This window comes from Bufo gargarizans, chromosome 2 (assembly GCF_014858855.1).
Source record: "Bufo gargarizans isolate SCDJY-AF-19 chromosome 2, ASM1485885v1, whole genome shotgun sequence".
Lineage (NCBI taxonomy): Eukaryota > Metazoa > Chordata > Amphibia > Anura > Bufonidae > Bufo > Bufo gargarizans.
The window spans coordinates 700,016,042-700,160,220 of record NC_058081.1 but is presented as its reverse complement, the minus strand read 5'-3'; the positions used below and the strand labels follow the sequence as shown (position 1 = coordinate 700,160,220).

The 144,179-nt window shown below is 47.1% G+C and overlaps 1 protein-coding gene across 2 annotated transcripts; it reads right to left on the bottom strand.

The window, feature by feature from the left end:
- Nucleotides 1–30,138: 30,138 nt before the first annotated feature.
- EPHB2 (EPH receptor B2) lies at nucleotides 30,139–130,511 on the bottom strand. 2 transcript variants are annotated; one of them, XM_044282421.1, is made up of 16 exons: nucleotides 130,287–130,511; nucleotides 87,713–87,777; nucleotides 78,980–79,664; nucleotides 48,645–48,800; nucleotides 46,519–46,854; nucleotides 42,539–42,663; nucleotides 40,315–40,477; nucleotides 40,125–40,233; nucleotides 39,789–39,856; nucleotides 36,824–36,946; nucleotides 36,497–36,744; nucleotides 35,966–36,181; nucleotides 35,506–35,655; nucleotides 34,774–34,967; nucleotides 34,131–34,286; nucleotides 30,139–33,065 (listed from the first exon to the last, which is right to left on the bottom strand). In XM_044282421.1, exons 1-16 carry the CDS (start codon nucleotides 130,342–130,344, stop codon nucleotides 32,957–32,959), a joined length of 2,961 nt encoding a protein of 986 aa, XP_044138356.1. In that variant the 5' UTR covers nucleotides 130,345–130,511; the 3' UTR covers nucleotides 30,139–32,956. The 2 variants fall into 2 exon arrangements, with proteins under 2 accessions (XP_044138356.1, XP_044138357.1); XM_044282422.1 differs by having other exon boundaries at nucleotides 39,789–39,853.
- Between the last annotated feature and the right edge of the window lie 13,668 nt (nucleotides 130,512–144,179).

The following is a 144,179-nucleotide window of genomic DNA, read 5'->3' as shown; positions in this document are numbered from 1 at the left end:
TTTGGTCTAGTCGTCAAGGATTCTCCAGCTTTTGGTCCAACCCTTGGGGATTTTCTGGGTACCTTTTTCAGGACACATTTCTACCAATCTCTCATTCTCAGCAGCAGACATATACTTGGGGTGTCAATAATAGTGCTGATGGGTCGGGGAGAGATCATCCTGAGCAGTAATAAGAGTCTGTAATCAGCAAGTGGTAATATGTGCGCTGTACGGTACATGATCGCTGACAGGATTCTGCATGGCTGACTGAGCCCAGACTCATTAAAGTCTAATATACATCCAGATTCACAGGTCACGCCAGTCCCCGTATGGCTGGGAGGTAATTAACTCATAAATACCGCCTGCACTTAACCCTTTGTGCTTGCAGCGAGCGGTACTGAGCCAGTGATGTCTGATGCTCTTATTGTGTCTTCATCTAATAATACTGAATATTAATGTGGAACTAGGAGGAGGATAGTCAGACCAGAAAAGATCATCTGGACCACCGTTATCCTCCATGTTAGCCATCAGTCTTGAGGATTATAGGCCTTTACATGTCCCTATAGTGCAGCAGATGTCACACACATTTGTATAGTCATTTACACTGGCCTCTGCACCACTGGAATGTACTCTCCTAATCTACTGCATGAAGCTAGGGACGTTTGACCCTCCGAGCAGATTGTAGAAAACCAAGAACATCCTGAGCTTTAGGCCTTTCACACACGGCCATAATGCGGCTACAGAAAAGGCATGTGGGATATTGGCGTGCCCGTGAATGCCTCTGTTTTCTGAGGATTTTCATGTCAGATTCCATACAAATAACCCTATGGAGGAGACTAGCTGCATACAAACACAATCCGTCAGAGCATTGTATGGCGGCACAGGGCAGTAGTACAGAGCTGTAAGGGACTTTATGTACTCACAAACATCCTTGGTGCCATATGCACAAGTCCTCCAACAGGATCTGCATACAGATTCACCACAGGTTGCTTCACAGGTGACTAATCTGAAGAAAGTCTGTGCTTCTCCATCCCCCAGAACCCAACGTATCCAGCCTGATCTGTGTGGAAGATGTACTAATCCTGTCTAACACTGTATACAGTGTTAAGTTGGCAATACATGAGTCCAATGTAGGTCAAACGTTCTTTCAGCTGACAGCTATTTCAAGATGCTCTCATAGACACATACATTTGTTGGTAAAGGTAGAGGGAAGAAAGCTGCTGTCAGACACATTCGGTGGTCCCGAGAAAAAAAAAAAATGAATTGGCCATGTGGAAATCCAACAAGCTTGACATCGGCTGTTGGGGGAGAGTTGAGAGGCCATCATACATATTAGATGGTCTGCCAATCCTTCTAAATTTGGCAAGTTCGGTCAATGTACGTCTAACTTTAGAGAGTCTAAAGATGTGCCAAATTTATCAAAGTGGCTCAGGCTGGATGATAAATGTGCGGCCTCCTTTTGTATATCTTTACACCATTTACTAGTTCCCTTACTATACCCCCAGAATTTTTTGTGGAAAAAAATGCAATAAAAAATTTTTTTGGGCCAAGAAAGAGAACCATTAATCTGTGTAAAGTTATACAAAGCTACCTAAAAGTGTGCCAAATTTATCAAAGTGTCATTAGATACTTTTCTATAATTTTATACCACCTACCAGTACGTTATCGTGTCTACAAATGAGTGCCCAAATTTTTTTTCTACACATTGGTGCATCTTCCCCTGAAACCACACTTTCCTACTAAACCACATACGCTTGTCGAATAAGACACAAAACTATCTAAAACACATTGTACACATATTACAAAGCACGGTATATGTATATTTGATGCCGATTAATCCACAATTCGAGCACATTTTGTTTAGTAAATCTCCTGTTTGCAGTGCTGCCATGGAGGTTTAATGGTCCCTTTATTGCTGCTGCAACATTAAAGCTCAGAGCCAAAAACTGTAGGCCTAATTCTATCGCAGATAGAATGTACTATGGGTAAACTCAGATCCATAAGAACAAAATGGCATCTGGATTGTAATCGACTCCTGGAGTCTGCCTTGTATTTATTTGGTGCCTGTTCATTCATGGATGGGATGATGATGATGATCCCAGCTGTCCAGTTCTCATAGATCCTGGGCCTGAGGTGTCATGCCATATACAATGTCAGCATAAATATTTAAATTATGGATTTTCAAATTTGTATTTTCCAAAAAGTAAAACTTGAGCAATGTGAATACAGACTCCAGGTAGGAGTGATTGTGGATCTGTACCTTAGCTGGAGGACCCCTCAGTAAAGTTGCTCCAGGGCAGAAATACACATTTACAGCCCAGGACCTTATGAAAAAGAACAAACAAAAAATATTACGCAGGACTAGAAATCTGCGAAAATTGAGAAGCACCACACTGTCCGTCCAAGTCAGACAAAGTCCAGCTGTAAACTTAAGGAAATTGAGGAATCACTGGAGCCTATGTAGAACCTTCTACAATCTTCTGTCCAGGCATCATCTTTTCCCTCCACATTGAAAACCAACCCAAAGCTCCATTGCACACAAACACAAGATGTGAACACTGGAAGTAAGAGCTCTAAGCTGGACTAAAATATCATCTAAGCAAATGAAAACATATGAGGGTTGGCAGTCAACACTGAGGTGGATCATGACCTTGACCACTGCTGTCAGGATCTCTTCTCAAGGGAGAATCTGGAAGGTCAGCATACTCTGAGATCCTCCTTGTCACCAGCCATCACCAGATGCTTACTGAGGACTCCTTCCTTGTCTCCCTTTGGGTTTGAACAGAAAGTCTTGAGGCCTTGTCTGCTGCTTAATGGATGAAGTTGCTGATCCTTGGTGATGGTGGACATCTCACCCCAGAAAGTGATTGAGAGTTCAATCCCTTGCTGCCTATGGATTGAACTCTTGGTCAAAAGGATCACCGGCCGGAGAATCTGGTGCTGTTCTCCCCTTCACTGCACTGCTGGCCCAGGAAGGCATCTGCTAACCGTGAGTACCCGATAAACTATTGTACCCTTTGGCCCACCGTGAACCTCACGTGTTCTCCCCTGCGGACCGGCATGTTGCAAACACATTAAAGGGTATCTCCATGTGGTGGCCAAGCATACACAGAATCTCAATGACCAAGAGTTCATGTATGGTGAGGTCAGGCAGCACTGCGCGTTAGTCGGCGGGTGCTCGGTCTTGCGGATGTAATCCCGAAGTCTGCACAACGAAGAAAAACCGGCACCCCAATTTTCATTGCTCAAAAGGATTTATTGGTCACTCGCGCGTTTCGACACTCACAGGTGTCTTTTTCAAACAGAAAGTGAGCAGCAGTATATGTGAAAGCACAAACAAACAAACTTAAATAGCCCGCCCATGGTCATGTGATGATGACATCATATTGCCTATGGTCATGTGATGATGACATCACGTTGCCGGGGAGACATGTCAACAACAGTATAAGTAGACATCTCTTGTTTAATCTTCACAGAGATGACGTCCTGAAGGATAAGTTTCAATTGCACTGCAAAGAGAACAATGTTGCAAAAAATGTTTTGTTTGTTTGTGCTTTCACATATACTGCTGCTCACTTTCTGTTTGAAAAAGACACCTGTGAGTGTCAAAACGCGCGTCACATGAGTGACCAATAAATCCTTTTGAGCAAAGAAAATTGGGGTGCCGGTTTTTCTTCGTTGTGCAGACTTCGGGATTACATCAGCAAGACTGAGCACCCGCCGACTAACGCGCAGTGCTGCCTGACCTCACCATACATGAACTCTTGGTCATTGAGATTCTGTGTATGCTTGGCCACCACATGGAGATACCCTTTAATGTTGTGTTTGCAACGTGCCAGTCCGCAGGGGAAAACATGTGAGGTTCACGGTGGGCCGAAGGGTACAATAGTTTATCGGGTACTCACGGTTAGCAGATGCCTTCCTGGGCCAGCAGTGCAGTGAAGGGGAGAACAGCACCAGATTCTCCGGGGCACACTCTATTACTGGGGACACGGCCAGGTGGTGATCGAGGTGCCCTGGATGGTGATAGGCTTTTCTGGGTGCTTGTGCGGCTGGGTCCCTGACTTAGGTATTGTCGTGATGCCAGCACCTTGATGGTGCTAAATGATGAGAGTGGTTGTAGTATGGAGATAGAAAAATGAGGCAGAGTTTAAATCCAACTAAGAACTTTACTGTAACCAGGATCTTGACAGTAATTTACATCCAGTAAATATCCAGTCTCTTATGAACATGTAGGTTGGATGTGGCAAATCCCAGTAACAGGCTGTACATGTGGTTATATCTCAGGCTACAGTAGGAAGTTATGTACTCCCTGGTATTCAGCTCTTTGCCTTGCTCCAATCTCAGTAAGGGTGATTCAAGTCCTTATCTTCTACACACAAGTGATGTAACAGATGGCCGATCTGTCCTTGAAGTAACTGTGAGGCTGCCGAACCATCTATTGAAAATCTTATGCCCAGCCCAATTTGTTCTATGTAATTACTGTATACTGTATATGCCATACAGAAAAACGGAACGGAAAAACGGAAACACAATGGAAAAAAAAAAAAAGGAACAACGGATCCGTGAAAATAGCCATACGGTAGTGTGAAAGAGGCCTAACTCCAACTGCCTCACTAGGCCTGAACTGTAGTATACATACTGTGGTGCTATCCCCATCTAGTGGTGGAATGTATGTAGTGCACCTAACAGCCTGGTAACAGGGATTCTACATAAGAATGAAATACAGCATGATATAACATATAACATAACAAGCTTTTGCAGTGCCCACATACACTAGTGGGATGCTGCATGATTAGTGGTCAAATCCATATAATGGGTTCCTCCTGGCATGACAGTGCATATCGGATTATTACCATTAGATACTTTGTCTCTAGGACTTGACTGTGATAACCAAATCTGTCCTTCATGCCAGTAAGTTGATACTAGTATGGTTTAGTTAGAATGGCGTCATGTGTTGTGAGACCTTCGTCATCCCACTGGACAATTGATGAAGGTGCAGGTTGAACCGTTGACTGAGTAGAGGGACCATTGCCTGTCATCTGTTTCCAACACCTGACATGTACGACAGACTTGATGTCCTTACTGTCTAGACAATGTCATATGTAGGTTGAGAATATGCAGCAAAAACTGCCCTACAATGGATGCCGCGTCTGTCACTGTGCGTATCCGATTCTTGTAAGTGGGGTTATGTAGAGGACACAAGATAGCGCTTGAGGCCTCCCACTTCCATCGATGTAACCTAAAAGCATAGAGCCCCCCCTCCCGCGTTCTCCTCCGCCAGCGTTCCTCTGTCGTACAAAATCCTGGCGCTTTCACTGAATTACTGAATCTCTGGGCTCCAGATTGAAAAGCTACTCGCTAGATCTGGCAGATCCCCGCCCCCATCTCCTGCGGCGCTCTGCCGTTTGACGCATCTTGAACTTTTGAACCTAGACAAAATTACGAAAAAAATAAATCGGTCCAGATTTGTTTTTCCTTTTTTTCCCCCCCTGTCCACCGCCCTTTTGTATTGTTACACAAGTGAGTCAACCAGAGTTCAGCGCCCTTTCTCACATTCTCGCTACAAAAGGGACATACGGAAAAACATCACATATAATATTCGTCAGCCCATCGGCAGCAGCCATGCATAAATAATCTGAGATTTGATTCCGAAAAAGGGCGTAAGGGCCAAGGAGCGAACAAGTTCCTACAGTGAGACACAAACCGGCCCCTCATTGACCCCCTGTGTCATATGTGGCATCATGTGGAATCATCCATGTACAGGACTTTATTTCTCATCTCCAGTGGTTGGCTCTTTCTGTCTGAAAGGACTAATAGATTGTGATCGGCCCTGGTGTTATTAGCGCAGTTGGTGTGAAGGGGCCGTCAGTGGAGATTGAGGTTAATTAGAGGCTCAGCATTAAACAATGAGGCCCTTTATAGAGTGGAAGGAACTGCGACCCTGAACTATTCACGCTGCCTGCGACCCTCAAACATCCAGCCACCTGCACAGAACCTCTCACAATCCCTAAACTGGGTCATCATGGAGAGGACAGATGTACACGGGAGGAGTCACGTGGTGAGTAGAGATGATGAGTGATTGTCACTGTTCTTTCTCATTTCCAGAGGTTGGAGGCGATTAGATGATGGTGGTTGCACATCCAAAATCTTATAGATCCAGTGGTGTACAAAGAAGAGAAAGGACTCCAGAGAAAATATCGAAATGGCATCAAGGGAAGGAAGGTGTTGTGATTGTTTCCCCCCCATACTACATGATGTCAATGATGTCATTAAAGAGGTTGTCACGGCCTAGGAAACAAGGCCTGAAGTTTTCCCAGAAACACTCAATCCATGGGCTCTGTCTGGTATTGCTCTTCAGCTGCGTTCATGGGGATAAACTGTAATACCAGGCACAGTCCATGGGCAGATGACAATGTTTCTGGAAAAAAAAACATCAGACCCTGTTTTCTAGTCTAGGAAAACCCTTTTAACAGGTGGTGGGGCTGTGACAATCTCTCAGACATGATATAGAGCAGGGATCATTAACCTTCAGCAATCCAGCTGCTGTGAAACTACAACTCCCAGCATGCACACTTACTCGGCTGCTCTTACAACTCCCATAGAAGTGAAAGGAGGATTCTGGGAGTTGTAGTGTATGAACAGCTGGAGTGCCGAAGGTTGCTGATCCCCGATATAGAAGCTGGTTGTCATAAGTAATAGATGAAAACCTGTTCCTGTAGTATAAGGCGCGAGGATCTCATGTCTAATCACAATGTAATTATATTATATCAGTGATGTCACTAACAGGGGGCGGGGCCGTGACAACCTCTCACACATGATATAGAGACAGATTGTCAGTAGTAATGGATAAATAGCTGGTCCTGTAGTATAAGGTGTGTGGATCTCATGTCTGATTACAGCACTTTTTTCTGTACACAGCTGAGATGCTCTAGTAGCAGCCTGTGGATTTTCTCTCTTTTCCATCAGTTTGGGAGCAGACTGACTCCTTATCTCTGCTCTCTGACATTATAAACACTGATTACAGCTCAGTTCTTCTCTTACTGATAAGAATGTGGCTTAAGTGTTTACGACCTCTTAGTAGTTTAGATCTAAGAGTTATTAGATGACCGGGACAAAGTGAAAGTACGAATCACACAGCTAGAAAAACAGATAACCCTTTGTGACAGAACGACTCAATATTTTTAATAAAGGTCATTTGAAAATATGATTTTTAGTCAAAATTGAGCAAAATGCAATTGTAAAAAGATTGCCTTTGAAGGTTGCTCATGTTGGTTATGGTGCATTTCCTTCTAAAATAGTGGGGAAAAGAGTCTTAACCCCTTAAGGACACAGCCATATTTCACCTTAAAGGGAACCTGTCACCAGGATTTTGTGTATAGAGCTGAGAACATGGGTTGCTAGATGGCCGCTAGCACATCTGCAATATCCGATCCCCATAGCTCTGTGTGCTTTTATTGTGTATAAAAAACGATATTATACATATGCAAATTAACCTGAGATGAGTCAGAGCTTGAAAATATGACTCTTCTCTGGTCACACACATAAGATATGACTCTTTTATGTTAATTTGCATATGTATCAAATCGTTTTTTATACACAATAAAAGCACACAGAGCTACGGGGACTGTGTATTGCCGATGTGCTAGCGGCCATCTAGCAACCCATGTCCTCAGCTCTATACCCCAAATCCCAGTGACAGGTTCCCTTTAAGGACCAGACCATTTTTTGCAAATCTGACCAGTGTCACTTTATGTGGTGATAACTTTAAAACGCTTTGACTTATCCAGGCCATTCTGAGAGTGTTTTTCGTCACATATTGTACTTCATGACACTGGTAAAATGGAGTCAAAAAAAATCTTTTTTATTTCTAAAAAAATACAAAATGTACCCAAAATTTTGAAAAATTTGCAAATTTTTAAGTTTCAATTTCTCTACTTCTATAATACATAGTTATACCTCCAAAAATAGTTAGTACTTTACATTCCCCATATGTCTACTTCATGTTTGGATCATTTTGGGAATGATATTTTATTTTTTGGGGATGTTACAAGGCTTAGAATTTTAGAAGCAAATCTTGAAATTTTTCAGAAAATTTCAAAAACCCACTTTTTAAGGACCAGTTCAGGTCTGAAGTCACTTTGTGATGCTTACATAATAGAAACCACCCAAAAATGACCCTATTCTAGAAACTACACCCTCAAGGTATTCAAAACTGATTTTACAAACGTCGTTAACCCTTTAGGTGTTCCACAAGAATTAATGGAAAATAGAGATACAATTTCAAAATTTCACTTTTTTGGCAGATTTTCCATTTTAATATTTTTTTTCCAGTTACAAAGCAAGGGTTAACAGCCAAACAAAACTTCATATTTATGGCCCCTAATTCTGTAGTTTACAGAAACACCACATATGTGGTCGTACTGCTGTACGGGCACACAGCTGGGCGCAGAAGGAAAGGAATGCCATACGGTTTTTGGAAGGCAGGTTTTGCTGGACTGTTTTTTTGACACCATGTCCCATTTGAAGCCCCTCTAATGCACCCCTAGAGTAGAAACTCCAAAAAGAGACCCCATTTTAGAAACTACGGGATAGGGTGGCAGTTTTGTTGGTACTAGTTTATGGTACATATGATTTTTGGTTGCTCTATATTACACTTTTTGTTTGGCAAGGTAACAAGAAATAGCTGTTTTGGCAGTTTTTTTGTTTTTGTCATTTACAACATTCATCTGACAGGTTAGATCATGTGGTATTTTTATAGAGCAGGTTGTCACGGACGCGGCGATACCTAATATGTATACTATTTTTTTTATTTATGTAAGTTTTACACAATGATTTCATTTTTTTAACAAAAAAAAATCATGTTTAAGTGTTTCCATAGTCTGAGAGCCATAGTTTTATCCGTTTTTGGGCAATTATATTGGGTAGGGTATGATTCTTGCAGGATGAGATGATGGTTTGATTGGCACTATTTTGGGGTGCATATGACTTTTTGATCGCTTGCTATTACACTTTTTGTGATGTAAGGTGAAAAAAAATGCCTTTTTTTACACTATTTTTTTTTTACGGTATTCACCTGAGGTTTAGGTCATGTGATATTTTTTTAGAGCATGTTATTATGGACGTGGCGATACCTAATATGTATACTTTTTAAAATGTATGTAAGTTTTACACAATGATTTCATTTTTGAAACAAAAAAATCATGTTTAAGTGTTTCCATAGTCTGAGAGCCATAGTTTTGGGGCGATTATCTTGGGTAGGGTATGATTTTTGCAGGATGAGATGACGGTTTGATTGGCACTATTTTGGGGTGCGTATGACTTTTTGATCGCTTGCGATTACACTTTTTGTGATGTAAGGTGACAAAAAATTGCTTTTTTTACACCATTTATATTTTTTTTTTTACGTTGTTCACCTAAGGGGTTAGGTCATGTGATATTTTTATAGAGCAGGTTATTACGGACGCAGCGATACCTAATATGTATACTTTTTTTATTTATGTAAGTTTTACACAATAATAACATTTTTGAAAAAAATAAATAATCATGTTTTAGTGTCTCCATAGTCTGAGAGCCATAGTTTTTTCAGTTTTTGGGCGATTATCTTAGGTAGGGTCTCATTTTTTGCAGGATGAGATGACGGTTTGATTAGCACTATTAGCACTATTTTGGAGTGCATATGAAATTTTTATCGCTTGCTATTACACTTTTTGTGATGTAAGGTGACAAAAAATAGCTTATTTTACATCGTTTTTATTTTTTATGGTGTTCACCTGAGGGGTTAGGTCATGTGATATTTTTATAGACCAGGTTATTATGGATGCGGCGATACCCAATATGTATACTTTTTTAACATTTCCTTAAGTTTCACACAATAACACCTTTTTTAAAACAAAAAAATGATGTTTTAGTGTCTCCATATTCTGAGCCATAGTTTTTATATTTTTGAGGCGATTGTCTTAGGTAGGGGCTCATTTTTTGCTGGATGAGGTGACGGTTAGATTGGTACTATTTTGGTGGGCATATGCCTTTTTGATCACTTACTGTTGTACTTTTTGTGATGTAAGGTGACAAAAAAATAGTTTATTTAGCACAGTTTTTATTTTTTACGGTGTTCATCTGAGGGGTTAGGTCATGTGATATTTTTTTAGAGCATGTTATTATGGACGCGGCGATACCTAATATGTATACTTTTTAAAATTTATGTAAGTTTTACACAATGATTTCATTTTTGAAACAAAAAAATCATGTTTAAGTGTTTCCATAGTCTGAGAGCCATAGTTTTGGGGCGATTATCTTGGGTAGGGTATGATTTTTGCAGGATAAGATGACAGTTTGATTGGCACTATTTTGGGGTGCGTATGACTTTTTGACCGCTTGCGATTACACTTTTTGTGATGTAAGGTGAAAAAAAATTGCTTTTTTTACACCGTGTTTATATATATTTTTTTTACGTTGTTCACCTGAGGGGTTAGGTCATGTGATATTTTTATAGAGCAGGTTATTACGGACGCAGCGATACCAGCGTGACGGTTAGATTGGTACTATTTTGGTGGGCATATGCCTTTTTGATCGCTTACTGTTGTACTTTTTGTGATGTAAGGTGACAAAAAAAAGTTTATTTAGCACAGTTTTTATTTTTTACGGTGTTCATTTGAGGGGTTAGGTCATGTGATATGTTTATAGAGCCGGTCAATACGGACGCGGCAATACCTAATATGTGTACTTTTTTTTCCCTATTATTTACCAATTTTTATTTATTTTTTTGAGGGAAATTCCGTTTTTTTGGGGGTTTTTTTACTTGAAATTTTTTTGTGGGAAAACTTTAATTTTTCAACTTTTTTTTCACTTTATTTTTTGTCCCACTTTGGGACTTTAACTTTTGCAGGTCTGATCCCCTTTACAATGCATTCCAATACTTCTGTAATGGAATGCATTGGCTGTATGAGTAATGCAATATGTATTACTCATACAGCTTCCAGGGGGCTGGATCTCACAGGCTTGTCACCGGAAGGCAGCGCCGATGCCTAAGAAAGGCATCGCGCTGCCTTCCATGCCATCGGGTCCCCCTTACAGCCGAACGGGGACCAGATGGCACCTCCCACCGCCGCCGCAACCTTTAGTTAAAGCAGCAAACCGTTTGCAGCAATCGCCGACACGGAGGGGTTGACCCAAGGTGCCTGCTCAATGATTTGAGCAGGTGCCTTGTTCAGATCACTGCCCGCCGGTGATTGGAACTACACAGGACGTACAGTGCAACATTTTTTTACCCTGCTCTGAGCCCAGTGACACAGAAAAATAACTTTTATCCGTCTGTTAGTTAGGTGGGCATCGGTGGCCATTTTATGCAAGTTCAGTGCACCAGCACAGCATATGTGCCAGGGACAATAATTTAACCCTGTTCTTTTAGTTCAGTGGGCAACATATACCCATTTTTTAAGTGCACCTGCACTGCACATGTACCAGGGGAAGGCGAAATAATATAGGGAATCGTTCTGTGAGTTCAGGGACCCAGGGGGTGACATATTCACATTTTTTTCTGTAAAGTACAATCCAAGTAAATCCATCTGTTAGATTCTGTGGGGACAAGTTATTATTATTTTTTTGCTAAAAAGTACATTTGCGCCCTGCACTGCATTTGTGACCGTCCAATACAAGCGTTAAATACCGCTGTTATATTCTGGGGGATTTTAAAACACCCATTTTGTGCAAGACCCTACATGTGGGGCCTTTGCTGCATTTGTGACAGTCAAATACAAGCTTTAACCCCTTAGGGACACAGCCTTATTTCACCTTAAGGACCAGGCTATTTTTTGCAAATCTGACTAGAGTCACTTTAAGTGCTGATAACATTAAAACACTTTGACTTATCCAGGCCGTTCTGAGATTGTTTTTCATCACATATTGTACTTCATGACACTGGTAAAATTTGGTCAAAAAAGTTAATTTTTTTCCATAAAAAAATACCTAATTTACCAAACATTAAAAAAAAATTGCAAATTTCAAAGTTTCAGTTTCTCTACTTCTGTAATACATAGTAATACCCCCAAAAATTGTGATGAATTTACATTCCCCATATGTCTACTTCATGTTTGGATCATTTTGGGAATTATATTTTATTTTTTGGGGATGTTACAAAGCTTAGAAGTTTAGAAGCAAATCTTGAAATTTTTAAGAAATTTTCAAAAACCCAATTTTTAGGGACCAGTACAGGTCTGAAGTCACTTTGTGAGGCTTACATAATAGAAACCAAATGACCCCATGCTAGAAACGACACCCCTCAAGGTATTCTAAACTGATTTTAGAAAATTTGTTAACCCTTTAGGTGTTGCACAAGAGTTATTGGTAAATAGGGATGAAATTTGAGAATTTAATTTTTTTGCCAAATTTTCCATTTTAACCCATTTTTTCCACTAAAAAAAAAGGGTTGACAACCAAACAAGACTGTATCTTTATTGCCCTGACTCTTCCGTTTACAGAAACAAGCCATATGTGGCCGTAAACTACTGTACGGCCACACAGCGGGGCGTAGAGGGAAAGGTGCACCATATGGTTTTTGGAAGACAGATTTTGCTGGACTGGTTTATTTACACCATGTCCCATTTGAAGCCCCCTGATGCACCCCTAGAGTAGAAACTCCCTAAAAGGGACCCCATCTAAGAAACTACATCACTCAAGGTATTCAAAACAGATTTTACATACGTTGTTAACCCTTTAGGTGTTGCACAAGAGTTATTGGCAAATGGGGATGAAATTTGAGAATTTCATTTTTTTGCCAAATTTTCCCTTTTAACCCATTTTTTTCAACAACAAAGCAAGGGCTAACAGTCAAACAAGACTGTATCTTTATTGCCCTGACTCTGCCGTTTACAGAAACACCCCATATGTGGTCATACACTACTGTACAGCCACATGGCGGGGCGTAGAGGGAGCGGAGCGACGTGTGGTTTTTGGAGGGCTGATTTTTATGGAAGGGTTTATTTACACCGTGACCTGTTTCAACCCCCCTGATGCACCCCTGTAGTAGAAACTCCCTAAAAGTGACCCCATTTTGGAAACTACGGGATAAGGTGGCATTTTTTTGAGGACTATTTTTAAGGTACATATAATTTTTGGTTGCTCTATAATACATTTTTGTGAGGCAAGGTTACCAAAATTTAAATTCTGAAATTTCATCTCCATTTGCCATTAACTGTTGAGGAACACCTACAGGGTTAATAAAGTTTGTATAATCAGTTTTGAATACCTTGAGGGGTGTAGTTTCTTAGATGGGGTCACTTTTAGGGAGTTTTTACTCTAGGGGGGCATCAGGGGGGCTTCAAAAGGGACATGGCGTCAATAAAAAAGGCAATCAAAATCTGCCTTCCAGAAACCATGTCGGTCCTTTCCTTTTGCAGCCTCCCTTTTACTGATACAGCAGTTTACAACCACAAATGTGGCGTTTCTGTAAACTGCAGTATCAGGGTAATAAATATTAACTTTTGTTTGGTTGTTAACCCTTGCTTTGTTACCGGAAAAAACGGATTGAAAAAGAAAAGTGCCAAAAATAGCGGTTTTGGCACAGTTTTTTTTTTTTTTACCGTGTTAATCTGGGGGGTTAGGTCATGGGGTATTTGGTATTTTTATAGAGGAGATTCTTACGGACGCGGCGATACCTAAAAAGTAATTTTTTATTTTTTTTTAGCCGATTATCTTATGTGGGGGCTCATTTTTTGCGGGATGAGAGGACGGTTTTATTGGCACTATTTTGGGGGCTATATGACTTTTTGATCGCTTGCTATTAAACTTTTTGTTATTAAGGTGACAAAAAAAAATCATTTTTTGCACCGTTTTCTTTTTTTTTTTGGACCGTGTTAATCTGGGGGGTTGGGTCATGGGGTATTTTTTATAGAGGAGATTCTTACCAACGCTGAGATACCTAATTTGTATACTTTTAATAAATTATTTTAGTTTTTACCGAGAACCAGTTTTTTTTATCCAATGTCAGTGCTAAATTGGGATATAAATTTAGTACTCCCTGAAGTGTGATACTCCCTGTCACATTGAGTAGTCGTGTCCTTCCGTATCCCCCTCCTGTGACACACTCTGCACCTTTTTTGGGTTCGTCCCTTCTTTCCAGTATAGGGGACCACACCTGGAAAGTTTTGGCCAGGGACGATCCGGGTGCCTACAGTTCCCGAGGTACTCTGGCCTGCTCTTTCCCGGTCTGAAAAGATCAGGGCCTTGAGGGCTGCCTCATAGAACTGAAGGAATGACTCTGTGTTGCCAGCTCTCCGGGACAGCACAAAAAAGTTGTACATGGCAACCTGTACCAAGTAGATCGCAACTTTTTTGTACCATGCCCGGGTTTTGCGCATGGCATTATATGGCTTGAGGACTTGATCAGAGATCAACTCCTCCCATATACCGATTGTAGTCGACAATACAATTGGGCTTGAGGACCGTTGCCACGGTACCTCGCACAAGGACAGGGGTGATGCCGTTACCATGAATTGTGGACAGTACAAAGACATCCCTCTTGTCCTTATACCTGACCAGCAACAGGTTTCCAGTGGTAAGGGCACGGGTCTCACCCCTGGGGATAGGTACCTGGAGGGGGAGGGCAGGGAGGCTGCGTTGATTTTTCTGCACGGTCCCACAAGCGGACGTGGATCTGGCGGCAAGGGACTGAAACAAGGGGATACTAGTATAAAAGTTATCCACGTAAAGGTGGTAACCCTTATCTAGCAGTGGGTACATAAGGTCCCACACAAGTTTCCCGGTACAACCCAGAGTGGGGGGACATTCTGGGGGTTGAATATGGGAATCTCGCCCCCCGTACACACAAAATTTGTAAGTGTACCCTGAGGTACTCTCACAAATTTTGTATAGCTTCACGCCATACCTCGCCCGCTTGGAGGGCACATACTGATGGAAAATGAGTCTCCCCTTGAACGCAATGAGAGACTCATCAACCGCGACCTCCCTTCCAGGTACATAGGCCTCCATGAATTTGGCCCCGAAGTGATCGATGACCGGCCGTATCTTATACAGACGGTCATGGGCAGGATCACCTCGGGGGGGGGGGGACATGCTGCATTATCGGAATAATGCCGACATTTCCAGATGGCCTTAAAACCGGGAGCGTGTCATGGCCGTACTGTAAAGTGGGGTCTGGTAGAGGACGTCCCCACTCCAGTACAGCTTGACACTGGGTTTCTTGACCAGGCCCATATGCAGCACGAGGCCCCAAAATGTCCTCATCCCGGCTGCACTGACCGGCGTCCAGCCACCGGGTCTAGCCAAAAAGGAGCCTGGGTGTTGAGCAACGAACTGTTGGGCGTACAGGTTTGTCTGCTCCACCATCAGATTTACCAGTGGGTCACTGAAAAAATAAGTCATATTCAGTGAAGCCCACTGTGGAAATCTGGATTCCTGATTGGCCTACAAAATTAGGAATCACGGGCTCGTATCGCTCTGGGTTTGGGGTACACTGGTGGATCCGGTGCTCCGGTGGATTTAACTGGTAGGCCGGAAAACTAGTACGAGACCCATAGCTGCTCGTACTAGGGTGGGCCACAGGGTCCCTAACATGGCGGTCCCCTTGCTTCGCCGCCTTGGAGGCTCATCAAAATCGCTAGAAGATGATGAGGACGCGGATGACAACAGGAAAGTGGGGTCATCCTCGTCCTCACTGGGACTCTCGGAGTCGGAGGCAAGCTGGGCGTATGCCTCCTCGGCCGAGAACGTCCGGCGGGCCATAGGGGTGTGTGTGTCTGTGTAAGTATGTGCATGTGTGTAAATCTTTATTTGGTGTGCGTGTGTGTGGGGGCACGGGTGTTCGCGGACTTATCCCTAAAACTAACAGAAAAAATAATAATAAACTAAAAAAAAGGGCAAAAAATGTGAAAAAAAAATCTAAACCGCTGATCAACCGTCCGAAGTTGATCAGCGGTGGGGTGTGCGATGCTGCTAACAGTGGTTGGACGCTAAGAGTGCTGGCCACAGTCAGCGTACACAAAAAAATAATAATCCTGCACCCCAAAAAAGTTGGGGGGGGGGGCAAGCGGCAGCACCCCTGGAGGGTCTAGGGTCACACAGCTGTGCTGTGGACCCCAGACATGAAACTTAGGGTGATGCAATCAAAGTTTTTCAAACTAACTTTCCCTTTATTTTCACTGCCTAGCCCAAACTTTCCCTATACTCTCCCTAAGTACCTGCTGTTCAGATGGGGGGGGTGCTGGGGCACAGACCGGGTCCTGGGAGGCACAGATGGAGTGATGCTGGCACAAATCCACGAGTTGCAGGCAGCTGCTTCTCTCTCCTCCGGCATTTAGCCTCTCCTCCGGCAAAAGCAGAGCGGCTGTCCCCTACACATTACGCCTGCTACTGCCCACCGCACCAAGGGACTGAGCACACCAAAGCCAGCTCCAAGGAGTTCCCTGGCGTGGCAGTTCTTCAGACAAAGTGCTGACGACAAGACACAAGTGATTTGCATGCTTTGCAATCAGAGCCCGAAGTGAGGCATAAACGTTCTCAACCTTAGCACAACCTGCATGACCAGGCATCTAAGTGCAAAGCACGAGCGGCAGTGGAGTAGACACCTCAAAAACCAAGAAAGGTCTCTGGCTCCTCCTGCTTCCTCTTCTGCTGCAGTCTCGGCCTCTTCACCCCCCTCTGGAGTGACAGTGGCACCTGCCACCCTGCAAACAGAGGATCTGCCAGCAACGCCACCACCTGGGGCACCAAGCATCTCCACAATGTCCCAAGGAAGCGTTCAGCTGTCTATCTCCCAAACACTGGAGCGAAAGAGGAAGTACCCCCCTACCCAGCCATGATCCCTGACCCTGAATGCCAGCATTTCAAAATGACTGGCCTTTGAAATGCTGTCATTCAGTCTAGTGGAGATGGATAGTTTTAAAAGCCTTATGGCGGTGGCTGTCCCACAGTACGTCGTGAGCAGCCACCACTACTTTTCCAGGCGTGCCATCCCTTCCCTGCACAACCAAGTGGGGGACAAAATCAGGTGTGCACTGCGCAACGCCATCTGTGGCAAGGTCCACCTAACTATGGATACGTGGACCAGTAAGCACGGTCAGGGACGTTATATCTCCCTCACAGCACACTAGGTAAATGCAGTGGCTGGCTGGGCCTGAGGCGGATAGCAAGTTTGGCGCATGTCCTTCCACCACCGAAGATTTCAGGGTGCTTCTCTTTGCCTCCTGTTGCTTCCGCGCAGGAGCTGTGAAAGGGCATGGAACAACAGACCGATGAGTGGTTGGTGCCAGTCAGCCTCAAGCCCGGCCTGGTGGTGTGCGATAATGGGCAAATCTCGTAGCAGCTCTAGGACTAGCCGGTTTGAACAGTGTTCACAGCAGGGTGGCACCCAAACCAGCTCATGGCCATCACTGGTGCGTGGCTGGGGGATACAGAGGACACAGACGCTACACCTTCCACAGAGGACAGCTTTTCGTTGCCTCTGGGCAGCCTGGCACACATAAGCAATTACATGCTGCAGTGTCTCCGCAACGACCGCCGAGTTGCCCACATTGTAACTTATGATGATTACTGGGTAGCAACGCTGCTGGACCCCCATTATAGGGACAATGTACCGTCCTTAATTCCGTCACTGGAGCGTGATCGGAAGATGCGCGAGTACATGTGCACACTGGTAGACGCGCTGCTGGTGGCATTCCCACATGACAGCGGGGACACAGTGGAAGCACAAGACGAAGGCAGAGGAGGAGGAAGAGGTCGCCAACGCAGCTGGGGCACCGCCAGCACCTCAGAAGGCAGGGTTAGCATGGTCAAAATGTGGAAATGCTTTGTCAGCACGCCACAACAACCAGCACCACCAGCTGATATGGAACGTCTTAGCAGGAGGCAGCATTTCAGCAACATGGTGGAACAGTATGTGTGCACACGCCTACACGTACTGAATGATGGGTCTGCCCCCTTCAACTTCTGGGTATCCAAATTGGGCACATGGCCTGAGCTTGCCCTTTATGCCTTGGAGGTGCTGGGCTGCCCTGCAGCCAGTGTATTATCTGAACATGTATTCAGCACGGCAGGGGGCGTCATCACAGACAAGCGCAGCTGCCTGTCCTCAGCCAATGTGGACAAGCTCACGTTCATTAAAATGAACCAGGCCTGGATCCCACAGGACTTCTCCGTACCTTGTGCAGAATAGACATGTATACCGGCCTTACCCAGCCATTGTTATAATCCAGTGCACTTTCTCATTGTTGTATTTTTTATATTTCCCACTGTTTTGGGGTGTACCGTAATTTAAACAAAAAATAAATAATAAAAATGAAAACCAAAAACCAGTGTTGGCTACCTCCTCCACCGCCGCTTCCACCTACACCGCTACGTCCACTGCCTCCTCAACCTCCCACCCCATATGGACCTCCACCTCCTAGATCAAGATTATTATTTTTTATTTTTAAGTATTTTATGTTATTTTTAGTCATTTCACTAATTTGTCTGATGCATTGTTGAGTGACATATCCCAAGTTTTGGCTGTGATATACCCCTGCTCTACCTAGTGGACAGGGAAATACATTTCACTAATTTGTCTGTTACATTGTGGGGTGACAAATGCTCATCTTTTGCGCTAGAAAGTACATTTGCGGCCTACAATGCATTTAGGAAAGTACGAATAGTGAGGCCAGAACAAGTACAGACGATAGTAGATTGGGGGGCTGATAGTGCCTACAGTTCCTTCACATTGTCTCCCACCCAGTCCTCTGCTGAAAGATCAGAGTCGGCACCTACAGCCCATGGGCATCTGTCTTTCAACTCACCCCCTTGCAAATCAGGCAAGCAGTCTGAGCCCCAAGTCATGCAGCAGTCTCTTATGCTTTTTGATGACTCTGCAGTCAGGGTTTCCATGGGCCAACCATATAGCCCTGCACCAGAAGTGGAAGGGATTGAGTGCACTATTTATTTTTCAGGATGCAGTACGTCTCTGATGATGACGGCTTTCTGCAGTCTGCAGACCGACAAGGAGAGCAGGGGTAAAGAGTGGGTGGAAGATGATGTGGAGGATGATGAGGTACTAGACCCCACATGGAATCAAGGTCATGCGAGTGACCTGTCTAGTTCGGAGGAAGAGGCGGTGGTCGCACAGAGGCACCATCACAGCAAAAGAGGGAGCAGGGTGCAAAAGCGTCCATTACATTCTTGGGTGACATTTTACCATTTTTGCTGTGAATAAACCCCTGCTCTGCATAGGTGACAGGGACCGAATTTTTTTTAAAAAGTCTGCTCCATTGGTGGGTGACATTAACCAATTTTTGCCAATGAAAAACCCCTGCTCTGCATAGGTGACAGGGACTTAAATTTATAAAATTCATCTTTAATTGCCGCGCACACCCTCCTTTCATTCGATCCTTCCGCTTTAATAACTTGTCCCACACTACTGCTTGATCACATTTCAGCCATTGACCTCCCTTGGATGTGGTATCCCTTTCTCATGCTACCTCTCCGGCGTGGAACCCCGATTCCCCGTGATCACCACGCATAAAAGAACATTGAAAGTTGATAGAGAAGATATCCAATTGGATCGTGGACGTCATGGGGGCGTACAATCAGGCAGAAGTTATCTAGAGTCAACAATGCGGCAGCAGGGCCTCTCCTGTCTAACGTTTCCTAATCCAAAATACCCCGGTGACATTCCCTGTAATTTTTAATTAATTATTCCAATAACAGGGCATCTTAAGAGCCCTGTATTGTTATTTATCGTCACTACCTCCCCGAGTCGGAAGTGGGTAATTGCAGCGCGCCCCCTCCTGTCATTTGATCCTTCCGCTTTGATAACTTGTCCCACATTTCCACTCGATCACATTTCCTCCATTGACCTCCCTTGGATGTGGTATCCTTTTCTCAGGCTCCCTCTCCGACCTGGAACCCTGATTCCCCGTTACCTGTGATCACCATGGTAGGCGAATAAAAGAACATCGAAAGTTGATAGAGAAGATATCCAATTGCATCGTGGACCTCACGAGGACATGCAACATGATGGAGCAGTAGGTGTGCACTCCTACATGTACTGACTGATGGGTCTGTCCCCTCCAACTTCTGGGTCTCCAAATTGGGCACATGGCCTGAGCTTGCCTTTTACGCCTTGGAGGTGCTGGCCTGCCCTGCAGCCAGTGTATTGTCTGAACGTTTGTTTAGCACGGCAAGAGGGGGTTATCTTTTTTTTTTTTTTATAATTGTATATTTATTAAATAATATAGAAATGAAAATGCACATCTACAATAGATTCATGCACATTAGTACAAGGTAAAGGATGAAATATGTAAAGCATCACATTCATATTAATTGAGCACTTATAACACTCGATAATATTCAATGATAGAAAATGAAAAACCGAGCAGTAAAATAACAATAAAGTGTACTAAGAGAGGAGGGGGTTATCTAAGAAGCGCAGCCGCCTGTCCACAGCCAATGTGGACAAGCTCACGTTAATTAAAATGAACCAGGCATGGATCCCACAGCACTTGTCCGTACCTTGTGCAGAATAGACATGTATACCGGCCTCACCCAGCCATTGTTGTACTCCAGCGCACATTCTCTTTCTTTTATATTTTCCAATGTTTTGGGGTCTACCCAAATTTGAACAAAAAAATAAATTAAATAATAAATAAAATATAAAACAAAACCAGACTTCCGGTTCCGGCGCTAAGATGCGAGCAGCGGAGTGAGAGAGCTCCGACACTCGCCCACCTGCATTCAGCTATTATTTCCCCTACAGTGACCGGAGGGGATAACGATTGAGTGACCGGAACCCCAGACCTACCGCGATATTCCATTCATGGATCGCTATCTCCTGCGCAGCGGTAGCCAGAGCCTCACATCTAACAACAGCACAGGAGAAGCGCAGGGCAAGATGGCGGATGCGCGCCTTCCCTCACCGGAGTCAGCGATGGAAACGCAGGAAAGGGGTGAGTCATTGGCGCTGCCTTCGGTGCCTCCTAGCCCCCCTAGAATCGATTATAAATCTCTAGCCATTGAAGTGGCCACCCATCTGGCTCCGGATATTAGAGAGACCCTGGCTAAAACGCTGTCAGCCTCACTACAACAAATACATGAGGCCATTGCGCAGCACAATGCGAAAATAGAGGAACTGGAGCAAAGAACTCTTTCTTTGGAGGCAGACAATGCCAAGTATGCTTATAAAGTGAATGAACTGGCCAAACAAAATGATATATTGTGGGATCGAGTGGAGGATTTGGAAAACTGGTAGTAATCTACGTCTCCTGGGCCTCCCTGAGTCTGTTAAACCGCAGGCATTGAAGGGACTATGTGAACTGGACCTCCAGCGGGCATTGGGACTTGAAGGATGCCATAAGGTGGAACGTGCTCACAGGATTGGACCCATGCCCGAGCCTCGTGATACACAGAGGCCACGTCAGGTGATAATGAAATTTCTGGACTATGGGGACAAAGAAGCCATCCTTAGAGCATTCAGAACCAAGAAGGGCCCACTAAAGCTCCTGGGTTATGCTGTCCTACTATTTGCTGACTATTCATCGGCAGTGGCTAAGAAAAGGAGGGAGTTCAGTCATGTTTGTTCTATTCTACACAAGAGGCAAATTAAATTTCAGCTTCTGTACCCAGCCAAGCTTCGGGTCACCCACGCAGATGGCTCTACGATTATTTTCCATGATCCGTCGGCAGCGGAGGAGATGATGGAATCACTGCAAAATCAGAGAAATGCAGATCGCTCGGAGCAGACAAGGAGAGCTGATTCACCTGGCCATGATGGACATAAAGGGGAGCGTCGCAGACATGAGTCCAGCCAGGAAAAAACCTGTGGACCTGGGACTGGGCGTAAAAGAATAGCCTTTCTTCATCATAGAGAGAATTAAAATGCTATTCTCAGGATAGATAGATCCAATCTGCCGCCTTGAGAGACGGATGTTATTTTTAGATGATTTTGTTAGGAGCTTCTGTTCCTATTCATATGCGGTTCAATTGTTATGATGGTTTTACCTTTTCTTGAGGGGGTTCTGGGTATCTCAGTTCTACTGTTACAGCCCAGAAAGGTGGACGAGGGTCGCAACCCAGAAAAAAGGAAGTTCCGTATCAGAAATTGAAGTTAGTTGCTGTTCTAACTTCAGGGGAAAGTATTTGAGAGGGTAGGGTGGGAAGGGTTATCCTATTGGTAAGAAATACTATTACCAGTATTTAAATAAACTTTCTGATTGTACTACGATAATCGAGTTACTAGTGGGTGTGGGATAAGAAATGCAATATGAAAATAGTCTCATGGAATGTCAAGGGCTTGAGATCACCTCATAAAAGGGGGATGGTCCTCAGCCATCTCAAAAAGCTCAAACCTGATATTGCTCTCCTGCAGGAAACCCACCTGAGGGATAATGATTTTGCTAGAATAAAGAAGATGTGGGTGTGTACAGTAATAGGGTTACTGGCAAATAATAGGAAGGCGGGAGTAATGATTTTGATAGATAAACAACTGAATTGTAGTATTGTCCAGCAATCTATAGATACACAGGGTAGGTGGGCACAGGTACTCCAGATCCAAGATATGCAGTATAGCATTTATAACATATATGGTCCGAACTCGAATAATGGTCTTTTTTCGGGGAACTGGAGAAGTCTTTGCTAGGTGACACGTGTGTAAACAAAATTATTGGAGGTGACTTCAACTCTGTGGTAAAAGGGGTGGAGGATCGGAGACGAGTAGGTGACAGAGTAGGGGGTGACGGACCTCAAGACAAAGTTCTGTTGCCGTTGATGAAAGGCGCGGGACTGATAGATCCCTGGCGCCAACTCCACCCTGATGATCGGAGCTTCACTTTTTATTCTACTCCGCAATCCTCTTGGTCTAGAATAGATTATATATTTCTGCCTCACTCCCTGATGCACAAAGTGGAATGGGCGGAGATAGGAGACATTGTCATCTCTGACCATGCACCGGTTTCTCCGATTTTAATGGATAGATATCCTAGGGCGCCAGATTATATTTGGCGATTCCCCTCCAACTTGTGCTCAAGGGAGGAGTTTGTAGAAAAGCTTGCTATATGGTGGGAGGAATATAAGGCTGATAATGAAGCCCATGTAAATACACCAGCTTTATTCTGGAACGCATCTAAAGGCTGTAATGCGTGGGAAAATGGGTTATGTGAATGGTATCAAGAGGAAGGCCCAGCTCTCTTTCACTCAAGCAAGCCTAAAAGTTAGAGGCTTATCTGGCATATACTGAGAACCCATCTGTGATTAACAAAAAGAGATGGGCTGAAGAACGCCAATTATTTGAGAGTTGTTTGAAGGACAGAGAGGCTTTGCGGCTCACTGAAATGGAAACCAAATTGTTTAAATACAGAAACAAGTCGGGGAAGCTACTGGCTAATTTAGCGAAAGGTATGAGATCTTCCCAACCTATAGCGAGCTTGAGGGATCCTAGGGGTGTCGTAACCCATGATCCGGCAAAAAATTAACTCTACAGTGGGAATGTACTATGAAGCTTTATATAAAGACGAGACGCAATGTGATATGTCAGGATCTCTCCTTACTAAGGTCAAATTACCTAGAATCACTGACGAACAAATTCAGAGCTTAAACTCAGATATCTCCTTACAGGAACTGCAGGGGGCTATTAAACATTTAGGTAACTCTAAAGCACTAGGGCCAGATAGATTTACCGGGGAATACTATAAGGCACTAATAACTCCGATTTCGCCAGTTGTTGTTGAATTGTTCAATGGAGTATTCCAAGGACGAATGGAATTAGATAGCGGAAAAACATGTCCTATATCAAACTACTGTCGAAGCCGGGGAAGGACCCCTTGCTTCCAGGGTTTTATAGCCCATTTCCCTGATAAATGTCGATGCCAAGCTTCTAGCGAAGATCGTAGCCGATCGCCTAGCCAATATAATGCCTCAACTGATTGGGAAGGAACAAGTGGGATTTGTCCAAGGTAGCTCTGCAGTTACTAATATTAGGACAGTGTTAACAGTCTTGGATAGGATACATAATTTGCCTATGAGGGGGGAACTTCCGGCCATGCTCAACCTGGACGCCGAGAAAGCTTTTGATAATGTCAGTTGGGCATGGCTGGGAGCGGTATTGGACAAGATGGGGTTCTCTGGGGCCTTCAGGACATACTTATCCCAGATGTACCAAAACCGAAGGCAAGAGTGTACACCCAAGGTTTTCTATCTAAACCCTTTAATCTCCAGAAGGGGACAAGACAGGGCTGCCCCCTATCGCCCCTTTTGTTCAATTTAGCACTAGAACCGCTAAAACCGAAAGAGCATTTGGGAAAAGTGATGGACCTGCTGAAGGAATTCGGAAAATATTCTGGATATACGATCAATATATCTAAATGTGAATTGTTACCATTAAAACAGGGTGACGACGGATCGTATGTTAGATCCCTGGGACTAGGCATTACCAAGGCTTCGTCGCAAATCACATACCTAGGGATCAAAATTGGTAGATCTCCTCACTCTATTTACCAACTAAATTACCCTCCATTGATAACAAAGATAAAAGGTGAGTTAGAGAGGTGGCAAAATTTGCCCCTTTCTTTGATGGGGCATTGCCATTTGATCAAAATGATGGGGGCGGCGAAGTTGATGTACCCTCTCCAAACTTTTACGTCATGCTGATGTGACTGAATTAGAATTTTTTTTGGTCTGTTTTCTATGGGGGGGAGGAGAGCCAGAATCTCCTTAAAGAAATTAAAATTACATAAGGGGCGGGGCGGACTTAACTTCCCAGATTTACGGGGTTACAACCTAGCATGCTTCAGTAGGCACATAATAGACTGGGCTAATGCGAAGTCTTACTACTCCAATTTAGATATAGAAAGGCAGCTTGCGGCTCCATGGGATCTGATGGCCCTCTTACACACTGGGATTTCGAAACTCCCTTTTATTGCAAGGAGAACGTTAATCTTGCGTGACACAATTATCGCCTGGAAAAACATCAGGAAATTGTACGGTCTCTCCTACCAATTCTCTAAACACCTCCCATTACAGGGCAATCCCAATTTCTCCCCTGGGAATGGCGATAAACACTTTAAATCCTGGGCGATTAAGGGAGTGAAGAAGATAGGAGATCTGTTTCATGAGCGGGAAGCTCGATGGATGACATTGAACGAACTAGAGGAGAGATGGAACCTCCAGGGTTCGAACTTGTTCTCTTATATGCAGGTGAAGAGTTATGGTAAGAGCTTAGTAAAGGATTTGTCTAGAGAATGGCGACGAAATAAATTTGATGCTCTTATTAAGAGGAATAATAAAATGTCCATCTCTGGGTTATACAACTCACTCAGGAGCGCTTGGGAGGACCACATATTTGCGAGTTTATTTAAAAAATGGGGGGACCAATTGGGAGTGTCAGAGATCGGACCAGTAGCCTGTTCCGGCCTTCAGGGTGTATATAGGGCAGTCTTAAATGAAAAAATGAGGGAAACTCAATTTAAGATTCTCCATCATGCAATCTATGGTTTTGATCTACCAACTTCAACAGCTAGGCCTGACAGAATTATAGCATGCCCCAAATGTAACACCCCAAAGACTGACTTGTTTCATGGTTTATGGCAATGCCCCAAACTTGGAGACTTTTGGCATCAGGTGTCTGAGCTCCTAAAACGAATTAGTGGTAGAAAGTCGGCACTAACACAGACGTTACTGGTGCTCCAGGCAGACAGGGTTGAGGAGTCCGGAGTTAGGGGGGGTAGGGATGAAAAGAAACTGACCATTATAGAGCATAAAGTGGTGCTGGAAGCTAAGAGATGTCTATTGGCTAGTTGGTCATCTGCAGCGGTGCCTAGTACAGATACTCTACTAGGACATCTACAACATATTTTCCAGTTAGAATGGCTTGATGCCATTACTAGGAAAGAAACACAGATTATTTAAGACCTGGGAAAAAGTTTATTCTAGCTTATAAATCAGAATCAGAATATGGTGATTTGATGGGACCGTTTAAACTAACAGCTTGGTACCTACAGGAAGACTTGAGGGGGCGACTAGGCAAGTTGAAGGTCTGAGACGGTTGACATACAACCCGCTATGATAAGTACACCTGCTAGGTGTTGTCGGTAAAGCATGGAGAGGAACTTGGACATTCAGAGAGGTGAGGGAGGGGGGAAGGTGGATAGGGGAGAGGGGGGGGGGGGGTTGAAAAAGGAAAATAAATGTTTGCCATATTTCAATTGTTGCTAATAACAAGTGGAAAAATATGCTATTGTATACGATGTAACTTATCTTTTTACTATTGTTCCTGTATGATTAATGATTGTGGCAAAACAACAATAAACAATACTTTAAAAAAACAAACAAAAAAAAAACTGTGTTGGCTACCTCCTCCACTTCCACCTACACCACCACATACACCGCCTCCTCAACCTCCTACTCCATATTGACCTCCTTCTCCTAGATCAAGATTATTATTTTATTTTTACGTATTTTATGTTATTTTAAGTAATTTCCCTATCCACATTTGTTTGCAGAGCACTTGCCGAGCTCTTATCCACATTTTGCTGCCATTTGCAGCCCTCTAGCCCTTTCCCTGACTTTTTTAGAGCCATTTTAGTGCTCCAAAGTTCGGGTCCCCATTGACTTCAATGGAGTTCGGATTCAAGTTCGGGTCCCAAACTCGAACTTTTTTGTGAAGTCCGGTCGAACCCAAACTTCCAGGTGTCCGCTCAACTCTAGAAGTCACCAGTGAGTCCTGCTACAATCAGAAGATGGCGATGTGAAGCCAAGTTACCCGAAAGAACAAGGAGCAAAGGTCTGTTGAAAAAAAAAAGACATGTCCTAAATAAACTCACCAAGGAACACAGAGAAATGGTGCAACAGTTTCTAGACTGATTAAAGTAGCATTTTTCTTTTTGGATCTAGTGGCCACAGACAGTACGTCAGAGGACCCCAAAGCACTGAATTCAAGCCACGGTCCACTGTTAAGACAGTACAGCATGGTGGTGCAAAAATCCTGCACATATGAGGGATCATGGATCAGTTTGACTATATCAAAATACTTGAAGAGATCATGATGCCCTATGCTGAAGAAGAAATGCCCTTGACATGGGTTTTTCAACATGACAACTACCCAAAACACAGTAGTAAGTGAGCAACATCTTGGTTACAGACAAACAGGATTGAAGTAAAGGAATGGCCGGCCCAATTCCCCGACCTCAATCCCATACAAAACGTGTGGGGTGCCATCAAAAATGCGGTTTATCAGGCAAAACCCCCAAAATGCAGAACAGCTGTGGAATGTAGACCCATTGTCCTGGACTGGAAGACCTCTCAGTGGAGTCAGAAGGTGGTTGACTCCATGCAACACACGTCAAGCCGTTCTCAGAAACAATGGTTCCTCCACTAAATATTAGTTCAGGAATTCAAAGTTAAAGAGGACCTTTCACTACAATAAAAAAAATCTAAACCAAGTATGCTGACATGGAGAGCGGCGCCCAGGGATCTCCCTGCACTTACTATTATCCCTGGGCGCCGCCCCGTTCTCCAGGTATAGGCTCCGGTATCTTCAGATTTTCGGCTCAACTGGGAGGAGCCTGCTCTAGTTCTCCTGGGCGTCTCGCAGTGCTCAGCTCATAGCCTGGGAGAAAAAAACCTCTCAGGCTATGAGCTGAGCGCTGCGATTGGCCAGCGCTACAGCCTGGGAGAAGGAGACGCCCAGGAGAACTAGAGCAGGCTCCTCGCAGTTGAGCCGAAAATCTGAAGATACTGAAGCCTATACCGGGAGAACAGAGCGGCGCCCAGGGATAATAAGTGCAGGGAGATCCCTGGGCGCCGCTCTCCATGTCAGCATACTTAGTTTAGATTTTTTATTGTAGTGAAAGGTCCTCTTTAAGCGACATCTGAAACATTTTTTCAATTTACCGTATATACCGGCGTATAAGACGACTTTTGAGCCCTAGAAAATATTTTCTAGAGTGGGGGGTCGTCTTATACGCCGGGTATGGCGGGCGCTGCAGTGCCGGGACGCCCGAATTATCAACAGAGAGAGCCCGGGCTATTGCCTTGTATCCCCAGCAGCTGAGAGCTGCGATGTAACCCACGGCATATGCCCCCCCCCTGCGCTGTACCTTGTATACCGCCCCCTGCTCTGTACCTTGTATGCCTCCCCCCTGCTCTGTACCTTGTATGCTCCTTGTACCGCCATCCTCCCGGCAGCTCGCATCTCGCTCCTACACATGTGCGAGATTTCATGCGGCGAGCGTGGATACACGGGATCCTCACGGCCGCTCGCATCTCGCTCCTGCGCATGTGCGAGATCTCCGTGCGGCGTATCTGCCGGTAAGTGCAGCGCAGATGTGCATATGTGAATATGAAGAATAACATAACAAAAACATGTTCAGGGTATAGGTGGCACATGTTTAGGGTCTGGGAGGCAGGGAGGGAGGACAAGGAAGGTGGTGATACCATGGGATGGTGGTGGGATGCAGGGATGGCAGTGGTATCTAGGGATGAATTAAAATTACCATATTGAAATCAGATCTAATGCTTTTTAAATTTTTCTTTGGTGTGTGTTGAAAAAGGGGTAGTCTTATACGGCGAGTATATCCCAAACTCTATATTTTCAGTGTAAAAGTTGGGGGTCGTCTTATACGCCCAGTCATCTTATACGCCGGCATATACGGTATACATTAAATTTTTTAGTTTTTAAAGAAAAATGCTGGCACTGCTGTTTTTTGGAGCAGCCTAAAATTCCCTTTTCTTGACTTTCTGTAAAGAATTATCCTGAAGAAATGTTACGGTGTTGATTTGGAATTGATTGTGTAGTATCTCCAGTGCATTTACATTTATGGAAATTAAATTAATAATGATTTTGTAATTTATTAGCTTTTTTAAACTCACTGCTATTTTATGAACACTTCTGTAGGTCCACCAACTTGATGTTGTCTCCACTATCATTACTGTGGGGAGTGAATGTCCCAGTGACTCAAAGTGTATTATATCTGTCTCCTGACGGGGACTTTTCAATCAAGCGTTGCTGCCACTATATCACTTGGCAAACATCCCGGCCCCAATGCAAAAATCTGTACCAGGGATGCCACTTGTGCCATTGGTGTCTTATGAGGAAGTTCTGGGAGAGCAGAATTTAAGGGAGGTGCTATTTTTGGTGTAGAGTCTACCTCCTCTAATGTGAGAGCTTGTTACACATCAGGTTGAGTGGCGATTCTAAACCCTAAATCCTCCATCCAGGCGGCAGGTTTTGTTGAGTTAAATGGGTCACTTGCTGTGAGATGGTGGATCATCTTGGATCGTGCATGATAAAGCTCAGGTGTGCCCCATAGATAGGACACCACTCAACATTCGTAACTGTATAATCCGTTCTGATGGACTATTTGGATGAGCTAATAAAATGCACCATACTGCCTTCAGATTCTTGCCATTGGCTGTTCTTGGCTCTTGTGTATTTTGGGCTGACCTTGCAAGCGTTAGACTCCAGGTCCATCACGTTCTACCCTACCCAGATCAAGTATACAAAATTCATGGCTAGATTAATGATAACCATCAATGCTATCTACCAGTAGATATTCAAATCACCCTTTTTTAAATGTTGGCATAGTATCTCTCATGACTACCTGCATAGTCTGACTGCTCTAACTGGAAAGAACCCTTTCCTATACTGATATCTAAATCACCTTTCCTCCACATGTAATGAATGTCTTTGGGTCCATTGTAAAGTCCCTCGAAAGAGTAAATCACATGCCAGTTCTTTGCATGGGCCACACATGTATACATGTAAATGAGATCACCTCTAAGGCATTTTTTCCCCTCATTATTAGAGACTTTACACCCCATTTCTACCTCTCCAATATCCTTTACAGTAGATGTGAACCAGAACGGAACCCCATATTCCCAATGTGGCCTTACAAGGGATTTATAAATTATTACGTTGGGATTGCAGCTTCTCTCTCTTTTTATCCAGTCGTAGTTGCTTTTGCAGCTGTTGCCTGACATTGAGTACTGCTGCTTAGCTTACATGTAACCAGAATAACCAAGTCCTTCTCTTATTTGGTTTTCCCCAGTCTTATATTATGTTGTGTGTATGTAGCCATACCATTTCGGTGGCCCAGGTGCATGTGGACAGCAGATGAGTGGGGGATACATATGAAGGTCCATGATGGTGAATCGGTGCACAAATCACACGACAAGACCCTCTTTTATAAACAAAGTATTTATTTCAGCTATTGACAAGAAGTTGCTCGCATGATTGCGCTGATTTCCTGGGAAGGAGCGGCTGGACGGGACTCACAGTGTTGGCGTTTCTCATCGCTTGTAGGGTGGAGACAATGTTACACCTGACTGAGACCGGAAGGAATTTCTACACCCAGATCCCTACTACACCTCTGCTCCTTTACATGCTGGTGAGGTTCTAGGAGATGTCTAGACCCTTGACCGTTACCTTCTCCCCCCTCCCGGCCTCAGGTGCTCAGACCGGACAGGAATGGATGACTCCAGCCGCTCACACGAGTCTCTGTAAACAGTCACTACAAACACTGAGCTCTGACTGGAAGAAATCATGGCACTTCAGACAGCTAGACGAGAGGGTGCCCTCGCTGTGGACCAGGCCCCGGGATCTGATGGTTCTCAGATTATTTCCAGACACGCGTGTACTCCTGCACAGCAAACAAGATAAATAAGCAGAAACACGCGTGACATTCCTCCCTGCTCTGCGCTGTCTCGTCTGTCACATCCCGGTTACAGAATACATCACACAATGGAAGCACAGTCACGGGCCCAGCCCCCCCCCCCAACTCATCCCCTAAGGCGATGCAGGAACAGATGTGAAGAATTACGCCGGCCTCACACACGTCATGAATGAGATTTGTGTGGCAATGTTTTACTGTAGGCAGGCAGTGATAGGGGACTCACACCTATCTGTACCCCCTGAACAAAGTGTTGCTTCTTATACCCCACCCTCCCCAAGATGAGAAGCACCGCCAAACTCGAGAAAGAGGGCCGAGACTATAAATATGGAAGCCTCTGCTCCACACACCTGCACTTGGTCTACAGAGCTGGCAATCACATGCCATCAAACCTAGTTTCCCTTACCGTCAGATTGAGACGTAGCCACCACAAACCGGGAGGAAACTGGTTTGTAGCCCTATAGATGTCCACATGGGAGGGAATGTGGATGGAAAGACTCCATACCAATTAATAGACCGATTGGTTTGCTCTAGAACCTTGTAATGACAATCACTTTGAGGTGGATCCCTCTGACCTCCTGACTGGTGCTCCTTACTTATCACTGGTGCCATGTAAAGGGGGATGCGGCTGTGCAGAAGGATGGGATTTGGAAACATGAGGTCCATCAGACCCAGGACGGCAACCAGCAGAGCATGGTACATAAAGGCCAGTCTGATCACTCTGAATGGAAGAGCTCATATCCCACGCAAGGACAACACAAATGTATCACACAAACTCCAGAGCCACAATCAGGGGAACGGAGCTTCTTCTATACTAGGTGTCTACAGAGGGAGAACGTGATTGTCACTGGCTACTGGTAGTTCTATAGTAATGAACGTTGGCCTGGACCAGTGCCGCCATGATCCACTGTACGTCAGGTTAAGAATGGTGGCACAGGTCAGCCCTCTTGTCTCTAAAGACAAGCAGGACACTCCTCCTAGTAGTAAGGAGAGGTCTCCTCTGGGAAATAAGCATTCACTTCTCACTGCATGCTACGCCATAATCCTGCCCATAACCCCAGGCAGGAGCAGAAAGAATGGACACAAAGGTTCTAGACTGTGGTGAGGAACATCCTGCAGGCATAGGTGACCTGAGATCAGAGTCTCCTGAAGAACCAATCCTAGACTAGGCTGAAGTCATTGGCTGTGCTACACTCATACCCATGGGGTTAATTTAGTCTTCAGTTCCTCGCCGGTCAGAGCCACTGCACATCAGAAAAGCTTATATAATAAGCTACACACAAAGGTGAATGATGCGGAAATGAAGTACTCTGTGAGGGCGGCCATGTTCAGTCCATCAGCCAATCACAAGTGAGACGATTGATGTGCAGAGGGTTATTGTCCAGTTTTTTTTTGTGATTTTTTTTTCAAGTTCTTTTTTAAGCAATTTCAATCTTTCTGAGTACCGATATCCAAAAAACAATGTAAAAAAAGTCATTTCTGTAAACAAAGAAACAGATTTCCAAACGACGACAACACTGACGACAAAGCGTGATATTTTTTTTTTACACTTCAGAGTTTTGTCATTAAGTCTAATACGGACCGTACTGGGAAAGTCTTCTGAGAAAAAGAGGGGGTTGGCAATTAGTGATGACATCATCACTGAGGTTTGTGCACATGATATGGATCAAATGTCACTTGAGGTGCGCTCGGGACTTGGAATGTGGGGGAAAGGGGGGATTGCAAAAAACGTAGAACTCACAAAACTGTTTCAGGCTCGGCAGAAAGGAGTTGTCTTTTATTACAAACACTACAAGTCTTAGCGGCATCTTCCTTTCCATGGAAAAAGCCGTTGTTTTTAGGTAATTCTTGTAACATCTCCAAGATGTAGAATTATATATTCTTAGATGGAGCGGGTCCATTTAATGGAAATAAATTCTTCTCGTCTCTCAGGTCGGTCCCTGGAGGAATGGCGTGAGGTTATCCACGTGCTGCACTCTTGGTCAGGACCGTTGCTTCTTGTTGTGCAGGAAACATTCCTCACCGTCCATTGGTCTATAATTCTTTAAGCCCTTTTTTATGACTTACTGTAAAATTATTATTTGTACAAATCCAGATCTAATATTCCAAAAATATTCTTCCCATCACCCCCAAAGCGTGATCCCCCACTTTTCCCAGGGAAGCTCTGCTCTCAGGGTGAAACCATCAGGGTGGCTTCTGGTGACAACAGACGGTCCTGTCCGTATCAGGTGCATTCGCGAAACTTCATTGTACCAAGGTGGGGTTGGGAGAGAGGGGAAGGCTCGAAACCCAAGTACATTAGGAAGTGTGAGGATGAGGAAGCACTCGCCATTCGATCAGACTTCTACTGACTGGATCTGGTTCATCTGCGCTCGCATCACCTGAATGCTGTTGAGGATTTTCTTCTGGTGACCGGCCAAAGTTACCCCGACCCGTAGGATGTCTCTAGAGAAAAAAAAAAAAACAGAAGACAGTTAGAGGCAACACAGACCCACTGCAATGACCCAGCATCTGCTCCACCTTGCGCTACATTCACATGGCACACGCACGTTTTTAGAACCAACTGAACTCAATGGGGCTGGTCATGTTTTTTTTTGTTTTTTTTCTTAACGGCCAGTGAAAAGCGGCCATTTAGACAGGAGTGTACCCATGTAATGGCCATCCAAAAGGGATACGCTGACGGAAAAGGGCCTATTAGGGGTTAAATAATAATAATACTCCACTAGCAAGGGCAGAGACAGGAGCTCTTGATGCTGGAAGTGCCAGGTGACGTTATCACGCTGGGAGCGCAGGTCCCTCAGCTTTCTAAGAAGAACAACTACCTCTACGCGTGTAAGTGGAGGAGGTAATTTTTTTTTCGGGCATAACAAAAGCACGTTATTACTGCTGGGGGCCACTATGGGGGGACATTATGTATACTACAAGGGTTGGGATTAAAATAAAAATCATCCACTTTTAAGGGCTGTTGAAAATGGATGCAAAAATGGTTGAAAAATGTCCATGAAAAACCGACCGTGTGTCTGTTTTTTATGCCCATTTTTTTCACTGTTGTGTGAAAGTAGACTTATTAGCCGTGAACCTCACATTCTACATGAGGATTGAGCTGCTGCCAGACGCTCAGCCCTGACCCGTGGCCGTCAACTCTCTCTTTACACCGGGAGGCGTCTCCTTAATCCTGCAGGAATTCTCCATCAGACAGGTCTGGAGATGCTCATGACACAATAGACAGAAGATACAGCGGTGCTCCGCTCGGCTACGTGTTTATTCGCCTGCAGGGCTCGTCTCTCACAAGAGGGAGAGCAAATATTGGTAGAGTGCACACAATAGAGTTGGGCTGGCTGGATACCATGAATCTATAGCGGCTGCAATTCATCAGAGAGCAGAACGTACAGTATACTACTGTTATACAGGACACGTGGGGCCTGAGGATCAGACACCAGGGACTACATGTCTAGGTGCCAGCTATGTGTCCCAAAGGTGAACCCCATGCTCAGCCCTGTCACTACTTACTCCATGATCATTTGTGAGACGACATCAAAGGTTGTGAATCCGGCATTGGCAAAACTCTCCTTGTATTGACCCATCTTGATGGCGTCCAACCACTCGTCCACTGTGTTGAAGCTAGTGTAATCAGGGACTGTACGGTCCAGGAGCGGGAGAGTCACTCTGTAAGACACACAGAATCAGGATGAGCCAGGAAGATCGTTAAATATCTACCACTAACCTAATCCAAAGTCCTATTCTTCCAGGTCAATTCAGGTGTGAGGTCTATAGCGCCACTGTCACCTTACTACTCTTACAAGCTATTTACCGCTGATTGTGGGGACCTGTGTCTTATCATAAGGAGGACAGCCTGCATTATCTGTTCAGCTTCTTATTGAACTCCACACAGCACCGCTGCCTGTATATTGGACAGGGTCACAGGGGCCACCACTCATGTTATGTCATGTTCCATCACCATCTTGTCCGGGAATGAACCAAACAGGATATCAGAAGGAAGAGAAGGAACCAAACACATCATGGGGGAAAATAACAGGTAATGAGGTCTGTCACCAATAACCAGGCAATACCCTTTACCTACCACAGAACAGGGGTTAAGCTACATTTCTCTGACCTACATAACATCCAAAATATGAAGGACAGAACATCGTACCCAGACGATAGAGGTGCTACGGCCTTCAGACTGTTGGGGTTACGAATCATCTTGTCCAAGGTGTTGACTATCTGGCCGAATTTAGGCCGGTGGTTTCTGTCCTTCTGCCAACAGTCCAGCATTAGTTGGTGGAGTGCATTTGGGCAATCCATGGGTGGTGGAAGGCGGTAATCCTGTTCAATGGCGTTAATGACCTGTAACGTAAGAAGAGACATTGTATGAAAGAGTCCTGCATATTCCGTGTGGCCCCTTCACGTGGTCGCTATGAGAATAGATATACGGGCTGCTGTGAATAAAGATCTTCAACCATGTGTCTTCAAGCATCACCCACTGCAGCACCATGACCGGGGCAAGCCAAATGAGGCATGAGGTAATGGAGGTCTCGTTTTCGGCTGTGATTTGTCCTCATCTCTTAATTTGTGAACAATAGGATAACTGGGGGAGATTCAGCGGGAGGTAAAGAGAACACTCCTGTTATTCAGCTCTGTCATCTACCTGACACCTAAAGGTCACCATGTTAATTGTCCATCAATGCTCGGATACAGAGTTTGAGGCAGAGCATTTAATGAAGGCAGTAAAGAGCAATTAACCCAAGTCCAGTCCAGATTAAAGCAATCTGAATCTTTTCTGGTTCGTCTGCCATTAATTAATGGCTTCATCTCAGATCTCCCCTCCCGCAGTCTGGGCGCCACTGTGCCGTCTCATCTCGGATGTCCCTCTACAGCCACTTACATCTTGGTTTGTCATGTCCCAATAAGGTCTCTCCCCATAAGACATCACTTCCCACATGACGATGCCGTAACTCCAGACGTCACTGGCGGATGTAAACTTTCTATACTGGATGGCTTCAGGGGCTGTCCACCGGATGGGAATCTTTCCTCCCTGCAACACAGAGAAAATTATGTCACAATTCTGCCTGCAGCAAATGGGAGTCAAACATGAAGTAATGTGAAGAATAGGTCATGTGGCAGTCTGCATTCTATCCAATATTACAGCATGGACGGGGGAGGCAGGGCATGAGTACCTCCAGCTTGACTCCCTGAGATCTCAGCAGATCTGCATTTCTCCTATAGATAGATCCACACATACAGGGTCTGTACCCTAGATGAGCAGCATAAGCTCGATGGCATAGCAGCAGCGTGTTCTCTAGAGCTGAGCCTCACGGTTACCGGGGGACAAAGACATTACTCACCAGGGCGCTAGTGTATGTCGGGTCTGATGTGTCATCCTCCAGGAAGCGAGACAAGCCGAAGTCAGAGACTTTACACACCAGGTTACTGTTCACCAGGATGTTACGAGCAGCTAAGTCCCGATGGACGTAATTCATATCGGCCAAGTACTTCATACCAGCAGCAATGCCCCTCAGCATGCCCACCAGCTGAATGACTGTGAACTGCCCATCATTTTGCTGTAGGGAGAAGAAAATGAAATGTTTTCAGGGTCCTTTCATGAAAATACTGACCACAGCAGTGGAAAAAGACACTAAAGACCTAGCACTCAAGCAGTGGAACCAGACATTACAGACCTATCATCACAGCATCAAAACCAATTGCTGCAGGCTCATTACCACCACTCTGGGACCAGGCAATAACGGCCTATCACCACAGTAATGGAACAAGATGCTAGAGACCCATCGCTACAGCAGTGGAAACGGATACCTTAAAGTATCACCAGATGCTACGGACCCGTGCCTAAACCATATATTTTCTTGCATGTCCCGTACCCGGAGGAAGGAGTCCAGGGATCCATTTTCCATGAACTCTGTAATGATCATGACTGGTGAGCTCTTGGTAACCACTCCTTCCAGATGGATGACATTGGGGTGATCAAACTGGCCCATGATGCTGGCCTCACTAAGAAAGTCTCTCCTCTGCTTCTCCGTGTACCCTGATTTTAAAGTTTTGATGGCCACAAAAACCTCTCTTTTTCCTGGAAGCTTCAGGTGTCCACTGCAAACTTCACCAAACTCCCCTACAATAAGAACAAAAAAATGGTCAGATGATCCGTCGATTGGCCACGCATAAACACATGGGCTAGACCAACCACTTACCTGCTCCAATAACCTGCTCAATTTTCACACAGGAAATTTCAATTTCTTTGGCAAATTCACGAACGGCCTCATTGGGATCCTCATATGTAAAAGGATCTATGTAAATTTTCATTCCTGGTGTCACTGGAGTGGGAAAACAAGATCAAAGAGACTTGTAGAATGCATAAATGAATGAAAAGGAAGTCCAGTGAGGAAGGTGGAAGAGATGGTGAATAAGGTGAAGGAGACGAGAAAAAGGCAAGGAAGAGGGTGGAGAAGATGAGGAATAGAAATAAAAGTAGGTTGAGGAGACAAGGTAAAGAAGAGTAAGAAGGTGAAGGAAACAAGGAAGAGAATGGAAAAGATCAGGAAAAAGAGTAGAACACAAGAAAGAGGTGAGAGGATAAGGAAAGTTTGTAGAAAAAGGTGGAGGAGAGAAGGGAAAAGATGAGTAAGAAAGTGAAGATAATCAAAAGACAAAGAAGAATAGAAAGGAAACGAGGATAAAGAAGAACCCAAAGGGTGAAGATGATGAGGAACAGATTAGGAACATGGAGGAGTTGAGAAAAAGGCAAGGGAGAAGGTGAAGATGATGAAGGTGGAGGAGACGAGGAAGAAGATAGAGGAGATAAGGAAAAGGCAAAGAAGTTGGGGAAAACAATAAAAAGGGCAGGAAGGTGAGGAAGTGGGTGGAGAAGAGAAAAAGCTAAGAAATGGGAGACAAGAGACAAGGAAGCTTTAAGGAAGAAGAAGCTGAAGACAGTGGGAAAAGTAGCAGAAGACGGTGGGAATAGCAGAAAATGGTGGGAAAAGGTGAGTAAGAAGATGAAAAAGACGGGTGGGAAAGAGAGTGAAGGAGACAAGGTAAAGATTAAGAAGGTGATGGAGACAAGTCAAAGGCAAGGAAAAAGCCACAGGGGATGAGGAAAAGATGTACAGTGAAAGAAGTCAGAGGGTGGAGGTGATGAGGAAAAGACATGGAAAAAATTGAAATTATGAGAAAGGAAAAGGCAAGGAAAAAAGTGAAAAACTGGAGGAGATGAGGAAATGAGTGGAGAAAGTAAGGAAAAGATGAGTAAGAAGGTGGAAAAGGCAAGGAAAAGGCAAGGAAGGTGGTGGACTATAAAAAGAAAAGACCAGGAAAAAGGTGGAAAAGTCTGGGAAGAGAGTGGAAAAAATGAAGAAAAAGGTTGAAGAAAAAGCAGCAGAAGATGAACAGAAGTTGTAGAAGAAGTGAAATGAAAGGGACAAGGAAAAGGTAAGGAATAAGTTGAAGGAGATGATGAAAAGACTAGAAAGAAGAAAGCAGTCTGAAAAAAGGTGGAGGAGATGAGAAGAGAAGAAAGGAGGTGGAAGACAAGATGAAATACAAGGAAGAAGGTGGAGGAGTCAATGAAAAAAGATGAAGGAAGTGAGGAAGGTGTTGGCCAACCTGCGGCTCTCCAGCTGTTGTAAAACTACAACTCCCACCATGTAAGCTGATAGCTATAGGCAGTCTGGGCATGCTTGGAGTTGTAGTTTTGCAACAGCTGGAGAGCCTCAGGTTGGCCATCCTTGGTGTAGATGATGAGGCAAAGGTGAGGAATAAGGTGGAGGAGACAAGAAAAAGACAAGGAAAGGGTTGGAAGGGATGGGAAAAGGAAAATGTGAAAAAGAATTTAGAGGGCAAGGAAAGAATGGTGGAAGACAAGGAAAAGGTGAGAAAGAAGGTAAAGAAGATAGGGAAAAGAGTAGCTAGACATGGAGATGATGATAAATCTGCAGAAAAGTTAAGAAAAAAGTTTGAAAAGATGAGAAAATGGCAAGAAAGAAGATGGAAAAGATGTAGAAGAGGGCAAAGGAGATGAAATGGGAGGAAGAGATGAGTGAAAAGGTGGAGCAGATGAGGAAAAGTGAGGAGGAAGGTAAAGGAAACAAGGGAAAGGTGAGGAAGAAGTAGGTGGAGGCCAGAAGATCCTGAGCAAGAAAAATGAGAAGAGGAAGAAGGTGGAGGTGACTGGAGAAATGGAAGAGTTAGAAGGTAGAGGAGACTGACAACATGCACGGAAGTTTAAGAGCATTAAAGGTAGAGGAGGGCTTGTACAACCTGAAGATTTAGTGGAGCCTTAAGACAATAAAGTTAAGTGATAGAGAGAAAACTTGCAGAACAAGAAGACGATACAATGGAGCTCTATCATGGAGTGTGATATACCATGATCACCAACACGAGCATTACAAGAGTCAGTGCACCAATCTCCCCCACCTCTCCCTCTGAAAACCATTGGCCTCTTTCACACGACCGTATGTTTTTTTCAGTGTTTTGCGGTCCGTTTTTCACAGACCCATTGTTCAGTTTTTTGTTTCCGTTTCTATTCAGTTTTTTCCGTACGGCATGTACAGTAATTACATAGAAAAAATTGGACTGGGCATAAAATTTTCAATAGATGGTTCCGCAAAAACGAAACGGATACGGAAGACATACGGATGCATTTCCGTATGTGTTCCGTTTTTTTTTGCGAACCCATTGACTTGAATGGAGCCACGGAACGTGATTTGAGGGCAATAATAGGACATGTTCTATCTTTCAACGGAACAGAAAAAAGGAAATGGAATGCATACGTAGTACATTCTGGGTTTTTTTGCGGACCCATTGAGATAAATGGTTCCATACACGGAACGCAAAAAAAAAAACGGCCCGTAAATGGAAAAAAATTAAATGGTCGTGTAATAGAGGCCTTAGACCGTCAACAGCACAGGATGGACTGAAGATCTGGCGGTCACTGCATGTCCACACATAGACATCTGATGAAAAGACCTTCCTCATTGTATACATGCTACAAGTGTGGGGAGAGGAAGAGCTGGGTGGGATAGAGTATGCTGAAGGATCGGTGGTTAATGGATGGTTCTTATGATTTGGTGAATATGTTACAACTTTAAGGGAACAAATTAACCAACGAACCAACGAGAGAACGAGCCCCTAGAACTGGTGAAGGCAGACGGTACGTACTGTGGCCACTGGTATAATGCTGCAGTTTGTCTGTGTATTCAGAGTCTGCTCTTTCAAATCCTCGTCTTCTGGAGAAAATACAAACCGTAGTTAATCCAGCTATCAAGCAACTACTACTCCTATCAGATCATCTGAGTGGACAGCCCTATTGTAATAGGTCTGCCCACAATACCATCAGAGGTCAATATACAAGAAACACATGATTAGTCGGGAACAGATGCAGAACATTCGTGTCCACCTCTGAGGAATGCCATATCTACATGTCTCATGTAACTGAGGGGGTGCTGTTGTATCATAATGGGGGGCTGGAAGGACAGACAGCATACGATACTCTACCTATTGCAGACAATGATGATGACAACCAGAGCGATAAGGAAGACCAGACCAGCCGCCGAGGAGCCTATAATCAACGGGAGCTTTTCCTGGAAGCTGCTCCGATATTCAGCTGTAATGAGAGGTTTGGCATTAGGCATGGGCACAGGTGATGCCAGTGACAACCACAATCAATCTTTGGCTCGGCACTCACCTTCTGTCATAGTCTGGAAATACATTTTGCCGCTGTATCTGCCATATCCAGCCACCGTTCTCGCTCTCACCTGAAAGACGTATATGGTGCCTGCCTTCAGGCCAGACACAACCACAGTGTTGGTCGAACTCTTCACCACCGATGAATTGTGTTCCGTCAGATCCTGCAAATGCACAACATGGAGGCTGTTATCAGCGAGGAAGCTCCACCACATTCCTGTCTCTGGTGCAGCATGACAGCAGAAAGATGACAATGAGGCCATCACCTTCTCACCGTGAAACCTTTTATAATAATATTTTAACAGGTGCTGGGGAAGTCATGCAGAAAACCCGGGATTGTGGAGCCACAGGTGCACGCCCAGCCCCTCGGGGCACCAGGTGGGCGCTTAACATTCCTACCTCTAAGTGAAGTGAACTTGTCTGAGGGGCACTGCTGCCAAACAGAGAGATGTGACAGAAAGTACACCTCAGGGAAAAGGAACCCTAGGGGCAAGCAGTGAATCAGCTGTAGCTGGCATGACTGAATAGATTGAGTAAATGGGCAATGAGGGTGGTGGTACTAAGTAATGGGCACTCTTGGTTGTGGGCTCTTAGAGTAGCAGGCTATAAGTAATGGCCACTGTAGTAGCAGACAGTGCAGTTAGGGGTCTCTGAAAGAAGTGGGCATTGTGGGTAGCAGAAACAAAGTATTGGGAACTGTAGATGATGGGCACTACGAGGCAGGCACTGTGGGTACAGGGCACTATGGTTAACAGACTCTCTGAATAGCACTTTGTGTAGCAAAACTGAGTAGTGGGCACAATGGGTAGTTGGCATTGTGGGTAGCAGACACTCTTAATAGGCACTATGTGCAGCAAACCCTGAGTAGCAGGCACTGTGGGTATCAGATAATGAGTAGTAGGCATTTTGAATAGCAAACCCTAAATAGCGGACTCTGCAAGTATCAGGCACTGTGGGTATCAGATACTAAATAGTAGGCATTTTCAGTAGCAAACACTTTGGGTAGTGGGCACTGGGGATAGCAGACTCTCTGAATAGCACTTTGCGTAGCAAACCCCGAGTAGTGGGCATTGCAGGTAGAGGGCACTGTGGGTAGCAGACACTGAATAGGCACTTTCAGTAGCACACCCTGAATAGTGGGCAATGTGAATGGTGGGCACTGTGGGTAGCAGACACTATGGATAATAGGCAATTTGTGTAGTAAAACCTGAGTAGCGGGCACTGCAGGTAGTGGGCACTATGGGTATCAGACACAAAGTAGTAGGCATTGTGAGTAGCAAACCCTGAGTAGTAGGCAGTGCTGGTTGTGGGAGTGTGGGTATCAGATACTGTGTAGTAGACACTTTGAGTAGAAAACCCTGAGTAGTGGGCACTGTGGGTAGCAGGCCACCCCACAGCTGTAATTGCCCTGTAGCCCAGAAGAACGCAAGGTGCCAGTGTCTCTGCGGAGATATCAGACCACACTGACGTTGCGTGGCTGCGCCCATTATTCGCTGATCTCTAATGCCTTCTCCTCCTGTATCTGCAGCTTCTATTTCTGGTTATTCAGGCTGCGCTATTCTGAGAGAGGCGCCGGGTCGTCCACTGAGTGAGCTCAGCTACATCGCACGTCAAACACCTTCACGTCACATTGGTCATGACAGATAGGAGCTGCCCGGGACGTGTCCACCTGCTGCCAGTGCAATCACTGCCGCAAGTCAAAGTGCTGAGCTGTGTGAGAGTGCGGGTGCCCGGTGACCTCCCATGTGCCCCAGGGAGGGAGGGGCGCATGACCCTGGCGTGTTTATATTCCTCCGGTTACATAATAACCCTGGAGGCGGGTGGATGCCTCGAGTAGCAGTTGGAGGTGTTGATAATCAGGAGGCTGTTATGCATTGCCATTAATGCCTGCTTAACTATGTTTATCATTACTGTGTGTGGGTGACAAGGGGTTAATTATTAACTGCCCACTGGGACGTGAGGAGTTAATCATATAAGAGCTTATTCAGTCCCATGTAAGTAACGCTTAATCCACGTAACGGACTGTGAGCGGAACCCGTCCTGCTCAAGATTTGGTACAATGTATCAGGAGAGACAGTAGCGAAAATCTCTCTCCTGTCCGGATCATTGGCAATTACAATGTATCAGTGTTCAGAACTCTGCTTGTTGTCAGTGAATGGGGGTGTGAGGGCAGAGAGAGCTCTGCTGGCAGCAGAACTAGCACTCGACACATTCGGAGGCCCCACCTTTTCGTAGTACAGCAGCTCATAGTCCAGAATGACCCCATTGGGCTGGTCCGGCTGGGACCACGAGAGTGTGATGCTGTCCACCGCGCGGCTCACTTGGTGCATGATGGAGACGCTGGACGGAGCTGGAAAAGAGCAGAACATAGAAAGGGTTAGCAGTGGAGCTGCCTCGCTCCTGACAGCACGGTATGGGATTACTGGAGCAGAAAGTTCACCTCTCGTGGTGACGGCGCCCCTGACAGCGGACGCCGCTCTGCACTAAGGAGCTGTCAGCTTCGATAGTAACACTTGGCCTATTTGCCAGGTCGAGCAGCGCAGAACCCAGACTCACCATCTCTATGCTGACCAATAACAGGAGTGCTGTAGAGACTACAGCCCCCAGCGGACAACTCAGTGCTTCACCTTCTGGGGGAGAGGGGTGGGGGGCTGGGTAATGCAATAAAAGAACTACAGGTTCTGAAAAAATTGGCAGGCGTGATACCCTCTGACGCTACGGCATGGAATACAGACCCCTCTCATGGCCTACACTAGAAATTCATCCATTTATACTGTCCCAGTCCAGGCTCGTTCTGCTGCCACAAGGGGCGCTGTCAGTGCTACAGCACAGGGGGAGAAAGGGGATTCTCAGGAATTTGCAGTCGGCACTGGATTTAATGGTTAGAGTGCCGATTTATATGACACATGGGTGTCTTTAGGGTAGCGCACTCTCCTTATGTGGTGCCTCGCTAATAGCTAAACATGAAGTATTTCTTGGAAGGGGAAAACCCCCCCATTATTTCTACCTGGTACAGTGCTGCTGGAGCCAGGAGAACATAGTTGGCAAGAGCTTGTGGATCTGAAAGACATGGTCAGTGGTGTCATTATATCCAAAACTTTATGCAGACATTGTGGCAGAGGCACTTATGGGACAGGAGGACATGGTGGCAGGTAGTACTGGAAGCAGGAGTCCTGGGGACAGGAGGAGGACATGGTGTGTGGTGGCACTGGAAACAGGAGCTGAAGGGACTAGAGGAGGATGTTGAGGTGGTCTTGAAGAAAAAAGTTGGGGTGACAGGAGTACTTGGAGGTGGCACTCAAGGCAGGAGTCCTGGAGGTGCTGGGGACAGGAAGAGGTGGTGGCAATGGAGGTATGAGTGCTGGAGACAGGAGGAGGTGGTAGCACTGGAGGCAGGAATTATAAAGACAAGAATGTGGTGGCACTGGAGGTATGAGAGATGGGGACAGGAAGAGGTGGTGGCACTGGAGGTATGAGAGCTGGGGATAGGAGGTGGTGGCACTGGAGGTATGAGAGCTGGGGACAGGAAAAGGTGGTGGCAACTGGAGGTATGAGAGCTGGGGACAGGAAGAGGTGGTGGCAACTGGAGGTATGAGAGCTGGGGATAGGAGGAGGTGGTGGCACTGGAGGTATGAGAGATGGGGACAGGAAGAGGTGGTGGCCCTGGAGGTATGAGAGATGGGGACAGGAAGAGGTGGTGGCACTGGAGGTATGAGAGCTGGGGATAGGAGGTGGTGGCACTGGAGGTATGAGAGCTGGGGACAGGAAAAGGTGGTGGCACTGGAGGTATGAGAGCTGGGGATAGGAGGAGGTGGTGGCACTGGAGGTATGAGAGCTGGGGATAGGAGGAGGTGGCGGCACCGGAGGTATGGGTGTAGGGGACGGAAGGATGTGGTGGCACCGGTGGTTTGAGTCTTGGGGAAGGGAGGATGTGCTGGCACTGCAGGTATGAGAGCTGGGGACAGGAGGAGGTGGTAGTACTGGAGGTATGAGTCTTGGGGACAGGAGGATGTGCTGGCACTTGGAGGAAGGAGTTATGGAGACAGAAGAAAGTGGTGGAATTGGAGGCAGGAGTCCTAGTGACAGGAGGCGGTGGTGGCACTGGAGGCAGTAACTGTGGGATGGCAGGACACAGATGAAGGAGACGTGAAGGAACAGTAGGGATGATACAAGAGCAGATAATGTGTCGATATGGCGGCGGGAAGAAGATCCTTCACTGCCCTGAGTGGATTTACTGTGATCTCATCAGCCTCTTCCCGGGGGTCTCGTCTTTGTTCTTTCTATGTGACGGTAACATGAGGAACTTGCACTGAATCCAGTCTGGAAAATTGGCCTAAATCCCTGGCGCCACGTTCCCGTCCCTGCAGCCCAGAGACTGCTGTCTGCCTCCTGCAGTCAGAGATGGGCATGCTGACTCCTGTGTGAATTCTCTCAAACCAAATCCTGCATGGTGCTCGGTGCCTATCATCCCCCCCCCCCCCCCACCCGGACAACATGCTCTCCCGGGGAACATGACATTTTATTCACAGAAGATCACAGAGCAAGCAGCAGGGAAGCCATTTTCACGTATCCAGCGCTCCATGTGATGCCTGCCTCTGATGATGGAGGATGCTCGGCCATAGCACAGGTGTCACTTTTTCCCTGGAAGATGCAGGGTGGTCAGAGGAGGGATCGTAACCCCAGAGGGGGATGGGAGCAGCCGTTGCTTTCTCAGGTTTCTCCCAAGATCCTCTGTGTCTGGGAATGTAAGCTGGTCACCCTGCTGTCATTGTATCTGGACCCTACAGAAGATGCTGAGAAGATCCCGAGATGTCACCAGCTCTGCACAAACTTTACATCAGAACGTAGGGAGGCGGTTACAGCCCTGGTATGTGAAATGCCAATATCTAAGTCCCCCCCTTCTCTCATTATCAGCAGCAGCTAGGGATGAAGGAGAAGGGACAGCTGCAAGCGACAACATCTCTGCCCCCTCACCCCAAGTATCCGGTTACCGGGGCATTAGGCCAGAGACTCAGGAGGGAATTCTGCTATTTATCAATTACTCTAATACTGGGAAGAGTGGAGAGACTGGCTCACAAGCAGAAGGCAAAGAGCAAGGCGGCGACAGGCGGCTGCTGACAGGTGGGTTCAGGTAAGTCGCTCCCTGCACCCCCAGCCGCCCCATCTCTACCCATTTAATCTATTTTATTGACCAGATAAACGGTCCTCAATGACGTCACACGGTCACATTACTGATCCCGGAGCCGCCACTATATAGAGCTGGGGGGGAGGGCGCTGCAATTAGTGAGTGTGGCTCGCACATTGACCATTATCACTCCCACCATCCCTGTCTCTAGGAGCTCATAGCCTAATCTCTAAATTATTACTCCCATCCACCCCGTTCCGAAAAATCCATAGTCTTATCTCCTAATCTCACACATCTCTGTCCCCTAGGAGCTGACAATCTAATCTCCGCAGCCAGAGTCAGGTTCCCAACGTGGACGACTTAGACCCCGATTCGGCCTCCTACATCTGGGGCACCCATGTTGAGTTCTTCCGCCCCAGTAGCAGAGTACCCCCATGTTCAGTACTCCCTGCGCAGTCTGTGCCACTGCCAAAGATGATGCCGCCCCGTTGTGCACTGCCAGCCGTCCACACGTGGAGATCTCGGCCAAGTCCGAATTCCAGTCACATGATTAGCGCAGGAGATAATGTGCGGGATACGTGATCCCTGGGTGGATTTCTGTATGACAGCTGACCTCATTTCGGAGTAGCAGAGCCGTGTGTGTGTACACAGACCCCTACCAAAGCATCAATTATGAATGTAGCGCATAGCACTGCAGCCAGGCTTCCTGACAACCCCAAGGAGAAGCACCTCCGGGGCATGCAGCGCCCCATGCCTCACTTATGAAAAATTACTGCTGGTAAAATATAAGTGAACAACAAAGGAGGGGGGCGGCTGGGACCCCCCGATATACAGCAAGAAGCCTGTCCGCACCCTGGGCAACAGCAACCTTCCTCTTGCACTTACTCTTTATAGCATACCCCATGGAGGAACTACACCCCTGCACAGCTGTTGCTCTCTGTTATCAGCCATCACAGGCTGGAAAGGGGCTGACTGTAGTGTCAATGGAAGGGGAGAGACCTACCTGACCCCCATGATCACTACTTTGCGTCAGGCATTCCCACCATATCTGCCTCGGAACCTCGGACGATGGACACTCACCTGCCTGGTTAGTGGTGATATTGACAGATGCGAACTGTGGAGAGTAAGGGCTCTGGTCGGTGACTCCGTTCACAGCCTGGATCTCGAACGTGTACTGTGTGTGCGCCAGCAGTTCGCTGATGTAAACGCGAGGTTCTGTAAGGCCCAGCTGGCGGGGGGCAAATTGGACATTGTCTCCGCAGCGTGTACAAGCTCCTCGACCCGACCCGCAGCTCTTACAGATAATGTTGTATACAAGATCCTCGCGGCCTCCTGAGTCCCTAGGTGAAAACCACTCCAACATGAGAGAGGTCTCGTTGACGCTGGAGATGACGTTTTGGGGAGCAGACGGTGTGGCTGAGGGGTAAAAATGTAAAAGAATCAGAAGCAGATACTGAGATACACAAACATATACTCTACAGGAGACAAGACCTTCCTCACCATAAGAGCTTACACTCTACATTAGACAAGACCCTGCCGACCATAGGAACTTACAATGTACAGGGGACAAGACCACGCGCTCACCAAAGGACAGCGATGACGAACCTTTGAGAGACCGACTGCCCAAACTGCAACCCAAAACCCACTTATTTATTGCAAAGCGCCAACACGGCAAAGTAACCTGAAAACTGAAAAATACTGGCCAAGTTAAGCTGTGGGGACGTGCTCAACACAGGCTCCAGTAAAACGAATGCCCCCGTTAACGGCCCCTAGTATTAAAAATGTCCCATTAGTGGCGCCCCATATTAATAATGCACCAGTACTAGCCCCCAGTTTTAATAAGGCCCCTATTAGTGGCACACAGTATTAATAAGGCTTCTATCAGTGGCCTCCAGTAATAATAATGCCCCAGTAGTGGCCCCCAGTATTAATAAAGACCCCCATTAGTGGCCCCAGTATTAATTAATGCCCCATTAGTGGACAGAGTATTAATAAGGACCCCATTAGTGGCCCCCAGTATTATTAATAAGGACCCCATTAGTGGCCCCCAGTATTAATAAGGCTCCATTAGTGGCCCCCAGTATTAATAAGGACCCATTAGTGGCCCCCAGTATTAATAAGGACCCCATTAGTGGCCCCCAGTATTAAAAAGGCTCCATTAGTGGCCCCCAGTAAAATTAATGCCCCCATTAGTGCCTCCCTAGTATTGTTTTTTCTCCATTAATGGCTCCCAGTATCAATAATGCCCCTATTGGAGGCCACAGTATTATTAATGCCCCCTCCCCCACTCTTCTTGTGCAAAAATAAAAAAATAAAAATTAACCTCATCCATGTGATCGCTCTGCAGTGAACACTCGCTGCTGATTGGATGCGCAGGACAGGACCTGTGCTCCAGCATGATGAGGTTTCGCAGGTCCTGCTGCTTCCTGTCAATTCTGCGAAACGTCATCACTCTGGGGCACAGGTCTTGTCCTGCGCATCCAGTGAGCAGCGAGTGTTCACCACGGCGCCATCAAATGGATGAGGCGAGTTTTATTTTTATTTTTTAAACACAAGCAGAAGAGGGGAGCAAAGGCTGTACTAATGAGCGTGTCACAATGGAAGTGCTCATTAGTAATAGTACACAGGTGGCACAGGCGGTGGCACAGGCCCACACAGAGCGCTCCGAGTGCCATAGGTTTGCCACCACTGTCATAAGAGCTTACACTCTACAAGAGAGAGAACCTTGCTGACCATAAGACCTTGCACTCTACAGGACATAGGCCCCCACCATAAGAGCTTGCATTCTAGTTGCAGTTGCAGATGATGGAGTTATGCTCTCGGGCTTCAGTATTGATAGGCTGGGCTCAGGGGGCTGATACTCGGGGCTCGGCTTCTCACTGCAGGAGACTACACATCAAGCACTACATCATTTATTATGTTGAAGACCCAGGTGAACCCTCACTTGCCAGTGGTTGGCGAGACCCAGGGCAACCACGAAAATTAAATCGGATCCCACTTGGTCATTGCCTATGAACCCCAGATGGTCATCTCCCGGAGAGTGTCAGCTCTGCAGGCAGCAGCCGGGTCATTATAGAGGTTTTAGTAAAATATTTTCATTAAGAACTGCACTAAATTAGATTCCGGTGTGTAACACAGCCCCCACCTACCCCCATGTGTCACATTCATAACTGCCCCTTTCTGAACATCATAAACAGGTGACCTACTAGTGCAAGGCATCTGTAGAGGGTCCGAGTCAGCCCTGTAGTAGCCTGTCCGACACACACAGTTAGTGGCGCCTTCGGAGGTGGTCCGGCTGTTAAAGGGACAGTGCATGCAGCTCTCATCTCCTTGGTTGGGTTTGAACATTCCTGAAGAACATCCTAAAATAAGGAAAAAGAACAAAGATCTATAAAGTGAAAAAAAAAAAAAAGAATATAAAGAACCTAGAATCGCACTGTACCAATATTTCCTCAAATCTGTGTTGCTCCTTGCATATGTTCCATTAAAATTACATCGTATTGGCACATGTGTAGTCCTAATCCTGTTCCTCCAGTGTTGGGGCATAATATAGAGCTCCCTGCTCCTCAGGTGTGGGTGTGTGTGTGTGTGTGTGGGGGGGGGGTATAATATTGAGCTCCCTGCTCCTCAGGTGTAGGGGGCATAATATAAAGAGCTCCCTGCTCCTCAGGTGTTGGGGGGGGGGCATAATATTGAGCTCCCTGCTCCTCAGGTGTAGGGGGCATAATATAGAGAGCTTCCTGTTCCTCAGGTGTAGGTGGCATAATATAGAGAGCTCCCTGCTCCTCAGGTGTAGTGGACACAATGAAGAGCTCCCTGCTCCTCAGGTCTGGGGGGACATAATATAGAGCTCCCTGCTCCTCAGGTGTGTGTGGGGGGACACGATGTAGAGCTCTCTGCTCCTCAGGTGTGGGGGATACAATTTAGACCTCCCTGCTCCTCAGGTGTGGGGGGGCATAATATAGAGCTCCCTGCTCTTCAGGTGCGGAGGACACAACATCGAGCTCCTTGCTCCTCAAGTGTGGGGGGCATAATATACAGCTCTTTCCTCCTCAGGTGTTGGGGAGGGGGGGGCACAACGTAGAGCTCCCTGCTCCTCAGCTTGTGAATAAGTTACACTGACAGACTAAATCTGTTGGTGGCAGTAGGGCATGTAGTGTTCGGACCCCAGGATCCATCAAATGTAATGTTAGTGTTTATACACCGAGCATCCAAATCATGGCTGAAACTAGTACAACGCCCCATGTCTTCTCAGCACCTCAGAGGATACGGCCGGGTATTTCCAGAACATTGTCCCTAACGCCCCAACCACAAACAAGATTGGGCGACACCGCCAAAGAACATGATAGAAAATACCAGAAACCTAATGGAGCATATAATCCGGGATCCGTCACAGAATTCACGGCAGAGCAGACACGTGACGCCGATGACAACAACCTTCATCCTGCAGCGATGCTCTGCAGCACAGTCACCCTCCCTTTTACCTCACACCCCACTGACATTTCAGGAACGCCCTGACCAGAGAATAATGGAGAACATTAGTGAGATCTACCATAAAGTCTGGGAAAAATGTTTCATGCCAGCCGCTGAGAGCATGAGGAATCCCAGTACTGTGTGGACACCCCATGTGGTACGGTGATGGTTTACATCCTTGTGAAGGATTCATAAGCCACAAGCTTCCTAAGGTGGTCATACACAAGAGATGATGGTCTCTCCAGAGCCCCTTCCTTTTACTGACACACATGGCTAGGCCGAGCATGCAAGTGTTTGGAATGGGAGGAATCTGCAGTCAGAGACGTCGTCTTATCCTACTGAGAACAAAAGGATTGGGCATGTGGAGGGCAGAAGGCAGGAGAAGAAGCCCCATCACCTCCACAGGGAAGAGATCTTCTGCAGATGGAAGGTACTTTATGGTGCAGCACACACAAGGGGTTTTACCACTATTCCTCTACTGCTATAACAAATTCTCCTCCTCCTGTACTGCACTAAAGTAAACACAACCTGCAGGAGGCAGGCAGCGGGGCACCATAAACCTCAGACCTCATTACAAAGCCTTGTCTTGATTTGCTGATAAGATATTTGTGAAGATTTGCAAGGTACACGTGACTGGGGTATATCCTGCAGCAGGTGGAAGCACGGCCTGTACATTATAATACCCCGGGGAGGAGGACACTTAAAGCCTGTACATTATAATACACCGGGGGAGAAGGACACGTATGGTCTGTACATTATAATACACCGGGGGAGAAGGACACATATGGACTGTAGATTATAATACACCAGGGGAGGACATGTACGGCCTGTAGATTATTATACACCAGGGGATGACATGCAGTGCTCCAGACTAAAAAAAATACCTAGTAGCCATTTTCACGCATGGTTGCTAGGATGAAAGTCTATTCACTGTGTTATTTTCCCTTATAACATGGTTATCAGGGAAAATAATAGCATTCTTTAATACAGAATGCTTAGTAGAAGGTCAATTGAGGGTAAAAAAATAAATAAATAATAACTCGCCTCCTCCAATTGATCGCGTAGCTGCCAGTCTCCTGTTCTTTCTTTAGGACCTGTGGTGACATCACTGTGCTCATCACATGGTATAACACATGATCCATCACCATGGTAATGGACCATGTGATGAGCTCAGTGACATCACCACAGGTCCTTTGACAGGTCCTGAAGAAATAACAGGAGACCGGCAGCTACGCGATCAATTGGAGGAGGTGAGTTAATTGATCGCCACCAATGTTTATTATACTGGGGTGTTGGGAGGGGGGGCGCACTGTGCCACCAATGAAGATAACGGACCTGTTTATACAAATACAGGAGGCGGGTACCGGAATCAAATAGCCGGCACCCGACCTCTATGACAGCGGCAGTTAACCCCTCAGGTACCGCACCTGAAGGGTTAACTGCAGCGGATCGCATCTCCCTGTCATAAGAGGTCAGGTGCCCACCTCCTGTATTTGTATTAACAGGTCAGTTATCTTCATTGGTGGCGCAGTGGCCACAGCCCCTCCCCTCCTCCTCCCGTTTCTCTTCTTATTGGCGGCAGCAGCACAGGGGGGAGGTAGAGACTCCTCCACTGCGCTGCTGAGAAGAACATCGGCGGCGGGGCAGAGAACTATCAGCTCCTGTGCCCGCTGCTGTATTCAACTGCAGAGCTGCGGCGGCGGGTCTAGTCGCAAATGGCGACGAGACTAAAAAGTCTTGTCGCCATTTGTAAATTCTAAGTCGCATTGGCGAATATTTTGGTCGCCATCTGGAGCCCTGACATGTACGGCATGTACATTATCATACACCAGTTGAGAAGGACACGTATGGACTGTAGATTATAATACATGGTGGAGAAGGACACATACACATACAGGTGAAACGCAAAAAATTTGAAAATCGTGCAAAAGTCCATTTATTTCAGTAATGCTAATTAAAAGGAATTGCATTAATGCAGCTTAAAATTAGAATTTTGGGAAAAGGTTCAATATTCTAGGCTCAAAGTGTCACACTCTAGTCAGCTAATTAATCCCTACCCCCTGAGCAAAGGGGACCTAAAAATTGTGACTTTGGGGTTTCATAAGCTATAAGCCATAATCATCCAAATTATAACAAATAAACGCTCGAAATATCTCGCTCTGCATGTAATGAGTCTCATATGTTAGTTTCACCTTTTAAATTGCATTACTGAAATAAAGGAACTTTGCATGATATAAAAAAAATTCGAGTTTCACCTGTAATAAGGAGGACACGTACGGTCTGTAGATTATATCACAGTGACCGGGTCACGTGGACGATCATCTGACTGGCCATCCAGTGTTCGGCGTGTGCTTCCGGTCCTACGTGGGTGGCGTTATATTATGCAGGTGCATATAGATTATATTTTGAATACACACATGAGGACCTACTTATGCTAATTAATTGACGGTCATTGATTGGTGGGTTGAGTGTTTAAATGGAGCACATTTCCAAGGAGAGCCGTACCCCCAAGTTTAGGTGTTGCCGAAACACGCGGCGCAGTGTGCGGTTCTCCTGAGGTGATCTCCACCATCTTAGGAGTATGTTACATCCAGTATGAGGGGTGTCTTTGTGTATAATTGTGTATGCATTGTGATGCGCTAGCATTTACCTGACACATTTGACCATATGTTTACCTTTGGTTAACGGATGTAAAATAGTTGCATCCCTTCCCCTCATATGAAGGTGTATACCGCACTTTAGTCTTGATGTATTTTGTCTCTATTTTAATTATGTCTTATATATATATATATATATAAAGTTTATTATTTATTTGGAGCATTGGTAGACTCAGCCTCTTTGTATAGTTGTATCTCTTCTATGTTGAGTGGGCTTCAAGCTCTCACTCAATTTAATTCTGTGTAACCTGAGTTTACTAATCATTATGATACTCTGAGGGAGGACACGAATGGACTGTATGTTATAATACACCGGGTGAGGAGGACACGAATGGACTGTATGTTATAATACACCGGGTGAGGAGGACACGAATGGACTGTATGTTATAATACACCGGGTGAGGAGGACACGAATGGACTGTATGTTATAATACACCGGGTGAGGAGGACGCGTATGGACTATACACTATAAAACACCGGGGGAGGAGGACACTACGTGCCCAATACCTGCACATTATAACATACCTCCTTCACCACTACAGGGTTTCGTTATGCCCAGACACATCACATGCGCCACTGCCAGGTAACCTGATACACAGGCACGACACATGCGCCACTGCCAGGTAACCTGATACACAGGCACGACACATGCGCCACTGCCAGGTAACCTGATACACAGGCACGACACATGCGCCACTGCCAGGTAACCTGATACACAGGCACGACACATGCGCCACTGCCAGGTAACCTGATACACAGGCACGACACATGCGCCAATGCCAGGTAACCTGATACACAGGCACGACACATGCGCCACTGCCAGGTAACCTGATACACAGGCACGACACATGCGCCACTGCCAGGTAACCCGATACACAGGCACGACACATGCGCCAATGCCAGGTAACCTGATACACAGGCACGACACATGCGCCAATGCCAGGTAACCTGATACACAGGCACGACACATGCGCCACTGCCAGGTAACCTGATACACGCGCCACTGCCAGGTAACCTGATACACAGGCACGACACATGCGCCACTGCCAGGTAACCTGATACACAGGCACGACACATGCGCCACTGCCAGGTAACCTGATACACAGGCACGACACCTGCGCCACTGCCAGGTAACCTGATACACAGGCACGACACATGCGCCACTGCCAGGTAACCTGATACACAGGCACGACACCTGCGCCACTGCCAGGTAACCTGATACACAGGCACGACACATGCGCCACTGCCAGGTAACTTGATACACAGGCACGACACATTCGCCACTGCCAGGTAACCTGATACACAGGCACGACACATTCGCCACTGCCAGGTAACCTGATACACAGGCACGACACATGCGCCACTGCCAGGTAACCTGATACACAGGCACGACACATGCGCCACTGCCAGCTAACCTGATACACAGGCACAACACATGCGCCACTGCCAGGTAACCTGATACACAGGCACGACACATGCGCCACTGCCAGGTAACCTGATACACAGGCACGACACATTCGCCACTGCCAGGTAACCTGATACACAGGCATGACACATGCGCCACTGCCAGGTAACCTGATACACAGGCACGACACATGCGCCACTGCCAGGTAACCTGATACACAGGCACGACACATGCGCCACTGCCAGGTAACCTGATACACAGGCACGACACATGCGCCACTGCCAGGTAACCTGATACACAGGCACGACACATGCGCCACTGCCAGGTAACCTGATACACAGGCACGACACATGAGGGACAATGGTGGGAAGCACATGTGGGGAGGGGGGGCTCGTTCAGTCTGTACCGCCAGATCCATATCGGTAGCAAATTCTAGAAGAATCATAACGCGTAACCAATGAGTGGTGGGAACACAGACTGCAAACACTGCGACATACCCCAGCACGTATTAATCCGGCCACCATGACACCTCCCTGCAGGAGCATCACCCGTCATGGCCGCCCAGCACTGGTTACATCATGTGTTCTCCGCATCGGGAGGGAACGTGCGGTGTTCAGTTTCAAGAACATTCCATACAGTTCTGGGCCAATCAAAGTATTAACCCTTCATTGTCATCTGAAGGTGTCGGCGCAATAGCAGGAATGATAGCGCCCCATTAATTCGGGCCAGGGAGAGGCGTTATCATGTAACGGTCGGCCGTGTGGCTGGCGGCGCCCTCCTTGTCGCACTGCTGTCCAGCTCCCGATGCAGAGAAGTCGATAACTGATGGGAACCAGAAGGAGGACTGCAAAACAAGAGCGCCAACGAGAAACCGAGCGCGGCAATGATACCTGAACGCCGATCACTCCCATCATTTATACACAAGACCAGAGATTACCTACAAGTACGGCGCAGAGCACACCGCAGTCACACACATACAGCGCAGAGCACACCGCAGTCACACACAAGTATACCACAGAGCACACCGCAGTCACACATATACAGTGCAGAGCACACCGCAGTCACACACATAAGGCGCAGAGCACACCGCAGTCACACACATGTATACCACAGTCACATATACAGTGCAGAGCACACCGCAGTCACACACATACAGCGCAGAGCACACCGCAGTCACACACATGTATACCACAGTCACACATATACAGCGCAGAGCACACCGCAGTCACACATATACAGCGCAGATCACACCGCAGTCACACGCATAAGGCGCAGAGCACACCGCAGTCACACGCATACGGCGCAGAGCACACCGCAGTCACACGCATACGGCGCAGAGCACACCGCAGTCACACACATGTATACCACAGAGCACACCGCAGTCACACATATACAGCGCAGAGCACACCGCAGTCACACACATACAGCGCAGAGCACACCGCAGTCACACACATGTATACCACAGTCACACATATAAAGCGCAGAGCACACCGCAGTCACACATATACAGCGCAGATCACACCGCAGTCACACGCATAAGGCGCAGAGCACACCGCAGTCACACGCATACGGCGCAGAGCACACCGCAGTCACATATATACAGCGCACAGCACACCGCAGTCACAAACATGTATACCACAGAGCACATCGCAGTCACATATATACAGAGCAGAGCACACCGCAGTCACATATATACAGAGCAGAGCACACCGCAGTCACATATATACAGAGCAGAGCACACTGCAGTCACACACATAAGGTGCAGAGCACACCGCAGTCACACACATGTATACCACAGTCACACATATACAGCGCAGAGCACACCGCAGTCACACATATACAGCGCAGAGCACACCGCAGTCACACATATACAGCGCAGAGCACACCGCAGTCACACATATACAGCGCAGAGCACACCACAGTCACATATACAGCGCAGAGCACACCACAGTCACATATACAGCGCAGAGCACACTGCAGTCACACACGCGCACACACACACGTGTGTACAAGCAAAAAGCACACCACAGTCAAACAGCACACCGCAGTTAGAGATGTACAGCGCAGAGCACACCACAGTCACACAAATACAGCGCAGAGCACACCACAGTCACACAAATACAGTGCAGAGCACACTGCAGTTAGAGATGTACAGCACAGAGCACACCACAGTCACACAAATACAGCGCAGAGCACACCTCAGTCACACAAATACAGTGCAGAGCACACCGCAGTTAGAGATGTACAGCACAGAGCACACCACAGTCACACACATGTACAGCCAGGGGCGGATTGGCCTTACAGGGAAATCTCCCGGTGGGCTCATGCCCAGGGGGCCGCCTGAGCCCTCCTCATGGCCGTGGAAGTTTTTGGGGCAGTATTTTGCGGTGGACTGTGGTATTTGGCTGTGTTTGGGTGGTATAATGTGCCACAATATGGTATTGCTGGTCCTGCCTTCCATCATTTTGGACCTAATTACAAAACGGGGCCACTTTTAGTATTTTCTTCCAGGGCCCCTGTGTACAGCGCAGAGCACACCACAGTCACACACGTACAGCGCAGAGCACACCGTAGTCACACACGTACAGCGCAGAGCACACCGCAGTCACACACGTACAGCGCAGAGCACACCGCAGTCACACACGTACAGCGCAGAGCACACCGCAGTCACACACGTACAGCGCAGAGCACACCGAAGTCACACACGTACAGCGCAGAGCACACCGCAGTCACACACGTACAGCGCAGAGCACACCGCAGTCACACACATACAGCGCAGAGCACACCGCAGTCACACACATACAGCGCAGAGCACACCGCAGTCACACACGTACAGCGCAGAGCAAACCGCAGTCACACACGTACAGCGCAGAGCACACCGCAGTCACACACGTACAGCGCAGAGCACACCGCAGTCACACACGTACAGCGCAGAGCACACCGCAGTCACACACGTACAGCGCAGAGCACACTCGGGTCCACAGATTTTCCAGCACAAATCAAACTCCAGGAGATTCCTTTCATTGTAGCTCAGCCGCCCCTCCCCCATCACACTGTTAACCCTTTCAGCACTGCAGAACCTTTTCAATTACACTATTAACTCTTTAAATGTTGACCCACCTCCCCCAACAGGCTGTTAACCCTACCAGCGCTGCAGCCCCTTTTCCAGTTATGCTATTAACCCTTCCTGTGCTGCAGCCCTCGTCCTAAATTCCTCCACACAGTAGAGGAGCCTGCGGAGCGCACCTGGAGCCGAGCCTCAGACGGAGGATCCAGAAGGCGAGGAACACTGCGAAAAAAGAGGGAAAGACGCCGAACCGAGTGATGGAGGGGGCCGAGGCGAATATCAGGGCAGTCAGAATGTCAGGGCCACTGTATATATTCTGCCCCAATACACAGCCATACTATACACCTCTGACCCCGTAAACCCGCAGCACACACATCTAACCCCCACCATACACCGCAGTATACACATCCGACCACAAGATACACCCGCAGCACACACATCCGACCACAACATACACCCGCAGCACACACATCTGACCCCACAATACACCCGCAGCACACACATCTAACCCCACAATACACCCGCAGCACACACATCTAACCCCCACCATACACCGCAGTATACACATCCGACCACAAGATACACCCGCAGCACACACATCTGACCCCACAATACACCCGCAGCACACACATCTGACCCCACAATACACCCGCAGCACACACATCTGACCCCACAATACACCCGCAGCACACACATCTGACCCCACAATACACCCGCAGCACACACATCTAACCCCACATACAGCAACGGCTGGTGCAAGGATTTTTTGCCACCCTAGGCAAAAGCTAATTTTGCCACCCCTTGACCACGCCCTTTGACACGCCCCCACAGACCCCCCATCAGACCTCAGATCAGCCCAAAGACCCCCACTCAGCCCCCTTCAGACCTCAGATAAGCCAAAGACCCCCACTCAGCCCCCAATGCCCCCCATCAAAATTTAAATCATTGCGGCAGGCAGAACTAACTACATACTACAATACTTACCTAGAACGCTGCGTCTTCCCGCCGGCGCTGCACTGTCACCTGACAGCGTGCAGCGTCAGGTCATAGTGTGCGCACTACGTCCTGACGCTGCACACGCTCAGGAGGATAGTGCAGCGCTGGGGCCACCGCCACCTGGGAGCTGAGACAGTGCAAGTTTAAAGGGGCAGGGCTGGCTGCGCAGGCGTGTTGGGTCCGGACCGGGATCACCCCATCAGACATGTCACCCGATGCGGCCCGCACCCGCCTCACAACACCACTGCTAATAGCAGTCTGCTACTGTGACTTCTATTGCAGCCAGACTCCAGGGCGCCGGCGCCCCCAGCAAGATTGCGCTCTACGCGGTGGCCTACTCTGCTTATGAGTGGCGCTGGCCCTGCATACAGCCGCAGCATACACATCTGACCCCACCGTACACCCGAAACATACACATACAGCCCCAGTGGCGTATGTTCAATGGAGGCAGACCACGCAGCTGCTATGGGGCCCAGCCTTGGACAAAATGCCCCGCCCCCTACTGCCCATAGCAACGAATCAGATTCCACCTCTCATTTTTCAGAGCTCCTTTCGAAAATGGAATCTAATTGGTTGCTATGGGCAACCAAGCCAATTCTACTTTACACCAGTTTTGATAACATTTTGGGTGAGAAGTGACTGTGCTGTCAGTTATAAGTGTTTTGGGTGTGAAGTGAACCCCTCATTTCCAGTGCTGAACCCCCAGTTCTGATGCTGAGTTCTACTCGCTCAGCTCTGCAAAGGAACCTGAACCTTCACCCTCTCAGTCACCGGCACGGTGTAACGCGCCATGCGCTGCTCTGTTGCATCAGGTACAGCAAGTGTCTGTGTATCAGCTTCCTGCACATTGTTTGTCCTTGCTTTACACTGCAGCTTAGTTCAATTAGGGCACTGCTATCACTGCAGCTTGGCTGCATTGTGTATATGAGGTCCTGTCTCCATATGAAATTGGGTCTGCTGTTCTTTATCTCCCTCATGCTTTACACTGCAGCACTGCCTGTTCAATGTTGCTGCTGTGTGCAAGTGGAAGGTCACTACATCAGCCATTGGTTAGTAAACTCTTGACTCCTCCTCCTGAACGGTGCAGGACTCGCTGCAGAAGGAGAAATTGTGGGGAAGTTGCTTGGGGTTTACAAATTTTGCGTTTAATTACGTCTCTGTAACCAAATCAAACTAAAAATGTGAAGCCGAAAATGTGCCGTAAAAAGGTAAAAATCTATGTATTCTCAAAAACTGAAAATCTGCATCCCTTAAATAAACAATATCCATATATCTTAGTTCATTAACATATTAAATGCTCTGGCCATTAAGTGGTTAAAATAATCTGGCCTTCATCCTGGCACAGTATTGTGATGTCACCACATTTGCATAGAATGTTCTAGAACTGGGCCTACAGCCGTGATGTCACTAGATGACATCATAATGATGAATTTTGTGAAGGTGTGACTCCATATTGGATGCACACAACTTCAGAAAGAAGATTGGACGCCATCATGAGGATTCATAGGCGCTATGTTGATCGGCGGCTGCTGGTCAACTCTCTCTCATCCTGCATGGCGATTGGCTCCTTCCTTCTGACCCGATTCAGGAAACCAAATAAAAAATGTAGAACTCTAAGGAGGAATTCCAGCTTCCTGGCCAAGAAATCAACCATCATGACACAGGCCAGAAGCTTCTTCAGGTCAGTTGCCTTAAGACTTAAAAACCACATCATCCGTCATGATAGCTGAGAAGACGCCAACCAATTTTATTGCGGATCCAAAAGTTGCACATGAGAGACCCCAAGGCTTGTCCCTGGGAGAAAAACAACGTGATGAGAGACCATCTGTGGAGCCATTCCTTGTCCAGAAGGCACAACATGCTGAAAAAACACCAAAGAGCTGTAAGCGACGATGTAATAGAAAGACTCGTCAAAAACAAGACACAGCAGTGAAGAATGAAGTCTCTTTAAATTTTGAGACCCTTAAAACTTTGGAGAATTAAATGGCTGAGTCTGCTGAAGACCTTTTGAAGGCATCTTGTGAAGCTTCCAAAGCCAGTCTTAAAAGGAAAGCACCAACCTCCAATGACAGTCAGTCCGGTACATTTCCACCAACCAAAAGAGCTGCGGCAGAAAACACGTCCGCTCCATCTACCAAAGATGTAGGAAGCCCAGAGCTGGGAACACCAAAAGTGGAGATGGCCTATACCAGGAGAGCACAGAACAACTTGTCGCCAGAGCACTTATCCATCCTGAAGAGCAGCGGCCAGGAAGGCATGTTGGACGATGACATCGTTAACAAGGCCCAGGATCTCCTGCAGAATCAGTTTGGGGATTTTGATGGCCTCCAGCCCACCGCTGCTATTCTCTTTCCAGGGTACAGTGTGCTAAAGAAGGCTGTACAAATCCACTATGACGAGGACAGGGTGCAATGGATGACCACCTGCTTCAAAAATTTAGAGATCCTAGTGGCTGACAGCATCAAGACCAGCAATTTGCCTCTATCTGTTTGCAAGCAGATTAATAACGTCTACAGTGTAGTGGTCCATGAGCCCCTGAAACATCTAAAATTTCTCAATGTGGATCAGCAGAGAAACACCTGTGACTGTGGGGTGTTTGCCATAACATTTGCCTTTGAGTTTCTGGCAGATGACGGTGAACCCACGGCGATCTTCCAGAACAACGTGATGAGAGACCATCTAATATCCTGCCTGCAGAATGGCAGGATCACCACAGGCTTTCCCAAAAAGGTCAATTAGTGACTCCATGTCTTTCATGACATGTCAAATCTATGATAGGCCAAGAGATCGCCCTGACCAGAAGCCTGATATTACCGAAACAGACCTGGATCTTCTACGTCACCAAAGCTGCAGTCTTTACCCAACCCCACCGCTGACCCATGGTACAGGTCTAGAACCCACAGACTTGTTGGCATTGGTAATTAACCAGTGACTTTTCTAAGTCTGATCATCTTCATGTACGGATCGTAATAAAGTCTTCTCATGTGATAATATGGAAACATAGAATGTGTCGGCAGATAAGAACCATTTGGCCCATCTAGTCTGCCCAATATACTGAATACTATGAATAGTCCCTGGCCCTATCTTATATGAAGGATGGCCTTATGCCTATCCCATGCATGCTTAAACTCCTTCACTGTATTTGCAGCTACCACTTCTGCAGGAAGGCTATTCCATGCATCCACTACTCTCTCAGTAAAGTAATACTTCCTGATATTACTTTTAAACCTTTGCCCCTCTAATTTAAAACGATGTCCTCTTGTAGCAGTTTTTCTTCTTTTAAATATTCTCTCCTCTTTTACCTTGTTGATTCCCTTTATGTATTTAAACGTTTCTATCAGATCCCCTCTGTCTCGTCTTTCTTCCAAGCTCCAATATATGTATGTGGAGTAAGTATCTAGACAACCACCAAAGGTTCGGGGTAATGACACCCCACAAACATTGGCGTTTTAGCCTATGGGCCCCATAACTTTGCTGTAATGAGGGGTGTATCCTAATTTATCATTTTAACTCGGTCCTAGAGACCTGATTATCAGGCAGTTGTGTCCTGGGAAAATGTGTTGGACTATCAGATGATAGAAGACCACGAGAAGACCTTGTATCTTCATTGGGTATATTGATGATTTGTGATTTTTCTGCTTCTTGATATTCATGATGTTTTCTGTATAATTTGGACACAGCGGTATCCACTGGTCACCACTGGAAATAAAAGCAGCCTGCGTGGTTGTCTGCATGTGTGTGCTTTGCTCCCCTTCTCCTGGTTCCTCCTCTGTCTGGTAGTGGAGGGGTAACCACCTTGCTGGATGTGGTCACCAGGTGCTTCTTTTACCTGTGGCTTAAAGGGAACCTGTCACCGGGATTTTCTGAATAGCGCTAAGGACATGGGTTGATAGATGGTCGCTAGCACATCCGCAGTACCCAGTCCCCATAGCTCTGTGTGCTTTTATTGTGTAAAAAAAAACGATTTGATACATATGCAAATTTACCTGAGATGAGTCCTGTATGTGAGAAGAGTCAGGGACAGGACTCATCTCAGGTTAATTTGCATATGTATCAAATCGTTTTTTTTACACAATAAAAGCACACAGAGCTATGGGGACTGGGTATTGCGGATGTGCTAGCGGCCATCTAGCAGCCCATGTCCTCAGCTCTATGCACAAAATCCCGGTGACAGGTTCCCTTTAAGGCCAGGAGTCAGTTGTACTCCAGCCTTGGTGTGTGCTGGAGTTGTGTTCCTTGTCTGGTTGTTCCATCTTCCAGTGTGAGGGCCACCTAGTGGGACATCGATGTCCCACTAGGTGGCCCTCACACTGGAAGATGGAACAACCAGACAAGGAGCATAACTCCAGCGCACACACCAAGGCTGGAGTACAACTGACTCCTGGCCTTAAAGGGGTATTCCCATCTTAGACAATGGGGGCATATCGCTAGGACATGCCCCCATTGTCTGATAGGTGAGGGTCCCACCACTGGGACCCGCACCTATATCGAGAACGGAGCGGGGAGCGCTGTGGCTGGTCCACCACCAAGCGCTAATCCCCGCCTCTCCCATAGTAGAAAATGGGAGCGTGCTGTGCATGCGCGGCCCATGCTCCCATTCATTTATATGGGGCAGACTGCAAAAGCAGAGTCAGCGCTAGGCTATTTTCGGCGGCCCCATAAAAATGAATGGAAGACAGCTGCGCATGCGCAGTGCGCTCTCCTTCACTTTCGGGGCTCCTTTCTTGATAAAGGTGCGGGACCCGCACCTATAAGACAATGGGGGCATATCCTAGCGATATGCCCCCATTGTCCGACATGAGAAAACCCCTTTAAGCCACAGGTATAAGAAGCACCTAGTGACCAGACCCAGCAAGGCAGTTAACCCCTCCACTACCAGACAGAGGAGGAACCAGGAGAAGGGGAGCAAAGCACACACATGCAGACAACCACGCGTTGCCCCTGGCAATTGGCATGTACGGCAAATGTGTCACACCACACAACACCGAGGCCGTGACACTGGGGTTAAGAAGGCAATTGCCGCAGATCAGATCACCAAAGGTCTGAGACAAAATGAGGCGCAGAATAAACCATCTCCCGATCCCTGCTAGAAGGTATAGGTCTTAAGAACCAAATAGGGCCCTAACTAAGGTAAGATCCTTGTTACAGGAGTCATCAAATGTAATGCGATTAAAATGACAAGAGCTCATACTAATACCAGACATGATGCCAAATTCTGGAGACACCGGAGTGATGACACTGAATAATTTAGGGTTTAGATTCTCCACAAAGATGAGCAGAGCAGTGGCTATTAGTGGAAAAATCATCCAAATCACCTGATACATGGCACATAAGTATGAGTATGATACAATTCCAACTGCCTGCCGTCACCACTAGGGGGAGCTCCCATTGACTTTGATATGTAGATCACCTTGAGCAATGGCTCCCTGAATTTTAAAGGGCTTCTGTCAGCCCACTAAACCGTTTTTTTTTTGTTGTTAATATTAATCCCTACACTGCAAGCTCCCTGTACATATGCTAAATATTCATTTTTGTTCAGTAGATTTTGTTAAAAATCAAGTTTTATCATATGTAAATTACCTTGCTACCAGCAAGTAGGGCGGCTACTTGCTGGTAGCAGCCGCATCCTCCTCTCATCATGACGCCCCCTCCGCCGTTTGATTGACAGGGCCAGGGAACGGGATCGTTCTCTGCTGGCCCTGTTTGAATTCAAAATATTGCGCCTGCGCCGTACCTGTCTTTAATCGGCGCAGGCGCACTGAGAGGCGGCCTCTCTCCCGGCCGCTCCATCCTCAATGCGCCTGCGCCGGGTGTAGATGTGACATCATCGGCGCAGGCGCATTGAGGATGGAGCGGCCGAGAGAGCGGCCACCTCTCAGTGCGCCTGCGCCGATTAAAGACAGGTGCGGCGCAGGCGCAATATTTTGAATTCAAACAGGGCCAGCAGAGGACGATCCCGTTCCCTGGCCCTGTTAATCAAATGGCGGAGGGGGCGTGCTGATGAGAGGAGGATGCGGCTGCTACCAGCAAGTAGCCGCCCTACTTGCTGGTAGCAAGGTAATTTACATATTATAAAACTTGATTTTTAACAAAATCTAATGAACAAAAATGAATATTTAGCATATGTACAGGGAGCTTGCAGTGTAGGGATTAATATTAACAACAAAAAAAAAACGGTTTAGTGGGCTGACAGAAGCCCTTTAACTATGGAAGTGTGTAAGAAAGCAGGGGTTTTGGTAATTTATATCAGGAAAACTGAGCTCCAAACCCTATGAAGATATAATCATGGGCTGATTCATTTTCATATAAGGTGTATTCTGTTTATGTTGGATACAGCAGTGGGTCCCAGAACAGCTATAACAGTCAATGACAATGATGCGTGTTGGTATCACTGTTAGAAACATGGGCCCAAGTTTAATGCAGTTAAAGGATCACAATGACCCACAGTGACCGGGAGTAAATTGTGTGTCACTTACATGTAATTTTCCGCTGCTCCATGTTCAGTCATAATTAGTTATATTTTTTGCAGAGCGGGGGTCCCACTATGTCCCCGGCAATAAATATGGGATACCACAAGTCAACGACATGGTGGCCACCGTGTCAGGATCAGATGACCTGTGCTTCAGCAAGAGGCAGATTCCGGGCTCGGTCTCTGCACTCACCCATCAGACTTTCTGCAGTCAGACGTATTCACTAAAGAAGAGAGTTTCCTGCTGCAAAAGGCAGATTCCGGGCTTGGTCTCTGCAATAACCACTGGACTTGACATTCACCGGACTTTCCGCAGTCAGAAGTATTCACTGAAGAAGTGAGTTTCAAAAGGCAGATTCCAGGCTTGGTCTCTGCAGAACTGAACACACTAGACATTCACCACTGATTCAAGGAAAAATCTACCGTCCTTGTCACGTGCCATCATTTTCCTCCACGGCCAAGAGGAAGGGCAGTCCTTCACCCATGGTTTCCTAGAGCAGTGTTTCCCAACCAGTGTTCCTCCAGCTGTTGCAAAACTACAACTCCCAGCATGCCCGGACAGCCAAAGTGTTGGGAAACACTGCCCTAGAGGTTTCCTCCATTGGGGGTTTTTCCTCTCCTGAGTGCTGAAGGCCTGACTCTTCATGAATCAAAGGGCCACATTTAAGACCAGTGCCCTGAATTCTAATGAGAACATCTACTGTACATTTGACAACCTTGCAGTTAATAAAGAAGTCAGTGTATATTAATTAGTGGTGTGTCTGAGCCTATTTACGAATCTTCATTGTCAATGGGATGGGGGGTGCAGGGTGTCGGACCCCTGCTGATCAGTGATGGCCTTTCTTGGTTTTACAGCTCAGCTTATAGCTTATCCCCATCTACAGGATGAGTATCTGTCTCTAGACCGTGTCCAGAGAGTTGTGGTCAATGATTCCTATTCAGAATGGTCCAGGGTTATAAGTGATGTACCCCAAGGTTCAGTGCTGAGCCCTCTATTATTTAATTTATTTATTAATGATATCGAGGACGGGATTAATAGCACAATTTCTATTTTTGCAGATGACACTAAGCTCTGTAGACCTGTACGGTCTATGGAAGATGTCCATAAACTACAAGCTGACTGGAACACTCTGAGTGATTGGGCATCAACTTGGCAAATGATGTTCAATGTGGACAAATGTAAAGTTATTCATCTTGGTTAGGGCTGAAGCTATCGACCACTTTTGTTAACGAGTACTCTAATAACAAAACTAATTAAAAGAACGTTTTTCTTTATAAAAACTCATCAGCCCCCCCCCCCCCAGTGCCTTCAGCTGTCCCCCATGCCATCAGCTTTCCCCCCAGTGCCATCAGCTGCCCCCCAGTGTCATCAGCTGCCCCCCAGTGTCATCAGCTGCCCCCCAGTGCCACCAGCCCCAGAACTTACCATTCCTGTAGGGGCGCCGCTCCAAAGCTCCTCCATCTTCATCTCCGCGCATCACACAGCGTCAGGTCATAGTGCGTGCTTACGTGCACTATGACCTGATGATGTGTCAGGATACAGTACAGCGTGGTGCGAGCCGGCGGGTGACCACAGAGCGGTGAGCAATAGCAAGCGCTTTACTCTCACGCCGTGGTCACATGACACAAACGACTCCTCGATGCAATAAATGTGCATGGAGGATTTTTTTGTGTTGAATTACTCGATTCAATCGAGTAATCGTTTCAGCCCTAATCTTGGTAGTAATAATCTCCGTGCATCATATGTCCTAGGTGATGTAGCACTGGGAGAGTCGCTTATAGAGAAGGATTTGGGTGTCCTTGTAGATGGTAGATTAAATTACAGCATACAATGTCAATCAGCGGCTTCCAAGGCCACCAGAATATTGTCATGCATTAAACGAGGCATGGACTCGCGGGGCAGGGATGTAATATTACCACTTTACAAAGCGTTGGTGCAGCCTCATCTGGAATTTGCAGTTCAGTTCTGGGCACCAGTCCATGGAAAGGATGCACTGCAGCTGGAAAAAGTACAGACGAGAGCGACTAAACTGATAAGGGGCATGGAGGGTCTTCGTTATGAAGAAAGATTAAAATAATTAAATGTATTTAGTCGTAAACAGGGGCCATGATTAACCTATACAAATAAATAAATGGGCCATACAAAAAATACGGTGAAAAACTGTTCCATGTAAAATGCCCTCAAAAGACAAGGGGGCGCTGTCTCCGACTGGGGAAGAAAAAGTTCAGTCTCCAGAAGCGTCAAAGCTTCTTTACTGTAAGAACGGTGATTCTGTGGAATAGACTCCTCAGGACGTGGTCACAGCAGGAACAGTGGACAGTTTCAAAAAAGGGTTTAGATAAATTCTTAAAAGTAAATGACATTAATGCTTATGAAAACGTGTAGAAATCCTTCTCGTGTAGTCTTACTTCCTTCTGGGATTCGCGTCTCCACCTATCCCTTTCCCTTGGTTGAACTTGATGACTTTTTCAACCGTATTAACTATGTAACTATCCGATCGGCGGAAACTGCTGGCACCCCCATGATCATGAGAATGGGTACCTTGTGTCCCCAAAATGGAATGGTAGGTGTCACCATGTTCGCTTCTGCTCTATTCAGTACCTTAGAGCGTGAATAGAGTAGCAAAGTGCACCCTCGACCTGCCTTACCCAGCACATCATCAGTGGCTAGCGCTGCCCCCGGTGGAGTCCCGACTAGCGCTCTATGTTGTCACCCTGCTAGGCGCTAGGCTGGCCAATCAGCATTAGCAATGCTTGCAGAGCCTGCTGATGATTGGCCTGTGCTGCGGGAGTTGGGGCATCATTCCTCTGCACGCAACTTGCAAGTGACCGTGTAGAGGATGAGGAGAGTGACTTCTCTGGAGATGATGATTTTAAGTGAGAAGTGACTGTGCTATAAGTGTTTTGGGTGTGAAGTGAACCCCTCATTTCCAGTGTTGAACCCCTGGTTCTGATGCAGAGTTCTACTCTCTGCAGATGAACCTGAATCTTCACCTCCTCAGTCACCGGCACAGTGTAACGCTGCCCTGCTCTGTGCACTCAGGTACAGTAAGTGTCTATGTGTCAGCTTTGTGCACTGATGTAGAGACACACTGTTTGTCCTGCTTTACACTGCAGCTTAGCTCCATAAGGGCATTACTATGATCAGTGACTGCAGCTCACTATGGAGGCATACAGGGCCCGGGCAGTTTCCAAATTTTGCTATGGGGCCCAGTCATTTCTATTTATGTCCCTGTCCAGCCCCAACATACAGATCTGACCTGAATGTACAGCCACAACATACCTCTCCAAGCCCAACATACATCTTCGATAAACATATATGACCTCACCATACAGTCCAATATACACATCTGACCGCGATGTACACCCGCAGCAGACACATCTGAACTAAATACGCTATACAGCTGCAACATACACATCTGGCCCCAATGTACACCCGCAGCACACACACCTGACCTCGACATGCTACTTTAGCATATACCTTCAAACCCAACATAAGATAACCAACTACAATACACAGGCCAAGCACATGCATCTGACCCGGAGCACACATGTATGTGTTAGGCCCCAGCACATACATCCCACCGCACGCATCCAGCCTTGCACCCTGCACTCCCTGTAGAAATCTGACCCCCAACATATAGTCACAGCAACAGCTTCCTTTGTGGTATATGAAAGATACGCATGAAGTCCTACCATGTAGCCCCAAGAAGAGCAGCGAGATCTACACAACCCCAACATGCCCACGTGGCCGTAGCATACGGCCTCACTGCCCACAGCCAAGAGATAGGCCCACTAATAAGATGTGGTCCGATTGTTGCCACAGTTGTAGACAAACAATTTAAAGTAAAATTACACCGTTGTACCGTTCATTTCTTTTATTAAACACACAAAATAAACATCCACAGTGGCGGGAGAAAAAGTAAGCGAGCCCTTGAATTTAAAATACTGTACCCAACTTTTCTTTTAGCTGCAAATAATATTTGCACAATATTGAGGAGGAATTTTGGACCAGTCATCCTGCAAATGTGTTTCAGTTTATAAATATTTCTAGGACGTCTTGTGTGCAAAGCCCTCTTCAGACCATGCCACAGTGTCTCAATAGTTAGGATCAGGACTCTGCCTTGGCCATTCTAAAACACCAATCTTTTTTTCAAACCTTCTTTAGCTGATTGACTTGTAGGTTTTGGATCATTGTCTTGTTGCATCACCCAAAGTCTCTTCAGCTTGAGATCATGCCCTTACGTTCTCTTGTAAAACGTTCTGATACACCTTAGAATTTATTGCTCCCTCAATGATCACAAATGGTCCGTGCCCTGAGGCAGCAAAGCAGCCCCAAACCAAGGTGCTCCATCCAGCAGCCCTTAAAACCATGAGGCACCCTCCAGCAGTCCCAAACCAAGGTGCTCCTTCCAGCAGCCTCAAACGAAGTTGCTCCGTTCTAGCAGCCCCAAAACCAAGGCGCTCCCTCCACCAGCCCCAAAACCAAGGCGCTCCCTCCACCAGCCCCAAAACCAAGGTGCTCCCTCAACCAGCCCCAAACCAAGGTGCTCCCTCCACCAGCCCCAAACCAAGGTGCTCTCTCCACCAGCCCCAAACCAAGGTGCTCCCTCCACCAGCCCCAAACCAAGGTGGTCCCTCCACCAGACCCAAACCAAGGTGCTCCCTCCACCAGCCCCAAACCAAGGTGCTCCCTCCACCAGCCCCAAACCAAGGTGCTCCCTCCACCAGCCCCAAACCAAGGTGCTCCCTCCACCAGCCCCAAACCAAGGTGCTCCCTCCACCAGCTTCAAACCAAGGTGCTAACTCCACCAGCCCCAAACCTAGGTGCTCCGTCCACCAGCCCCAAACCAAGGTGCTCCCTCCACCAGCCCCAAGACCAGGCTCCCTTCACCAGCCCCAAACCAAGATGCTCCCCTCCACCAGACCCAAACCAAAGTGCTCCCTCCACCAGCTCCAAAGCCATGAGGCTCGCTCCACTATGCACCGCAATTGTGATGAGGCTCTAGTGAAGGTGTGCCGCATTCTTTTTCCTTCAAGCGTAGCATTGTGCATTTGTGCTAAAAAGTTCTACTTCTGTCTTATCTGTCCATAGAACATTCTCAGAAGCATTGTGAAATATCCAGGTAGTCTTAGATGAACTTGAGACGGGCCCCAGTGGTTCACACTAACTGATTTTTCTTAAGAACACATTTGTCAGTAACCAGGCTTTGTGTGCCTTTAATTTAATGGGTAAAGCACCCAAACTTTCAACAACACCTCGTTAATTTCGAAACCTTTTGTCACTATCACAGGCCACATCTTATTCGTAATCAGTGCACAAATCCAGGTAATTTCTTGCGAGACACACGACTAGTCACAACCTCGCCGGGATAACCCACATGTGGTTACACGCTGTGACCAGGGCTTTGCTGCCACACAAAGAACGCCCAGAAGAGCCGCCATTAGAATTTAACCATTTAGAAGATTGCGGTTACGTGGCAGGAAGCGCGCTGTGTGTAGAAGACGAGACGTGACAGGAGGGAGGAGGGAGGAAAAGCTGCGACAAAAGCCTCGGCAGCTGCGTGTTTGCAAACAGCGGAGCGGAGCTGTGAGAAGGGCTGAAAGCAGTAATTGTCTTTAATTAGAGAAGGTTGGAGGCTTCCAAAGCTTTGACAAAGACGTATCCTGCCGCCAACAGCCGCCGCGACACCGGCTCACAACTACAGCGCGCACATTCTGAGACTCTAGGGATGGCAGACGAGGCTCAATAGCAAATGTACAGCTACAATATCGGGCGATCGTCAATGGGCACGACTGTGCCAATCACCCGACATTGGTGTGCACCACAATGCCAATAGTGAGGCCAATGCCCAGACACCAGACATGGGCATCATCAATCCGTGCCAACTCACATCATCATCAGTCAATCGCATCACCAAGTACAACTCCAATCACCTCACCTCACTGCACCGACAATAGTGATCACCTTACCTCATGGTACCTCCCTGCTAGTGATCACCTGAACTCTGTGCACCACGATACGGATCACCTTACTGTACCCCACAGTAGTGATAACCAGACCCTAGTGCACCACAATAAGGATCACCTTACCTGACCCCACAACAGTGATCACCTAAACCCCCAACAGTGATCACCTGACCTCACCATACCACAATAGTGATCACCTTATCTTCTTATTGTACCCCCCATTAGTGATCACCAGACCTTAGTGCACCACAATAGCGATCACCTTACCTTACTTCACCTTACTTTACCCCACAACAAGGATCACCTGACATGTGTGCACCACAAGATTGATCACCTTATGGTACCCTACCATTAGTGATCACCTGCCCTCCTTGTACCGTTAAAAATAATCACTGGACCTCACGGTTCCCCCTAATTGTGAGCACTTGACCTGATTGTACCCCTAATAGTGATCACTTTACCTCACGATGCCACCAATATAGTGATCACCTGGCCTACACGTGAACCAGAATAGTTATAATCTTACCTCACTGTACCCCCAATAGTTGTCAACTGATCTCACTGTGCAGCACAACAGGCATAACCTGACCTTACCCCCAAAAGTGATCACCTGAACCCACTACAGATTTCTAACAGTGAGCACCTGACTACCTCAGCAGTGACAACCAGATCATTGGGCTGTAAAAGATTAAAAGAGAAGGCTCTGTTTTATCTACCAGCTCAGGCTGAATCTTTGACACCAGACCCAATAGCATCGGTACCACCATTTCCTGGACCATCTTCATGTCCCCATCTGCTCTTATAATAGATAGGGAATCTTATTCGTCTGTGATAGGGGTCCGGCAGTCTGGTGTTAATATGCCACCGACCAGGTAAGGATCTTGCGGAGCTGGACCATGAGGCGTGGGAGCATGGCCATTACGGGGGTCTAGGGGGTGGATGGTCCTGATGCACAGAGAGACGGAAAGGAAGAGGCTTTACAGCGCAGGACACAGGGAAGATGTCTCCACCATTTAATAAGGACCTCCGGCTCTGTTCACCGCCTTGTCAACCTTCTGTTAACCAACCTGGTCACTGAGGTCCGTCATGACTGCTGGGATTCACTGGAAGATGGGTTTATCAGTGTCATGGCTCTCGTTAAAACCTTACACAGCTGGATATATAATCGAATTGTTACAATGTATCAGTGGAGACGGATCCACCACAGCACTCAATTCTGATGGTCTTAGAAGCAGATGTAAACCTAGCCTTACCTGCACTGATCCACAGTCACAAACCCTCAGCTGTGTGAGCAGGACTAGGTTACGGTAATTTCAGCCTCTGAACAATGAATCTTTCCATTCACTGACAGCAAGCAATGATCATAAAAAATTAAAACACAATGGTCCACATTTACTATTAGCTGCACCCGAACTCTGGCGTAAATTGCAGTAAAAAAGTAATGATCCACTGGCCTTCGTCTGCCAAGGGGGCATGACTTTGTGGAAGACTTGACTCCCAAAAGAGCAATGTTCTGCAGGTGGCTATGTAATACAAATGGAGGGTGTAATGTTCTGCAGAAGGCTATCTATATCAGATGGAGGGAGCAATGCTCTGCAGGATGCTATGTAAAACAGATGAAGTATCCGTCTGCAGGAGGCTATGCAATACAGACAGAGAGAGTAACATTCTGCGGGAGGCTATGTATTACAGATAGAGGGAGTAACATTCTGCGAGAGGCTACTAGAGGACAGTCAGCAGCTACTGCCCAGCCATGATCTGGAGGAGACATCCGCCGCTTCCTCTGCTAGGCGGGCAAGTAGTGATGAGGAGAGTTGCGTGAGAGCTGGTGTTGCAAGAGGTCAGGCTCCTGACCCAGAGACGGTTGAGGAGGACATCAGTGACGTGCAGACAGTACTCGATGATGATGATGATGTAGCTGATTGCACTTGGGAGCCGGGTGAATTAGGGGCTTCATCATCATCGGGAGGCAGCGGCGGAGCCAGCAAGTCGCTAGTGTGGCCGGGAGTCAGCAGGGTGGCAGCAGTGGGAGGTCGGTAGCCAAACGTGCCCGAGGTAGACCACCCGCTTCGCAGGAGCCTACCTGCCCGGAAAGTAGTGGTGCAGGGGTTCACAGAAGCAGCGGCGGTAACAGTCAGTCAGTGCGTAGTGTTGGGGGTAAAATCAACCACTCGGCGGTGTGGCAGTTTTTTGTTAAGCCGCCGGCGGTGGTGAATATGGCCATATGTAGAATGTGGGGGCAGAATGTGAAGCGTGGCCAGGGTGCCAATGTTGGCACCACGGCCCCGCGTCAACATATGCAGTGTCACCATAAAGTGGCCTGGGAGAACTATGGCTCTGATGTGGTGGTCCAGCATGCTGTAGCAACTGCTGCATCACCCAGTGGCACGCACCCGGTTTCAGCCAGTCAAGGCTCCACCACCTCAGCCGAAGGGAGCTGTCTGTCCTTCCCATCATCTGCTGGTCCTGATGCTCCTGCTCCTCATCACTCATTCCGTCACCATTCAATCACTGAAGCGATTGCCAAGAGACAGGAGTATGAGTGCACTCATCCAACGACGCAGAAGCTGAACGTGCTCCTGTCCAAGTTGCTAGTGCTGCAGTCCCTTCCTTTCCAAGTGGTGGACTCTGCACCTTTCAGAGAACTGATGGCTTATGCTGAGCCGAGGTGGAGAAGTCCCAAGCCGTCATTTCTTTGCCAAAAAGGCAGTACCAGCCCTGCTCACACATGTAGAGCAGAAGGTGGGCCAGTCCTTGAGCCTGTCGGTGTCTTCCAAAGTGCACAGCAGCGCCAATGTTTTGAGCTGTAACTACGGTCGGGGACAATACATGTCCTTTACGGCCCACTGGTTGAATGTGGTTCCTACACAGCCACACCAGCAACTTGGCCAGGTGACGCCGCTTCCGCCTTCACGTTCTTACGTCGTTGTTCCTGCGACAATGTCCGCCTCTGCCTCCTCATCCTCCACCGTGTCCTCAGTCTCCACTGCAGGGACAATTCAAAGTGCCCCTCCAGAATACTACATGGACTGGACACGTCGGTGTCACGCTGTTCTGCACCTCGTTTGCCAGGACTACGGGATGAACAACGTCATTCCACTGCTTCATGTCCTGGAACAGATGATGGTAAATCTGGCTGGTCAGGGGACTGGAGACGAGGCGCCTAGATCTCACGGCCACATGAGCCCTGTGGGGGCTGAACTGGAGGAGGAGGAGGACATTGGAGCACAAGCAATGTGCAGCGAAATGGGTGGTTTTTACACACAGGTGACAGGAGAGGAGGAGCAGGAGCAGCCAGAGGAGCTACAGGGCGATGAGGAAGACGAGGCAGAGGACCCAGACACACCGTGGCAGTATACAGTGGAGATGGAGGCAGGGAGTCCCTCCGAGTCACTTGCACAAATGGCCCGAGTCACTTGCTTGAGTAGTGACAGACGAATTGTCACCATTCGGCAGAGGAATGAATTCTGGCTCTCCACCTTGTTGGACCCTCGCTACCGGTCCAAAATGGGGGCCTTTTTTACACCCGCTGAGAGGGAGGACACACTGAACTACTATAGAGACATCCTATGTAGCGAGTTGGCCGTTGGTCTGACCAGGGGGCCCTCTGCACTCATGTTCCTCTGCCATGGCTGCTGTGGTAGGAGCAGTTCCAGCTCCATCAGCAGCAACTTGAGTCTAGAGTCACTGATGAGCAGCTTTCTTCACCCGCCTAGTGAAGAAACTACTCACCAGCAGCTAGACCTGGAGCAGGACCTGAACCAGCAGGTGGTGGCATACTTGGACAGTACCCTGCCACCCCACACTGAAGATCCGCTGGACTACTGGGCAGCCAAACTGGATTTGTGGCCGCAACTAGCAGAGTTTGCCCTGAAAAAGCTGTCCTGCCCGGCCAGTAGTGTGGCATCAGAGCGGGTGTTTAGTGCGGCGGGGGCCATAGTTACCCCAAGAAGAACTTGCCTGTCCACCCAAAATGTGGAGAGACTGACCTTTGTCAAGATGAATCAGGCGTGGATCAGCCAGGATTTCCACCCACCAATGCCTGATGCATCAGACTAGATCATCCATGGTGCCACACCAACACTTTGACAAAAGAAACCGGTTTCTTCTGGCTACCTGCCTCAGCTACTACTCTGATTATGCCACACATATCACAAGTGCTCCTTCTTTCACCCACCATCTTCAGCTGATACTCATATTGCCACCCACCTCCCCACTCTGTCAAAGGGTCGCTCTGTGGTCTCCTGATGCTGCTGCCACCTCCACACTATGTCACCTTGCCACTCTGTGGCCTCCTGATGCTGCTGCCACCTCCACACTGTCATTGTCCCACTCTGCGGCCTCCTGATGCTGCTGCCACCTCCACACAGTCATTGTGCCACTCTGTGGCCTCCTCCTGATGCTGCTGCCACCTCACCACTATGTCATAGGGCCACTCTGTGGACTTCTCATGCTGTTCCCACCCTCCCCACTTCATGACTGGACCACTATTTTGCCTTTTGGCCTGGCTGACATAATTTATTTGACCCTTCGTCTGATATGTCAGAAGGAAGGAAAAATGAGACGCACAATGGATCCTCTCTGTGTAGCAGGCCTGTAAGGCCTGCATGGTCCCTTCAGGATTGGCTTATGATTTGGTAGCCAAAAGCAGGAGTGGGTACAAAACACAGAAAACATGCAAATATTCCATTCACATGTCACCTCTGTTTTAGATCCACTCCAGTTTTTGACCGACTCAAAGCAGGAAGTTGTAGTAGGTATATTTCTACCAACTCCACCCAAAACAGAGTATGACTCCACAACCCTGTCTTGAACCCCACCAGTGTCCTGACCCTGCCCTTCCTTGTGTCCTACCCTAATACCAGCTTCTAAAGTGTCTGGACCCTGGCCTCCCCAGTGTCCTTGTCCTAACCCCTTCACTAACATGTCCTAACCCTCCAAATGTCCAATCAAAGCTCCATAAATCTCATATAACCATGGGAAGATGGAGCCGCTGAGGGCCCAGATATTTTATGAAGTTTCTAACCCATATTCAGTCTACTTGACTCTGAGGAGCAGGAACATCCCTCCAGAATGTGTCTGACAGTGTAGGGCTTAACCACACTCTTAGAATCTATCTGATAATACATTGGATACAGCATGGATTTGGGGATCTAGAAGATGACAGGAAGACATAGGAGTCCTTCAGACACTGAGACAATAAGGACAGGGCCCAGGGAATATGAAGCCTCCAAAACAGTGTTTCTGAAATGCTTCATGACTGATCTCCTCTCAGTGACACAATGGGTAAGAATGGAGCATAGCAATTCAAGGCAATGGGCCATCAGATACCGGTGGTCAACAGATACAATGGTCATTATATATCAGGGGCTACCACATATAACAGCCACCAGATACTGGCATCCACAAGATGCTAAGAGCCACCATATAAGACACAGAAAACTACCAGATGCCAAAAGTCACAAGATACCAAGAGTAACCAGATGCAAACAGCCACAAGATACAGGAGGCCACCACATACAGAAAAAGCCACCAGATATTGTCAGGCACAGGATGCCATGAGCCACCAGATATCAGAGCCACATTATACACTAGGGGCCAACAGATACAGCGATCCACCAGATATTGGGGTCTCTAGATGCCAAGAACTATCAAATACTAATAGTTCCCAAATTGAGGAGAGGCACCAAATACAAGAACCTCATGGGGTTTGTCTAGATTTTGGTCAAACACAATGATCACATCTGAAGTCATTTCTGGGATTCTGCACACCATAAACATTGCAAAATTCCACTATTACCATTTTATTTTTGGCAATTTGTTTTAGTAAAATACTACTAGGGGGCGTTGCCTTCCTCCGGAGGACAAAGGCTTCCACATTAATCCAAAACTCTTCAGAGAAATTGTTTAGTTGACGAAGCATTTTAAAATCGTACAAACCCGATCAGGTCTAGTAACAATACAAACATTTCTACCCAATACTTTACCGGGAATCAACTAGTGGTTTAAACGGTCAAACTATCAAATAAAATAACATAAAAAAAACTGCAATTTATTCTCCAACATTTCCATACAGACATAATTATTAATAGATAATTCAGATATGTCAATTAGGTTGTGTGTAGATGACTGACATTCATGAGTGGACATACTGCAGGTATAAAATATACTGTACATATCCCGCGTTTTCTCTCGTATCCCTGTGTTCAGAGAATCAAGTATGATTTATTAATAGATTTGATGAAGGATGGAGTAATGGGTATAAAGGTTTGTGCTGTTGGTACATAGTCATCAGACCTGATGGAGGAGTCTGCAGGAAGTAGTGAATAAAAGAATTTCTATCAAGACTCTCGGATGGACAAAACCTTTAAACTGTGGAGAATGACAGCACTCCCTAGTCATTGCTATCTGCATTGTCATCCTCATCTCTAGGGGTCATCTGCATCCTCATCCACACAATCATCTTTATCAGCGCTGTTCATCCGCCCCATCATAGTCATCCACATCAATATCCGCACGGCTAAGGACATCTACTGCATCTTTTCCATCCTCCTCCACACAGGTCATCTGCACCATCCGCCTCCTTAACTAAACAGGGTCATCTCTGTACCATCATCCTCCTTACATATACAGGGTCATCTGCACCATCCTCCTAATCCACACAGTTCACCTGTACCATCCTCCTCATCCACATAGGTAATCTGTACCATTGTCCTCATGGGTTATCTCCACACCATCATCCTCATCCATACCATCTTCTGGTTTCTACCAGGACACAGGTCAATGACGCGGGTCAAATGTAATGAGCACAGAGAACTCTGCCTGACATCTCACATTGTACAGAAACACTAACCCAAGGACACCAGGAGAAGGTGGGGTGATGGAACCGCAGTAATCTGTGCCCCATAAGTAACAGTCGCCATCATCTACAAGTCACAACATTTATTTTACACCAAGATGTTCTCTACTCGTAGCGTAGTGTGGTATTAAGTACACCGGGCTGGATGGCCGTTCATCAGGCGTGGTCCTGCTGCTTGTGAGGGCTACAAAACCAAACTGCAATAATAGTTTCAGAAAATATAAGCTGCCGATTCTGTCCATTATCGGATGTCAGGGGCAGGACCTGTGAAGTTGCCAGCAACATACGGGGAAATCCTGCAGCCAACAGGAGGCAGCATAACATCCCCGACAAAAGCTATGTGCCCCGACTATAGCCCCCCAAACACTGACTTGAATCTCGAACGTCACCAATTAATGGCGGTGCATTTATGTACTAACCAGGAGAGACCTAACACTCATGAATGTCACATACTACAACCCGACGCTGAAGCACATACAAAACATGTAACAAACACATGGACCTCTCCAAATATATAATCTACACCCCATTCATATCCTCCATATACTGCAATATACTGCCACAAATACTATTTACATCCCCATCATATCCTACATGAATATACTACCACATATATAATCCACTTATATAATATACATACACCCTTAATATCCTGCATGTAAATATACTATTGCATGCTTAATATGGACCCCTCATATGCTCCCCATAATATGCTACCACATATATAATATACACCCCATTCATATCCTCCATGTACTACACAATCACATAAATAGGAAACAGCCCCAATATAATATAGTGCCAAATATAGTAAATATCCCATTTATATCCTCCATGTGATATACAACCCCATACATTATATAAACCCCCATATAATATTCAACCGCATATATTATATACACTCCCATATCCTCCATAATATACAGTCGCATATATTATATACACTCCCATACTCTCCATAATATACAACCGCATACATTATATAAACCTCCATATAATATACAACCACATATATTATATACCCTCCCATATCCTCCATACAATCTACAATCACATATTATATTCACCTCCATATCCTTCATATAATACTGTCCCATATATAGTATACACCCCACTCAAATCCACCACATATTATACAACATATATAAAATACACCCCACTCATATCCTCCATATAATATACAACCCTGAATATTATATACACCCCCATATCATCTATGTAATATACTGCCACATACATAGTATACGCCCCACTTTTATGCATCATGTAATATGCCACCATGTACATTATATACATCCCCCCATAATATACGGCCACATACATAATATACGCCCCACTCCTATCCTCTATATTATATACACACTGACATATTATAAAAAACTCCATATAATATACTACCACATATATAATATACACCACGTAACATATAACCACATATATAATATATACTGCACCCATATACATCCTGCATGTAATATAGTACCACATATACAATAAACATCCCTTAGTACCCTCCATCTAATAAACTATATATTTGTTATACACCCAACTCATAACCTTCATGTAAAACACATATATAATAAACAGCTCCTGCATACAATACATGTATACACAAAGCATATAAGCGATCCACGTGTATATTTACCTCTGCACACGGTTCCATTCTCCACAGACTCGTACCCGGCTTTACACATACAGCGGCCGATGGGCACCAGCCATTCTCCATCTCCATTACAGTACAGTTTGATTGGCACATCTACCTCCTCTGCGTTGGCTATACAACTCCCTCGAGCTGCCACCAAAGAGGTGCTCTCCGCTCCGGACAAGGTTTCCTGAAATATCGCTCCATTCTGAATGATTCGCGGACACTTCCGGTAGAAAACTCGGACAGCAATAAGAGACATGCAGCCACCGTAATCCTGGAACGCCAGGTAAAAACCATTTTTGGAAACCGGACCAAAGCTTCGAACCTCTGTGTTAATCTTCATCACACGTCCCCCGAGATCCACCTGGGAGAAGCTCTCATCGGCGGCTATGGTGTCCACCTTGGCCCAAGGGGTCTCCATCCAGAGAGGGAAGGTTTTAGTGGCAGAGTCACTATCCGATTCGTAATAATAAAGGTTAAAGGTCTCTTTACAGGAGCCCGGGACATTGGGAATGCTGCTACAGTCCCGGACAGAGAACTTCATCTCCACATGGATCCTGTGCGCTCCCCGCCGCCGGATGTACTTTGTTCTCAGCCAGTTGTTCTGATTGGACTCAAAGACGTTGCATACCTGGTACGTCCGGATGGTGTTCATGTTCTCATCATAGCCACTCACCTCTTCCCACTGCACAAAAGAAACATACAACATAACTACACGGAAATGGAGAACACCACGGATCATGCACCTGTATAAATGACTCATTTTGAGTGTCTCTGCTTAGGAGTCAACACTAAAACCCTAATATAAATACGGTATATATAATAAAAACTGGGTAAGTACGGCTCACCGAGTATGGCTACTTTCACACTGGCGTTTCTGGGTCCGCTTGTGAGATCCGTTTCAGGGCTCTCACAAGCGGCCCAAAACGGATCAGTTCAGCCCCAATGCATTCTGAATGGATAAGGATCCGTTCAGAATTTGGCTGCTTTTGGTCTCCGTTGCGTTTTTTTAGACGGTCACTAAAACGCAGCTTGCAGCGTTTTGGTGACCGTCTGACTATGCGGAGCCAAACTGATCCGTCCTGACTTACAATGCAAGTCAATGGGGACGGATCCGTTTTGTACTGACACAATATGGTGCAATTGAAAACGGATCCGTCCCCCATTGACTTTCAATGCAAGTCAAGACGGATGCGTTTTGACTTAGACTTTTTTTTAATGAATAATGCAAACGGATCCGTTATGAACGGATACAAGCGTTTGCATTATTCGGTGCGGATCCGTCTGTGCAGATACAAGACGGATCCGCACCAAACGCGAGTGTGAAAGTAACCTAAGCCTCACTTCATAGATGTCTTCTAAACAGTGCTCTGGAGGAAGGAGAAAAAGTTGCTGCATCGGCTCCACCATATTGAATCTTCGTACATAAAATGATCCTTCGGCACTCGTGAATGAAAAACAAGCCTATACTTATAAAAAGCATGTAACCAAAAAGACTAGCATTTCAGATGAATTAAATCCAATCACCATTAGTCCTCATGCACACAACTGTATGTATTTTGTAGTCTGAAACATGGATCCGTGTTGCATCCGATTTTTTATTTTATTTTTTGCGAACCTATTGATTTTAATGGGTCCATGGTCTCCATTTTGCGTCCAAGTATAGGACATGATCTATCTTTTTGCTGAACGGACATATGGATGCGGAACGCACACGGATAATCTGCCAAAGATAAAATATGTTGGCAAAAAGCAGATCACAGACAGATTGTGGACTGCAAAATACATACGGTCATGTGCATGAGGCCTTACTCTGGATTGACTAGATTCACCTGAAACGCGCAAGTGTCTTTTTTTTTGCTACCACGTACATGCTTTTTATACAAGTCAATAAAGGATTGTTTTTTTCATTCACCAGTGCCGAAAAATCATATAAGATAGATAGATGGATAGAATGATAGAATTACACCTTGACAGGGGTCAAAAATAGACAATGAAAACTGTCATACACATAAAAAGAAAAAACACATGTAAAACGTGGGCACGAATGAACAAATTTCTATTGCTGTTGGCCACTAGCCTGCCTAGACGGAGAAAAGCTGGATACGTAGAATAAAGTGCAAGGTCATCCTACGAAATGTCATCGTGGATTGGGGGCTCGTCCGGGATCAAGGAAACGATGGTTCGTTCAAAGACACACTGAGCAGATCAGACACATTCCACAGCAAACACTGCACTGAAGACATACAAAGGACAAGGTCTCATTTGATTACTACTCCTTTATTTGGTACTAATATACTCTGCAGCGCTGTTTAAACGTGCATGACTGCATACACTCATAGCACATGGAAGTCCTGGAGGGTAATGCAGGAAGCAAAGGTACAAAATGACCAACCTCATGATGAAGAAACACCACAAATTACACGCTGCTGACCACTGCTCCACTCCATACATATCACACACTGCTGACCACTGCTCCACTCCATACATATCACACACTGCTGACCACTACTGCTTCTATACATATTACATACTGCTGACCACTGCTCTCCTTTATACATATCACACACTGCTGACCACTGCTCTCCTCTATACATATTACATACCGCTGATCACTGCTCCCATCCCAACATATTACACACTGCTGACCACTACTCCTTCTATACATATTACATACCACTGACAACTGCTCTCCTCTATACATATTACATACTGCTGACCACTGCTCTCCTTTATACATATCACACACTGCTGACCACTGCTCTCCTTTATACATATCACACACTGCTGACCACTGCTCTCCTCCATACAGATCACAAACTGCTGACCACTGCTCCCCTCTATACATATTACATACTGCTGACCACTGCTCTCCTCTATACATATTACATACTGCTGACCACTGCTCTCCTTTATACATATCACACACTGCTGACCACTGCTCTCCTTTATACATATCACACACTGCTGATCACTGCTCTCCTCTATACATATTACATACTGCTGACCCCTGCTCTCCTCCATACATACCACACACTGCTGACCACTGCTCTCCTCTATACATATTACATACTGCTGACCCCTGCTCTCCTCCATACATACCACACACTGCTGACCACTGCTCTCCTCTATACATATTACATACTGCTGACCACTGCTCTCCTTTATACATATCACACACTGCTGACCACTGCTCTCCTTTATACATATCACACACTGCTGACCACTGCTCTCCTCTATACATATTACATACTGTTGACCACTGCTCTCCTTTATACATATCACACACTGCTGACCACTGCTCTCCTTTATACATATCACACACTGCTGACCACTGCTCTCCTTTATACATATCACACACTGCTGACCACTACTGCTTCTATACATATTACATACTGCTGACCACTGCTCTCCTTTATACATATCACATACTGCTGACCACTGCTCTCCTCTATACATATTACATACTGCTGACCACTGCTCTCCTCCATACATATCACACACTGCTGACCACTGCTCTCCTTTATACATATTACATACTGTTGACCACTGCTCTCCTTTATACATATCACACACTGCTGACCACTGCTCTCCTTTATACATATCACACACTGCTGACCACTACTGCTTCTATACATATTACATACTGCTGACCACTGCTCTCCTTTATACATATTACATACTGCTGACCACTGCTCTCCTTTATACATATCACACACTGCTGACCACTGCTCTCCTTTATACATATTACATACTGCTGACCCCTGCTCTCCTCCATACATACCACACACTGCTGACCACTGCTCTCCTCTATACATATTACATACTGCTGACCACTGCTCCTTATATACTTGTGGTCATGGCTACGGCCAAGAGGTATCCGATGAACCCTAGGGAGAAAACAACGGGAACAACCTAACCCAGCTAGGCGTGTCTTAGCTGACCTGACTAAATGGCTTGTTGTGTGCCCTAAGCCATGATCGTGGGTAGGCCTATAAGTGGGCATACCCTGTGGAAATGAGAAGATAAGGGAGGGAGAGTGGGGCACCTGAAAACACACACCTGTGAGTGAGGGTGTGGCTCGTATATGAAGAGCCTCCGCCCCTCCCACAAATGCAGGCTGACTAATCAGCCTTACCAACATATCACACACTGCTGACCACTGCTCTCTCCATACATATCACACACTGCTGACCACTGCTCTCTCCATACATATCACACACTGCTGACCACTGCTCTCTCCATACATATCACACACTGCTGACCACTGCTCTCTCCATACATATCACACACTGCTGATCACTGCTCCCCTCCATACATATCACAAACTGCTGACCACTACTCATTCTATACATATTATATACCACTGACAACTGCTCTCCTCTATACATATCACACGCTGCTGACCACTGCTCTCCTTTATACATATGACACACTGCTGACCACTGCTCCTTCCATACATATCACACACTACTGACCACTGTTCCCCTCTATACATATCACACGATGCTGAGCACTGCTCCCCCTCTATACATAATCACACAATGCGGACCACTCCTCCCTCCATACATATCACACACTGCTGAGCGGTTTTCACTATCCATGCATATCACACACTGCTGACCACTGCTCCTTCCATACATATCACACACTGCTGACCACTGCTCCCCTCCATACATATCACATGCTGTGGACCGCTCCTTCCTCCATACATATCACACACTGCTGTACACTGCTCCTTCCATACACATCACACGCTGCTGCTCACTGCTCCCATCCCAACATATTACACGCTGCTGACCACTTCTCCCCCTCTATACATATCACACACTGCTGACCATTGCTTCCCTCAATACACATCACACACTGCTGACCACTGCTTCCCTCCATACACATCACACACTGCTGACCACTGCTCCTTCCATACATATCACACACTACTGACCGCTCCTTCCTCCATACATATCACACACTGCTGACCACTGCTCCTTCCATACATATCACACACTACTGACCGCTCCTTCCTCCATACACATCACACACTGCTGACCACTGCTCCTTCCATACATATCACACACTACTGACCGCTCCTTCCTCCATACACATCACACACTGCTGACCACTGCTCCTTCCATACATATCACACACTACTGACCGCTCCTTCCTCCATACATATCACACACTGCTGACCACTGCTCCTTCCATACATATCACACACTACTTGCAGGATATCAGGCCGAACTGGATGGACAAATGTCTTTTTTCGGCCTTATGTACTATGTTACTATGTTACTGACCGCTCCTTCCTCGACACATATCACACACTGCGGACCACTGCTCCCCTCCATACATATCACACACGGCTCCTTCTAAACATATTACATACCGCTGGCCACTGCTCTCCTCTATACAAATCACAAGCTGCTGACCTCTGCTCCTTCCATACATATCACACACTGCTGACCACTGCTCCTTCCATACATATTACACGCTGCTGCTCACTGCTCCCATCCCAACATATTACACGCTGCTGACCACTTCTCCCCCTCTATACATATCACACACTCCGGCCAGCTCCTCCCTCCATACATATCACTGCTGCGGACCGCTCCTTCCTCCATACATATCACATACTGCTGACCGCTGCTCCACCTCCATGTTCCCAGTAACCACCACAGTGCTGGAATGAGGAAGCTATCCTCGCATGCCCTTGTGAATGGGACCCCACAGCAATGGTTAATCCCATACCACACCCTTGGCCAAAAGACAACATGAAGGAAGCTTGGTCAGAGGCCCAGAACTCTAGTATTGTATAGATAAATGCTCCAGATAAATTGCTGCACCGTAACTCCCCACATCATGTCCTGACACCGTATCCAAGCCTATCGTGTGACACTGTCTGCTGAGCAGCTGTATCTAATCCAGTAATGTGTGTCACTGTCTGCTGAGTTGTGTATCTAATCCAGTAATGTGTGATCCTGTCTGCTGAGCTGCTGTATCTAATCCAGTAATGTGTGATACTGTATCTAACCCAGTAATGTGTGATACTGTCTACTGAGCTGCTGTACCTAAACCTATCCTGTGTAATACTGTCTGCTGAGCCGCTGTATCCAATCCTACCATGTGGGGTACCTTCTGCTGAGTTACTGTATCTAATCCAGTGATGTGTGATACGGTCTGCTAAGCCGAATATCTAATCCTACCATGTGTGATACTGTCTTAAATTGCTGTATATAAACCCATCATGTGTAATACTGTCTGCTAAGCCTTGTATGTAATCCTCACACGTGTGGTACTGTCTGCTGAGCTGCTGTATCTAACCCTATCATGTGTGATGCTGTGTAGAGTTGCTGTAGCTATTGTCTGCTGAGCTGTGTATCTAAGCTCCTTATGTGTGATACAGATTGCTGAGCTATGTATCTAAGCTATTAATGTACGATACTGTCTGCTGATCCATGTATCTAAGCTATTAATGTACGATACTGTCTGCTGATCCATGTATCTAAGCTATTCATGTGCGATACTGTCTGCTGATCCATGTATCTAAGCTATTAATGTACGATACTGTCTGCTGATCCATGTATCTAAGCTATTCATGTGCGATACTGTCTGCTGATCCATGTATCCAAGCTCCTCATGTGTTATATTGTCTGTCGCACTGTGTATCTAAGCTCCTCACGTGTGACTCAGTGGGGGTCAGTCGCGCCTCTGTAATGGGACCAGTAGATGTCTCTGGTGGGCCGGGGGACCCCCTCCCCCCGGTACTGTCATTCGGTTGTCATGACAACCTGTCTCCTTTGCAAACACTGCTACCAAATAACCAGAAGGGGGAGGGGGGCTGGGCCTCATTGTCAGGCTCTGACACCAGCATGGCCGCCTCACTAATCCCAGAAAATGTGTCAGTCAGAGGCCTCCGCACCAGGCAGGTGCCCCCCCCTCCATTAATTAGGACTCTCTGCCTTTCTCCTACTCCTCTAATTAACATGCTGAGCGGTGGAGACGAGCACAATAACCCTCAGCCTCCTCAGTGCTGGTCCTCATTAGCAGGTTAGGGAGGAGTAGAGATAAAGGACAAGAATATGGCGGCTGCGGGGGGAGGAGGAGGGGAGTGTGCCCCCCCATAACCAGAGCCTTCACTACCGGCTACTACTCCCCACTGATCAAAGCGCTGGAGGTGGCTCTGGGGGCTGCCAATATGGTGGACGGTTCAGTCTGGGCCTTCACCAAGGTCTCTTACCCCCCTGTACTCGGGGAGGGGCCGATGTTTTGTCTGGCGGCTTTTAATCCCCCTTTTCTTGACAGATCCTTTTCTTATTCCAACCAAGCTTCAGCAATTGTGTCAAAAAGAGCGCTTGGCCGGGATCCAGGGCCGCAGCGGGGGAGGGGGTGCCATGAATGGAGTGTCCAGAGCGTAAGGGAGAGAAACTGCAGGCGGGGGGTGACCCCAAGTATCTGAGGTGTCAGCCCATCCTTACTTCAGATGTAGCAGAGCTGAACTCGCCATATAGGGTTTTACTGCCGAGAGCAGATGATATGTAGTTTTACCTGCAGTCCTATGTAAGAGCGCAGATAACACCGCTGGTCTGATCCCTCCGACAACTGCCTGACCTCTCAAGCCCCTGACACCTGTCCTTTATACATCAATGTAGACCAGAGTCCCCCTCATCTCCTAAAACAAGCTCGATATTTGTATACCCCAACATCTGCCCCTCTATACATGGACGCCACCTCGATCCCCCCCCCATCCTTTAAAGGGCAACTGTCAGCAGTTTTGTACCTATGACACTGGCTGACCTGTTACATGTGCACTTGGCAGCTGAAGACATCTGTGTTGGTCCCATGTTCCTATGTGCCCGCATTGCCGAGAAAAAGGATGTTTTAATATATGCAAATGAGCCTCTAGGAGCAACAGTTACACTAGAGGCTCTGCTCTCTCTGCAACTGCCGCGCCCTCTCCACTTTGACAGGACCCGGTGTGATGGCATTTTTACTGCGTGGTCCTATCAAAGTGCAGAGGGCGCGGCAGTTGCAGAGAGAGCAGAGCCTCTAGGAGTAAGGGTCACGCCCCCATTGCTCCTAGGGGCTCATTTGCATATTTAAAAACACCATCTTTCTCAGCAATGTGGGCACATATGAACATGGGGCCAACGCAGATGCCTTCAGCTGCCAAGTGCACATGTAATAGGTCAGCCAGTTTCATAGGTACAAAACTGCTGACAGATGCCCTTTAAAAAAGGCCGAAACCTCTATACCCCGATGCGCACCTCTTACCCTAAAACAATCCCCATCCTTCTATTCCCTGACACCTGACCAAACGCTTGAGTACCTGACATCTGCCCCCTTCTTCCATCCAATGACACTGGTGGAATCCTTTTATCCCCAACACCTGCCTTCTGTACCCTGATGGCCTGAACCCTTTTTTACTCGATGCTGGCCTGATCCCTCTCCCCCCCCCCCAGCCTGATCCCTCCATTCCCCGATGCTGTCCCAATCCCTCCATCCCTCAACGCCGGTCTGATCCCTCCATTCCCCGATGCAACCTCGATCCCTCCATCCCCGACACCTGCCCACTATTCACTGACAGCGTCCTCATCCCTACAACCCCTGACATCATCCCAATTCCTGTAGCCCGAGCTGATCTTTTATTCGGATAACACCAGCCTGATCCCTCCACCACCAGATGATGGCTCCACGTCCTGTAATAATCTGTGTACTTTGGTCTGCACTACTCACCCCCGATGGCGGGTGCACGGTCCATCCGAGCTCTGCGGTCGCAGTCGTCGAATCCATTAACGTTTCTGAAAGAAAAAAATAAGGTTAACAAAAGTGGAGGAGGGGAGTCACATCATTAATAAATCAACTCTATAGTGTCAGGGCCCTCCCTTGGTACGGGGCGCGCAGTCAGGGCCCTTCCTTGGTACGGGGCGCGCAGTCAGGGCCCTCCCTTGGTACGGGGCGCGCAGTCAGGGCCCTCCCTTGGTAAGGGCCGCGCAGTCAGGGCCCTCCCTTGGTAAGGGGCGCGCAGTCAGGGCCCTCCCTTGGTAAGGGGCGCGCAGTCAGGGCCCTCCCTTGGTAAGGGGCGCGCAGTCAGGGCCCTCCCTTGGTACGGGGCGCGCAGTCAGGGACCTCCCTTGGTAAGGGGCGCGCAGTCAGGGACCTCCCTTGGTAAGGGGCGCGCAGTCAGGGCCCTCCCTTGGTGCAGGGCGCGCAGTCAGGGCCCTCCCTTGGTGCAGGGCGCGCAGTCAGGGCCCTCCCTTGGTGCAGGGCACGCAGTCAGGGCCCTCCCTTGGTACGGGGCGCGCAGTCAGGGCCCTCCCCCGCAGTATGCCGGATCAGAGCAAGTGGTACTGTGCATGTACGCCGGATCAGAGCAAGTGGTACTGTGCATGTACGCCGGATCAGAGCAAGTGGTACTGTGCATGTACGCAGGATCAGAGCAAGTGGTACTGTGCATGTACGCAGGATCAGAGCAAGTGGTACTGTGCATGTACGCAGGATCAGAGCAAGTGGTACTGTGCATGTACGCAGGATCAGAGCAAGTGGTACTGTGCATGTACGCAGGATCAGAGCAAGTGGTACTGTGCATGTACGCAGGATCAGAGCAAGTGGTACTGTGCATGTACGCAGCATCAGAGCAAGTGGTACTGTGCATGTATGCCGGATAACATGAAGTGGCACTGTGCACACATATGATCCAAGAGAGATTGTGGTACTGTTTCATGCAGGAGAAGGACTGTGCATAAATATAGTCCAAGAGAGGCAGTGGTACTGTGCATGATGTTGGACAAGAGAAGTGGTACTGTGCAGTGTTCATAAATACAGAAGAAAAAAGGGACCCTAGGAAGCAGAAGAGGTTGTACTGAGTGCTCCACAGACAGAAGACGGCGCTCTGTCATGGGACAGCCAGCTCTTCCTGATGGACTGGCGCCATCACTGGTGAGTACTGTCCCGCCATTGCCTCCCAAACCTCAGGATATTCCAGGGCAGGGCGCGCAGTCAGGGCCCTCCCTTGGTGCAGGGCACGCAGTCAGGGCCCTCCCTTGGTACAGGGCGCGCAGTCAGGGCCCTCCCTTGGTACGGGGCGCGCAGTCAGGGCCCTCCCTTGGTACGAGCCTATGAGGTGCATAGTTAGGGCCCTCAAGAAAAAGACCCTAGTGGCAAATGATTGGCTCCAGATGTTTTTTTTTCTCCTGGACCTTTGGGGCCCACTATGGTATTATATCCTGGCCCACTGGAAAAATCCTCTAGTACTGGGACAGTTCGACCATGACAGTATGTGAAATAAATCCAACAAACAGTCTCTCCTCCAAAGGAAGACGAAAAAGAATTACAGTATATATACCTATAGACAGATAGACCACACCATGTCCTGTATGAGAAAGAAGACACCAGGATCTGACACTCTACAGAGATGTATCACAGAGGGGCCACAGGACCCCCGACACTCTATAGAGCTGTATCACAGCGAGGACCCCAGGAGCTGACACTACAGAGATGTATCCAAGGTTAGCTACTATTAACCCTGCCTGTCCTGCCCACTGTTTTCCATTCCTCACGGAGGTCAGAAGAATTTTCTCTCTTTTGAGTGGTGTCTCCTTTAAGAAGTGAGCACCGATCAGAGTCTTCCTTACAGTAACCCTGCGGTGGCCTTCAATGAGACCCAGGAAGATGCAGAGAGTGAGCGATTAATGCAGCACATGGAGGATTATCGCAGCAGGAGATGGTCACATGACCACGATCGCCCTCCCTCTAATATTGATCAACGACGGAGGAGACCGAAGCACAAAATCAATGATGAGCGGCAGAGCAAGTACTAAGAGTCGCACTTAGCATACAGAAGTGATACTGTGCAGGTATGCAGGACTGGGGGAAGCGGTACTGTGCATGTACGCCGGATCAGATGAAGTGGTACTGTGCATGTACGCAGGATCAGAGCAAGTGGTACTGTGCATGTACACCGGATCAGAGCAAGTGGTACTGTGCATGTACGCCGGATCAGAGCAAGTGGTACTGTGCATGTACGCCGGATCAGAGCAAGTGGTACTGTGCATGTACGCAGGATCAGAGCAAGTGGTACTGTGCATGTATGCCGGATCAGAGCAAGTGGTACTGTGCATGTACGCCGGATCAGAGCAAGTGGTACTGTGCATGTACGCAGGATCAGAGCAAGTGGTACTGTGCATGTACGCAGGATCAGAGCAAGTGGTACTGTGCATGTACGCAGGATCAGAGCAAGTGGTACTGTGCATGTACGCAGGATCAGAGCAAGTGGTACTGTGCATGTACGCAGCATCAGAGCAAGTGGTACTGTGCATGTATGCCGGATAACATGAAGTGGCACTGTGCACACATATGATCCAAGAGAGATTGTGGTACTGTTTCATGCAGGAGAAGGACTGTGCATAAATATAGTCTAAGAGAGGCAGTGGTACTGTGCATGATGTTGGACAAGAGAAGTGGTACTGTGCAGTGTTCATAAATACAGAAGAAAAAAGGGACCCTAGGAAGCAGAAGAGGTTGTACTGAGTGCTCCACAGACAGAAGACGGCGCTCTGTCATGGGACAGCCAGCTCTTCCTGATGGACTGGCGCCATCACTGGTGAGTACTGTCCCGCCATTGCCTCCCAAACCTCAGGATATTCCCCAGATTTCCAGAACATGCTGCAGTCTAGAAAAACCGACAGAATCAACATTTCATCCCAGACAGAGCGGAGGAGACACCAGGAAAGAGAAGAGGGGCAGTGACACCGCTAATCTCAGAATCACCCCGCCCGACTATAACAAGAACTGTCCACATGTGACCCAAATAAATCAAGAGACCAAGTCATCAACACCAGACAACCCTCCAGTCAGTGCAATAGCCCCCTCAGGTCACACAGTGCAGTGCCTTGAGAAAGTATTCACCACTCCACCCCCACTTCGGTGTTTTTCCTGTTTTGTTGCTTTACAACCTGGAATTAAAACGGATTATAGATTAGATTTTATTTAATGGACCTGACCAAACCAGTCAGAAAAACGTCGTGGAGAAGTTTCAATTAGGGTTATCACAAACAAAATATCCCAAACTCAGAAAAACCAATGGAACATGATTATATCAATTTGGAAAGAACATGGCTCAACAATAAATCCCACAAGAGTAGACTGCCTATCAAAAACGAAGAGACCGGACAAGGAGGACATTAACCACCAATGATAACACTGAAGGCACACCAAAGACCAACAGAGGAGATGGAAGGATCTGTCCATAGAACCACTATAGGACGTACACTCCACAGAGGAGAAGCAAGGATCTGTCCACAGGACACTATAAGCCATACCCTCCACAGAGGAGATGGAGGGATGTGTCCATAGGGCCACTATAAGCCATATACTCCACAGAGGAGATGGAAGGATCTGTCCACAGGACACTATAAGCCATACCCTCCACAGAGGAGATGGAAGGATCTGTCCATAGGACCACTATAAGCCATATACTCCACAGAGGAGATGGAAGGATCTGTTCATAGGACCACTATAAGCCATATACTCCACAGAGGAGATGGAAGGATCTGTCCACAGGACACTATAAGCCATACCCTCCACAGAGGAGATGGAGGGATGTGTCCATAGGGCCACTATAAGCCATATACTCCACAGAGGAGATGGAAGGATCTGTCCACAGGACACTATAAGCCATACCCTCCACAGAGGAGATGGAAGGATCTGTCCATAGGACCACTATAAGCCATATACTCCACAGAGGAGATGGAAGGATCTGTCCACAGGACACTATAAGCCATACCCTCCACAGAGGAGATGGAAGGATCTGTCCATAGGACCACTATAAGCCATACACTCCACAGAGGAGATGGAAGGATCTGTCCATAAGACCACTATAAGCCATATACTCCACAGATGAGATGGAGGGATGTGTCCATAGGACCACTATAAGCAGTTTACCCCACAAAGCAGGACTTTATTAAAGAACGTCCATAAGAAAATATCTTTGGAGTTCGCCAGACAGCATGTGGTGGACCTCCTGAACACATGGAAGATGAAACCACCATGCTAAACGCTATGTGTGGGATAAACCTAACACGTCACTACATGAACACTATTCCCACAGTGAAGCATGGTGGTGACGGCATCATGATGTTTGGATGCTTTTCATCTGCAGAGGCTGGAAAACTGGTCAGGATGATGGTAAACACAGAAACATGTAGATGGCTTGGAAGGGTCTAGTCAAAGCCCAGACCTCACTCCAATGGAAAAATCTGTGACATGATGTGAAGACTGCTGGACGCCGCCATCTAACCTGCTGGACGCCGCCATCTAACCTGCTGGACGCCATCTAACCTGCTGGACGCCGCCATCTAACCTGCTGGACGCCGCCATCTAACCTGCTGGACGCCGTCATCTAACCTGCTGGACGCCGCCATCTAACCTGCTGGACGCCGCCATCTAACCTGCTGGACGCCGTCATCTAACCTGCTGGACGCCGCCATCTAACCTGCTGGACGCCGCCATCTAACCTGCTGGACGCCGCCATCTAACCTGAAGGAGTAGGAGCAGTTTTGCCTGGAAGGAAAGCAATAAACCCCAGTGTGCTGAGATGTGCTGAGCTAACCAAGACATACCCCAAGCATCTGGAACTTTAGCAAAAGGCGTCTTGACAAAGTGCTGACTTTCAGGGGGTGAATAAATACGTACGCACAAGTTTTCTGCCTTTTGTGTTAATTATTGTTTGTGTTGCAGTAAAAAAATTATTTGCACCTTCAAAGTGGTTGACATGTTAAATGTCCAAGTCTACCCGGGGGTGGGTGTCAATACTTTGGCAAGGAACTGTTTGTGTCTATTACAAGCACTATGGTGAGTACCTACATTATTAGTATACTCAGCGCTGTACACATCTGGTAAGTGCTCTATATTACAGCCCCAGGTGATGGGAGTTCCTGCATTACTAGTATATACAGATCTCTGCACATGTCTGATAATTGCTCTCTACAATACCGCCTCTACTGATGGGAGTACTTATGTTACTAGTATACACAGGGCTGTACACGTCTGATAGCAGCCTTCTTTCATACAGTCCCTGGTGCTGCAAGTACCTACATTACTAGTATACTCAGCACCGTACACATCTGATATAGTGCTCTATATTACAGCCCCAGGTGATGGGAGTACCTGCGTTACTACTATACACAGTGCTGTACATATCTGATTGTAGACCTTAATGCAGCTCCTGATGATGGGAGCAACTACATTACTAGTATACACAGCACTGTACACATCTGATAATTGTGCTCTGTAATACAGTCTCTAGTGATGGGAGTACCTACATTCCCAGTATACACAGTGCTGTACACATCTGGTAGTATGCTCTACAGTACAGCCTCTGGTGATGGGAGTACTTACGTTAGTAGTATACACAGCGCTGTACACAGGGGTTCCTGGGGGACAGTGGCTGGATTAGGCGCTCACAGCGGTGAGCATCACAATCTGGATTATATTACAACGCAGAAATCCTGACACGTTTTATAAACTCCAGAGCAGAACTCTATGTGCCTCCCCTCCCCCATCCTTCCTTAACATGGAGCCCCTACATATTTAACCCCCGCAAAGTCTAGATGTCTGACAGTGTACCCCCCCACCCCATATATTGCATTCCCAGATGGACTGCAATCCCCCCCTCATGAGAACCCCCAGTGTCGTCTCCACATCTGCATCACCCACTGACCGATCAATATTACAGCCGAATCCCCTGGAGGCACTAAGAGGAGGCCAGCATCCCTGGGGGGCACCAACAGGACGCCAGTACCCCTGGGGGCTGTAACGATGGGTGCTTGCGCATACGCTAATAAATGGTGACTTGAACGTTGATGAGTTTTTCAATAACAAACCGTCCATTTATAGACTCAGCGGCGGTGACTGCAGCTATTATACCTGTGCTGAGGGCTAATACTGTACTGTGACTGTGTCCATTATATCTGCACTGATGTCACATGACTGCATATATTGCGCTGGTGGCATCACGTGGATGCAGATACTACACTGGGGAGGTCACGCGACTGCAGATACTACACTGGGGAGGTCACGCGACTGCAGATACTACACTGGGGAGGTCACGTGACTGCAGATACTACACTGGGGAGGTCACGCGACTGCAGATACTACACTGGGGAGGTCACGCGACTGCAGATACTACACTGGGGAGGTCACGCGACTGCAGATACTACACTGGGGAGGTCACGCGACTGCAGATATTACACTGGGGAGGTCACGCGACTGCAGATATTACACTGGGGAGGTCACGTGACTGCAGATACTACACTGGGGAGGTCACGCGACTGCAGATACTACACTGGGGAGGTCACGCGACTGCAGATACTACACTGGGGAGGCCACGCGACTGCAGATATTACACTGGGGAGGCCACGCGACTGCAGACATTACACTGGGGAGGCCACGCGACTGCAGATATTACACTGGGGAGGCCACGCGACTGCAGATATTACACTGGGGAGGCCACGCGACTGCAGATATTACACTGGGGAGGCCACGCGACTGCAGATATTACACTGGGGAGGTCACGCGACTGCAGATATTACACTGGGGAGGTCACGCGACTGCAGATATTACACTGGGGAGGTCACGCGACTGCAGATATTACACTGGGGAGGTCACGCGACTGCAGATATTACACTGGGGAGGTCACGCGACTGCAGATATTATAATTGTGACAGTAGTTACTATAATGGAGATGACACGTGACTGAGGTGCATGCATATATTTAAAGGGCCACAGTGCTGTATGTGACATTGTATGTAACCTGCAGGTGACACGGTGCAGATTATGCAGAAAGTAGACTGTAGCCTGAGGTTATGTGGGTCAGGACGTGGATGACAAGGATGCCGCACTGGATCACATGACTGCAAAAGTGGTACAGCGCTGCCAGGAGTCGTGTGTGGGGACAACAAGCCAAGGAGCCGGGCACGGAGCTGGCCGCAGCAAGAGCCAAGAGCTGCAGACGTCTACAGGCGACACAGGAACCCAGCCAAGACGTTTTATTAAAAAGGAGGGGGCGGTGGAGGGGGCACAGCTGCTGTGGGTTTTCTTCTTTACAGAGTTTGATGCAGGAGATTTCTGCGCAGCTGTTATATTGACGCCTGGCACCCCCACCCCATTATCTTCAATCACCATCATACAATTAACATGTTATGTGCCACGTGACAGAAGGAACCCCTGAAATCCTAAAATACATTAAAACAGGAGGGAAGAATCACAGCCTGAGATGACACCAGAGAGCCCAACCTGCAACTCGCAGGATTACACTGGAAAGGACAGCCTGCAAATGTCAGGATGACACCAGACAGCACAACCTGCCACAATCAGGATGACACCAGAGAGGACAACCTGCAACCGCCAGGATGACACCAGAGAGCCCAACCTACCACAGTCAGGATGGCACCAGAGAGCCCAACCTGCAACTCACAGGATTACACCGGAGAGGACAGCCTGCAACCGGCAGGATGACACCAGACAGCACAACCTGCCACCATCAGGATGACACCAGAGAGGACAACCTGCAACCGCCAGGATGACACCAGAGAGCCCAACCTACCACAGTCAGGATGGCACCAGAGAGCCCAACCTGCAACTCACAGGATTACACCGGAGAGGACAGCCTGCAACCGGCAGGATGACACCAGACAGCACAACCTGCCACCATCAGGATGACACCAGACAGCACAACCTGCCACTCTCAGGATGACACCAGAGAAGACAATCTGCCACCATGAGGATGACACCAGAGAGGACGACCTGCCACCATCAGGATGACATCAGAGAGGACACAACCTGCAGCCGTCAGTATGACACCAGAGAGGACAACCTGCAACTATCAGGATTACACCGGAGAGGACAGCCTGCAACCGTCAGGATGACACCAGAGAGGACAACATGTAACCGTCAGGATGACACCAGAGAGTGCAACCTGCAACTTTCAGAGCCTAGCTATGGTGTGAAGAAGACACACACAGATTTTACATCAATGTAACAGCAGCCAAGTGAGACCTGATGTCCCCATGTTTAAAAAATCTGATAGTCAACCCCTGAGAAGAGAACAGGCAATCTCCTGTCACCCCAAAAATACCAGAGAACTGACCTCACAGTCCACACCCAAAAAGCAGGACATGTCCTCTTATCCTGGAAGAACTCACCCTCCACCATCTAGATCTACTCCAGAACTCTAAACTGATAACAGAACAGAACAAAATGTGCAAACATGAACAAAAACAGCAGGAGACTGGGTCACAACAATATCATACCAGGGCCCCCATGATGGCACCACTTCTGTTCACAGCATGAAGGAGGAGACACACAACGACTAGTCCGATCAGCAGAAATGCCACACCAGAGCAGCCCTCAGTCCAGAGGCGCCACACCAGAGTGGTCCCCAACCCCCCCCCCAGGCACACCAGAGCAGTCCCCTCCAGAGGCATCTACATCAGAGCAGTGCCCCACCACAACCAGCAGAGGAGCTACATCAGCAGTCCTCCCCCTACCCAGAGGTGCTAGACCAGAGCAGTCCTCCCCTCCCAGAGACATTTACACCAGAGCTGCCACCTCATCCCCCCCACCGCCCCAAAGGAGCTACACCAAAGCAGACAAAGAGGTGCCTACACTAGAGGAGCCCCAAGAACTAACAGTTTCTGCCACACTGTACAGACGACTAAGTAACTGCCTCCACTAGTAGGAAAACCCCTAACATACTAAGCGAAAACATGGGCATGGGACAAAGCCACTAAAAGGAGGAAAATAGAGACTGAAAACAAAGACGCAGTGATGGGGATGATGAGGGTGATATCATGAACTTAAGTGACCTCAAAGAGTTCATTCAGAAAAGAGCGCAAATTATCCATGTAACAAGGCTGAAGACCCCACAGAGAGCTCAGCAAGGTGATGACCCCAATGAGATGCAAGATGACCATGAAATCAGTCGGGGGTTGACACATTGCACACTGAGTATCCCATAAATCTACCTTACACACTGCCCCACTAAGAAGGAGTCGGGCAACTGTCTCTTATGCCACAGATTGAGAGGGTTGAGGTCCAGGAGACTAAGATATTTAACATCTAGAAATCTTAAGTGTGTCAGGGACTGGACCCCTGGCTAGAGGATCTCTAGGAGAAGACCACAATGGGTTCCAGTGCCCAGGGACGATGGCTCCCATGGTGGCCGTCAAACACGTCTGCTGACAGGAACCAGATCCATAAAAAACGACTGGACAGGGACAATCTGGCACTAAATATCCAGTATTGCGGAGGTTTCGTGTAATCCTTGGTTGACTCATTTTGGGTGGACAGCCATGATTCACCACACGCTGCACTCTAATCCATGGGCGTATCACAACATGTGGAGCAGAAGTGTCTGTAACCAGTGACGATCTTGACACCCGATAAATACTAGACACCTCTCCTTGCCCTTTAATTGACCCCATAAACTTTCTATTGTCAGAAGACACAGCATAGCGCTACATGGGGGATAAGAAAATCACACAGCCTCTTAGTAGGCAGTTGGAGGGCACTAAACTAACAGACAACATGAGAGGAGCTACTAAGGAGATGGATGATGCCTTACCCAATATACAGAAGCTCCACCTAAGAGCCCAGCTGCCAGCTATGCAGAATATTAGAGTGCAACCTCTGTGGTCCAGCTCAAGAGAATGTAAGGCAGGGTGCCAGGAGAGAAAATGGGAACAGGTGAAGGAATTTTCAGGAAACATCACTGGGGAGAAGCCAAGCTGCCATTATGGGGTTCCCTTCTCTCCAGACAAGAATCACACCAGCGGCACGTCTGTGGAAGGTTTTCCGTACATTCCACACTGCCCCAGGGAAGCTCCTCCTGTCACAATAACACTGGGAACAAACATGGAAGCCCTTGTGCCCCCGAGGGCATCAGACCTACACAATGGCTGCATTCAGACTCTAGTTACCAACACTAAACCATTGTGTGTGCAGAGCTGCAGCATACCATCACCACGTCCCAAGAGCAAGGAGAGATCAGCGTCCAATCCGGCACAGAGGTCAGCATTCTCCAACACCTCTGACTGACCTGGCAGAGAGGTTAGCATCCCCTACACTACCAACCGACCTGGCAGAGGGACTTGTGTTCCCAATACCTTTAATCGACCCAGCAGAGTGGTTAGCATTCTCCAATACACCCAACCAACCTGGCAGAGAGGTCAGCATTCTCTAAAATCCCCAAACCACCTGGCAGAGGGGTCCCGAGTTCCCAATACTAATCGACCCATCATATTGATCATTGTTCCCAAAACCTCTAACCGACCCGGCAGAGTGGTCAGCATTCCCCAACATCCCCAAACTGACCTGGCAGATGGGCTTGATTTCCGAACAACCAGGCAGAGAGATCAGTGTTTCCAACACCTTCAACATACCTAGCAGTGAGGTCAGCATTCCTCAACACCTTCAACCAACCCGACAGATCAGTGTTTCCAACACCTCCAATTGACCCGGCAGACAGATCACACTCAACAATTCCAAGTGACCCAGCAGAAAGATCAGTATTCCTCAATAATTTTCACTTACTCAGTAAAGATATCAGTGTTCCCTAACACCTATGATCAACCTAGCAACAGGTCAGTGTCATCAACCTCCAACACCTCAGACTGACCTGGAAGAAAGGTCATCATCATCCTTCAACCGACCCAGCAAAGAGGCGAGACTTCCACAAAACCTATGACCAACCCAGCATAGAGATAAGTGTCATCAGCCTCCAATTGAATTGGTAGAAAGCCCATTGTCTTCTAACTGACCCACAAGAGAGGTCATTATTCTACAACACCTACAACTGACCCAGAAGGGAGGTCATTATTCTACACTTCCAACTGAACCAGAAGAGAGGTCATCATCCTCCAAAACTTCTGACTGACCCAGAAGTGAGGTCATCATCCCCCAACACCTCCAAACCATAGAGAGGTTAGTGTCCTCTAACATCACCGTATTAGAAACAAGGAGAAGGACGAGTCCTCCATTTGTAAAAAAGATGTGCATAGAATATGAGGCGGACAAGTCGATAAACTCCTTCCCCTTGGTCTTTCTAGGCCTTTAATCATTACTTTACACACCTGAGTGTTTAAGAGTTGAAGGGCTGATCTCTGAACACCTGGACTTCTGATCTCACATTCTCATCCCAGTACAGTAAGCAAGAAGCATGTAATGGGTTAATGTGTTGGAGCAGACGCAGCAGCAGATTACAGACTATTCCAATTATATGCTCACGTATTGCGTGTCTGATAAATGTTTATAGGACTGAATTTATCACCACACGTGCGGAATAAATATTTATCTGTGCGCGTGCTACAACATCTGCTCAAGTGGTGGCGGCAGCGGGAGACGCGCCTGCTCCATCTCTGCGGCTCGGAGGACTCTGTGTGCGCGAGGTAAAACGCTCAACAGCCTCCATGCAAGCCCTGACTATATACAGTATATACCCCTTTGCTCTTCCTGTAGTGTTCACCCCTCTAATAGTTATTGTCCTCTTCCTGCAGTATTCATATCTTCCTATGGTAATCGCGTCCTCTTTATGTAGTACTCAGCCCTCCTATAGTAAGCTTTTCTCTGTTGTATTCACCCCCTCCTATAGTAAATCTTACTGTTCCTCTAGTATTCACCCCCTTATACAGTAATTTTCCTCTCCCTGGAGTATTCACTCTCTCCTAGAGTAATCTTCTCATACCTGTAGTATTCACCCCATCTTATAGTAATTTCCCCTCTTCTAGACCTCCTATAATAATCTTCTTCCTGTGGTATTCATCCCCCCTATAATAATCTGCTTTCTGTAGTACTCCCCTCCCCTATAATCTTCTTCATGGAGTATTCACGCTCCCCTGTAGTCATTTATACCCCCTATAATAATCTTCCTTTCCCTGTAGTATTCACCTCCACAGTAATTTTCCTCTTCCTGTAGCATGCACCCCCTACTATAATCTTCTTCCTGTAGTATTCAACTACTTTCACTGTAATCTTCCTCTTCCTGTAGTATTCACCCCATCTTATAGTAATCTTCCTCTTCCTGCAGTATTCAACACCCCCAATATTAATTTTTCACTTTCTGTACCATTTATTCCACTCTGTAGTGATCATCTTCCTGTAGTATTCACCTTATCTTACAGTAATCTTACTGTTCTTATAGTATTCACTCCCTCCTATGGTAATCTCTCTCTCCCTGCAGTATTCAACCCCCCTATAACTTTCCTCTTTCTCTGGTATTCCCCTCTTCCAATAGTAATCTTCCTCTTCCTACAGTATTCAACACCTCCTATAGTAATCTTCCTATTCTTGTATTCATCACCTCCTTTAATAAATGTTCCTCTTCCTCTAGTATTTATCCCCTCCTGTAGCACTCTTCCTCTTCCTGTTGTAATTTTCCTTTTCCTGCAGTATTCATCCCCCCCCCCCCCTATAGATTGCGAGCCCCAATTGGGACAGCGTGATGCTAATGTCTATAAAGAACTGCAGAATATGTCAGCTCTATATAAGCGAGCAAAATAAAAATAAAAAAAATCTTCCTCTTCCTGTAGTATTCACCTCCTCCTATAATAATCTACCACCTTCCTGTAGTATTCGCCTCCTCCTATAATAATCTTCCTCTTACCGTAGTATCCACCCCCTCCTATAATAATCTTCCTCTTCTTGTAGTATTCTTCCCCTTCCTGTAGTTTTCACCCCCTCCTATAATAATCTTCCTCTTCCTGTAGTATTCTTCCCCTTCCTGTAGTATTCACCCCCTCCTATAATAATCTTCCTCTTCCTGTAGTATTCTTCCCCTTCCTGTAGTTTTCACCCCCTCCTAATAATCTTCCTCTTCCTGTAGTATTCACCCCCTCCAATAATAATCTTCCTCTTCCTGTAGTATTCTTCCCCTTCCTGTAGTATTCACCCCCTCCTATAATAATCTTCCTTTTCCTGTAGTATTCTTCCCCTTCCTGTAGTTTTCACCCCCTCCTAATAATCTTCCTCTACCTGTAGTATTCACCCCCTCCAATAATAATCTTCCTCTTCCTGTAGTATTCACCCCTCCTATAATAATCTTCCTCTTCCTGTAGTATCCACCCCCTCCTATAATAATCTTCCTCTTCCTGTAGTGTTCTTCCCCTTCCTGTAGTTTTCACCCCCTCATATAATAATCTTCCCCTTCATGTAGTATTCACCCCCTCCAATAATAATCTTCCTCTTCCTGTAGTATTCACCCCTCATATAATAATCTTCCCCTTCATGTAGTATTCACCCCCTCCTATAATAATCTTCCTCTTCCTGTAGTATTCTTCCCCTTCCAGTAGTTTTCACCCCCTCCTAATAATCTTCCTCTTCCTGTAGTATTCACCCCTCCTATAATAATCTTCCTCTTCCTGTAGTATTCATCTCCTCCTATAATAAACTTCCTCTTCCTGTAGTATCCACCCCCTCCTATAATAATCTTCCTCTTCCTGTAGTGTTCTTCCCCTTCCTGTAGTATTCACCCCCTCCTATAATAATCTTCCTCTTCCTGTAGTATTCACCCCCTCCTATAATAATCTTCCTCTTCCTGTAGTATTCACCACCTCCTATAATAATCTTCCTCTTCCTGTAGTATTCACCCCTCCTATAATAATCTTCCTCTTCCTGTAGTATTCATCTCCTCCTATAATAAACTTCCTCTTCCTGTAGTATCCACCCCCTCCTATAATAATCTTCCTCTTCCTGTAGTGTTCTTCCCCTTCCTGTAGTATTCACCCCCTCCTATAATAATCTTCCTCTTCCTGTAGTATTCACCCCCTCCTATAATAATCTTCCTCTTCCTGTAGTATTCACCCCCTCCTATAATAATCTTCCCCTTCATGTAGTATTCACCCCCTCCTATAATAATCTTCCTCTTCCTGTAGTATTCTTCCCCTTCCAGTAGTTTTCACCCCCTCCTAATAATCTTCCTCTTCCTGTAGTATTCACCCCTCCTATAATAATCTTCCTCTTCCTGTAGTATTCATCTCCTCCTATAATAAACTTCCTCTTCCTGTAGTATCCACCCCCTCCTATAATAATCTTCCTCTTCCTGTAGTGTTCTTCCCCTTCCTGTAGTATTCACCCCCTCCTATAATAATCTTCCTCTTCCTGTAGTATTCACCCCCTCCTATAATAATCTTCCTCTTCCTGTAGTATTCACCACCTCCTATAATAATCTTCCTCTTCCTGTAGTATTCACCACCTCCTATAATAATCTTTCTGTAGTATTCACCCCTTCCTATAATAATCTTCCTCTTCCTGTAGTATACACTCCCTCCTATAATAATCTTCCTCTTCTGTAGCATTTACCCCCACCCTAATTTTCTTGCTGTAGTATTCACCCCCTCCTATAATAATCTTCCTCTTCCTGTAGTATTCACCCCCTCCTATAATAATCTTCCCCTTCATGTAGTATTCACCCCCTCCTAATAATCTTCCTCTTCCTGTAGTATTCACCCCTCCTATAATAATCTTCCCCTTCATGTAGTATTCACCCCCTCCTAATAATCTTCCTCTTCCTGTAGTATTCACCCCCTCCTAATAATCTTCCTCTTCCTGTAGCATTCACCCCCTCCTAATAATCTTCCTCTTCCTGTAGTATTCACCCCCTCCTATAATAATCTTCCTCTTCCTGTAGTATTCACCCCCTCCTAATAATCTTCCTCTTCCTGTAGCATTCACCCCCTCCTAATAATCTTCCTCTTCCTGTAGTATTCACCCCCTCCTATAATAATCTTCCTCTTCCTGTAGTATTCATCCCCTCCTAATAATCTTCCTCTTCCTGTAGCATTCACCCCCTCCTAATAATCTTCCTCTTCATGTAGTATTCACCCCCTCCTATAAAAATCTTCCTCTTCTGTAGCATTCACCCCCTCCCATAATACTCTTCCTCTTCTGTAGCATTTACCCCCATCCTAATTTTCTTCCCGTAGTATTCACCTCCTCATACAGCAATCATCTTTTTGCCCCCCCCCTCTAGTATTCTCCTCCTTCCTCTCCCCACTACGAGAACCAATTCAATGATGGGGCATCAACAGGGAGATTGCAATAAACCCCACGAAGCACAACCTGACTGCAGAGCAGAGGACTCTGGGTAAAGAGGAGCCATTGTGCGGTGTCCTTGGGCAGGTAGTGCTGCCGTCTGTCTCGGGTGTATGGCGCACACAAATGCCGCTCATCTTCATGGTGCGGGGAGGCGACGCGTTCCTTTCTTCATATATGGCCTGTAAATTGCTAGTGGCGACCAATGACAGAGCGCAGGATAATCCGCAGCTGCTGCGTTCATTTCCTATACGTTATATTTTTATGCTCAGAGCTTATGTGTTTAATGTCCCTGCGCCTGACACGCTGCGAATTGCAGCAAATTTACAGCCCCTGCTTCACACCCAATTATAAGAGGCTGCAGCCTGAAGCCAATTATAACCCAACATCCAAAGTCACACTCATAGCTGATCATTAACCTCACCTGCCACACTGGGTACTGGGGGGGGGGAGGGGGAGGTTCAGCATATACATAAAAGGGTGCAAGACAGGGACCAACACACAGCATTACATCGCCCTGTGTATTTCGTATTTGATACAAAGGGCATCATCTCATGATTCTGGCATGTAGGCATCACCCCATGCATTTTGTGCATCTAGGCGTCCCCCCATGTGCCTTGTGGGTAGGAGTCACCCCTTCTGTCTCTTAGGAAGACGTCACCCCATGTTTCTTGTAGGTAGGTGCCATCACCCCCCCCCCCCCCCACCCCCATGAACTCCATGTCTCAAAAAAAAGGCAGACGTCACCCCGTGCGTCTCAAAAGAGGCAGCCATAACCCCAACTTCTTGTGGGTAAGAGTCACCCCGCGCTTCTCGAAAAAGACAGACGTCGCCCCGGGCGTCTCGAAAAAGACAGACGTCGCCCCGGGCGTCTCGAAAAAGACAGACGTCGCCCCGGGCGTCTCGAAAAAGACAAACGTCGCCCCGGGCGTCTCGAAAAAGACAGACGTCGCCCCGGGCGTCTCGAAAAAGACAGACGTCGCCCCGCGCGTCTCGAAAAAGACAGACGTCGCCCCGCGCGTCTCGAAAAAGACAGACGTCGCCCAGCGCATCTCGAAAAAGACAGACGTCGCCCAGCGCGTCTCGAAAAAGACAGACGTCGCCCCGCGCGTCTCGAAAAAGACAGACGTCGCCCCAACTTCTTGTGTTTAAGCATTGCCCCATGTGTCTCGAAAGGCAGACGTCGCCCAAAGCGTCTCGAAAGGCAGACTTCGGCCCATACAACTCGAAAGGGAGATGTAACCCCAACTTCTTATTGGTAGGTGTCACCCCCCCCCCCCATGAATCTTGTAGGCCCGGCATCACTGCCTGTGTCTGGCATGTAGGCAGGTCTCACCCTCTAAGTCTTGTCGGTAAGCGGTTACCCGTCCATCCACCCTCCTCTACACACAGGTGTCGCCCATATAAACATCACCCTGCAAGTTATAACGTCACTTCCTGCGGCGGCACAGTTCCTAATGACGTAACGGGAGGGATGCGAGAAGGGGACCGGACCAGAGAATGAGCACAGCAGAGAGCGACTGGTGACCCGATGCTGAGAAGACGACTTCCAGCTCCGCGCGTTACTTCTCTGTAAACACCATAATAATTGTAATTATCTGCACAGTTGGGGGGGAAGGCGACGACGACACGGTTCTGCTCTGCTACGTTACACCCTTTCCTGCCCAGTCAGATGGGTCGTTCTCTCTGCGATGACGGCAATGTGATGTCAGCAACTAACGCCAACACCTGCCCCATCATGGGGGTTATTAACCCCATCCCTGCCTGATCGCTTCATTCCAGCTTGGTAAATGTACAGTTTCTATAGCCGATGTCTGAAACGCGACAGGACAGGCAATGAGGCAACTTCTGCAGGGCGCCGGGAAAGGGAGGGCAGGGGGCACCGCAACCAGACAGGGAACAATGGCAACTGGCAGAATCGTACGTGCCACGTTCACTGAAACCTGCTGTACGGCAGCGCACGTGTTCGCTTCTGGAAGCCAAACGAGCACGGGAAAATGGCCGCTCATTAGGCACGCCACGTGGGCTGTCCCCCAAGGCTGGAGTGTTTACACTTTGCGAGCGCGCAGTAACATTAATGGAGGACATAGGCATCAGAGCACGGAGAACTAGCCTTTCGGCGATCTTTCCCAACAGGGTAGGAACGAATATCGGAGGGGGCCAAGTGCGACACGCAGCTCCCCCTCTTTACATACGAGGTAAATGGCCCCCATTGTCCCTCTCGCTTATCCCATTCCACATTGTTTTTAGGTAAATCCGGAGCTGGATGGCCGGGCGAACCTTTGTTTCCCCGTTGTCATCGCCACTGTGCAGCGAGCAGGTCTCATCCCAGAGCCCAAACACCGCGCCAGCCGCCAATTCCACGGCTTCATCCCCCTCCTCCTCTTTTCTTGGTCCAGTCTCCATACAATCCTGGTGGATGGCACAGCTCCCTCCCCTCCCCCACCTTCTATGTGAGCAGCGTCTCTCTGGGGGCCTTTATCCAGCCTCTGTTAATAAAATGCAAATCGCTTTATCCATCGCCCCTGAGTGCTCGGACGCCTTTGTGTCAGCACCACTCTCTCTGGGAATACTGATGTTTCCCCTCCATCTATGCAGACGCAACCCCCCCTTCAATATCAGTGATCGCTCCGAGCCGGGAATCCTGACAGCTGCAAGAAATAGTCAGCACCGCGCGCTCCTCCCGGATAATGCTGACATTTCCTCGCCCATTATCCAGGGGCGCAGCGAAAGTGGCCGCCGAGCATCAATCTGAACCAATGGCTGCCGTGTCAACCCCCAGCGGGTCCCACTCTGTCCATCACGGGTCGACATGAAGAGCGTTATCCGGGTGCTCTCCCCTTATGCCCTGCCGTCCAGTGATGGCTGCTCTCGGAGAGTCATTCATGGGGCAATTGGTCGGTGAGTGAGGGAGATGGCATGAGCCTAACACATTGCATTTTTTATGCGACTCTCCAGTCATTTCCGTTTTGTTTTTTTGGGCGGACCCATTGAAGTGAATAGTTCTGCATAGGGGGCCGCAAAAAAACGGAACGGAGTTAAAAAAATAATAATAATAATAATACGTTCGTGTGCATGAGCCCTAACACATTGTATTTTTTATGCGACTCTCCACAGAAAAACACTTAAAGGGGTATTCCGGTTGTTAGAAGTTAGGGGCTAGCTATTAGATCGGTGGGGTCCCTACCGCTGGGACCGGAGGCCCCGTATCCCCTGCAGCCCTCTTGAAATGAACGGAGGGAAGTATGGGTGCAGCCGCTCCATTCATTTCTATGGGAGTTCTGAGATAGGTGAGCGCTGTACTCTTATATCTCTGGAACTCCCATAGAAATGACCAGAGCAGACATGCGCATGTGTGACCCTCCGCTCCGTTCATTTCCGGGGGCTGATAGCTGGGGGTCCCAGCGGTAGGTTATCCCTTATTACTTTTAACAACCGGAACACCCCTTTAAAATACCGTAAGTACTCCGATTTCCTCCCACAGACATACTGATCGGGGACATAGATGGTGAGCTCCACTAGAGACAGCAAACAATGATCATGTCCGTAAGGCGAGAGTTCATCGTATCCGGCATAGCCCTTTCCCTGCTGGAGCCCTTCGACTATAATGGGACCTGGTGGGGATCCGGCATTAGTGCCGGGACTTGGCTGGACAAAAACTGCAGCGTATTTGTCTAAAGCTGGAAATGGGCCGGATCCCCCCCCCAAGTCCCATTATAGTCAATGGGGCCTGGCGGTGCTGAGGCAGTTTCCAGCTCTGCCATAACATTTTAGCGCTAGTGTGAAACTAGCCTAATGCGCTACGGAATATGTCAGCGCTATAGAAGCAAGTAAAATGGGTAAAACAACACGTACAACTGCAAAGTGCACGAGTCCAGGTAAAAGGTGATCCGATTTTAGCTGTAGTGAACCCGTCCTTACACCTACAGGCCCAGGGATGTACGAGCAATAGGACGATTTCCGTCTGTACTAAGTATGTTGTACACAGTTGGACTCTGTAACTTGTCGAAAAGACGACATATTGCTGCCTCGCTCCATGGCCAGGGTAGGGCGGCTACTGATTCGCTTCTGTTCCCAGTTACCACCATCGGCTGCATTGGCAAGAGCCAAGACAATCGAACACCAGATGGATTCATTCATCAGACCAGGCCGCCTTCTTCCATTGCTCCAAGGTCCAGTCCTGATGTTCCAGGTGTCCACTGTAGGCTCTTTCAGTGATGGTCAAGGGTCGGCATGGTCTGCGGCTACAGTCTGTCCTACAGTGGCTCTTCTGGACCAGATGGGCTGGCCTTCCCTCTCCACATGGATCATTGAGCCGTGGGCATCGATCACCCTGCAGCGAGTTAGTCCTTCCTTGGACCACTTTTGGTAGGTACTAACCACTACAACTACCCACAAGATGTTTTGGAGATGCTGTGACCCAGTCGGCCGGACATCACAATCTAGCCCGTGTCCATGGCGCTCAGATCCTCAGGCTTGCCCATTCTGACTGTTCACTTACTGGCTAATACAGCTCACCCTCTGACAGGCGCCAATAATCCATGTTCCTCACTTCACCCGTCAGTGGTTATAGGCTGGGTGACACGCTGCAGCCCAGATGTGGCTGAGGTGTGCCGCAATGAGGCCAAAACCACACGGGCGAGCAGATAGGAGCGGTTTTCAAATGGATTGCAGCTAAAAGCAGCCTGATTGTTAATGGTTGCACGCTGCCTTAACAATCAAACTGCTTTCAGCTGCGCACAACGTGCAGGTTTATTCCGATACAGATGAATCCGGGGCTATACGTCTCCATGTATATACTGTATGTCCCGCAGGCACAATACATATGTATCCGGGGCTATACACCTCCATACACTGTGTATATCCCTCACAGGCACAATACAGATGTATCCGGGGCTATACATCTCCATACACTGTGTATACCCCTCACAGGCACAATACAGATGTATCCGGGGCTATACATCTCCATACACTGTGTATACCCCTCACAGGCACAATACAGATTTATCCAGGGCTATACATCTCCATACACTGTGTATACCCCTCACAGGCACAATACAGATGTATCCGGGGCTATACATCTTCATACACTGTGTATACCCCTCACAGGCACAATACAGATGTATCCGGGGCTATACGTCTCCATACAATGTGTATACCCCTCACAGGCACAATACAGATGTATCCGGGGCTATACATCTCCATACACTGTGTATACCCCTCACAGGCACAATACAGATGTATCCGGGGCTATACACCTCCATACACTGTGTATACCCCTCACAGGCACAATACAGATGTATCCGGGGCTATACACCTCCATACACTGTGTATACCCCTCACAGGCACAATACAGATGTATCCGGGGCTATACATCTTCATACACTGTGTATACCCCTCACAGGCACAATACAGATGTATCCGGGGCTATACGTCTCCATACACTGTGTATACCCCTCACAGGCACAATACAGATGTATCCGGGGCTATACACCTCCATACACTGTGTATACCCCTCACAGGCACAATACAGATGTATCCGGGGCTATACACCTCCATACACTGTGTATACCCCTCACAGGCACAATACAGATGTATCCGGGGCTATACACCTCCATACACTGTGTATACCCCTCACAGGCACAATACAGATGTATCCGGGGCTATACGTCTCCATACACTGTGTATACCCCTCACAGGCACAATACAGATGTATCCGGGGCTATACGTCTCTATACACTGTGTATACCCCTCACAGGCACAATACAGATGTATCCGGGGCTATACGTCTCCATACACTGTGTATACCCCTCACAGGCACAATACAGATTTATCCAGGGCTATACATCTCCATACACTGTGTATACCCCTCACAGGCACAATACAGATGTATCCGGGGCTATACGTCTCCATACACTGTGTATACCCCTCACAGGCACAATACAGATGTATCCGGGGCTATACACCTCCATACACTGTGTATACCCCTCACAGGCACAATACAGATGTATCCGGGGCTATACACCTCCATACACTGTGTATACCCCTCACAGGCACAATACAGATGTATCCGGGGCTATACACCTCCATACACTGTGTATACCCCTCACAGGCACAATACAGATGTATCCGGGGCTATACGTCTCCATACACTGTGTATACTAATTGCAGACACAATAATGACGTATATGGGGCTATACGTCTCCATACACTGCATGTACTCTGCACAGCCACAATACAGATGAATACAGGGCTATACGTCCACATACACTTCCTTTAGACAGAGCAGAGATGTATTTGGGGCTTTACGGCTCTGTACGCTGTATCCATATATAGCACTGAGTTAGACCCAAGAGCTGAACACAATAGAGACCTGAACTGGTTGGACTGGTTTCCCAGATACCACAACGGCTCCATTCACCGACTCTCCAAGATACAAACTCCACGATGAGCAGTACACGGGTCTTCATACAGTTAGATGAAATATACTGATTAATAAATAGAGGTACAGTATACAGGTGAAACTCGAAAAACTAGAATATCGTGCAAAGTTCATTTATTTCAGTAATGCAACTTAAAAGGTGAAAGTAACATATGAGACTCATTACAGGCAAAGCGAGATATTTCAAGCCTTTATTTGTTATACAGTAATTTGGATGATTATGGCTTACAGCTTATGAAACCCCAAAGTCACAATCTCAGAAAATTATAATATTGTGAAAAGGTTCAATATTCTAGGCTCAAAGTGTCACACACTAATCAGCTAATTAATCCATACCCCCTGAGCAAAGGGTTCCTGAGCCTTTATTGTCTCTCAGTCTGGTTCAGTAGGAATCACAATCATGGAAGAGACTGCTGACCTGACAGTTGTGCAGAAAAACATCACTGACACTCTCCATAAGGAGGGAAAGTCTCAAAAGGTAATTGCAAAAGAAGTTGGATGTTCCCAAAGTGCTGTATCAAAGCACATTAATAGAAAGATATGTGGAAGGGACAAGTGTGGAAGACAAAGGTGCTCAAGCAGCAGGGATGACCTCAGCCTGGAGAGGATTGTCAGGAAAATGCCATTTAAAAATGTTGGGGACTTTCACAAGGAGTGGACCGAGGCTGGAGTTAGTGCATCAAGAACCACCACACACAGACAGATCCTGGACATGGGCTTCAAAGGTCGTATTCCTCTTGTCAAGCCTCTCCTGAACAACAAACAACGTCAGAAGCGTCTTACCTGGGCTACAGAAAAAAGAACTGGTCTGTTGCTCAGTGGTCCAAAGTCCTCTTTTCTGATGAGAGCAACTTTTGCATCTCATTTGGAAACTAAGGACCCAGAGTCTGGAGGAAGAATGGAGAGGCACACAATGCAAGATGCTTGAAGTCCAGTGTGAAGTTTCTAGAGTGTGTTGATGTGGGGAGACATGTCATCTGCTGGTGTTGGTCCACTGTGCGTCATTAAAGAGGTTGTCGGGGATCAAGATTTTTTTAAAAAAAACTGTTAAATCACTATTAATAGCGGTTTGAAGGTCCCCCCAGATGTTTTTAGGCATTTTTACACTTCAGCAGGTCTCCTACAGTCCCCCACTGATTGTTTACCTCTCTGCCTCACTGCTTTCTGGGTCCCAGTGCAGCATCCTGCCGCCCCCCCCCCCCCCCCAATTCAAATGCCGCCTCCTGCCGCAACTATTCCTCCCCCTTAGTTACGCCCCTAAACGCCTCCTGCCTCCTTCCTTGCTAAGGGTCCATTCACACATCCGTGGTGTATTGCGGATCCGCAATACACCCGGCCGGCACCCCCATAGAACTGCCTATTCTTGTCCGCAATTGCGGATAAGAAAAGGACATGTTCTATTCTTTTCCGGAGCTGCAGACCGGAAGATCGGGGCCGCGCTCCGGAAATGCAGATGCGGAGAGCACATAGTGTGCTCTCTGCATCCATTCCTGCCCCATTGAAAATGAATGGGTCCGCACCCGTTCCGGATATTGCGGAACAAATGCGGACCCATTCCACGGACGTGTGAATGGACCCTAAGAATGGCCCCTGCCCGGTGACATCACCGGACCAGTGGGGCGTGGCTTAGCGCGGTGTGTTGCCGCCTAGTTACTGCCCCTCCATGCGCTCGGAAAAATTACTGAGCCTGACGGTGACGTCACCGGGCTCCTTGCGAAGCAGAAGAAGAGGCTTCGCCCTGCAGAAGGAGACCCGATACGTCACTGACTGTGATAGAAACTGCACTTCCGGCTAAAAATTGTACACATACACCAATGTCCCCAATCCTGGACAACCCCTTTAAGTCCAGAGTCAAAGCAGCCGTCTAGCAGGAGATTTTGGGGCACTTCATACTTTCTTCCGCAGACAAGCTTTATGGAGATGGTGACTTCAATTTCCAACAGGACTTGGCACCTGCCCACACTGCCAAAAGTACCAAAACGTGGTTCAATGACTATGGGATTACCGTGCTTGATTGGCCAGCAAACTCGCCTGACCTGAACCCCATAGAGAATCTATGGGGCATTGCTAAGAGAAAGATGAGAGACATGAGACCAAACAATGCAGAAGAGCTGAAGGCTGCTATTGAAGCGTCCTGGTCTTCCATAACACCTCAGCAGTGCCATAGGCCGATAGCATCCATGCCACGCCGCACTGAGGGGCCCAAACCAAGTACTGAGTACATATGCATGATTATACTTTTCAGAGGTTCTACATTTTTCTATTTAACATCCTTTTTTATTGATTTCATGTAATACTCTAATTTTCTGAGATTGTAAATGTGGGGTTTTCATAAGCTGTAAGCCATAATCATCCAAATTATAACAAATAAAGGCTTGAAATATCGCGCTTTGCATGTAATGAGTCTCATATATTAGTTTCACCTTTTAAGTTGCATTACTGAAATAAATGAACTTTTGCACAATATTCAAATTTTTCGAGTTTCACCCGTAGAACAGATAAAGGACAAGATAGACTAATATATGGAGTAGAACAAGTACAGGGCTTTGTACACCAGGAGTTATATATGGGGCTACAGTGTGGAACAGAAACATATGGCTTTAAACACAGGGGTTATACATGAACTGTAGTGTAGGACAAATACAATATATGGGCTTTATTAATATATGCTATATCATATAGAACAAATACAGGGAATAATATTCGGAGCTGCAGTGTGGAATAGAGATGCAGGATTATGAACACTGAGTCTAGTCTATGAGCTGTAGTGTAGAAGAGATACAAGACTTTATACACGGGGGTATAATGTAGAAGATACAAGACTTTATACACGGGGTCTAATGTAGAAGATACAAGGCTTTATACACGGGGGTATGATGTAGAAGATACAATACACTGGGCTATAGTTCAGAAGAGATACAAGACTTTATACACGGGGATATAATGTAGAAGATACAAGACTTTATACACAAGGCTATAATGTAGAAGAGATACAAGACTTTATACACAAGGCTATAATGTAGAAGATACAAGGCTTTATACACGGGGCTATAGTGTAGAAGATACAAGGCTTTATACACGGGGCTATAGTGTAGAAGAGATACAAGACTTTATACATGGGGATATAGTGTAGAAGATACAAGACTTTATACACGGGGATATAGTGTATAAGATACAAGACTTTATACACAAGGCTATAATGTAGAAGATACAAGGCTTTATACACGGGGCTATAGTGTAGAAGAGATACAAGACTTTATACATGGGGATATAGTGTAGAAGATACAAGACTTTATACACGGGGCTATAGTGTGGAAGATACAAAACTTTATACACGGGGCTATAGTGTAGTAGATATAAAACTTTATACACGGGGCTATAGTGTAGTACATACAAGACTTTATACACGGGGCTATAGTGTAGTAGATATAAGACTTTATACACGGGGCTATAGTGTAGTACATACAAGACTTCATACACGGGGCTATAGTGTAGAAGATACAAAACTTTATACCCGGGGCTATAGTGTAGTAGATATAAAACTTTATACACGGGGCTATAGTGTAGTACATACAAGACTTCATACACGGGGCTATAGTGTAGAAGATACAAAACTTTATACCCGGGGCTATAGTGTAGTAGATATAAGACTTTATACACGGGGCTATAGTGTAGAAGATACAAGACTTTATACATGGGGATATAGTGTAGAAGATACAAGACTTTATACACGGGGATATAGTGTATAAGATACAAGACTTTATACACAAGGCTATAATGTAGAAGATACAAGGCTTTATACACGGGGCTATAGTGTGGAAGATACAAAACTTTATACACGGGGCTATAGTGTAGTAGATATAAAACTTTATACACGGGGCTATAGTGTAGTACATACAAGACTTTATACACGGGGCTATAGTGTAGTAGATATAAGACTTTATACACGGGGCTATAGTGTAGTACATACAAGACTTCATACACGGGGCTATAGTGTAGAAGATACAAAACTTTATACACGGGGCTATAGTGTAGTAGATATAAGACTTTATACACGGGGCTATAGTGTAGTAGATATAAGACTTTATACACGGGGCTATAGTGTAGTAGATATAAGACTTTATACACGGGGCTATAATGTAGAAGATACAAGACTTTATACATTGGGCTATAATGTAGAAGATACAAGACTTTATACACGGGGCTATAGTGTAGAAGAGATACAAGTAGGGCTGCAGATAGACTGTTTTTGTAATCGAGTAATCTATCGATTAATCCAATGATTAATCGAGTACTCTAATAACAAAAAACGAATTGAAAGAATGTTTTTCTTTATAAAAATAAATAAAATAATCCCCCCGTGCCACCCTAGTGCCACCAGCTGCCCCCCCCCAGTGCCACCATCTACCCGTTCTAGCCATGTCTCCAGCGCCAGTACTTATCTTTGCTGTAGGGGCGTCGCTCCACAGCTCCTCCATCATCATCTTCTCCGTGCACTGCACTGTTGTCCTGACATCACACAGCGTAGGGTCATCGTGCACGCTTATGTGCACTATGACCTGATAATGTGTCAGGAAACAGTGCAGCGCGGTGCGGGCCGGCGGGTGACCATGGAGCGGCGAGTAATAGCAAGCGCTTCACTCCCGCTCCATGGTCACATGACACAAACGAATCCTCGATGCAAAGAATTTACATCGAGGATTTGTTTATGTCGAATTACTCGATTCAATCGAGTAATTGGTTCAGCCCTAGATACAAGACTTTATATACGGGGCTATAGTGTAGAAGAGATACAAGACTTTATACACTGGGCTATAGTGTAGAAGAGATACAAGACTTTATACACTGGGCTATAGTGTAGAAGAGATACATGACTTTATACACGGGGCTATAGTGTAGAACAGATACAAGACTTTATATACGGGGCTATAGTGTAGAAGAGATACAAGACTTTATACACTGGGCTATAGTGTAGAAGAGATACAAGACTTTATACACTGGGCTATAGTGTAGAAGAGATACAAGACTTTATACACTGGGCTATAGTGTAGAAGAAATACATGACTTTATACACGGGGCTATAGTGTAGAACAGATACAAGACTTTATATACGGGGCTATAGTGTAGAAGAGATACAAGACTTTATACATGGGGCTATAGTGTAGAAGAGATACAAGACTTTATACACTGGGCTATAGTGTAGAACAGATACAAGACTTTATACACGGGGCTATAGTGTAGAACAGATACAAGACTTTATATGGGGGGCTATAGTGTAGAAGAGATACAAGACTTTATACATGGGGCTATAGTGTAGAACAGATACAAGACTTTATACACGGGGCTATAGTGTAGAACAGATACAAGACTTTATACATGGGGCTATAGTGTAGAACAGATACAAGACTTTATACACAGGGCTATAGTGTAGAAGAGATACATGACTTTATACACGGGGCTATAGTGTAGAAGATACAAGACTTTATACACAGGGCTATAGTGTAGAAGAGATACAAGACTTTATACACTGGGCTATAGTGTAGAACAGATACAAGACTTTATACACGGGGCTATAGTGTAGAACAGATACAAGACTTTATATGGGGGGCTATAGTGTAGAAGAGATACAAGACTTTATACATGGGGCTATAGTGTAGAACAGATACAAGACTTTATACACGGGGCTATAGTGTAGAACAGATACAAGACTTTATACATGGGGCTATAGTGTAGAACAGATACAGGACTTTATACACGGGGCTATAGTGTAGAACAGATACAAGACTTTATACATGGGGCTATAGTGTAGAACAGATACAAGACTTTATACATGGGGCTATAGTGTAGAACAGATACAAGACTTTATACATGGGGCTATAGTGTAGAACAGATACAAGACTTTATACACGGGGCTATAGTGTAGAACAGATACAAGACTTTATACATGGGGCTATAGTGTAGAACAGATACAGGACTTTATACACGGGGCTATAGTGTAGAACAGATACAAGACTTTATACACAGGGCTATAGTGTAGAAGAGATACATGACTTTATACACGGGGCTATAGTGTAGAAGAGATACAAGACTTTATACACTGGGCTATAGTGTAGAACAGATACAGGGCTTTATACTACACAGTGTAGTAGAATAGGTACAGAGTTTTATACACAGGAATATAATGTCTTTATACGCCCGTAGCTCACCACCCATCTCAGCATCACAATACAATTTGAGAGAAGCATTTCCAGCACACACAGAGACTGCCAGAACATGAGCCCCGACCTCAGCACACGCCGAGCCAGCAAAACATACAAAACACTGCCTATTCTAGAGCGTCGACGCAACACTGTCCACACAGCAAGATGGCTGCAGTCCCTGAGACCTGATAGCTGTTGATGGACCACCTGCTCTCTAAATATACAGATTACATCCCACATAGCGACTACAAAGCATATGCCAATGGCATGCTATACAGGTCCTGGACCACTTCAGATCCCCTCACTTCACATGCTGGGCAACCTCACATAACACCACACCATAAATCTTGGACCCCCTCATGTCCAGGACCACTTTAAGTCGCCTATATCATCTCATCCTGCGATGTCTTAGATCTACTTCATCATCTCACATCCTGGACCACCTCAGGTCGCCCACACCAACTTGTTTGCTGACCACCTGCCCTGCACCATCTCACGTCCTGGATTAAATGACCTTCCCGTATCTTCTCACGTCCTGCACCATCTGACCTATCATCTCACGTCCTGGACCCCCTCCTGGCCCATATCTCACGTTCTGGTCCACCCGACCTGCACCTTATCATGTCACGTCCTGGACCACCTGAACTGTCCGGTATCATCTCACGACCTGGATCACCTGACCTGCTCCATATTATCTCAAGTCCTGGACCACCTGACCTGCCCCATATCATCTCACATTCCCGGACCACTTGACCTGCCCCATATCATCTGACATCCAGGACCAACTTCCCTGGCCTGTATCATCTCATGTCCTGGACCAACTGAAGTGCCCTTATCTCACGTCCTGGACTACTTGACATGCTCTGCATCATATCATGTCCTAAACCAACTAACCTGCCTTGTATAATCTCACATCCTCAATCCCCTGACCTGACTGGTGTCTTCTCACATACTGGATGACATGACATTCACATATCATCTCACATCCTGGATGATGAAGTGCCACGTATCTCAGGTTCTGGACCACCTGTCCACTATGATCTCACGTCCTAGACCACCTGACCTGCCCCATATCATCTTACATTCTGGACCACCTGACCTATCCATCTCATGTTCTGGACAATGTGACGTGCCATGTATCATCAAGTTCCGGACTACAAACAGAGTGTATGACCAGTAATCCCATCCTATAATCTGTAGTACAGTCACTTTCAAATTATCTCACATGCTGCAAACTGCCTGACGACCCCCATATCATAGGCCTCCTCACACCCCCTGCATCCCAGACTGCTTTACGTCCTGAATCACCTCACAATTTGAAGTAATGGAAGTGCAACATCTTGTGTCCACAGAGACTGACCAGCTGTCGTGCCCTGGATCTCACACATCTTCTACCAAGCTGTGAAGTTTGCCCACGTGTAACATACCGTATGTAGGTTACGGTATGTTAAATATTAAATGTGTCACACCATCAGTCTGTGGTGACCCCCAGGCATAGTCATATGACCTGCATAGAGGGAGAGCGTCTAAGGATTTTGCTCCGATAAACTGAGGCTGCAGACAGGTTGAGTTAACCATTCACAGGCTGGGTGTTGGCCTGGGACTAATAAGAGGCAATCAGAGACCGAAATTCCTGCGAAAGTCAAACAGCAAACAGAGGAGCTATCCACCCCCATTACTTATCCCCTATACAAGCCCATCAGCAACCACAATACACCATCCAAGAAGTGCCGCGGCGGCCTGTCCATCACACACCCCAAGTCCTCCCCAGACTGCCAAGGAATGCGAGGTCGGGAGATGTCTACCCCACCCAAGGACACATCTTCAGCTCCTCCATAATCGGCGCCATCCATCAAACTCTGATTTCAACTAAAAACACATGAGAGCAGCCGCCGTCCAGAAGCTTCTCACAATGTCCTGCCAAGAATCTAGTCATGAAGACCACGTTCAAACGAGGCCGGTGGATACTTAGCAGTCTCTGATGAAGGAAGCAGGATCCAATAAAACCTCAAGTTAATAATGAAACCAACAGGTCACCTTCTAGTCATTGTCATGTCACGGGGACCACACGTGGCATGGTGAGATGGCAGCTACACGAACACCGAACCACCTTAATAGCAGACCAAGGTTGCCGACCAAGACAATGAAGACCTCTACAGCGACACGACTACAACAGCCGGACATGGAACTCGTACAGCCGGCCCATTACCAGGACTGATCAGAACGGCACAGGTAAAAATCAATGCCGTCCTTGATGTAGGAAATGGCGCAACGAATTCTGGAAAAGGACGTGGCGGCCCTGACCATCGCCTCTTATATGTCACAATGATTTCTTACAGCTTCGTCCTGGCTGCGATCTCCTCCTCACTAATCACTATCAGATGAGCGCGGCTTTCTCTTCTACCTCTAGTGCCAGACTACAGAGGGGTTAACCCCCAGTTGATCATCCCGCACGGCGAGGGTTAAACATGACACATCAGACGCATGGAGAATTCACCTCAATCCACCTCGGCAGAAAACCGCACAAATTACACACGTTCAGCTGTGGATGCTACATCACAGACAAAGAAACGCAGCGGACCCCCTCCCTCTGACAGAGGACCCTTAATTGGTGGCCCATCCCATCAGAAGACTGGAGTCTCCAATGGTAGAACTTGGGGAAGCTACGAAACACCAGCAGTGCAACAGAACAGCTCCCCCAGTGGTCAGTCCTAGAAATGCAGCACATGAATTAGCCACGGTCAGGGTAATATCAGTATAATGATTCCCAATAAGCAGCCCGCTGCTGGGTCGTTAATACTGCTCCCCATGAGGGTGGGGTGCACTGGGAAGATGAGGGTGTATCTTGCAGTTTTGTAACCTCCGGCAGGGCGAGGCCTCCCTCATACACAGCATCCTCCAACATAAACCTGGCAAGCAACGTCTGGCACCGAGACTTGCATTGTTAGGAGCAGAATGAAGTCCAGAGCTGACAACCAGGAGCGCAGGTTACAACGTGGCGGTGCAAGCGCACAAATTGCTGACAAACTTCTCACCGACTTATGAGGCCGCAGAACTTCAGTAGGTGTATATCCAGTTTTTCACCATATTACTGAGCCCCCCCCCCCACCCCACCAGATCCACCAACAGCCTGTACCCGCTGCATCAATTGTTAGGAAGCACAGCATGGTCACTATGGGGTTAACACCGCAATCTTAACTGCTCCCCTATCCAAAGACTGTATGTATATGATGCATCTAATATATGCATGCGAATCTTCAAATATGTATGTGGAATAAAGTACTGTGTATGATGCATCATACAGTGGAGATAAAAAGTCTACACACCCGTTAAAATGTCAGGTTTCTGTGCTATAAAAAAAAATGAGACAAAGTTAAATCCACCTTTAATGTGATCTATAAAATGTACCACTCAATTGAAAAACAAACTGACATCTTTTAGGTGGAGGGAAAAAAACTAAAATAATATGGTTGCATAAGTGTGCACACCCTCTTATAACTGGGGATGTAGCTGTGTTCAGAATTAAGCAATCACATTCACAATCCTGTTAAATAGTAGTCAGCATACACCGGCCATCATGTGAAGTGCCTCTGGTTAACCCCAAATAAAGTTCAGCTGCTCTAGTTGGTCTTTCCTGAAATTTTCTTAGTCGCATCCCACAGCAGAAGCCATGGTCCACAGAGAGCTTCCAAAGCATCAGAGGGATCTCATTGTTAGAAGGTATCAGTCAGGAGAAGGGTACAAAAGAACTTCCAAGGCATTAGATCTACCATGGAGCACAGTGAAGACCGTCATCATCAAGTGGAGAAAATATGGCACAACAGTGACATCACCAAGTACTGGACATCCCTCCAAAATTGATGAAAAGATGAGAAGAGAACTGGTCTGGGAGGCGACCAAGAGGCCTACAGCAACATTAAAGAAGCTGCAGGAATATCTGGCAAGTCCTGGCTGTGTGGTACATGTGACAACAATCTCCCGTATTCCTCATATTTCTGGGCTATGGGGTAGAGTGGCAAGACGAGAGCCTTTTCTTACGAAGAAAAACATCCAAGCCAGGCTACATTTTGCAAAAACACATCTGAAGTCTCCCAAAAGCATGTGGGAAAAGGTGTTATGGTCTGATGAAACCAAGGTTGAACTTTTAGGCCACAATGCCAAAAGATACCCTATTTTTCGCCCTATAAGACGCACTTACCCCGCCCCAAAAGTGGGAGGAAAATGGCAGTGCATCTTATGGGGCGAATGGTGCCGTTTACACTTATACACCGCCAACCGCGTGCTGCACAGCGCGGTCGGAAGTGTATCAGCGAGGAGGGGCTGGGGGCCGGCATCTTGTTTTGTAATGGCACACGCTTGCTCCGCCCACTTTATGAATGAAGCAGGCGGCGTGGGCACGTGACGTAGTGAGTTACGCTGCCAGTGCCCGCCCGCACAGCCTCCTGCCTGCAATGGTAGTAAGTACAGGTTGCTGGATTAAAGATTTTCCATAGTTAAACATTGCCTGCAGTTAGATACGATTAGTACAATGAGCGGGGCCCGGTGCAATAGAATACAGTGACTGCACCGGGCCCCGCTGCCATTACAAAACAACTGTAGATGCCAGCCCCCACCCCCTGTATTGGGGGTCATTCACAGGGACACAGTTATGGGAGGGGATCTGTGGATCACACATAACATAAGATGCTATTCATCCACAGATTTTCCCCCATAGCAGTGTCATGCCATCCACAGACGCCCATAACAGTGCCATCCACAGACGCCCATAACAGTGCCATCCACAGACGCTCATAACAGTGTCAGCCACAGATCCCCCATAACAGTGCGTTATCCTCAGATCCCCCATAATAGTTTCATTCACTGGCTACAATTAGTTCAAAGCCCACCAAAAGCACACCTTTTGGTTTAAAATATTTTTTTCTTAGGTGCGTCTTATAGGGCGAAAAATACAGTATGTTTGGTGCAAAAACAACACTGCACATCACCAAAAGAACACCGTACCCACAGTGAAGCATGGTGGTGGCAGCATCATGCTTTGGGGCTGTTTTTCTTCAGCTGGAACTGGGGCCTTAGTTAAGCTAGAGGGAATTATGAACAGTTCCAAATACCAGTCAATACTGGCACAAAACCTTCAGGCTTCTGCTAGAAAGCTGAGCATGAAGAGGAACTTCATCTTTCAGCATGACAACGACCCAAAGCATACAACCAAATCAACAAAGGAATGGCTTCACCAGAAGAAGATTAAAGTTTTGGAATGGCCCAGCCAGAGCCCAGACCTGAATCCGATTGAAAATCTGTGGGGTGATCTGAAGAGGGCTGTGCCCAGGAGATGCCCTCGCAATCTGACAGGTTTGGAGTGTTTTTGCAAAGAAGAGTCTAAATGTGCCATGCTGATAGACTCCTACCCAAAAAGACTGAGTGCTGTAATAAAATCAAAAGGTGCTTCAACAAAGTATTAGTTTAAGGGTGTGCACACTTATGAAACCATATTATTTTATTTTTATATTTTTTCTTCCCTCTACCTAAAAGATTTCAGTTTGTTTTTCAATTGAGTTGTACAGTTTATAGGTCACATTAAGGCCCCTTTCACACGGGCGAGTATTCCACGCGGGTGCAATGCGCGAGTTGAACGCATTGCACCCGCACTGAATCCGGCTACATTTATTTCTATGGGGCTGTGCACATGAGCGGTGATTTTCACGCATCACTTGTGCGTTGCGTGAAAATCGCAGCATGCTCTATATTCAGCGTTTTTCACGCAACGCAGGCCCCATAGAAGTGAATGGGGCTGCGTGAAAATCGCAAGCATCCGCAAGCAAGTGCGGATGCGGTGCGATTTTCACGCATGGTTGCTAGGTGACGATCGGGCTGGGGACCCGATCTGTATTATTTTCCCTTATAACATGGTTATAAGGGAAAATAATAGCATTCTGAATACAGAATGCAAAGTAAAATAGTGATGGAGGGGTTAAAAAAATAAAATAAAATTAACTCACCGAGTCCACTTGATCGCGAAGTTGCGGATCTCTGTCTTCTTCTGTAATGTTGAGCTGCCGGCTAAGGAGCTGTGGTGACATCAAATCACATGATCCAATCACATGGTTCATCACCATGGTGATGAACCATGTGATTGGACCATGTGATGAGCACAGTGACGTCATCAAAGGTCCCATTCCTGTGCACAGCAAAGAAGAAGACAGAAGAGATGTTGGCTGCGCGATCAAGTGGATTAAGGTGAGTTAAATTTATTTTATTAATTTTTTTAACCCCTCCAGCCCTATTATACTATGCATTCTGCATTCAGAATGCTATTATTTTCCCTTATAACCATGTTATAAGGAGAAATAATCCAATCTACAGAACACCGATCCCAAGCCCGAACTTCTGTGCCAAACATGCCGATTTTTCTCACGTGCGTGCAAAACGCATTACAATGTTTTGCACTCGCACGGAAAAATTGTGCATTTTCCTGCAACGCACCCGCATCTTATCCGGGCAAAAAACATGACGCCCGTGTGAAAGAGGCCTAAAGGTGGAAAAAGTTCTGAAATTATTTATCTTTGTCTCATTTTTTTACATCACAGGGGCGTGTAGACTTTTTATATCCACTGTATGTCTATAAATGTATATGTAATTATGTATATTAGGCAATGTGTATATAAAGTACGGTATATGATGTATGTACTTATGTATATAATGTGTGTAATAAAATACGGTATATGATGCATCGTATGTAAATATCTAGGCGTGTGAAAGGTGTATATACTGTCTATAATACTAATATAAATACACTCCTCCTGAGGACGCAGAACGGCGAAACGTACGTCGAGGAGATAACATACACCTATCCTGACTCTTAGGGTCCATTCACACGTCCGTTGTTTCTTTCCGGATCCGTTCCGTTTTTTGCGGAACGGATGCGGACCAGTTGCGTACCTATTCATTTTCAATGGGTCCTGAAAAAATTCGGACAGCACAATGTGTGCTGTCCGTTTCCGTTGTTCCGTTCCGCATGTCCGATAAAATATAAAACCTGTCCTATTATTATCCGCAACAAATCGGTTCCTGGTACAATACAAAGTCAATGGATCCGAAAAAAACGGATGACATACGGAAACATTTTCAGGAACAACGGATCCACAAAAAAACGGACCAAAATTCGGGCTATAGAAAAATACTGACGTGTGAATGGACCCTTAGGCTACATGCACACGACCGTATGTGTTTTGCGGTCCGCAAATTGCGGATCCGCAAAAAAAAACGGATGATGTTACGTATGGCATCCGTTTTTTTTGCGGATCCGTTTTTTTTTGCGGATCCATTGTAATAATGCCTATCCTTGTCCGCAAACTAGAAAAAAATAGGACATGCACAATTTTTTTAGCGGGGCAACGGAACGGACATACTGATGCGGACAGCACACGGTGTGCTGTCCGTGTTTTTTGCGGACCCATTGAAATGAATGGGTCCGCATCCTATCAGCAAAAAAAACGGATCGGACACTGAAACAAAATACGGTCGTGTGCATGTAGCCTTAGGCCTCATGCACACGACCGTTTTTTTTTTTAAGGTCCGCAAAAACAGGGCCCGTAGGTCCGTGATCCGTGACCGTTTTTTCGTCCGTGGGTCTTCCTTGATTTTTGGAGGATCCACGGACATGAAAAATGAAAAAAAAAATCTAAGTCAAGTTTGCCATTGAAATGATAGGAAAAAACGGACACGGATCACGGACACGGATCACGGACGCGGATGACAATCTTGTGTGCATCCGTGATTTTCACGGACCCATTGACTTGAATGGGTCCGTGAACCGTTGGCCGTGAAAAAAATAGGACAGGTCATATTTTTTTTACGGCCAGGAAACACGGATCACGGATGCGGCTGCCAAACGGTGCATTTTCCGATTTTTCCACGGACCCATTGAAAGTCAATGGGTCCGCGAAAAAAAACGGAAAACGGCACAACGGCCACGGATGCACACAACGGTCGTGTGCATGAGGCCTTATTGGTACGATTTTCACTTTATGTCTCTGGTTACTTTCTTCAGATATTTGTATTGAACTGGATCATTCTTGATGCTGCTCAGGGAATGCGGTGCATTGACTCTGCACTGAGCGATATTTAGAGGGTGGATCCCCCTTCTGGCTCAGTGCATACTTTTTTCACGGCACCCTGTTCCCTGAACTAGCATTGCCCCATAGACTCATTACCTTCAGAGTGGTATACATACAAAGAATATAATTTGGATATATTCGCCATATGCTTATCAGTGATTTTTTGTATTTATATTAGTATTATGTTTGCGTTGTGATTTTTTTGAATAAAGATTATACATTTTTTACCTATGGGACCTGTATCTACTCTTTTCAGTGTGGCATATGTTAAATTAATAGAGTATCCCAGTGACAGCAATTGTTACATTATCTGACCTATAGGTGATTCACTTATCTATAATGTATATATTGTACATATGAATGTCTATAAGTGTATGTATAAAGTACCGTATATGATGTATGTAATTACGTAATGCTTCATATAGAATAATAGTGTACAAGATGGATGTAATGTAGGCATGTGTATAAGCCATCCAATGTATGTATGTGAATATACTGTATATGATGTATGTAAAGCGTGGATGTCACTGTGTATAGGTATGTAATATATATATATATATATATAAAGTCAGGCGTAAATACTGTATATGATGTGTACGGTATATATATATAAAGAACTGCATATGATGTTTGCAATTTTGGAATGTGTACATATAGAATAAAAGTAGTGTACAAGATATACTGGTATGTAATGTAGGCATGTGTATATGTATCTTGTGTATAATAAAGTTTTGTGTACGAGCCATCGTATGTATGTAATGTATATATAAAGTAAGGTGTAAATAATATAGTGTATATACTGTATGTATATATATAAGTGCTGTATATCATGTATGTAATTCTGCATGTAATGTGTAAATCTAGAACACAAGCGGTGACCATTACTTCTGTATTGCAGGCATGTGCACATATATGTTTAGATCTTGCATGTAAAGTACTATATGTGATGTACGGATTTGCATGTAATGTGTTTACAATAAATAAATAATCCAATGGAGGTCTATAGGATAAAAACATCAGCCGATGAAGAGGAAAGAAAAAAAATAAAAAAAATAAAAAACATGCTGCGATTGGAGAAAAATAAATAAATAAATAAATGGGATTCAGCCAAAAAATGCACCTCAAGGTGAAAAAAAAAAAAAAAGCCACTAGAGATTGTTCTGTGTTTAATGTTTCCACAGATTTTGGTGCAATATCTTTAATTGCGGTAGAATGCCTAAAAAGAGAAGAAAAACACCAGCAAAAAAGTGCACGAAAACCCCCCCCCAAAAAAGTCCTAAAAAAGCTATGCGTGACACCAGCCTTTAGGTCATAGGTTAACTATGGGGCTCAGGGAGTAAACTGGGAGATGGAGCAATGGTCAGTAGGAAGCAGCTGACCTCTGGGCCATACTCATATACATAACCTCAAGCCCCTCCCATGAGGAGGCAATAATATTCTGAACACGCCATGATAAGAGGACCCCAAAGTTCTATCAGGAGGAAACACAGACATCACTATATCCTGGACACCCTATGATAGGTAGACCCCGAAAGTCTGCCAGGAAGGGACACAGCCCTCACTATATCCCGGGCACCACATGCTATGAGGACTCCAAGCGCCTCCCAGGAGGGGTCACAAACCTCACTTTGTACGTTTCCATATCTGGGTCACGCGCTCCACAGACACGCCACATCCCCGACCTCGCGCTCCACACACACGCCACATCCCCGACCTCGCGCTCCACACACACGCCACATCCCCGACCTCGCGCTCCACAGACACGCCACATCCCCGACCTCGCGCTCCACAGACACGCCACATCCCCGACCTCGCGCTCCACAGACACGCCACATCCCCGACCTCGCGCTCCACACACACGCCACATCCCCGACCTCGCGCTCCACAGACACGCCACATCCCCGACCTCGTGCTCCACAGACACGCCACATCCCCGACCTCGCGCTCCACAGACACGCCACATCCCCGACCTCGCGCTCCACAGACACGCCACATCCCCGACCTCGCGCTCCACAGACACGCCACATCCCCGACCTCGCGCTCCACAGACACGCCACATCCCCGACCTCGCGCTCCACAGACACGCCACATCCCCGACCTCGCGCTCCACAGACACGCCACATCCCGACCTCGCGCTCCACAGACACGCCACATCCCCGACCTCGCGCTCCACAGACACGCCACATCCCCGACCTCGCGCTCCACAGACACGCCACATCCCCGACCTCGCGCTCCACAGACACGCCACATCCCCGACCTCGCGCTCCACAGACACGCCACATCCCCGACCTCGCGCTCCACAGACACGCCACATCCCCGACCTCGTGCTCCACAGACACGCCACATCCCCGACCTCGCGCTCCACAGACACGCCACATCCCCGACCTCGTGCTCCACAGACACGGCACATCCCCGACCTCGTGCTCCACAGACACGCCACATCCCCGACCTCGTGCTCCACACACACGCCACATCCCCGACCTCGTGCTCCACAGACACTGCACATCCCCAACCTCGTGCTCCACAGACACTGCACATCCCCAACCTCGTGCTCCACAGACACTGCACATCCCCAACCTCGTGCTCCACAGACACTGCACATCCCCAACCTCGTGCTCCACAGACACTGCACATCCCCAACCTCGTGCTACACAGACATGGCACATCCCCGACCTCACGCTCCACACACACTGCACATCCTGATTGCGGTATATCCTATGTATATTTGCAGTGAAACCTATGGCTGAAAATCGAGACTGACCCTCGGATTTCAGGCGCCAATCTGCAGTTCCTCACTTCAATGGGGCTAATCTGCATGTGGCTACCTTGCCATGGTTTCCACGCGGATTTCGACCAGATTCCACGCCAAGATCTGACACGTCACTGGTATGTGGTGGTAAATATTAGATGCAGAATACACGCAACTTTCACTTAGATTTCAGCATGGAACACGTGTGAAATATACGGCGAGTGAACATACCATCACATTATTTCACAGACCATGCATCCTTCATCACAGGACCTACATCCTCCCATGTAATCTTACACGTGTGTCATCTAGACATGTCCACCCCGCGTCATATATGCTCGCAGCACTTTAGGGGTCAATCTGATTTTTTTATACACCTAACCCAAAAACTTGCGCAGGGGGGGGCCCCCCATCCATGTAACCGTGGCGATGACAGATGGGTCACAGAGGAATATGCCGTTACAAAGACCACCCGCAGGGGAACAAGGACAGTGAGCGCTGCCGCTCCCCCTCCCCAACTATACAGAGTGGTTAATCGGGACGAGATCCCACCCTGTGACAGACACAAATCTACCCCGGGTGTTGTTGTCATCCGCTATTGTCCGAGTCTGTAGTCGGCGAGACCACAGCGTGGGCCCCAGAGCTGACAATCTAAGAGCACCACAGTCACCTCTCCCCAGCCGTTAACAACGCCACGTATACCGGCATTAAATAAGACGATCCTTCACGTCTCTATAATTAAAACCAGTCGAGGCCGAGGCCTCTTTTCTCTCGCGCTGCTGGACGTTTTCCCCCCTCGCTGCTGACTACAACATATAGACGCTGCTCCTGCCAGAACCCTGCGCTCTAAACACTGGCGGCTTCTGCCAGCGACCGTGAGTCACAACATACAAGTGCCCCCCCCCCCCTCTGCTTCAGGGGCCAATGTTTCTGCAGGGCCACAGGTGACTTGGGGGGGTAATAATTTACCGGGCCCTAAATCAGCCCCCATCCTGGTGGTCTTTAGACAATGCAGAAGCATGCGATGAAGCTCGTCTTCTGGAGTCCGGGCTGCAGCCCCGCGCCGCACAATAAAACAAAGCTGCTCTGGGGATTGCACTGAACAAAGCATCAGGCGTCTCGTAGTGACAGCATCTAGTGCTGCCAGCCGGGGGACCCCCTCACAATACAACCAGCCGGAGGGGGACCCTCACCCGCACTAGACACCCGAGCAGAGGGCCCCCAGTTCATGTGACCCCCAACTGACACACAGAAGCAAAGCCCCCACAAATCGAAGACGGAGGCGGCAGCAGCAAAGGCGAACGTATGTGTCAGCGGCTTTACATGAACTTTTTCTGATGCAGTACCTGCAGTCCTATGTAAAACAGCTGGAAACACAGCAAATTTTCGCCACAAGTGTCTGCAATGACAAACTCAGATCTGCAAACGTGAGGTACAAGAAAAAAAAGTTTATCTCCCACAATCCATACACAGCTGATGTAAGGACCTCTCCTCCGTACACAGCTCATGTACGGACCTCTCCTCCGTATACAGCTCGTGTACGGACCTCTCCTCCATACACAGCTCATGTATGGACCTCTCCTCCGTACACAGCTCATGTATGGACCTCTCCTCCGTACACAGCTCATGTATGGACCTCTCCTCCGTACACAACTCATGTAAGGACCTCTCCTCCGTACACAACTCATGTAAGGACCTCTCCTCCGTACACAACTCTTGTAAAGACCTCTCCTCCGTACACAACTCATGTAAAGACCTATCCTCTGTACACAACTCATGTAAAGACCTCTCCTCCGTACACAGCTCGTGTGCAAACCTCTCCTCCGTATACAGCTCGTGTATGGACCTCTCCTCCGTACACAGCTCGTGTACGGACCTATCCTCTGTACACAACTCATGTAAAGACCTCTCCTCCGTACACAACTCATGTAAAGACCTCTCCTCCGTACACGGCTCGGGTATGGACCTCTCCTCCATACACAGCTCATGTACAGACCTCTCCTCCGTACACAACTCCTGTAAGGACCCCTCCTCTGTACACAGCTCATGTACAGCCCTCTTACCTGTACAGACCTCTCCTCTGCACACAGCTCATGTATGGACCTCGCCTCTGTACACGGCTCATGTAAGGACCTCTCCTCTGTACACGGCTCATGTAAGGACCTCTCCTCTTTACCCGGCTCATGTAAGGACCTCTCCTCTATACACGGTTCATGTAAGGACCTCTCCTCTGTACACGGCTCATGTAAGGACCTCTCCTCTATACCCGGCTCATGTAAGGACCTCTCCTCTATACACGGCTCATGTAAGGACCTCTCCTCTATACACGGCTCATGTAAGGACCTCTCCTCTATACACGGCTCATGTAAGGACCTCTCCTATGTACACAGCTCAGGTATGGACCTCTCCTCTGCACGCTGCTCAGGTATGGACCTCTCCTCTGCACGCTGCTCATGTACGGACCTCTCCTCTGCACGCGGCTCATGTACGGACCTCTCCTCTACACGCGGCTCATGTACGGACCTCTCCTCTGCACACGGCTCATGTACGGAGCTCTCCTCTGCACGCGGCTCATGTACAGACCTCTCCTCTGCACGCGGCTCATGTACGGGCCTCTCCTCTGTACACGGATCATGTACGGCCCTCTCCCCTGTACAGACCTCTCCCCTGCACACAGCTCATGTAACTCGCCTCTGCACACGGCTCATGTATGGACCTCTCCTCTGTACACGGCACATGTAAGGACCTCTCCTCTGTACACGGCACATGTAAGGACCTCTCCTCTATACACGGCACATGTAAGGACCTCTCCTCTGTACACGGCTCATGTAAGGACCTCTCCTCTGTACACGGCACATGTAAGGACCTCTCCTCTGTACACGGCACATGTAAGGACCTCTCCTCTGTACACGGCACATGTAAGGACCTCTCCTCTGTACACGGCACATGTAAGGACCTCTCCTCTGTACACGGCACATGTAAGGACCTCTCCTCTGTACACGGCTCATGTAAGGACCTCTCCTCTGTACACGGCTCATGTAAGGACCTCTCCTCTATACACGGCTCATGTAAGCACCTCTCCTCTGTACACGGCTCATGTAAGCACCTCTCCTCTGTACACGGCTCATGTAAGCACCTCTCCTCTGTACACGGCTCATGTAAGGACCTCTCCTCTGTACACGGCTCATGTAAGCACCTCTCCTCTGTACACGGCTCATTTAAGGACCTCTACTCTATACACGGCTCATGTACTGACTCCTCTTCTGTATACGGCTATGTATGGACCTCTCCTCTGTAGACAGCTCAGGTATGGACCTCTCCTCTGTACACGGCTCATGTAAGGACCTCTCCTCTGTACACGGCTCATGTAAGGACCTCTCCTCTGTACACAGCTCATGTAAGGACCTCTCCTCTGTACACGGCTCATGTAAGGACCTCTCCTCTGTACACGGCTCATGTAAGGACCTCTCCTCTGTACACGGCTCATGTAAGGACCTCTCCTCTGTACACGGCTCATGTACTGACTCCTCTTCTGTATACGCTTATGTATGGACCTCTACTCTGTAGACAGCTCAGGTATGGACCTCTCCTCTGCACACAGCTCATGTACAGACCCCTCCTATACAGTTAATGTACGGACCTGTACACTGAGCGGCCGCAGTCAGCGCTACATCAGATGCCGGAGCCCCCTCCCCCCGGTTCTGTCTGTGCAGCCACTCACCTTCCACAGCCCGGACCAGGGGCAGCATCAGGCACACGATTATCCCGCACACAGCCATCCCAACCTCGGTGCGGTACGGCGCTCACATCCGTGCGGGGGCCCCAGGGGCGCAACATGCAGGGGCCCGAGGTGACAGCAGCCGCGCCGACCATGGGACTGAGGGGAGAGGGGAGACTGTGCGGAACCCCGGGGAGGAGCGTACCACTCACACCACACCACGGGGGGCACGGCGCCGGCGAGCAGCCAGACACACAAGCACTCTCACACCCCCGAGTTCTGTCACTCCCCCAGAACCCGAAAGTAATGAGAACAGTCTCTGCAGAACGTCTCCACTCCGCCCTACATCCCTTCAAACCCCAATAGAAACACAATAACCACAACGAACACCCCTCCCTGGAAATGGACTAGTCCCGACCTGTCTATCAAGCGAGAAAGCTGAGATTTCAGCCACAATGATGTCCCCGAATCCCGGAGAAGAGAATCTATAGAAGAGAGCCCCCCCCCCCCTGTATACTGCCCTATAGAAGAGAGAGCCCCCTGTATACAGCCCTATAGAAGAGAGAGCCCCCTGTATCCAGCCCTATAGAAGAGAGAGCCCCCTGTATACAGCCCTATAGAAGAGAGAGCACCCTGTATACAGCCCTATAGAAGAGAGAGCCCCCCCCTGTATACAGCTCTATAGCCCCCTGTATACAGCCCTATAGAAGAGAGAGCCCCCTGTATACAGCCCTATAGAAGAGAGAGCCCCCTGTATCCAGCCCTATGGAAGAGAGAGCCCCCTGTATACAGCCCTATAGAAGAGAGCCCCCTGTATACAGCCCTATAGAAGAGAGAGCCCCCCCCCCTGTATACAGCTCTATAGCCCCCTGTATACAGCCCTATAGAAGAGAGAGCCCCCTGTATACAGCCCTATAGAAGAGAGAGCCCCCTGTATACAGCCCTATAGAAGAGAGAGCCCCCTGTATACAGCCCTATAGAAGAGAGCCCCCTGTATACAGCCCTATAGAAGAGAGAGCCCCCTGTATACAGCCCTATAGAAGAGAGCCCCCCTGTATACAGCCCTATAGAAGAGAGAGCCCCCTGTATACAGCCCTATAGAAGAGAGAGCCCCCTGTATACAGCCCTATAGAAGAGAGAGCCCCCCGTATACAGCCCTATAGAAGAGAGAGCCCCCTGTATACTGCCCTATAGTGTCCTCTGCCCCCTGTATACAACCCTATAGAAGAGAGAGCCCCCCTGTATACAGCCCTATAGTGTCCTCAGTCCCCTGTATACAGCCCTATAGAAGAGAGAGCCCCCCTGTATACAGCCATGTAGAAGAGAGAGACCCCTGTATACAGCCCTATAGAAGAGAGAGCCCCCTGTATACAGCCCTATAGTGTCCTCAGTCCCCTGTATACTGCCCTATAGAAGAGAGCCCCCTGTATACAGCCATATAGAAGAGAGAGACCCCTGTATACAGCCCTATAGTGTCCTCAGTCCCCTGTATACTGCCCTATAGAAGAGAGCCCCCTGTATACAGCCCTATAGAAGAGAGAGCCCCCCTGTATACAGCCCTATAGAAGACAGAGACCCCCCTGTATACAGCCCTATAGAACAGAGAGCCCCCCTGTATACAGCCCTATAGAAGAGAGAGCACCCCTGTATACTGCCCTATAGTGTCCTCTGCCCCCCTGTATACAGCTCTATAGAAGACAGAGACCCCCTGTATACAGCCCTATAGAACAGAGAGCCCCCCTGTATACAGCCCTATAGAAGAGAGAGCCCCCTGTATACAGCCCTATAGTGTCCTCTGCCCCCTGTATACAGCCCTATAGAAGACAGAGACCCCTGTATACAGCCCTATAGAACAGAGAGCCCCCCTGTATACAGCCCTATAGAAGAGAGAGCCCCCTGTATACAGCCCTATAGAAGATAGAGCACCCCTGTATACAGCCCTATAGTGTCCTCTGCCCCCCTGTATACAGCCCTATAGAAGACAGAGACCCCCTGTATACAGCCCTATAGAACAGAGAGCCCCCTGTATACAACCATATAGAAGAGAGACCCCTGTATACAGCACTATAGTGTCCTCAGTCCCCTGTATACTGCCCTATAGAAGAGAGCCCCCCTGTATACAGCCATATAGAAGAGAGCCCCCTGTATACAGCCATATAGAAGAGAGCCCCCTGTATACAGCCCTATAGAAGAGAGAGCCCCCTGTATACAGCCCTATAGTGTCCTCTGCCCCCCTGTATACAGCCCTATAGAAGAGAGAGACCCCCTGTATACAGCCCTATAGAAGAGAGAGCCCCCCTGTATACAGCCCTATAGAAGAGAGAGCCCCCCTGTATACAGCCCTATAGTGTCCTCTGCCCCCTGTATACTGCCCTATAGAAGAGAGCCCCCCTGTATACAGCCCTATAGTGTCCTCTGCCCCCTGTATACTGCCCTATAGAAGAGAGCCCCCCTGTATACAGCCCTATAGTGGGCAACCTTTGGCACTTCAGCTTACTTGCCTACTCCTGCTGTCTACAGTGTCCTCCACATCTCTGTATACTGCACTATAGTGTCCTCACCTCTATATTCTGCCTTATAGTGTCCTCAGCATCCCTATATCCTATCTGGTCCTTAAAGCACTCAGGAGAAATGACCCTATAGGTAGGAGTCTTTCACCTAAAATGACCATTATACACCACCGACATCATGATATCCATTACATTTCCCATTTTATAATCTTACCTTCCCTATTGCTGTCCATCGCCTATTTTCTCTTAAAAACGCTTTTATTCCATATGCTAATTAGGTTCTGAAGGTGCCCGGGGGCGGCGTTTATGCGGCTGGTGCCCATACCCCACGGCGCTGTTCAAATCAAACCCCTCCCCTTTCACCCCTCTGGCCCGCCCTAGGTTCTTCAGATTCCACCCTCCCGTCATTGACAAATCCGGCGCCTGCGCGGTTTAACATAATCCTCGCGCCTGCGCACTCCATTACCCACTAGGGCAGAGGCAGCAGAGCGTTTAATGCGCATGCGCCGGCCCGTGCCTCCCGTTCTAGCCGGCGGAAGTAAACTGCCGCAAGATTGGCATGTACGCAGAAAATCACGGAAAACGGAACAACGGACACGGATGCACACAATGGTCGTGTGCATGAGGCCTAAGGACAAGGAATATTTGGCTGTTCAAAAAAAAATGTAGCATCGGCAGCATTTTTCTTTAAATTCTCCAAAAGGCCTCTTTCACAGGGTCAGCATTTGTAAGCCAAACCCAGGAATGGGTCCAAAACACAGAAGAGATGCAAATCTTTCTATTATAGGTTATCTCTTTAGGTTCTACTCCTGGTTTTGGCTTACAAATACTGACCGTGTGAACGAGGCCTTAGGGGGAGATTTATCAAACTGGTGTAAAGGAAAACTGGCTCCCCCTTAGCAACCAATCAGATTCTGCCTTTCCTTTTACAGAGCTCCTTTGGAAAATGAAAGGTGGAATCTGATTGGTTGTTATGGGCAATGGTTTCCTTTTACACCAGTTTGATAAATTTCTCCCAATAAATGTTTGAGATTTCCCTTTAGGGTCCATTCGGACTTCCGCAAGAATGATCCACATCCATTCATTTCCAATGGGGCAGGGACCGGAAGTGCGGATGCGGACAGCACACAGTGTGCTGTCCGCATCCGCACCTGCGGTCCGTGGCCCCACAAAAAAAAAAAATAGAACATGTCCTATTCTTGTCCGCAGCCACGGACAAGATTGGGCATTTCTATACAAGTGCCGGCGATGTGTGGTGCAATTTGCGGACCGTAAAACACTACGGACGTCTGAATGGAACCTTACTTTGAGTTCCTGACCTAATATTTAGTGGCAGAACCATTGTTTCTGAGAACGGCTTGACACGTGTGTTGCATGGAGTCGACCACCTTCTGGCGCCTTTGAACAGATCTTCCAGTCCTGGACAATGTGCAGTGTCCCAGGGGGTCAGTAGTGTATGCTGGGCTTGGTAGTGCAGATTAACCCACTAACCTGGGATCCACTGTCGTCTTCAATTTGGGGCAAATGCTGGAACAGGCAGATGATTAAAAGTTCGTGACGCCAGTGTCAATTAAACGGTGACACGCCGTGTATGGTATTGTAGAAGAATGAAGCAAGCACAGGATAGCCAACAAAAACTGGAACTTTACTGAATATCAGCGATAATAATACATGGACGCAGTTAGAAGCGCCGTTCCATGAAAGACAGTTGGTTTTAATTAGAATACAGGTGGTTCTTGGAATTACAGGATGGCCGGTCTTAGCAATGTATTACACAGAGTGTTAATTGCAGGAGATGCAGTACAGGCGGCTTGCACACTATTCCTGACTGGTCCTGACACATGTGACTTCTTCTCCAAGGTCTAATGCCCTATAGCTGGCGTACCCTTGAAGCTGTCTTTATATAGTACCTCCTCTGTTATCTTGAGTACCTCTTGCTTTATCTGATCGGCCTCTGTGGTATTCTGTGTCCTGGCTGGTGCTTATGCTGTTTCCGCTACAATGGATGATGACTCAGGAGGGGAACCTTCTCCTTGGATCCGGAACCCGGTTACAGGGCCTTTACCACCCTCTCCTAGACGGCAGGCTTCAGGCCTGCGCTTCTCTCACAGTCCCATAGCCTTGACTTTACTCAGACACAGGATCATCTCTGACTCCTCTTCCCACTGTCTGACTGCTTACTACTTCCTGACTGGGCCTTATATAGACTAGGGCTCCCTAGCTCCCTCTAGTGACTGAGAGCTGGAATGACACCCTAGCCGGCCTGCACATGCACGTTTCACAGTAACAGGAAAATACATAGCAGTACATTGACAAGATGTTCTATACCAACCTCCCCTTAAATACAGGGGGAACGACAATACCCAAGTGACCCTTCAGTAGTGACGGGGTATTACTCTCCCGTACACTACATACCCCGCTGCTTTAAGCTGAGTACGACCTCGTACTCCATCAGGGCCCGCCCAACTGGAATCATGACCTGAAATAGAGAAAGACACATGCATGCATACATATATGTCATTTACACTCTTATCAGACCCAATTGGCAAAGGTGAAGTGCGGTGACAAGGGGCGTCGTTCTCTTCTTCTCAGGATAATGAGTGGAACGGGGGCGCTGACCTGGCACAGCGTGATGTTTAAAGAACCAGGATAGTCCATGACAATAAATAAGTCCATAGTAATATCAACATCTCAGAGGCTTGCACATAGGAAGTCCATCTCTGGGCATATAGACGTGAATAAAAACCGGTTATTAAATACTGTCAGCAGCACATATATAAAATGACAATACAGGACTCTAACAATACCAGGGCCATGTTATCCTGGCAAGTCCTGCTTACCCTTTAAAATAGTGCTGACATAAAAATGTCTTTTCAACCTGAAATGGGGGTAAAAAGGGGTAAAATGGTGCAAAACTAAAGGCACAACTGGGATATTAGCAGCAAACCGGATGTCCCAAACATAACAAGGGCAGCTGGAAGCAGTGGTATACAGTGGCACCATTATTCAGTTAGGATGCCACCGGCCGTGTGTAACTGGCAGCAAGCTTGACCAGCTCTGCCAACCGGAGGGACAAAACGGCCATTAGAGAGACGGAAAGGAAGAAAGGCCTACTTACAAGCGAGTGTCATATTCTTCCTCTGATGACGAGTCAATGAACGGCACCTGTAGCACTTGTTCAGGCAAGGCCGGCCACATCTGAAAACCATCTCCCCTGACAATCTTTAGAGGGGGGGGCTTGTCTTTCATTGCCTCTACCTCTGCGTTCGTTCTGGGGAACGGGATCCACTGCACGCATCCTGCGTACCCGAGGTCCTCTACCCAGTAAACTCTTTTGCGTAGCGTCTCTATGTCAGCCTTGGTGCAGATCATCGGTGCTACCGGAGGTCCGGTAATAGTAGCCGCTTGGGTAACTGTGGCAGCCGCTGCTAGACGTCGGGCCTCTGCACATTCTTCCGCCCGCTGGCAGCTGTCCAGCCGCTCTCTCTCCTCTTCTCTCACTGGGTGCAGAGACGACACTGGCTCCTCCCACACACTGGGCCGGTCCACCTCCATCTGAGGCCCGCCTCCCAGGCGTAACTCACCAAGGAACTCAGCCACGTCATCACTCCTCAAGGTGGGTGGCGCTCCAGGGCAAATCTCCTCCTTCTTCTTGGGGGGTTTCGGCGCCAAATATTCGCGCCTCTGTGCATCGTGATGGCGCAGTAAAAAGCCTCATGGCATCGGCGGCCATTTTAGATGTCCTGATGCTGCAATTCACTGACAGCAAGCAGGATGATGAAAAGTCCAATAAAACACAGTCCACAAATGCGATTTTCTCTCTGGGGGTAGCGCAACACAATACAGCGTCTCTGATTCCTCCCAGGCACAATTTTAATCCACCGGCTTGGAAATAAAGGTTACAGTCCTCGCAATACGGTGGTGGAATAGTTAAAGCACACAGTTCACACTTCTCTGCACTTCAGAAGTATGCGTATCCTGTTCGTGACGCCAAAAAGAGCGATGCAGTGTCCCAGGGGGTCAGTAGTGTATGCTGGGCTTGGTAGTGCAGATTACCCACTAACCTGGGATCCACTGTCGTCTTCAATTTGGGGCAAATACTGGAACAGGCAGATGATTAAAAGTTCGTGACGCCAGTGTCAATTAAACGGTGACACGCCGTGTATGGTATTGTAGAAGAATGAAGCAAGCACAGGATAGCCAACAAAAACTGGAACTTTACTGAATATCAGCGATAATAATACATGGACGCAGTTAGAAGCGCCGTTCCATGAAAGACAGTTGGTTTCAATTAGAATACAGGTGGTTCTTGGAATTACAGAATGGCCGGTCTTAGCAATGTATTACACAGAGTGTTAATTGCAGGAGATGCAGTACAGGCGGCTTGCACACTATTCCTGACTGGTCCTGACACATGTGACTTCTTCTCCAAGGTCTAATGCCCTATAGCTGGCGTACCCTTGAAGCTGTCTTTATATAGTACCTCCTCTGTTATCTTGAGTACCTCTTGCTTTATCTGATCGGCCTCTGTGGTATTCTGTGTCCTGGCTGGTGCTTATGCTGTTTACGCTACAATGGATGATGACTCAGGAGGGGAACCTTCTCCTTGGATCCGGAACCCGGTTACAGGGCCTTTACCACCCTCTCCTAGCCGGCAGGCTTCAGGCCTGCGCTTCTCTCACAGTCCCATAGCCTTGACTTTACTCAGACACAGGATCATCTCTGACTCCTCTTCCCACTGTCTGACTGCTTACTACTTCCTGACTGGGCCTTATATAGACTAGGGCTCCCTAGCTCCCTCTAGTGACTCAGAGCTGGAATAACACCCTGTAGCCGGCCTGCACATGCACGTTTCACAGTAACAGGAAAATACATAGCAGTACATTGACAAGATGTTCTATACCAACCTCCCCTTAAATACAGGGGGAACGACAATACCCAAGTGACCCTTCAGTAGTGACGGGGTATTACTCTCCCGTACACTACAAATGGGTCTACATTTCGCAGTTCTTCAACGTTTTTGGGTTTTGAATCATAAACCACATTTTTTAGGTTATCCCACAAGTTCTCTATGGTCGGGGGGTTGGGCCTGCCATTCCATTATCCGTTTGCTTACTGCTGTGCTTTGGGTCATTGTTGTGGTGAAACAACCATTTCAAGGACATTTCTTCTTCGGCATAGGGCATCATAATCTCCTCAAGTATTCGGATGTACCATATTTTCCGGCGTATAAGACGACTTTTTAACACATGAAAATCTTCTCAAAAGTCGGGGGTCGTCTTATGCGCCAGGTGTCGTCTTATAAGCCGTGCTGAAACTTACGGTACTTACTTCCCACTATTCGGTGTTGTGAGATTGTGAAAACTCAGATCCGATGGTATATTCTAACCCCCGAGGCATCCCCATCACCATGGGAACGCCTCAGGGTTAGAATATACCATCGATCTGAGTTTTCACGATCTCACAACAGTGGATAGTCTTGTCATAAGACTATGCAACCAATAGAGGCCGCTGTTCATGAGTTATAAACAGCGCCCTCTATTGGTTGCATACTCTTGATTATCTATTAGCTGATTGTGGGAAACAGCGAATTCTCCATTCTGCGCTTCCACGTGTCCCTGCTGTGAAGAGACTCTGGCCGGACCCGCTCTGACCGAACCTCCTGAAGCATGAGCTGGGCAAGCGGGTGGCTGAGGCAGGCAGCACTGCGTTCGCACCCTTATCAAAGTAAAAGTCCAGCCTGCTCTGCTTGGGTCTTCTTACCCTGTGGCATCGTGGGTATGTTTACTAAGGGAGCCGGGCACAATTGGCAGGGGTTTTATGGATTGGGAGAGGTGAACTGGCTTACTTGAAGTCGAATTGTGCCGGAGCTATGCGTTCATGCGGCCATCACGAACTGCTGCCTAGCCACCCACTGGTTGCATAGTCTTATACAGCAAGTATAGCCCAAACCCTATATTTTAACTGGAAAAGTAGGGGGTCGTCTTTGATAAATAGGCCCAACACCACAGTTTGAGAAACACCCCCGTATTACCACCATGCTTTACTCTCTTCACAGTGAACGGTTGCTTGAATTCATCGCTCGGGGGTCATCTTCCGTACTGTCTGCGGACATTAGACCCAAAAAGAACAATTTTGCTTTCTTTAGTCCACAAAATGTTTTCGACCAGTCAGTGTGTTCCTTGGCAAATTTTAACCTACTCAGGACATGTCTTTTTCTACAATGGGACTTTGATCCTTGTTATTGCTGGAGACTTGGTTGACTTCCTCATCTTCTGATTGTAGTAGTGCTCTCTGGTAACTTCAGATCTTCTTGAACCTTTCTGGAGGTGATCATTGGCTGAGCCTTGGCTTTTTTGGCTATTCTCTGATCCATTGAAACAGTAGTTCCTGCTTCCTTCTGCTTTTTTGGGGTTTTGGATGCCACTTCAAGACATCTGAGATCATTTTAGCTGAGCGGCCTATAATTTGCTGCACTTCTGTTTTTCCTTTCCAATCACCTTTTTAATCAAAGTATGTTCTTCATCAGAACAATGTCTGGAATGACCCATTTTCCCCAGTATTTCAGAAGGAAATGCACTATAGCCAACATGTGCAACATTCGCCACCCTCCTACCTTAAAGGGGTTAGCCCTTCTCATACATTGGGGGCATATCGCTAGGATATTCCCCCAATGTCTGATACAGTAGGTGCAGGTCCCACCTATCTCTAGAACGGAGCTCGCAAAGTGAAGGACAGTGGACCGCGCATGCTTGGACGCCCTCCATTAATTTCTACGGAACTGACTAAAATAGCCGAGCAGTGCTTAGCTATTTCGCCAGTCCTATAGAAATGATTGAGAAGTGCACTGCGTAAGCGCAGCCACCGATCCATTCACTTGAGCCAACTCTCGGCTATTTTCAACAGTCCCATAGAAATGAATGGAGGGCAGCCAAACATGCGCGGTCTACACTCCTTCACTTTGTGGACTCAGTTCCAGAGATGGGTGTGGGTGTCGCCTCTGGCACCCGGTCCTATCAGACATTGGTGGCATATCCTAGAGATGTGCCACCAATATACGAGATGGGCCAACCCCTTTAACCAGCTCATTACTGGAATGTTACCCACCTTTCCTTACCAGGCCAATTTTTCAGTTTTAGCAATGGGCCTATGTAACTGCAAATAACCATTTCATTTCTGAGCCATCCGACATGTTTGATATTTTTCACGGGACACGTCAGACCTTTGTTTTGTGCCATTAGATGACAGATATAATAAAAAAAAAAAAAGAAAACTATGGGGGAAAAAAATGCATATTTTTCCTTTTTTATGAATTTGTTTTTCTGTTACAAAAGATTTCAAGACAAAATATTTCTAAAACCAATACCGTATGTTTGTACTGTGATAGTGGACGCTATTTGTGGAGTTTATCAACTGGCTGGGCCACCGCAAGGCTTCAAGGGTCTGGAGCGCATTTTGGCGGTACTGGTTCTATGGCACCGTACTGCCAGAACAGATGTTTTACAGCGCTAAAACATTACACAACCCCCTAAGAAATTCCTCTTAGTGAAATTTGGAAATGTTAAGATTTTGGCTTTATTTAAATAAATGGAAAAAATATATATTTTGCACACAAAAAAATATACTAAATATCGCTAAAACGAATACCTAGATTTTAAACATTTTATAAACAGAAAAAAGGAAAATGTGCATACATTTATGTATTTTACACATATAGGGGGAGATTTATCAAAAAGGTGTAAAGTAGAACTGGCTTAGTTGCCCATAGCAACCAGATTCCACCTTTCATTTTCTAAAGGAGCCCTGAAAAATGAAAAGTGAAATCGGATTGGTTGCTATGGGCAACTGAGCCAGTTCTAATTTACAGCAGTTTGATAAATTTCCCTCATAGTCCGCTAAACTATTAAAAAATATACATATTTTTTTTTTCAAGAAGTAGTGGAAAATGTGTGTACGTATTCTGCTATACTATTGCTAAAACTAACAACTATAGCTCTAACTTTATTTTTATTTACGGTAATTTTTTATTTATAAAAAAATAAAATAAGTCACTTAACCCCTTCCTGCCACAGTCAGGGTAAGGGTCCATTCACACGTCCGTTGTTTCTTTCCTGATCTGTTCCGTTTTTTGCGGAACAGATCTGGACCAGATCTGTACTCATTCATTTTCAATGGGTCCTGAAAAAAAATCGGACAGCACAATGTGTGCTGTCCGTTTCCGTTGTTCCGTTCCGCATGTCCGTTTAAATATAAAACATGTCCTATTCTTGTCCGCAAAATTCGGATCCTGGTACAATACAAAGTCAATGGATCCGCAAAAAAACGGAAGACATTCGGATGTCATTCCGTATGTCATCCGTTTTTTGCGGAATCCGTTCCTGGAAACACATAATTTATTTTTTTATTTTTAATTTTTTTCAATTTTTTTTCAAAGAAATCCAAACAACTTTATTTGATTATTGAACTTTATACATGTTTCTGTTTTTTGCGGATCTGCAAAAAACGGATGACATACGGAAACATTTTCAGGAACAACGGATCCGCAAAAAACGGACCGAAAATCGGGATATAGGAAAATACTGACGTGTGAATGTAGCCTTAACAGACCGTCTTTTCTTCTCAGTGACTGCCTGTAACAAGGATCGGATGGCTGAAGACCACTTTGGATGGTCTCCGGGATCTTCACTGTGACTGCAGCTGTCTAGTGACAGCGCGGTCACAGTGATCTGCAATGGTACAGGCGCCAGCAGATTGTGATGTAACCCGCAGTACAAAATAAAATAGTGTTAGGGCCCATGAACAGAAACGCGTGCGGCCCGCACCCTTACTGTGACTTGAATGTATCCGCGAGATACGGAGCGGAGGTGCAGAGTGGAAGCCAATGGAACAACTACAGCACGCTTCCGTGGGATTTCGGTCCTTGCTTCTTTTTTGCGTTATGGACTGAATCTTGCGGATCGCGGACCAATTCTAATGAATGGGTCCGCATTCACAAACGGCAGGCACATGGCCAGTGCCTGTGCATTGCGGACCGCTATTTGCAGTCTGCAGCACAGACGCACAAGTTCATGTGTACGAGCCCCTACATTAAGGTGTGCTGTGTGTTTGGCCTTTGCTGGAAGAAAACGGATCATAAATGCAGGCATGCGACTGCGAAAACTGCATGCACTTTTTTTTTGCAACATCCAAAATGCCCCACTGCTATTATTTTGAACACACCCCTTTAGTTACTCGGAATGAGCGGCATGCATATCCTGATTGTTGGGTCTGTTTTTTTCTATTACTCTATTAGGCTACTTTCACACTTGCGGCAGAGGAATCCGGCAGGCAGTTCCGTCGCTGGAACTGCATGCTGGATCCGTCAAAACGTATGCCAACTGATTGCATTTGTCAGACTGATCAGGATTCTGATCAGTCTTACAAATGCATTGAAATACCGGATCCGTCTTTCCGGTGTCATCCAGAAAAACGGATCCAGCATTTATCTTTTTCACATTTTTTTGCGCAGACCGGAAGGACGGATCCGGCATTGCGGTATTTTGAACTAATACATTCCTATGGAAAAAATGCCGGATCCGCCATTCCGGCAAGTGTTCCGGATTTTTGGCCGGAGATAAAACCGTAGCATGCTGCGGTATTATCTCCGTCCTGAACAGTCAAAAACACTGAACTGAAGACATCCTGATGCATCCTGAACGGATTTCCCTCCATTCAAAATGCATTAGGATAAAACTGATCAGTTCTTTTCCGGTATTGAGCCCCTAGGACGGTACCCTAATACTTACAAGTAAATTAGTTGCTATGCAGAAATCACTTCTACTAAAAACTGAATAGTTGCCAACTGTCCAAAATTTGTTGGAATGGTCCAGGCAAATTTGCACTGTCCCGTGCTGAAAATGGGTGGGGCTATCATAAACCCCGCCCATAAGTGGATGTTCCCAGGATTGAGCTGGTCATTCCCAGGGGCGGGGCTTATATGCCCAGATTTTACCAACTGAGACATTGGCAAGTATTAAACTGATTTATCAGGTTAATGATGTTTGACAGGCTTTTAGATTTTTTTTAATACTACTGTATAAAGGCCTCATGCACACGGCCGTGAATTTGTTCTATTTTTCTACGGTGCGGACAGATCACGGACACATTAAAGTTGAATGGGTCTGGATCCGTCGCGGCTGCCGCACGGATGGGGCCCGTGCATTGGGGACCGCAAATTGCAGTCCCCAATGCACGGAACGGCTGTGTGCATGAGGCCTAACAGGGCAGGGCCAGACTGGGATTACAGCCCGGGCAAACAAACCCCAACAGTCCACAAACAATAACATAGTGCGGCATGATGAACGCTGCAACAAATTGCTTTGCTTGGTCATGCCCCTAAGTAAACCATCAATGCAAAAAAATGGTTTTAAAAAATAATATATATATATTTAAAAAATGGATGACAAAAATCATATGGTCAGCCACATAGGTTACCCTTCCTAACAGCAACACATACCATGACCAAGATCAAAATATCTCCCCAACAGCGCCAAATAAATCCCACCATGCAGCATAGAATACCTTCCAGCCACCTTCCCTCTAGATCACCCCTCCCCCATTGGCAGCAGCATTGTCCCCAGTTAACCCCTTTTTGTAATTTTTAATGGCACTAATTAATATTGTTTACAATGTAGTGGGAAGCTGGAAAAAACATGGGGTGGAATTTGTGTGTGTGTGAGGGGGGGGGGGAGATTTAATATTTAAAGGGGTTGTCCAGGCTTTTTAATATTCATGAGGTCATCAATATCAGATCGGCGGGGGGCTGACTCCTGGCACTACCGCTGATCAGCTGTATGGAGAGACAAGGCAGAAACCAAAAAACAAAAAAATATATAGTGGCAATTCTGGAGGAGCTGCCAAACCCCTGACACTGCGGCGTGTCTTCTATTGGGGGAGCAGCCCGACCGCATGTGGACCGCAGTAATCGACTAACCCCAGCAAAATATGCATACAATGGAGGACGTCGGCGCGGTCCACATGCACCACAAGAGCAAACTACACGGAATGTAGCAATCATATGAAACACAGAGAGAGAATGCACCAAACAGATATAACGCTGACTATGCTGGCAAGACCTTTCAGTCTTCCTGTCCGCTTCTGTATGTCTATGGGACAGCAGCAGCCGTCAGAAAGAGAGAAGGGAGACGGAACAAGCACACTGCACACGCCGCCTCCCCGTACAGCTGATTGGCGAGGTGCCGGGTGTCGGACCCCTGCCGATCTGATATTGATGACCTATCCTGAGGATAGATCATGAATATTAAAAAGCCTGGACAACCCCTTTAACAATAAATAAATAAAAACTTTGAAAGACAAAATGTGCGGTATTTCTTTCAATCACTATATT

Excerpts from the sequence above, each read along its gene's own strand:
- EPHB2 (XM_044282421.1), bottom strand. The coding sequence starts at position 130,344 with ATGGCTGTGTGCGGGATAATCGTGTGCCTGATGCTGCCCCTGGTCCGG. Across the intron at positions 87,778-130,286 it reads CCTGGTCCGGGCTGTGGAAG|AAACGTTAATGGATTCGACG; the intron begins GTGAGTGGCTGC and ends TTTTTCTTTCAG. Across the intron at positions 79,665-87,712 it reads CCGTGCACCCGCCATCGGGG|TGGGAAGAGGTGAGTGGCTA; the intron begins GTGAGTAGTGCA and ends TCTTTTGTGCAG.